The 140708-nt window shown below is 38.4% G+C and overlaps 2 protein-coding genes across 2 annotated transcripts; one reads left to right on the top strand and one right to left on the bottom strand.

The window, feature by feature from the left end:
- Nucleotides 1-10620: 10620 nt before the first annotated feature.
- LOC139722547 (protein HEXIM1-like) lies at nt 10621-12415 on the bottom strand. The gene has a single exon (XM_071633837.1). The coding sequence runs from the start codon at nt 12379-12381 to the stop codon at nt 11389-11391; it is 993 nt and encodes a 330-aa protein (XP_071489938.1). The 5' UTR covers nt 12382-12415; the 3' UTR covers nt 10621-11388.
- Nucleotides 12416-33715: 21300 nt separating this feature from the next.
- On the top strand, nt 33716-88057 carry LOC139722616 (macrophage mannose receptor 1-like). The gene is made up of 44 exons (XM_071633917.1): nt 33716-33767; nt 35541-35689; nt 37680-37798; nt 39159-39283; nt 40132-40349; nt 42045-42130; nt 42891-43000; nt 43968-44180; nt 44909-45028; nt 45670-45741; nt 46344-46376; nt 47697-47855; nt 48259-48347; nt 49989-50148; nt 51179-51337; nt 52121-52209; nt 53102-53267; nt 53937-53963; nt 54516-54689; nt 56010-56126; nt 57526-57636; nt 58107-58334; nt 59137-59361; nt 60832-60992; nt 63749-63859; nt 64605-64720; nt 65820-65968; nt 67131-67342; nt 68193-68329; nt 69100-69146; nt 70494-70661; nt 73798-73875; nt 74419-74615; nt 75288-75355; nt 76163-76252; nt 77130-77395; nt 78611-78762; nt 79368-79464; nt 80208-80455; nt 82691-82853; nt 83299-83553; nt 84097-84282; nt 86259-86324; nt 87789-88057. Exons 1-44 carry the CDS (start codon nt 33716-33718, stop codon nt 88055-88057), a joined length of 6237 nt encoding a protein of 2078 aa, XP_071490018.1.
- The last annotated feature ends 52651 nt before the right edge of the window (nt 88058-140708 follow it).

The raw sequence follows: 140708 nt of genomic DNA, 5'->3' as shown, positions 1-140708 counted from the left end.
CGTCCTACATGCTGCTGGGAGTGCTGGACCCGTGCTACTTACGTTCGTCTTGCATTCCATGTGACCTGCGTGCCAGGCGCATGAGTGGCGAATGAGGGCTGACAATTTTGTGAAGGAATCCTTCTAAAGGAATTCGATTTGCATAGATTCACGGGCAACTTAGTACGTACTTCAAGCGGATCAACTGCTTGCGACATTCGGCAGCTACGGGCCTCCTACTGTATTCTGCGTGGACCTCTGCAGGCAATCTCCACGACTCACTCGGAAAATGTTTTGGTCATGTTCAAAACTTGGCCACGGGTAAATCTATCGGATTTAATAGCTTTGATGGTACATTCAGTTGACACTGTCCAGTCCCATGATTATCCTTATTGACATCATATTACTTCGTAAATTTTATATTCAATACTCACAGTGTTTGCAGGTGACATACAAAATGTATGACTCTTAGTAATCAACATTTAGGACAAAATATAATGTTTCTCTCAAAATGTAAACTGAAGGGCTGCTTTGTGAATGGGGCACTGTGACTACCCAGGTACAACTTCACAGCACTGCACACAGCATTTAAACACGCACACATTATAAACCGATCACGATTCCAGCCAGTAAAAATAGCATTTGAACTTGCCCCAACAGGAAGGATAACACAACTAGTACCCCGGGAAAGCTGCGGAAGTGATCTCTGTTTTCTTCCTTGTTTACATGGGGTGGAGAGAAGATGAGAGTGGAACTGAGTACAAAACTGTCAGATACTCAAGTTTCATACACAGTCAGCATATAAATGCATACATGAATTTTACCACACTATCACTCCAAAACATGTATTTTGATTTTCGTCTTCCCATGGCACCGCATTATGCGAAATGTGTGAAAATCTCCATACTGCAAAGTATTCCATGTTTAGTGTTTTCCTTTATTCAGGTTATCAGGAGGAGAAATAAAAAACATTACAGAGACAAGCACACAGATTTAAAGACAGGCAGACACACATACTGAACAGTCTCGGTAGGTAAAAATGACAACGCAGCTGTTTCCCATTCAACTTGATCTCAAGTACTGTAGTAATACAGGATACATTTGATAAAGTCATTGTCAAAGTATTAGCAGGAGACTAGAAGCCACATTCCAATCATAATGACGGATATGTCTACCAAATTACGTTTTGGTTTCAAGCTTGAAGATAGGCAAAAGAATAGATACTGTACTTGACTATCTCTTACATGATTGCGACATCACTTCATCACATTTTTCCATTTGCCCATTCAATGAGATACCCTAACAATGGTTCACATTTTAAAGGGTGTGTACAGTTCTGGTTGAGGTGAGGATTTGCGAGATATTCAGAAACCACTCTATGAGATGTCAAAGAGCATACAACTCTAAGGGGTATCAAAAGTCTATTTGATAAAAATCAGTTTTGAAATGGCTGAGGTATCCAAAAACAAGGTGAAACAAAGAGATCCTAATAAAAGGCGTGGCCTGTTGCCTTTTATTATTATCACTTGTTTGCATATCTCAGCCATGTGAAAACCAATTTTCATAAAATGTTGAATCCTTCTTAAAATCACATGCTCTTTCATAATTCATAAGAGGTTTCTCATTATCTCACGTAAAAGTAGGAATGTTATAAACCTGAATCCCCACCTCAACCAGTACTGTACAGTCCTACAAGCTGTTATTTTTGCGAGGGTTTAATTTTCGCAAATTGATGTGAATTAACAACACTCGAATATGTCGCCATGCGCTAGGGTAATAGCGCATTCACAATAGCCTCAGTGTCAATTCGCCTACATGTCTGTGACCTCCTCATTCGCAAAAATATCCGCATTTACAAATAACAACTTATACAGTACTTGATATTGATACATTCTCGTAATATATCATTTTTCCCCAATATTGTTTTAGCTGACTTAAAATTTTGTCATTTGTTCCGATAAGGCGACTGTGATGTGATGCATTACACAGCAATAAATCTTACGCTACTGATGAATATTCCTTTCAACCTACACTTTCTGCAACTGCTTCAGGACTATTCAATACACATGGCTACACTGATGTAGCCATGTATAATTTACTATTCGTAGATGAAACAAAAACCCAGCTTTAGTGCTTCATAATAGTTCTAAAATGTGAGTTAGGAATAGAAACAACCAATGTAAAAATATGAATCAGTATAATAAATGCTAAGTATTGTGAAATATAGAAAATTGGAACAATAATAATAAAAATATTTTTAGACTAAATCACCTACAGTTATAACATATTGACAGAAATAGTGATATCTCCCTATATTTTAGGCTTTATTGCAAAATTTTTACATGGTAGGATGTTTTGGGACACAACTGACCTACACATATGTATCAAATCTCTGACATCTTTTAATTAAATCACTGCTCCCAATGGTAAACAGTATCTTTAATGAACTGGATTTTCCTCCTTCTGGGTAATAAATTTTCCATTTTGAATGGATTAATTTGTATAGATTTCTCCCTGTTTGACTGACATCTCATCTCAGTGAAGGTGTGAAAAATAGTATACCTTAGAAAATGAGCAAAAGGGAAAAAATATGATACAAATTTCTCTCTTGGCCACTGGTAATCACCAGTACAATGACTATTTTTCTTACATTTACAATAAATGGCCATCTACTGTAAGTCAGGAGAGGTTTGGCTGTCTGTTGTCATATTAACAGCTTTTCTCATGCACACCTTATGATATGATGTACTGTACTTAACCATAATACAAAGGAAGCAAATTTCTCAGATTTATTTCAGAATTTTACTACAACTCTAAAATGCCGCTTTCGCCCATTGTTCAGACAAATTGCACATTACTTATTGCAACATATTGGTTTGTCATGGTGATATTTGTTGGTTTAGCACCAAATACTGTAAATGTGAAATATTTTTCAGTACATTTTTGTATGGATTATTTTTTGTGCAAATTTCACAGTACAACATAATAGCATTCAAATACATGGGAAGATTTGAAATCATGTCCTCTCATCCAGAAATTGATTACACAAGAGGAAGTCATTGAAGTGGAACAGACTGGAAAAACAAATTCAACTGTACAAGCATTTCTACTTGCACAATACACCAAACGGCTGAAATAAGGACCTAGGTGCAGTGTCAGATAAATTACAATTAGGATTTTTTTTCATTGGTTTGGTTCGGCACAGCTGAGCTACCCTCTACCGCAGGATCTTCTACATCCCAAACATTTTCTGGATGGCTGCCAGTGCAGATTAATTGCTGGCTTGACATTCAGGATTGAGAAGCATGACCGTGCATGCCAAAACCTGCACTAGGCACTACAAGTTGTTTGCAAACATCGGAAATATGAGCCCCCCTCCCCTAAAAAAAAAAAAATCCAAAAAAAATCAAAACATCACCACAAGGATAAAAAAATAGTACCCTCAGCTCTTAAATTCCAATTATAATGCCAGTTATACCCCTAATCCAGCCTTAGATGATGATCCCTTTTTAGCTAGCAGTCATAATCTCCAAATAATCCATTAATAATGTATCATTTACATTGGGCTTATCACAATGACCAACAGTTTGTAAAACTTTTGGTTTTATCAATCATGCAGGTATTTACATTAAGACTTCTTTTACTCCTTGATCCCTTAATAACCCCCCCCCAAAAAAAAAAAGAAGAAGAAGAAGGTAATTTCAAGCATGCGCAATTTGGCCAGTATATCATCACTTTCAGCAATTACTGTAAACGTGGATATTTTCACATGATTTTAATCTTTTGCGTCTGGTGGGGTAAGCATAGTTTTCTGTGTTTTTAATTCCAGGCAATCAATACATCAACTGTTGGAACACATGGCAAGCAAAAATATTTGCATGCTTTTATTTTCGCGCTAGTTTCTGGTTGCGCAAAATGCGTAAAAATTTCAACACCGCAAAAATTTTCACTTTTACACTACCAGGGCATTTCTGTCTATCTGAACTGGCAAGTAAAAATTGTGGTATTTGGATCGTGATCAACATCCTGCTATTTTGTCTGAGTGAATTACACTATAGAGGTGCACAATCCAGCTGATCAGAGAAAATTTTCACAGTAAGAACAATGACTGATGTATTTACACTACAAGCTGCAATCTTATATTACATTTTGATTTTTTGTTGTTGTTGTAGCCCTCCAATGGTGGATACAAATCTGTGTCATTTGACACCTGTAGAGGTGTTTGCCCTTGAATAAAAATATCAATTTGGCAACCACCCAAGTAAATTACCGAACAAGTTCCTCTTTTACTTCCCTTGAGAAATAAAACATATGTATGTAAATGCAAGGATTTTCAGCTATTATCCAACACCAGTAAGTTAATGAAATACATTTACTGTAGTTCAGCTGTAAACCCAATTTAATCTACAACTGAAAATCATGATGAACAACTATAACCATCAATTACTGTCCGAGTCCCCATTCTTAAGACTAGGTCTCCTGCACTGATTTTTTTTTCTTAAGTATTATATAATTAAAGGAGAAGCCCACATGAGTTTCATAATTGCATATCATGTAGTATATTAATCAACAGCTCCACGTATAGATTTGTAGAAATTGCTGTGGTCCTGAGCTGAGAAACCAATACCCTGAAACACCCAAAACGAATTACACTGAACAAAGATGATGACATAGGAGGCTCATTTATTTCAGAAATGTAGCAATATACTTCTATCACAATACCACTTGCTTCATGTTCACCTGTGTAGAATTTATGCATATTTTCTTTTGTTTTACTTCCTTGAGCCCCCACTCATGCATTCTCATGGTGAAGCTGTGACGTCATCATCCTTGTTCATTGTGATGTCATAAATTTTGAAAGCATTCTTATTCCTAATTCAAATCACTATAAATCATGAAACTTTGTACTTGGTGTTACCAATCTATAGTTCAAATGTTTAAGTTTGAAAATGATTCAGAGGTCTCCTTTAAGTTAATGAAATACTACCTATCACGAAGTTACGACAGATATCCAATTCTGCTTTAACATGGAAACGGACTTTTTCATTAGATTAATTGCTTGTGTGTGCTCAAGTGAGGAAGATGAATTTTGAGTGTTTGTAATTCTGGGGATTTTGCACGTGATTGTAAGAGACATATTATAGAGCAGACACATTTTTTTTTCTTTTCACATTGATGTCACATGGTATGATATGTGTGAAAATACCACAATCAAAAACAATTCCATGCTTGCAGCAGTCCCTATTCTTCAGTTTAGAACCTCATCAGTTGAGTTCTAGATGTAACTTTCATTATTTCTTAATAGAAGAAACAAATTTCAGGTATACAGGAAACACTTTTTTTTTTTTAATTCTATTGACACTTCTATTGAAACTAGCTGCTATCAAACTCCATAGTGCAATTCATTTGCACAATTATTCTGTTTTCAAACTATGTGTGTGTGTTTGTTTGGTCTGTTTGTTTTGATTCCTTATCAACAGCATATTACATGTAAGTTGATTTCATACAGCCTACAAAATGTACCATTTCACTAAATAATTAATGTATTTTATAGTTCAACCCTGTGCAGTTATTGGTCAAAAAGGGTTAACATCTTGAATGGTTATGCATAAGCTCCAAGATAGAAAGCTCTTTGTAAACACACTGTACATTATGCTGCCTGGCTTTGGCTTGCATCACCTTAGCAACCCATCTCACAGCCAACATCCTTCAGATAACATCATCAACTTCATTCAATTTTCTGCTTGTTGCTATATATTTCAAATCATGACTATTTATGTATTAGTACTATAGGATCAGCAAATTGATACATGTATGTACACGTTGTAGGCCTATATAAGATGTCACAGAGTTTGGTTGGTAGTGTATTATACATTATACAAAGCTACCAAGTCTCACGCATTGTGAGTGAGACTCAAGCATTTAGGGTCTGTCTCACGATCCCACGCATGACACCCATTTTTCTCACGCATTGGGAGCATAGTTTAAAGGATTAAAGTGAGAGTTGCAATTGAAGGCATATTTCCCTTTTGTCTTTCAAAATAAGTAAAAAATAGTCATTTAAGTATGCACCAGCTTGCACCATTAAGAGCTAAAAATTGAAAAAGCTCCCTACCGTGGGAGGGCGGACAACCCCTTCCCACACCCTCCCCTCGCTCAGTTGCTTCGCTCCCTTGCTCACGGGCACGCGCGCGCCCCAAGATGCTGAGTCGTGAAAATCTTACTCATAAACATTTTTTGAACTTGGCATCTATGATTATAGTTGTAGGGTTGGGGGTACCACGTATCGACACCCTAAGGATCTGTAGCTTGTTTATTCTAAAAATATAATACAAATCCGCCTAATTCTTACCTCAAATATGCCATAAATACTGCAGTTTTGAATGTCGTGACCGTCTCGTTGATTATGAATCTCCGTTTTAAAATAGCGCAATTTTAGTGCGTGCGTTCCGTTTTCTTCGCGCAGCTAAAAAGGGAACCTTGCGATCGACACCCCCTCTCCTCCATAGGTATACACGTGAATTTCACAGCATAGGTATACACGTGAATTTCACAGGCCATAGGTAATACACGTGAATTTCACAGCCATGCGTCGTTACTGATCGGATGTGTAATTTTTAGCTTGGTTTGTTTGAGTTTGATTTTCGTTTCTTCGTTTTTATTGTTTTTATAGCTAATGACACTTAATCCCGCGCGTACTTTTTTGTTCTATACGCAAACAGCCATGATACGCAGGGTGTCGATGGGAAGGTGCCCTGTCGATAGGTGGTGCCCCAACCATACTTCCCAAGGGCAGTTCCATATATTCATTTTCAAGTTTGTTACCAAAGAAAGAATCTATATGAGCCATCCAGCAAACCATCTCAGAAATACACCGCAGACAGGAATTCTTCACAATCTTTTAATCATTGAGGCAAGCATAAAGCTTTGGCCACGAATTATAACTTAGAGCCAAATGCCCCACTGATTGTCAAATGCAAAGAGTGGTAAAGTTTTTCACATGTTATTAAACTTTATTTGAATATACCGTATGTTTACATGTACAATTGTACAGTATCATCATTGAACCAGATTCTCTGTAAGATCATCTCTCATGCCCCCACCTCCTAACACACCCATCCAATACATTTGTAGGAACAAATAAGGCCTACAAATTAGCCGTAGTACCTGCTCAATGAAGGCAGACATTACTTCAGTAATAACTGATATATTTTATTTTTATTATCATTACTAATAATCATAATTATTATTATCATCATCATCATCATCATCATTTCTTTCGGTTTTCAATCACAAATATCAATATCAATACAAAATGTAAAGAATTGATCCTGAATTGATTTGTATAATTTGTAGAACTCTCTATAATTTATAACATAACCTTAGTAATAAATCACAGACATGCAAACACACACACATATACTTTGAAAGACCTGCAGTAGATGTCTATTACATGTTTTGTTCTATTTTTTGCTTTATGTTTCAACTATTATTTATGACCTAGAAGGCCCTGACATAGGCATACATTTAGCAGGAGAGGTCAGTTCTCAGATGCTCTATTTTAACTTTTGCCAAAATACTGTACTTTATAATTGTATCCTTTTTTGCTTACTGATGCAACTCATTTGAAACCCCCCCCAAAAAAAAAAACAAAAAAAAAACTACAAACTACAAACTACAATCATCGCAATGCCAACTGGTGTGTCTCTACCAAATCTCGTTCTCCCAATTGGTCTACATACAGTATGCCTTGACATTGTAAGATGGCAGTTTCATGATTGGCAAAAAGATTTAAATAACATGTTTGAAAGTTTGGCACAACCACAAATGTGTGAAGTGTTTACATTCCATCCAGGTATAATTTGGATGGCCAAATTGTTTCACAGTGCAGGATGTATTTGGGAACTTCAGCATTTCACTTGACCCCTGACCCTTGCCCTTTGCCCTCATGGTCCAAAACTTTCTTCAAGGATTTCACCAACTAGTAATAGTCAATTTCATGACTATATTACTATGAGATATTTTCAAAATACGGGAAAATATGATTTTAACATTTTCATGTGATCTTTGACCCCATTGCCCAAATCTTTCCCTACAGAATTATTGTGCTGGTATGCAAAGTACAAACTTAGTTGAAAGTGTATAATGCATTGAGTAATCTCCAAGGAAAATCATCTTATTTCAGTACTAAATAGTAGAATATTTTTTCAGTCTCTTAACCTGACCTTTGACATTTGAACCCTGACCCCATGACCCCCAAAATCTAAAGAGAATCATTGTTAGGCAGTACATATAATGCATATGAATCAAAAAGGTTCATGAAGATACTTTGAGGCATTTCTGAGATACAGATGATTTATTCTAGAAACAATCTTATTATTCAACTATTGTTCACATTTTGTATATTGTATCTATAATTACTTAACATTGACTATACTGATTAAAAGTTTCATGTTGTGGTAGTTTCTATGCCTAAATCATGTTTTAGAACTATTTTGAAGCACTAAATCTGGGTTTTTGTTTCATCTGCAAATGGTAAATAATGACTTTACGATATCTTCAGTTAGTGTGGAGTGTGTGTGTGTTGTGTGATATATGGATTTCTGAATTAGTTGGCATATCCAGGAACCATTTACATACCCAACAGATACACACACACATACACACACCATACACACACAATATTGTACACACACTTACAAGTACACACTGTAAATCACACACATACACCATACAATGTATAATACCAAAGCACAGCACCGTGACTACAGCTTACCAAGATTAAAACTGCTCAAAATATATCTAACTGTAATGGCCCTGTAAGCAATATGTCTTCTGCTGTGGTCACTTCATAAGGGCAACTACACATACAATATGTTTGAATGGCAAACCCCATAGAGAAACTAAGAAAAATGGAGGGATCGAAGGTGTGTGTAGATGAGTAGTGCAGTGTGGTCATTGTAAGTGAAAGACATTTTCTCGGCAAGATGAAATGTGGATGTTCTTAATCTGCAGAGGTCTGTAACAATGTTTGCTTTGTTGAGTATTTTAGGATGCTGTCCAGAAGGGAGAGACAGAGAGAGAGAGAGAAAACAAGTCATCAACTAGTGCTCTGGACAAATATAGCATTGCACGATGTAAACAAGGTGATTAAGAATTTACTGTATGAACTTTTAAGAGGAATAAAATCTTATGAATTAGTTTAGTACATTAGGTGTGTAGTTTATTGATATTTCTAGGGAACAGTGTAACATACTGATATTGACCAAATTCAAATTCAAATTAGTCGATTTTACTGTTATGACAAAGAGGACTTTTAATCTTGCTTCCAAGCGGTTCAAATTATCGAAACATTTAATTATCATCTTCAACATTTATGTTTTTCTTTTAACAAACTTGGTTCTTCATCACACATTATATTCTACAGACAGGGATCTCGTCATCTTCATTGCCCTTTTACAGATTAAGAAAACTGAGGGTAGACCAGATGGTAATTCCCACTTTACATTGCATTGCATTTGACTGTTGTCAAAATAGAGAGGGTTAACGAGGAAATTAGTAAAGAATTGAGTTTATAAAACATGGACACATACCATCTTCCATCTGCTGAAACTCCAGCTGTTGTGTTATGAGACAGTGACTTACAGCTACTAGCACACAATATTTCTGGCCACCAGCAAGATATCTGAAGCCTGCTTTGAAATTCATTGTATCATTTCATATTCAGAAATGATGATAACAGATGTTATCATCAAAGACACATCTCAAGAAAATCAAATGTTACAGTTGTAGCTGATGCAGATTCCTACAGTGCAGTACAAGTTCTATAAAAAATGTGGCAATTAATTTAATAAAATTTTTAACCCGATTTACAATTCAAAATGAAGTGTTTTATTGTTATCAAACTCATCAAATTTTTAAGCTTAATGACCACAGTTGTTTGTACCAAATGATTTCTTCAAAAAGAGTGCACTCTAAAGGACAAATTTATTCTACATCGTATAAGTGGACTGAAAGTAACAATGGAAGCTGACCAGGGAAAGTATGAATAGCAACACTGTATCAAAATTATGAAACATTATACCCTTGTGGATGTCATATTTGTACTTGACATGATGTTCTATGAGCACCACAAAAAGAATCATGTTGCACTATTGTGACATCACTTGCTTGAAACTGTACTTCTCATTTGTGTAAAAAAAAAAATGCAAAAACACATTGTAGTTTCACATTTCCTCAATAATGTGTAAGCCTGGTGAAACTTTGAAAACTTATTCTTATTTCTTAATGATCTTGCTTTTAAAAACCAGTGTCACTTTGAGTACTTCTGTCCTGATTGCAGCAGCTTTTCTTTATCTTAATCATCTGCATCATGAATCTGATTAAAGGACGGTATTCTGTAAATGAGAGCAATTCAAAACATAAATGATTAGCAATATTTGGGCTTCACTCAAGTCTGCAACTAAGTACTCTATCATTGTGCTCAACATGTATCATTTTTTCAACTCACAATTGAACCGATTTCTGTGGTTGGGGTTAGCTGTGGATAGGAAGCTATTGTTTGAGCATGTATACTGGATTCTTCTTTGTCACTGTTTGTATGTCACCGTCAGCATATTCAAGCTGAAAATAATACTCAGTGATGCGCTGCAATTAAATAATCCATCTGGCATTCCCTGGTACACATGGATATGCTAATACTGTTCTTGTGGGAGAAAATTTTGTAAACTCTATAAAACCAATACAATGGATCTACACGTTAATTGGAGAACATATTGCAATAAAGGCAATTAAAGAAGTAGTTTGATATTGATTCATTAGTATGATTTAAAGGCATTGACTGGAACTGTTTTCCTTTTCTTTCTTTTCTTTTTTTTTTTTTTTTTTTGGATAGTAGAGGGGTACTGTAAATGCAATGTTATGTCGGTACAAGTCCAGCATCAATCAAACCAATTCTTCAATGAGTTTAAAGGGCTGGATTAGGTTTTTGGTTTTGCCCAGAATTTAATGCTTAAAATAAACCATTTCCAATTAACTGTGTTTATGTCACAAGGAAATTGAAATTTTAGATCATCTACATGCCTTTTTTACTGTATCACGCAACTCTGCTCGGATACAGATCAGTTTACATGATTTATAATAGCAGCATGTGATTAATGTTTGAGGCAATGGAGAGACAGACATCATAAATCAAAGCAAAATAGACACTGGCAATAACAAATAAATCATGGAACAATGTATGCTGATATGATGGGCTCAAACACAAAAATAAACTGTTCTAAAACAATGCCAAAACCAATACATCCATCTCAGACAGTATGATGTAAAGTTTTCAGCACTGAAACACAATAATCATGGAATCAACAATCATAACTCATAACCCATCACTAGTCACCACTATTCTAACCATCACTCATTCAAAGAAATCCTTGATGTTCTTAATCGGTGGTTCTCTTCTCTCAACTGTTTAACTTCTTCCTCCAAATCTGTAACACTTTCCAACCTTGAACGTGTTGCCTCATCCAAATGTCCATCACTCTCACCACTTGAAAGTTTTTCTTCCCCGCCGCCAACCCCGCTGTTGGGCCGTAGACAATCCTCCAATTCTGTAACCTTTTTGGACAGCTCCAACACTTCGTTGACAAGCTGCTCCTTTGACATCTGCTGCAACCTCTCTGATTGGACTTCATCATACACTGCTGTGAAGTTCCGCACAAGGTATTCATCGTTCTCATTCTCCTGGATTTCATCAGAAGATGACAGGTTCATCTCGTTGTTCTCGTCATAGGCACCTATTCCACTGAGATCAGGCGTGTCAACTTTGTGGTCCTCCATTAGGAATTGTGTGGTATTGTACGGAGTTGGACGGTTAGCTCGCTTCAACGAGGCGCGTCTCGACTCCTCCTCGTCCCGCTGTTGTCTTTCTTCCCAGCTGAGCTGCGTATACGGCTTCCATTTTCGATTTCGCTTACGAGGACGTCGTCTCTTCTTTGACTTATCATTCCCATTGCTATCTTGACTCTCCTGCTGCATATTCCTCAACACTAACTGATTATTCGGGCGACGCGAATTCTCAATATCAACTGCCATTATTGTCACCTTCTTTCGAGCTCTGGGCTGCTTATGCTGTGAGTGACGCTGTATTCCACCTTGTGATTGTACGGTTTTGTGTGAAAGATTTCGCGGGCTTGGACTGCGATCTGACCTCTCGTCGTCACCGTCCATACTTTCCAGTTCACCAGGTATTTTGGAAAGCGCTTTGTTCATAATATGAGCAAATTGCAAGAACACCCTTAATTGGATGTAGTGTCGACTTTTTAGAATGTATGACGAATTTGCACAAACCACAGACTGAACTGGCACAGAACAATCCAATTTGTCGAATTTACAGTAACAGCTCATGACCGTACTTCATCCACGACAGCTCCACAACATTTGCCTCACTATCTTGCGGGCGCCGCGTGCTCGCTCTAGCTCTCGCCGCGATCGCTCGCGCGATCATTGCGAAATTCAGCAGCAGTTAGCGCAGCACGTACGTACAGCAGCAGCTATTCTAGCACACTATAAACTCAGGAAGTACTTGCGCGCAACGCAAGCGAAGGGCGTACGCCTGCGCGTCCTCTATCTAGCTCGTACGTGGTGCGGTGGACAGGGATGATAGAGCGTGCAAAATCTGTGCATACATGGTACTGTCCATGCTAGCTGCTATTGCAGCACGCATGTACGATGCGACGACGTGCGTAGCATCCCGCACCGCAGAAAACATAACAAAACAAAACAACATCAACGACAAAACATACACAACACACACATGCACACACACAAATCATATCCACAAGGACCCGATCGACATACTCGCGACCACACTGGTCAAAGCATGTGCAACCGTGAAAATCGGAGTACGTGTATCACAATAGTAGCTGAGAATAAACAAAATAGTTCCATGCAATTAGCATTGCATGCTATCATATCGAAATCAAACAAGACAAAAAGCACAAATACTGTATGTAATTCTTTTGTTCATACTTATGCATGATACTCATTATACTGCGTGATATTCTTGCCGCATCTTGGCCATGTATAAACATCCGGCATGTCAGGCGCACTAATATCGATGGCATTGTTTACATGCAAGGGCGCAAAAAGGGGGCGTGTCCCCCCAGCCAGCCTGCTTGATGAACCTCAAAACAAGTTGGTGCGTGCGAAGTACCAGGCCAGCAGCCAGCCTTCGTGTTGAACCAACCATGGAGCTACAAACGGGTACTGCCATACCAACCATTGTACTCTCCTTGGTACAAAAACCAGCGCAGGGCCGCGAAACTAGTACTAGTTAGCATAGGCCAAGGAGGTACTACTCTAAGTACTAGGCTCGCCTTCATACCTCCTTGGTATATCGGTAGGGCCCACATGTATATCAAAAGCAGAGACTCGAATCGATCCGGACCTTTACAGTCAAGAAGGAGGCTGGTTACGAATCCATCTCTCGAAACAGGACCCTGTTGTTTGCATTACTTTGAGCGCGAAAAGTCAAAATTTGAACATGCCAGAATCCATTGCTGACGTAGCCATTCCATCTAGTCTTGATGTTCTCGAGAAATCATAACCAGAAGCCCAACGATGATAATAGGCCTACAAGTATGGAAAAGAAATATGACAGAAATTAGAGAAGATCGAAGCAATGAAAGCAATGGCGTTATCGATGATAGTATATGTTATTACTGATAGTGGTAATTTTCAGAAGTAGGCCTATATCAGTGAGTCATATTACCAATGATAAGTGAGTTCAAATAGCAGACAAGACAATTACAATATTTAATGACAGACTAAATGAGACTACCCCCCCCCCCCCAAAAAAAAAAAAAAAAACGATGTTAGCCTTTGGGTTTTTGTAATTCTTATAGCCGTTCCTTTCGTATGAAGTGGAAATATTTGGTTCGGTGTAAAAATGGCAGAGGTAAAAATGGCAGAGGTGAAAATGGCAGAGGTAAAAATGGCAGAGGTAAAAATAGCAGGGGTAAAAATGTCAGAGGTAAATAATTATGTCAGTGGTAAAAATGTCAGAGGTAAAGTTGTCAGTGGTCGAAATGTCAGTGGTCAAAATGCTAGAGATAAAAATGCCATTGATAAAAATTTAGTCGTTTTTTTTTTCTTCATGTTTCTGACACCTTTCTCCAAATACGCACTTTTCGTACCTTCTGAAATAAAGCACGGGGGAGACCGGGGAGAAATGGGACACGGGGAGAAATATGGGACACTCATGTAACTTGAAAAATGCTTGGCCAGGCAACAATCCAATTATATCAGTAAAAAGATAAGCCTCGAACGGTACACCTGAAAATGGACATATTAACCGCTCTACAGCTCTACAGGTACACTCATCTTATCAGTAAAATATCAAACTTACTATATAGATCTGGTAGGTGCTATACTAAATATATGTTAATAGGTATTTTAACAAGTGTGCAAACTTCTGAAAATAAAATTGCTTGATAACAGACATGCAGGTATGAAAAATTGGCAGGGATCTTTTACTGTTTCTGTTACCACTGGGAGAAATTTAATAGGGCAGTCAACGGTTACATTTCTCCCCGCGGCACATGTAAATCCTACTTTGGTCATGATGGTTATCCAATTTCTCTCCAGGTTTTCTCATTTCTCCCCGCTTGATGTCCCATTCCCCCCAAAATTAGGGGTTAAACAAATCATTAATTACACGACAATGTTTTATATATATAGGGGTATCACTAAATACTCTTAGTGGGGCAGCTTAGCAAACCTATCGCCCATTTTGTGATACAAGCACCAAATTTGGCACAAAATGTACATTAACTTATTGCGAACATTTTCAGATATTGGGCCACTTGGAATTCTCTCTTTATGTCCGCCATATTGGATTTCAAGATGGTCGCCATTTGAAATCTACAGTTGCGATTATCTCTGGGTCTAATGGTGCTATTGACCTGATTCTGGTGTGTTCCGGGATTTACGCCAATGCTTTGGGGCAACAGCTAAGTTTGAAAGGCATCAAACATTTACATTTTTTCGCCTGCGGATTCGTTCAACAATGATAGAAAGAAATCCCATGGCAAACTATCGGTTTTTTCTCTCACTAGAACAGTTTATTGCTAAAGTTCGTCTCCAGTTTTGATAGGCATAAGTTTGTAAAGTGACCACAACGTGTTCATTAAACTTCGAGATATTTGTTTTTGCGCCATGTGATACTGGAACAATGTAATAAAATATTTTGCAAGAGCTTACTTATGTCTGCCGATGTACACATCTGCTCTAGTTTGTTTTTTGCGTTTTGTATTTTTACTTCTACATTATGTCCTGATCAGGCCTTGTGAGATAAATAGGCTCCTACGAAACCTAATGTGAGAAATTAACATAGAACAGGTGAAAAATTAGCGGTTTCCTTCTATGTCTCCTTCACTTCTTTACACTAAACAGTTCAAAAAATGAAAAATAATGACAATATACTGCCTGGACATGAGCGGAATTCGTTTGTGTAAGAGTGTGTATGTGAGAGTATGTATATCTGCGTGTAGAATTATGTTTATACCAGAAGTGGGTTCGTGCGTGTGTGTGTGTGTGTGTGTGTGTGTGTATGATAACTTCATTTTGCGAAACAACGTATGGTAGGATTATACTGTTTAAGGGCTTTGCAGCATTGTTGGAACCCCCTTATAATGATAGATAGTGTAGTAATAATAATAATAATAATAATAATAATAATAATAATGAATAACAAAAATAATTTCCCATAGGCCTACTAGGCTCTTAGCTGGTTTATCATACCTCTGAACAGACAGATTACGCCACTGCACTTGAATCATACTCAGAATACTGAGAGTGCTCTAATCTTTTTAAAACATAATTCAATAAACATTCTTCAAATCTGCAGTTTGGATGTGATAATTCGATAAATACAGTTTGCTCTGGCTAGGTTATCATTCAAAACCTCTTCATACGTTTATCTCTGACGAAATCACTCTCATTACTTCTAACATTTTACCTCTGCCATTTTTACCTCTGCCATTTTTACCCCTGCCATTTTTACCTCTGCCATTTTTACCTCTGCCAGTTTTACCCCTGCCATTTTTACCTCTGCCATTTTTACCTCTGCCATTTTTACCTCTGCCATTTTTACCCCTGCCATTTTTACCTCTGACATTTTTGCCTCTGCCATTTTTACCTCTGCCATTTTTACCCCTGCCATTTTTACCTCTGCCATTTTTACCTCTGCCATTTTTACCCCTGCCATTTTTACCTCTGCCATTTTTACCCCTGCCATTTTTACCTCTGCCATTTTTACCTCTGCCATTTTTACCCCTGCCATTTTTACCTCTGCCATTTTTACCTCTGCCATTTTTACCTCTGCTATTTTTACCCCTGCCATTTTTACCTCTGCCATTTTTACCTCTGCCATTTTTACCTCTGCCATTTTTACCTCTGCCATTTTTACCCCTGCCATTTTTACCTCTGCCATTTTTACCCCTGCCATTTTTACCTCTGCCATTTTTACCTGGCACCAAATAGTTCACCTCCCTGCTTAAAGGTACAATTTACTTTTGGGAGCAGTGATTTAAAAAATGTTTATGATATCACGTTGATGCATATGTGTAGATCAGTTGTATCATTAAACATCCTACCATGTAAAAAATGTTGCAATAAAGTCTAAAAATAATAGAAGGAGTTATCACTTTCTTTTCTAATAACCAGACGATTTAATCTAGAAACATCTTTGTTATAACTATTGTTCCTCACATTTTGTTTATTTAACAATACTGAACATCGATTATAATGGTTCAAAATTTTACATTGGTTGTTTCTATCCCTAACTCACATTTCAGAACTATTTTGAAGCACTAATGCTGGGTGTTTGTTTCCTCTGCAAATGGTAAATTTTGCAGGGAGACCCAAATACAAATCGTGAGGCACGTATTGGGCACAAACTGCATGCAGGGCGCATTGCCTCTGCATGGTTTCTCATGACAAGAGATCACTTTATTCTTACAATCATTTTCAACCATGACCCCTATTTTTTTACATTTTGATGATACTCACTGTCCAAGGGTATTAAAGAGGAAATCCTGTCCAAATATAAGTTAGTTTGATAAAAAAAGAGAGTAAAATCTTTAGAGTTCAGCGGTAAAAATTTGACTGAAATCGGATGAAAAGTAAGGAAGTCCCATAAGGACTTGTTAATTTCTGCAAAACAGTTCTAAAACAGTGGATATGAAGTGCAAATGACTGACCAACCATGACGTCATACGTTCACAATTTTCCATTGATCGTGTGAAAAAAAGAGGAATTGAATTGAATTCATTGAATTCATCATTGAATTCTATCATTGAATTCTGAAACATAACAATAATGATAAATGATAAAGGACATTTATATTGCACAGCTATTATAGTAATATACTCTATTATATACTGCGCATTACAAAATATATTATACAAGAAATTCAAACATAAAATACATTACTTCATGAGATGACTTTTTAACCCGACCTTAAACTCATTAATTTCCTGCCTGTCTTACAAAGGTAGACTATTCCATAGTTTTGGTGCAGCATACAAAAATGCCCTGTTACCAAGAGTAACTTTTGATTTCCCCAATGGATATTTCAATAATGTTTCATCCCGTGAACTTTGGAGGTGCATATAAGATGATTGAAATGATGTTTTTAACTCTACAAGTTCTTGTATGTACACTGGCGCTGTACCAAATAGCTTTATATAATAATCAACAGAGTTTTGAATATGATTCTCTGCTTCACAAGCAACCAATGCATACTATTCATGATTGAATAACTTAAAAATAATGATCAGTTGGTAATACAGACACACAAAGATTTGAGCCTCGCATATTACGCTTGAATGAAAAACTGGATATTTCACAATTTTATGTACAAACTAAATGGTAAGTTGTGAGGGAATGACATGCTCACTTTGCCATTTGCATATTCATATTGACTGTTCAAGAACTGTTTCCCCCCAAAATAGCAAAATTTCAAAATGTCATAACATTCTTATTTTTCATCCAATTTCGATCAAAATCATACCATTGAATTCATATACTAGTACTTCACTCTTTCTTATCAGGATACCACTTATAGTTGGACTGGATCCCCCTTTAATGATTGTATTAAACCCTCATGCACAAACTTTCCCCATTTGTACGTGAAGATCCCCCTCCCCACTCATGGCTCGTATAGATATAGGAGGGGGATTAGAACGACTCACTCCCCCGCCACCCCCCCCCCCCCCGCCCCCTCCTACTGATAATGGCGAGGATGCGGTGTCTATAACTTGGATAATATATCATTTTGTTTATAGATCACACGGTGAATGAATGCGGCTGGTTTGCTGTTGTTGTCGTGTGTCTTTTTTCAGCTTAGATGAATAGCCAACGTCAGTATATCATTTAGTATCGGATTATTATTCTGAATGAAAATTTTCCATTTACACAATGCGTTCCACTCAAAGTGTGCATCAAATCATTAAAAGGAAATTCTAAAAGTACAACTTAAAGGGATAGTACAGTATTGGCGGAGATGAGAATTGGGCCTTTAACTTTTTGCGAGATACCAAGAAAACACTTATGAAATAGTACAGAGCATACCATTTTAAGAGGAATTCAAAGTTTATTTGATGAAAATCGGGTTTGAAATGACTGAAACATCCGAAAACAAAGTAAAACAAAGCGATTGTAAAAAAAAAGTGTGGGTCCCACACTTATTAGAATCACTCTGTTTTGGATATCTCAGCCATTTCAAAACCAATTTTCATCAAATAAACGTTGAATTCCTCATGGAATTACATGCTCTTTCATATTTCATAAGAGGTTTCTCATTATCTCACCAAAAAAATGTTAAAAACCTGAAATTAGGTCTCAACCAAAACTATACGATCCCTTTAAGCTCCCTTGTGTGGGAGGAAGATGAACCTCTCCTATACTCTCATTCTGCTTTGTCGTTGCAGTATTTCGAATAATTTGAGTAGTAAATGAGAACGTCACAGAACAACAATTTAAAAATTCAGTTTAATTTTTTGTTCTATTTTTGTTTAAAGAAATTGTAATGACCGACTATAATCGTCTTAATTTTTTGATTTGATATTTCCCAAAATATTCCATCTAGAATGTACACCAGGGGGGCGTTTCATCAACGAGTTCGTCGGGGTTTTTCACCGACGAATTTGCTATCAGCCAATCAGACGCAAGGATTTACACTGACAACTGTTAAAAGCTAATGAAATCCATGGTCTGATTGGCTGATAGCAAATTCGTCGGTGAAATCTCCGACGAACTCGTTGATGAAACGCCCCCCAGGTTGTCGAACTTCAATTCAAAAGATACAAAAGCTCCCCTGATCGTTGGTCACTGCGTTTAGATGTTATTATATACATTTTCAAACGATTTGATCAGCAAATTGATAAATTAACGAAGAAAATCACGCAACAATAATTATAGAATTCAGTTGTTTGGGGTATTATTTTTACAATATAAAACAAGACGACTGTCTTACTTTTGCGTTTGAAAAAAAAAAGAAGATCAAAGTTTGTCCCCAAAGTATACACTCCAGATCGTTGAATTTCCATTCTAAAAAGATAAAAGCTCCCTCGTGCATGGGGGAGGGACTATACTCTCTCACAAATCCTGCCTCTTATATGGCAGGTAAACTTTTTTGTTTTGTTCGGTTTTTTTTTTTTCTTTATAGGGGCGGCGGATTGGTACTACTGTCAGTGACCTGGGGAACTGACGTACGTGATTTTGCGCGAAGATTACTTCGTATTTTGACTGGGTATAAAAAGTCACGGATCACGGATTTCATCATAATTTTTATTCATTGTTGCAGTTACCACAGCTGAATTATGTTACCAGATCGAAGCCTATATAGCATTTGGTTTAGATCGTGATCCTCCAAGGTGCTTTATGAAATCGGGTCCAGAGATTGTCAATGATACTGATTATTTTTGAATAAACTCCACCGACCGATGCCCCTTCATGTGTTAAAACGGTGCTCACTGCAAGAATTACACACGAAATTTTCGCAGAGGGAGCTCTTTCATTGCAAATGCCGAAGGCTCTGGCGAATGCCAGTGCGACTCAACTGGAGCGGAATTATAGAATTTATTTTGTTGAAGTTACTTTCAATTTCGAGGATTATCAGACGTCATTACTTTGTCCCACGTTGTGTGTTTATCTGTTCAGTCTTTTGTGTGTGTGTGTGTGGGGAGGGGGGGGGTATTGGTGCTCATGGTTTATCTTTATAAATCGATATAATAAACGAAGTTTTGCTGCATAATAATCACGCTTATATCTGTGTAGATCTATATGTTTGTTTCATTTATAGTGTGTGTGTGTGTGTGTGTGTGTGTTTTGTGTGTGTGTTTGTGTGTAGGCCTTAATACATTACCCATACACAATAATGTCATGCAAAAGAGAAGATGCAGAATGATTACTGTTGCACATGTTGGGCGGAATGTCCATGTTGAATCCCCTGCGAATTGTGTATCTACATTGTTCTTTGAGAAAGGTGTCGTTGTTTTCAAGTAATATCAGGCTATAGGCCCTACAAGAAAACGCCAGCGTTTTATACCAGGTTAATTTTTATCCACCTGCTCAACTTGAGTCATTGAGATCATGCTTTGATTTGCAACTAGCTGCGGCAAGTGACTGATCTTAACTAGGGCTTACACAGAAACCAAGCACCTTGCAAAACTTTAAGTCTCTTATCTTTATATTGTGATATAGGAAGACGAATGACGTCACGGTAACGGTCACGTATTTCTCCAGCATTTTTTTTTTTAACATCATAGCAACGTGACGATGATCCCATGATGCTTTATGAGATGTAGGCCTAGACTAAATTGGTATTTCGTCAGTTGGGGATATGGTATTGGTTATGATGGTTCAAGTAGGTTCAAAGTCATATACATGTATTCTCATCTGAGTGAATTTCCTTTTTTGATTCTCTCAAATCTTTTCTCTGTTCGACGTTATCGCAAAACTGGATAATATTGGATGTGTAATGTCATACCATACAGGTACGAGCCTCGCATCCTTCCTGTGTACCGGGCCTGTGTGTGTATGCCAAAGAGGTTCATGTAGAACCTCATTGGTGTATGCAAAAGTGTGCACACGTGTGTATATATGTATATATATATATATATATATATATTGAATATTATATATATATATATATATATATATATATATATATATATTGTAACGAAATTCGATTTAACCGTTCGATTATAATTTGTCATAATCGATTGTGCCTGTAGTATAGAAATGGGCACACTATCGAAACGTTGGACAAACGTTTCAAGGTGGTAATGCATCATTATGAGTTTAAACATGTATTATCTAATATATGGTTACTTGTTTGTCATGGACAAGTTTGGATTATTTTAATACCAACTCCGGTTTAGACCGATGATACATGCCGAATTGTAGTAACCATGTACAAGAGATACTGTTAAAACGTATAGTCATTGTACGAATTTTGTAACCACGCCAACATTTTAAATAATTTGAATAAGTACTGTAGGTATTTTCCGCGTCGCTTACGGCCGTGCGGGATTGCCTCTTCACTCCGCGATAGGAGGAGAGGCATAATTATAAAGTGGCCGTTGTGTGACATAGTCCGCAACAAGCAGCCCGTGTATGATACATTTCCAATGTGTTGTTAATGTTCACTTCTATGTATAATAAACTGTACATAATAGTTCCTGCATTGCTGTCCTCACTGTGTCTTCTTGAGGGTTCTACCATAATACAACAACTTGGAAAATGGTGATACATGTTCCTGAGTTGGAGCGCCGTTCCTGAGAAGACCAACTAGCAAGTCATTGGATTTCGGGTATAATGGTAATGTGACTTGTCGCATAGTCCGTGCCCAATCCAAGTTCCAGTCGTCGCCGTTGGATTTCGGGTATAGTGGTAATGTGACTTGTCGCATAGTCCCTGCCCAATCCAAGTTCCAGTCGTCGCCGTTGGATTTCGGGAATAGTGGTAATGTGACTTGTCGCATATGCCCTGTGCCCAATCCAAGTTCCAGTCGTCGCCTGAGGAAGTTGGTAACGGTGCGATATAGCACTTTACCCCGTGCCACCAACGATACCTGTGCCACCATAATGATTGTGAAAGGTGTTCCACGTTAGCGTGACTGAATTGGTATCAACACTTGGTAGCAAAAGTCGGTAGCAGAGTTGGTAACAAAACTTGGTAGCAGAACTTGGTAGCAAGAGTTGGTAGTAAAAGTTGGTAACAAAATAAGTGTACCAATTTAACACCCTCTACAAGTGACGCTTGGGAGTGACATACTTTAAGTGATGCTGAACTTGGTATGTGTGCCGCCTGTGTTGGTGAGCTGCTTCTGACACAACATATTACATGGTAGACACAGACTGGTAGTTTTAATGATTTAAAGGGATCGTTGTAAACTGCAACAAAACGAACCCCGCCTACTCGGCCATCCTGACACGGCTCGCGGAGACATTTGTACAGACAGTCAAATACACTCACTTAATTCACGACGAGAAGGCGAGTTCGTCACAATATATATGTATATGTGTATTGCAATCTATTGGAACACACGCAAATACTGACTCCTCATCTTGTAGGCTGCTTGGGTCTGCAGTATGCGATAAACCAGGTGAAATGACCTGTAAGCATGTCCTACCTGTATCTATTACTTTAATAAAATATCAAGGAGTGAAGGAGGTATGCTCTTCAAGGTCCAAGGATTGGGAGTTTATTCCTGCCGACCCGACCAAGCTAGGATTTCTAGGACTCAAGGAGTAGGGCTATCTGAGCTGCGGGTGTGGGTGGTGTGGATCAGTGGTGTGGATGCGGGGCGCTCCATCATTGCTGTCCATACCAGCGTTCGGTGAAGCCGCGCCCACCGTACCACACGTGTGAAGAAGATGCGCTCGTCTCCCCGTCCGTCGCGTCCCGGTCCCCGACGTTTTGGGTTTTGGAGTGGCAGCCGTGAAGATGAAAACTCGAGCATGACATCTAAATCTAGACCACGTATATCATCATTCATGGCGGACGAGTGCAGGTGAGTGTGAAATGCTGTGGCAGGTAGTTTTATCATGTGTAAAAAGAAACCATATATACACAATGTACGTACATAGTGATACCAGGTAAGTTTACTAAAATACTCTTGGAAAAAAACACAGTACACCGTATCAAGCCCATGCCAGGACACGGTACAGGGACCAGCCCAAACGCGAAGCGGCTCCCAACTGCAGCAACTGCCGGGCGCCCGCCCCGCGCCTCCAAGTTACCGGAAGGTGGGAGCTCTCATGTTCACGATATTTACTACACAGGCCGCAGCCACGGCACAGGTACATGTACTCTAGCTCGGTCTGTATAAGATATAGAATAACGATTTGCAATCTCCGTGACATTACTCAGAGCTCAGGGATTATATTTCAGGCTGAATAACCTCCTTGACCTTGGTCTAAGAAAAATGAGGATCTCTACCCTCCTCCAGACACTAAAACCCCCAGTCATTTCCTCCTCCTCCTCCTGGGTTCCTCCTAGCTCTTCTTCTTCTTAATCTTATTAATAATATCATTTTTCTTTGTCTTCTTCTTCTTCTTCTTCTTCTTCTTCTTCTTCTTCTTCTTCTTCTTCTTCTCCTTCTTCTTCTTCTTCTTCTTCCTCTTCTTCTCCTTCTTCTTTTTCTTCTTCTTAGTGAGGAGCACCGTTTCCACAAATTAACCTTGATCGATGAACAGGCCCTGTCCGACACCACCATTCCAGAAAAGGTATAATTATAAGGTACTGAAGTATATTATGCTGAATTTTTTCATGCTGGAATAACTTGATGTTTTGCATTTTAATTCATCAATTTCTTTTTTCTCAAATGATATATGGAACAGTATGAGGTACTGTACTGTAAACATATATTCGCGGCACAAAATTTTCGCGAATTGGAGCTGACGGCCTTTTTCGTGGCAAGAAATTTTTGCGAATTGCCTCTTGCGTTCAATGCATATAGTGTAGATAAGAAATGTTCGCGTGCATTTTAATTTTGTGAATCTTGGCGCTCGCGAAATTCGCGAAATTAAAATGCACGCGAACATTTCTCGTTTTACAGTAATTTTTTTTTATTTATTTCCATTCACAGGGTGGATAGCCCTTTCAGTACAAGACTGATTTTTCAAAGGGGTCCATGATGACATCACCACCTCACTCAACTGTGAGAAACTTACAAAATTAGCAAAACTCTAGTATTTCATACCTTACCAAGACTAATTCTAATCCAGTTATGACAGATGAAATTTGCACTATTTATTGTATTTAGAAAATTTTACTCTTTGTTTGCAAATGAACTTGTAATTGACAGTCCAGATATAATTCTTGATTTATCTTGTGTTGTTTTGTTTGAAGAAAAATGAGAATGAAAATAAATGAAAATGTTGTAAGCCGGGTTAATGATGACGCTGACGATGCCAGTCTCCATGAGTTGAAATTGCAATGATTTATTGAGCAAATCAAATAGACAGTCTAAACTCCGCACTATCCTCAGCTACATGTCGAATACAGAGTGAATAACAGATACAGGCCTATTAACTATTCAACATAGCAGAGCTCATAGAGAATACAATGTCCATTCTCTCTCAAGTGAAAGTGAAGAATCCAGAATCAATCAAATCTGCGTCATTATATTCACATGAAAAATAAAAGTTGCGTTGTGCCCATGCCAACCACACGCACACTGCGCCATTGGCATGGACACAACGCGCCTCAACGCATTGACGCAACAATAACGTACCGCATATTTCCATTTACCACAAAAATAAATGAATTGAATTGAATTAGATTAGATTAGATTGAATTGAATTCCCTAAAGTGTTTTATAGATGAAGACCCAATTGGGACAGAGGGTAGACAACAGTTCCCTTGGGGTAGATTAAAAAAAACAAAACAAAACAAAACAATTTATCACACTATTTATTACCACATTTTTTTTTTTTTTTTTTTTTTTTTTTTTTAGAATTATAGGGTGTGCTGAATTTGGAAAATTACGAGTGCCAGCGAATTAGCTCATAACTTATTTGCTCAGAATGACAAGTATTTACCATTTTGGATAACTTGCATAACATGGCTTAATTGCTTAATTTTTGGTGTGATGATGACATATTTTCAGAGGTGATGTAGAAATTAAGACTGATGTGCTCCTCTGAATTAGAATGATAGAAGTGCTTGCAATAATAAGTTATCCATGTACATTTCTGCTGTTTGTATAACTGTGGAATATCTGAACACCTGTAGCTGTTTCTCTGGAAATATTTGACTGAATGATAAATTCCTTGTGTTTTTATAACTTCAACATGACTGGGGAAAACAAAATAAGTATTTTCTTTATATGTAGCATATTTGATTATGTTACAGTGCAGAGGCACTTGTTTTGTGCTACAACATGATGTGTCACAGCAACTGATCGTGTTGCTATGTTACACACTGTACTGTGGTGCACCTGAGTATGTTATTACCAGTGAGATAGAAACAGAAAAAAAGGAAGATAAACCTAATTTGAATACAGCGCACTCCCGTTATAATGAACATGATTATAACAAAATTCCGGTTATAACGAAGTAAAAATTTGGGCTGTAACACTGTCCAGTAAAGTGTATGTATTTTTATTGTTTATTTGTTCAGTTATAACAAAATTTCGATATAACGAAAGATAACTGCCGATCCCAAGGACTTCGTTATAATGGGAGTCTACTGTACATGAAAGAAAGCAGTCAACAGTCAGTCCGCAGCGCGTGCGATAATAGGGAGCTTTAGATTTTGACGCGCGGACGTTTGAGCCGACGCTTGCGCTGGACGTTCTCCTCTCCCTGCGTCGTGGGGAAAAGTAGCTTTAGATTACGCTGGGACGCAACGTATAAAAAATAAAATCGCGCCCCCATATGACCAGTGCATGAAGGAGCTCTCTGCGTCGCAAACTGTGCGGACGTGAAAATAGCCCAGTACGCGTAGTAAACAACTCAGGCGACGCAAGCTAAAAATAGATTGACTTTACGCGCGCTACTGCGCAAGCTCAGATCATGTTTTTTTCCTTTGAACGTCCGCGCGTCTAAAATCTAAAGCTCCCTAATGAGGCACGAACGACAATTTTATTCAGAATCACGTTTGCGCAGTTTGTGCCCTTGAGACTGACGAGATTTCGCGATACTTTGCGAGAGTTTTTGCAGAGTTCGCAACAACAGCTTTCATAGCTTTCGCAGTGCATTGTTTGACCCAGGATGGTTGGGTAAGTTATAGAGCTGATTATCCTCATCAATTTGATACCTAATTTCCCTATTTTTTATCTCAATATAGTAGTCCATTTTAGCATCAAAGTAAACGATTATTTTGCCAGTGTTCAAGAAGCTTTTAGATCATAGTTTGATGTTTTGCTAGTTCCTGACTGGTATTGAAAATAGATCTCCGTAATTTCTTCGATTTCACAATCGTGAAACTTGAGCGAGTATGATCAATTAAAAAACGAAGAGGGGCATCATTTTTAAGGATGTGAATTCTCCTGTTGAAAACAAGGCAAATTATGTTTTCTTACCGGAAGTGGGGTAGTGAATGAAGACGCGTGGAGTGTGTTGTTGATACCCAGACAATGGTCGTGGACAATGACCAGGATTGGAATGCTTCATGAGGAATTCCACTATCGCAGCTAGTCTTTGTTCATTCTGAAATGTGGTGTGTGCAAGCACATGGAAACATGTGCTTACTTCTTTCATGTGCATGCATTTCACCCTGTGTCAAGAATTCAGACTAGCAGTGCTCAGGGCAATCCACATGAATAATTGATAAAGCATTCATGTGCCTTGCAGCAGAGCTCGGGACAGGTGGTAGCCAGGTCCATTGTTCAGGGTCATTGTAAGTGCACACTCACATACACATCATTGTTTCCTGTGTAAAGTTCAAGTTTTGTATAGAGAGTGAAAATTCGATCACAATCTGGAACCCAACATTTAAGAAAATCATGGATTTCATGAAACTAATATAGGCTTTCATTTTCAAATAACCTCCAACTCAATTGTACACTATTCAGCTATTACTCATATCAATGACACTTTTATCTGATACATAGTTTTTGAACTCACAGCATTGAGTCAGCAGCCAATGGATACTACGCAATGCGACACGCTGCGTCTTGCGACAGATTTCGACCAATCACAGACCCGGAATTCCGGTGCGAACTCGAGGATAGTCTTTTTTAAACTCGACGCTAGACATGTCTCTGAATTTTGCTAGTTCCTGACCCGTATTGAAATGAAGATGAGAAAACGTGCCCTTATTGTGATACTATATACTTTAGCGGACATAGTCTTCACCATATTTTAGAGGGGCATGAAAGATTTCAGGTTAGTTTTTTGGCGTCAAACGTGAAGGAATATTTTTGAATACAATACCGAACTTCGAGAGAGATTTTGATACTCTATATTCTTCTTTTCCGTTTTATTTTGATCATGAGCATATTTGCTAATGTTTTCGCTTTCAGTCGATACTAAAAGTGTCGAAAACTGACAAGAAATACTCGTTCTACACGGATTTATTCATGACCATGTATCTGCTCATTACATATGCAAGCACCGCTCAGCCGTGCATACGACTTGAATAAATACGTGCGTTTTCGCTCGCGCTGCGGACTGACTGTCAAATTTGTAACCAGCAAGAAAAAGTCATCACTACAGCTTGAGTGTGCCCAATGTTTATCTGATTTCGGTGCTATTTGTCCCTAGAAATATTATAAGACTGAACATCCCTCAAAACAGGCATCATTATTAAGCTGTCTCTGTAGCTTAGAGTACTTTGTAGTCATCCCTCAATACATAATCTTTTCATTTGCAATGTGATATAAACTTTTTTTTTTTTTTATTATTACTGAGTCTACTTTTCCATGGAATTGCCCATGAGTCCATTCAAGGTAACAAAAACGTAGCCGTATGAAATAGCAGTGCCAGTATTTACTAACATATTTTTCCGCTGTCTGCCAGGCAATGTACAATGTATGTACAGTGGAAACTCAATATAATCAGATCCTTAAAGACAGCCAATCCCTTTTGCATGCAAATTTTTGAAAAATTGGTGAGAACACACTAGGTATTGAAGAAAACACTATGTGGAAACCTCCTGTAAATTTTGAACTCAAGAGGGTCTTTATTTGTTTAGTTAAAATGACCACTAATTAAGATTTGAATAATTTTTTCGTACTACGAAAAAATTACAAATCTAAACTACTAGTCTAGTTTTACAGACCTGTGTGATGAACATGTAGTTCAAATAAGTGATGTGTTGTTATTTGCCATCGATAACAAAGTAAGAGAAGCTAGTGAATTTTTCTTTTCTGACAGCTTTAACATGCATATCTTTTGTTCGAAGTATAAGTATCATAATTATTTACAACCACAGGAGGATTAATGTACATGCAACTGTGCCTAGTACACAGATTACATTATGGTTAGTGTTTGGTGCATTATTTGTATTTTAACGGCTAACAATCTTCAAATATCACAGAAATATTATTGCTTTACAATGGTCTTGTCATTCTTGTGGAATATATCATGTTCTGTGCTATTTGGGAAGGAATGCAAAAGGGAAGGCCCATTTTTAAGACAAAACCAATTTGTTCTTTATATCAGCTATTTTGTTATAACAGTAGTCAATAAACAATGCAAGAAACTTGAAGGAAATAAATTCATTGGGACCTTAGAGATTACAGTTTCCTATGTCAGGTATTTTATCATATCAGATCTCTTTACCGGTACATTGAGTTTCCACTGTATTCACCGAGATCTAGATTATACGACCTATCTATCCATCTATCAATCTACCAATCCACCAATCCATACTATATGCCTCTCTCATATATCATATAGGAAGGATATCAACAACCATTCCAGAATTCTCAGTATCACCAATACCTAGGTGCTGTGCGCAGAGCAGTGTTTTAGCTGTATTATGGGATAGCTTACGGGACAAACTTGCCCCAGTTTTGGCTGCACATGCACTCAGATCATGCTCTGTCTTTATCCAGAGGTATTTTTTGTTGAAGATTTCTTCGCTTTCCATCATGTGACCAGCACATTGAAGCCTTGCAGTAATGAACCATGACTCTAGTGACCGCAAATCAGTTAAACTTAGAAACTTTCAACTCTTTTAAGCTGAATTACACGTATAGCCAAGAAAACAAGGGGTAACAACGAAAAAAGCAGACAAATAACTTCATTGAATTGTATGGGAACTGTGACTCGCGTGAGACAACCGGAAGTGAACAAGGGCACTGAGGAATCCCACAGTGCATCTGTGCCAGAGCTCTTCAGTGTGCGCAGAAATTTTCTGCGCATTGGCGATACCGAGACACATTGTACTATGGTTGATTGAAATACCATCTGCTGTCACAACCCTGCCCCTGACATCTGCTGCAATCCTTCAGCCTAGTGTAAGGTAGTTCTTTAAAGAATTTCATACGGCTTCAATGAATGTACGAACAGCTTTGAAACCAATCACACACACATTTAATCTCTTTCCTCTTCTGTGTGATTTAAAGGGACTGTACAGTACTGGTTGAGGTGGGGATTCATGTTTTGAACATTCCTAAGTGAGATAATGAGAAACCTCTTATGAAATATGAAAGAGCATGTAATTTTAAGAAGGATTCAACGTTCATTTGATAAAAATTGGTTTTCAAATGGCTGAGATATCCCAAAAAGTGATAATCATAAAAGACGACAGGCCACGCCTTTTATTACGATCTCTTTGTTTCACCTTGATTTTGGATATCTCAGCCATTTCAAAACCGATTTTCATCAAATAAACTTTTGATACCCCTTAGAATTGCATGCTCTTTGACATCTCATAGATTGGTTTCTGAATACCTCGTAAAACGTTAAAAGCTAAATCCTCACCTCGACCAGAACTGTACACACCCTTTAACATTTCACCTTTCACTCTCTCTCTCTCTCTCTCTCTCTCTCTCTCTCTCTTTCATACACACACACACACACACACACACACACACAAACAAACTCAAAACTTTTCAGCTAGGCTTTTTAGTCCAGCAATGTGTAAAAATTATGTGCTGAAATTTAAAGCATTTTAACTGTACTGTTTGTTCATCTCTTTTTTTGTTGAGAATATTTGTTACTTTGTCACTGTTGTGTCACTGCTTAAATCAAAACAAATTTTGTTGACAAGAACTTCTTATAATATAAGCCAAAAATATGCAATATTTAGTCTCCTCTTTTGCGGGATGGTAAATCATCAGCATACCATCATGGGGTAGAATAGTGTTGCCCAAGCAACTGCCTTCTTTTTTTTTCAGAAGAAGGTAATGTTGCAGTGCAGCCAGCAGTCAATCACGATCCTCCCAAACTCCTGTAATACAAATGCAGTGTGAAGCTCAACATTATTTAATTTCTCTATGAATTGTATGCTCTTTAATATTTCAGATAAGTGATTTTTAATCAGTTCACAAGAAGGTTAAATTTGGAATCCCACATCTCAACCAAAACATTGTCATCCCTTTAAGGTAGCTTCCAGATCATGGCTGGAGAATTACGGGGCATTTGAGTTAACTGCCCCCTTCTTGTTTAGTCTCATCCTTGTGACCATTATCTTTGTTTGATTTGTAAAACATAAATTGCAACAGGTGTCATCAATTTTTGCATCTGCCAATAGCATTTCAACATCGTGTTGAGTCATGTAACCAAACACTTCTGCAGATCAGGTAGTTAGCTTAGTACCCAGTAGTTTTGCTAATTGTACTTGACAGGTATTTGTGTTTATGTTGACTTATTTTATTCAAGGGAAATGATGATCCACGTAACCAGACAATTTTCCAGGTCAGAAAGTGTGTTTCCTTGGAATTTCTCAAAAGCACAATATCCTGCTTACATGCACTAGTACATTACAAGGCTGTTTGAGCTGCTGATTAGCAGACATAGTATCTCATTAGTAGAATGATGCAATGCCATGCAAAAGAGACTTTATGTTCAGTGTTTCAGGTATGATTTAAAGCTGTGGATGTATATAGCATTGATTTGCATGGTGAAGACACTATAAACTCCAACTTTGTTTGCATTGCCAGGAAAATGGATTTTTGAAGATCTTGTTCTCTCTGATCTGCTAAAGTAAGTCATACTATCACTTTCAATCATTTAGTCATAAGCTAATCACTGGACCTAAAGTTGTTTCACTGCTCTATAGTGGATTGTGTTTTTATATTTTGTGAGGGTCTTCTTTTCCCGAATTTTGCGAGTCAGGTGCTATTAGCGAATTTAAAGACACACAAAAATATTAACTTGTATCCCACATGAATATGACGTGCATGCATAGACATTTCTCCATTCAGTACAGCACTCCATCATCACAAATTTAACCTCTTGCAAAATTGTTAGGAAGTCTTGATTCACAAACATTTAGACTTGCTAAATATATGGCGTATACAATATCAGTCCTCAAATTCCATTTGATTTGGGTCATGGCGGTTTTCACCTTGACTGTCAAATTTTTTGATGCATCGGGGCCAGTTAGGGGGGCATCAAAGCCAAAATTGTTTTCTGATAGAATTCCATCAAAAGGGCTTTTTACACTTGCAAATTTTTGCTTAGTCCCGTACCAACGGTGGGGCTAAGGGGGGTCTTAGCCCCACCGTTGGTACCGGACTTTCCTTAGCCCACTTTCTGTTTACACTTGTTTTTGCGAAAGTGGGCTAGCCCCACTGATAATCCCGTACTATCTGGCCCTGCAAAATTGCAGGGTTAGCACCGCAATTGCGGTGCTAACCCCGCAATTGCAGTGCCAAGCAAGCGAGTGTAAACAGAACGAAAAAATAATCCGGGGCTAAGCGATGGAGACGAAGTCCGACCCCCACTGACCAATCAGAAACGAGGTAATCAAGTAAAGTATCAAGGTGGGGAATGATGAAAGATGAAAAGGTGGGGAATATTCATGTTTTGTCTTCAAACTTATAAGATTTTCTGGCTACTTTTACCACTACCAGGAAAGGGTCATGGCCAGTTGTGGTCTCATAAGGGGGCACTGTGGCATAGTGGATAAAACACTCGACTCCAAATTGGAGGACACAAGTTCAAATCCAGCCCAGTGCTTACATCCTTGGAAGCAATGCTTTTACCTGCAATGTCCCTCTTGACCCAGGTGTATATTCTTCCAGCGCTAGGGTAATGATAATGGCAGGGCCCTTTGGTATAGAGCAGTGTCAACACTGAAGAGGCTACCCTGGGTAAAGAAGACCGTTTAGGGATCGTATATGATTGTGTGTAGTGAATTGTTTGTCGTGCAGAGCAGGCATACACTTCCACAGCAGCACCTTCTCACTAATCGAAGTTGGAGAAAAAGGAGACTCGGGGTACGCAAGAAGTACATGAGGTACCATATTGCAGCTTTTAATATTCGAAGAGGTATCACATGGACGAGTCGTGGTGCGAGTAACTGTTTTACAATATTCCGCAAGCACTATTTATACACAATCTCAGCAAGGAGATGACTCACATCTCTGGTAGGCGGTGAAACAATGGGGTTAAAGAAAGTTACAAATCACTTGTCACTTTTGACAGGGGTCTACTGTGTTCGGATATTATCAGTCGGCCTTATCTTTACCCATTGGCGGCCGCCTCAGAAGTTGTGTGCTTATCGGGCGGTGTCTCCGTAGCTGGCCACGAAGAGAGAAATATTACGCCAAGTGGCTTTCAATACTAGGAATTGTATCCGTCATCAATAACATTGATGATAAACACACTGGCGAGCAGAGGCTCTCGAGTAATCATGCAAGAGTTTGTCTACATAATTACCTGATAAGGAAACTTGTCGAGGGGAAAAGAAACAGCGGAGAGGGTCACACCCACAGAGAGAGAAAGAGAGAGGAGGAGAGAGAGAGAGTGCATGTGTGGAAGACGGAGATCAGAGGTCGGAGCGGAGAGAAGGAGATTGTGGAGGAGGGAGAAGCAAACTCTTTGAAGTTTGGCGGGGCATTGCAGCCAGTTGGTGGGGCTCCACAGGCATTGGCCTCCTGGCCTCAGTGTCATTTGAGCCCAGGTGTATTGGGTATTCAAAAAGGAAGATACAAGGTATATTAACACAGAGAAACTATGTGGGGGGGAACGGACATTTTGTGTCTTGCTGTCTTGTCTAAGTTTATCATACTTTTTTTTTTTTTAATTCAGGGTTCAATTTTTTTTTCTTTGTATGTTCGTAGTAAAGGGGCGGGGTTTTTTTTTTTCTTTCCTCATAAGGGGGAGTTGCCAGCACACAGATAGACAAAACAGGCAAGAGAAAAAGACGGCATTTCAACTGTCTCGCTGCAGAGTCTGTGGTAGCTTTGAATGAGGACATTTCATCGAGCTTCCCTGGATCTTTCATGTAGCAAGCTGTTGCTGTCCTCAGCATTTCACCCTTCCTTCTGGGGGAATTATTTTGTTGGATTCATATAGTGGCAGTCTTGGGATTTTAACTCCTGTTCATACTATTTTACAATTTTGCCAGTCATTATTTGCACCCAATATCTTGTGATTTGGACATGCTGTACTTCCACTTTATGCTATAAAGCTTGTTTTAGGGTGCATATGCTTTCATCTTTGCTTGTGGATGTTCACCATCTTGTGGGATTTGTTGGACAAAGCTAGGCTGCAACAACTTTGTGTGAACTGGACATTTTATGAGACAGTGGTCCAGACAAGGAGTTATGATAAAGAGCCTGAGTGTGTTGTTAATCCTTGTGGTACAGCCACTACTTGGTAAATATATCAAGAACAGTCATGATTTGAAATAATGTTATCAATTGGTCGATGGATATAGAGATAGAGGTTTGAAATTAAAGTCTAGCAACCATATAAAAAGCGTATGTAAACTGTTTGGTTAGTTGATTCTACCATTGCCACTGGTAACCCTCTGATGTATGGCAGTATGGCATAGAAGGTATGGCAGTTCAAGGTAGTGGCTTGACAATGATTTCACAATGAGAACAAAGTTGCTATATTGTGATTTGGGCTTTTTTTAGTGACTAGGGTATTAATTATGTTGTATGTGCCCTATATATTTAGCAAGTCTAACTTTTGGCGAATCAGGACCTCTTGACAATTTCGTGAGTGGTTAAATTTGCAATCAGAGAGTACGTCGATTTACATCGATGTAAGGCAATTTGTCAATCAGTTGCAATCAGAGAGTATAGTGCAATAGACTGAGAAATTGGTATCATTCACATATCAGGAAGCAGAATTATAGAATATATGACTGCTTTATTATGTATATGTGCAAACTTCATCTTTCATCAAAGTCAAGCAATGTGTTGCCATGGCAACAGCATTTTCTTTTTAAAGGAAGTTATCCAAATTACCAGTTGATTTTCTCGCTTCCTTTAGTTTCTGAGCATTTGAATTTAGATTTGGCAAATGTGACTAAACTGTAAATGAGCAAAACGCACCTGTAATCAATAGTGAACAACACATGATGAAAAACATATACGTGTACACTACATTATTACAGAATGAGCTAATACTCTCTGGTTTAGGTGGGGGTATTAATCACATTCAGTGATAGTTCTAGTTATAATTGATGGAAATATCAAAGAATATGTTTTTCAAGCTTGCATTTGATTAAATCATCCATGCCTACATATCATTTTATGCGATGTTCTACTTAATAAAATGATACTTATACTTGATGTTATTCCCATCAATGGCCATCACTTTTGAAACATTGCTGAACATTTTGATAATCAACACTCTGCATTGATCCATCTGCATCTAGGATTGATTACATATTGATGTGCAATACAAATGAATGATCAAAAAGCATTTTCTGTTTTGTGCTTGTTTGCATGTGTATTGCTTATAGTAACATCTATTCACTGTAAGAAGCGAAACTTCCCAGCGTATGAAATTTGCTTTTGTATCCTTAGATATTCTGGTTGTCTATTGACCGATTCTGTGACGCGCTATGTGTATTTTTGGCATGCGCGCAGCCATACTGGGTGTATCATCCGACCCCCCCTCCACACTCCCCCACCCCTCTCCCTACATTAGCACGCGCGCAGAATGAAAAACTGCTTTAGCCAATGGGCGTCTCGTACTGAGTGCGCGAATGCTTGCTAGTGCGCGTACCTTTGTTACAAGTGCGTGATAAACATGTTGCCCGGGGGTGGGGGAGAGCAGGGGGGGTCGGCTGATACACACCGATACACCCACTATGGCTGCGCCCTGTGCCGTAAAATGTCTGCTGCCCTCAACGAACCCGAATCGGTCAATAGAGAAACTGGAAACCTACATCAAGTGAGATATCATTCATCATCATGAAAGAGTCGGAATGCATCAAAGTTTTAAAGTCACAGTGTATCAATCTGCATGAAATATGCCTTTGTATATCACACATCAGTTCCTCTTCAGAAAGCATATCTTTGTTATGTTTTGTCTGTATGTGCTTGTTTTTGAATGTCTGTATTATCAGGGAGTTGTCTCTCTTCCACCTCCCTGGTATTATCCTCTATACCATACATACCGTGCACCCTGTAGCTTACGGTCAACTCTGCCCCCATGGCTGGTCGTTGCTGGGTGACAGTTGCTACCAGCTGTTCACTGATACCAAGACCTATCATGAAGCTGTCCTTGCATGTCAGAATGAGAATGGGGACTTGGCCATGGACAAAACACCTGCTGTCCATGTAAGTATCAAGTTGACAACTCTGGTTCTTCACAGCAGTGACAACAGATTGGCGACTATCTGTCAACGATCGCATTGTAAATTTATTTAAATCTTATACTGTCATTGAAATTATATTAATTGAAATCTAATTGAGTCATTCCCATATTTGGAGTTTCAAAACTAAGAAAAATATGCCAAAGTTTAGGGGCATACTAGAAATATTTCTGTTCATTTTCCCTATGATTTGTTAAAGGTCCTGTTTACCATTGGGAGCAGTGATTCAAAAAATGTTCAAAATATCACACTTGATGCATATGTGTAGGTCTGTTGTATTACAAAACATCCTTCAATATAAAATTTTTGCAATAAAACCTTAAATGTAAGGAGATATCAGTATTTTTCTCAATGAACCATAACTGTAGATGGTTTCGTCTTGAAATATCTTTATCATAACTATTTTTCACATTTTGTGTGTTTAACAATATTTAACATTGATTATACAGATCCAATTTTATGTAATGGCTGTTTCTATCCCCTACTCACATTTTAGAACTATTTTAAAGCACTAATGCTGAGTTTTTGTTTCATCTGCAAAATATGGTACATGTAAATTATGCCTTTAATTTTCACATTTGATTGGATACAGAAAGTTTTTGAAGGATTTGATAATCTAGCTGTTATTTAGGAGGGTGCCAGTCACAATTTGATATAGTCTGGTTTCCAGACCGTTTGCCAACTGGACTCCGCGCCTTTGCAGGACAAAACCACCTTAAGCTATACTAGTTTTCGATGTTGAGGGCGTTAATATCCTGAAGAGCGATATAGTATGGGCAGAGGGTCTTGAAGCCAGACTAAATTTGATACCGCATTAGGCCCAGTTTGCGTTGACAGTGAGAAAAGGCGGGGCTCGGCCACGGCCGAGATTACCTCAAGAGCTTGGCGAAATGCGCAGCCAACTTTGGTACCGCATTTGGCCGTTTGCGTGTTTACAGCAGCGTGTTTACAGTAGACTACCTCAAGAGCTTGGCGAAATGCGCAGCCAACTTTGGTACCGCATTTGGCCGTTTGCGTGTTTACAGTAGAATGAAAGCCAGGCTCAGCCGCGGCCGAACCCGGCCTTATCACTCACTGTAAACGGGGTCTTAGAATACATGATGGTTCTTAGAATTGCTTTGCAAATAGCATAGAAAATTCTTATATATCATTGTTCCAGATTATTAGATAAACTTGAGGTTCAAACTCTTAAGCCCTTTTTACACTTGTGTTTCTTAACCCCGGACTTTCTCTGACCCAGGACTATCGTTAGTCCCGTACCAATTTTTTCAGCTTTTTTCACTCGCCAATTAGTCCCGTACTAAGCTCTTATCCGGGGCTAAGGAGAAAATTGACCTTTTTACACTCGTATTTCTTAGTCCGTTACTTTCCAAACGACATGAATATTCATGATTACGCTGTGTACTGTACACGTACACGCACGCACCGGCAGCACTTGATTACCTCGTTTCTGATTGGTCAGTGAGGGTCGGACTTCGTCTCCGTCGCTTAGCCCAGGATTATTTTTTTGTTCTGTTTACACTCACTTGCTTGGCACCTTAATTGCGGTACTAACCCTGCTATTTTGCAGGGCCAGATAGTACGGGATTATCGGTGGGGCTAGCCCACTTTAAACAGAAAGTGGGCTAAGGATAGTCCCGTACCAACGGTGGGGCTAAGGCCCCCCTTAGCCCCACCGTTGGTATGGGACTAAGCAAAAATTTACAAGTGTAAAAAGCCCTTTAATGTACATCACCTGCAACATTGGGGAGGGGGGATGAGGAGGAGCAGTCTTTTATAGCTCCTACTTTACAATTGCTGTGATGGTAATTTGTCATAGGGTACCGACTAACATCTGATTAGAGAATGGAATTTCGTATTTGTTATCTTGCTATATGTATGACTGTATAGTCTAGAATTTCAGAAGGACTGTACCACATGACAAGTCACGTCAATTGCTCCCATCCTACTCACAGAATCTTCTTGCTTCACTTACTTCAACTGCTTCGGTAGCTGCCTACATAGGACTGTCAGACCTGGCAGGGGAGAACAGGTTCTTCTGGGCAAATGGGTCTCCTCTTGAGGATTCACAGGAGTGAGTCCGAATGGTTCTAGGGCAATAACCCCGTGGACAATTACTCCAGACCCTTCTCCTGACCCTAACCCTTACCCTGATCTTGAACCTTATCCTAACCCTAACCCAGATCTTGAACCTTATCCTAACCCTAACCCAAACTCTGACCCTAAACCTAACCCTAATCTTTACTCTAACCTTTCTATCACTAACCAGTATTTAGCCAGGGGATTTAGGTCTTTTCTTATTGCATGTAGGAAAAGTCAAGAGCCAATACAATTTTGGTAATTAACTCTTTATGTGCTGCATTTATATCCTGTCCATAGCTTGCGTACGTGAGTGAAATTTGCGTACATTTGACTCAATATCACAAAAGGATTTTTTTTTTTTTTAAGAATGAGAGGAAAACAAAAAAAAAATCCATATTTATTCACCTCATTGCATGATTTGCTTCATCTCACCTAATCTATTTTGGTTGAATCAAACATATTTTGGAATTTCTGGCTGCTCTTTGGAGATGACATGCTCCAGGTATGGACCAGAACCTTTATGTTTCAAAATGTCTTGTGCAGTGTAGTCACCGACCTGTATGTTCTGATGTTTTAGACACAAACCAGTGTTGAATGTGATAGACAGAATTGCTGAGGTCACTCTGGTCCAACAAGTGTAATTATAGAGCAAATGTGCATGCATATTACTATACAAATAATGAATGTTTATGAGTTCAATGGACAAAATATTTCATGAGGTGAAAGATGAAATGATCCATTCAACGAGGCACAGCTGAGTTGAATGAATCAAACATTTCATTTTTTCTGTCCGTTGCGCGAATGAAAAACATTTATTATTTGTTTTATATAACGCCTAAAATAGATCCTTGTCATTTGATGTTTTATTCATTTAGAAATGAGAGAATCGAGATTGAGAGAGTGCTCACTGAGTGCTTTATGCTGGCGCGCTGTCGCATACACACACTGAAAACGCAAGCGTTTTACATGCCTAGTGTGCTGGGCTCTCCAGGTGCGTGCAATTGCACGGATGATGACGTCATAGTGAAATGGACGAAATGATCAATGTCAAACAACTAATCAAATGACAAGGATCTATCTAGTCGTTATATAAAAATGTATGATGCATTTTGAACTAACCTAGCTAGTGTGATATGAAACTATACTCTACTGTATCTTGTCTTCAAGCAGAAATAACATTCATGATGCCGCACAAGTTTTCAAATAAGCACTGTGTCACCTTTTCACACACACAAAAAAAAAATCCACAAAAACAAAGCTTTATAGAGAGTGTTGCTCTGCCACTGTCGTTTGTTTGAAATCATTCTAGTGCTGAATCAGTAATAATTTCTCAATATCTGTTTCTGTTACAGGCAATGGGATACCGATGAACCAAACAATCTAGGCAATGAGGACTGTGTTGTTCTAAGAGGCAACAGACGTTGGAATGACTTGGGGTGTAGCACTACCCGTGCTTACATATGTGAGCGAGACAATGGTATGTTTCATTGCATGTTTGTAGAAAGTGCTAATTGTATCATCTCTTTATAAAATGTCATCTGTGATGCTCTTTTCGATTTTCCTACAGGAATAGGAATGTCTCAAGTAGAATGCCTTACTGTAAAGCAAACTGTATTTGCAGCATGACATTTTTCCACTTTCCAGGCATAAATTTTCGCAAATTGCCACTGGTTTTCAATGCATACAGTGTAGATGAGAACCTTTCACGAGCATTTTGATTTCTCAAATCTTGGCTCTTGCAAAATCAAAATACATGTGAACATTTCTGTTTTACAGTATTGTTTTTCTACACCGATCTGTTCAGTCTAAGCTGATGTGCAGCTCTGAATATGTATTTCTGAGGAACTGTTTGAACTTTGACTGCACTAGTATGGATCCATTGCAAGTTTAATATCTGAAATAGATAGCTGACAATGTACAACATTGATACTATTTTGATGCACTCTATAACTCAAAATTATAGATATGTATCGCAAAACCTTGTTTGAGTTAATGTATTCTGGGACATTCTCTTTTTCAGTTGTCAATATTTCTGTGTTGGTTTCAGTGGAGTGGAATTCATCAGTGTTTTCTAATCATATTGGACAGTACTGATGTGCAAGTTTTTGCTGTTTATGGACTCTGAAAACGCTTTTCTCAAAATAACTTTGTACATTTGTATCCAACCTTTTCAAATTGCCACAGCTAGAAACAAATGAAATGTAGATACGACGTAATGATGACATATTTTGAAGTACTCTTTGATCATGATATAACAAATGGATTGTATAGGATGCATAATACATGCTTTACTTTGTGATGTATGAAATTATCCCCATGTTGCAGACATCCCACTGAAGTGTGATGAAAGTGATGGCTGGTATACAGCAGATAGCAAATGCTTCAAGTACTACAGTAGCCAAAAGAACTGGGATGATGCTGTTAGCTACTGTAGGACCGTCGGGGGAGATATCGTCTCCATTAACTCTGACCCTGAACAGGAAATGGTGGCGAATACTGCCACAGCTGCTGGCGTGACCTTGTGGATTGGTCTGACCGACAAGGTATGAATGTGTTTCATTCTCATGATCTCCATTCATCACCATTATCATCACCATTATCATCATCATCATCATCATCTTCATCATCATCATCATCATCACCACCATTATCATCATCATCACCACCACCACCATCACCATCATCATCAGCACACCATCATCACCATCATCACCACCACCACCACCATCACCATCATCTTCATCATCACCATCATCACCATCATCACCATCATCACCATCATCACCATCATCACCATCATCACCATCATCACCATCATCACCATCATCACCATCATCACCATCATCACCATCATCACCATCATCACCAACACCACCAACACCACCACCACCACCACCACCATCATCTTCATCATCACCATCATCACCATCATCACCATCATCACCATCATCACCATCATCACCATCATCACCATCATCACCATCATCACCATCATCACCATCATCACCATCATCACCATCATCACCATCACCACCATCACCACCATCACCACCATCACCACCATCACCACCATCACCACCATCACCACCATCACCACCATCACCACCATCACCACCATCACCACCATCACCATCATCACCATCATCACCATCATCACCATCATCACCATCATCACCATCATCACCATCATCACCATCACCACCATCACCACCATCACCACCATCACCATCACCACCTTCACCATCATCACCACCATCATCACCTTCACCACCACCATCATCACCTTCACCACCATCACCATCATCACCACCATCACCATCACCATTATCACCACTATCACCACCACCTCCACCACCATCATCATCATCATCATCATCATCATCCTTGAATGCCCATTTTACCATCTCTGTGGGATTGGAGATTTCATTTGCTTCATTGCCATTCTGTAGGCTTCCTTGTCTGTGATGTCCTCGGAGGTAAGACCAGATATTTTAAAAAACCTCTATGTGTCTCCTCCCAGGTCTTATAGAGCCATGTGACAAATGTAATGTCTTGTTAGTAACCTGATGATATGAGTGATACCTAACAGAAAGCATAGCACTAAGGGTTACCCATGCAGGCAACTTTGGAACACACAAGTTCTGACTGCCCCCTGTGTATGAATCCTACTGTATCCAAAGGCTGGATTTTCACCATATGGATGTGTCCTTATGCCTGAAAGTTGACATTTTTTGAACACATATAGAAATGGATTCTAATCATTTGTTAAATGCATTTTTCATGTTTTATGATTATACTACTTTGTTAAGAATCATAATCATACAGAAGGTGATGTGTGATTGCAGCCTATAAGTCCCTGATAGCATCATGTTTACTTAGGTCAGTGGAACCTGTTGGGAAATTTAACTTATCATTTGCACTGAGTGACTGCTTGTCTTCATCATCTTCTGAGTACTGGGCATAGCACTGGGCCTTGTCACATGTTAACTGTCAGCCAATTAGCTGATGAGAATGCATTGCATCATTTTGGTATAAGTGTGGCATATGATTTAGCTTTTATGTACATTACAAGTAGAGATGAGTAATGAATATGATCTCTCTTTTAAAATCTCCATATATGCGTGTTCAAGTATATTTCTTCTGTTCTTGTGTATATTTGCATTTACCGGATTAGCGGAACAACTACTTTCCTGTTATTAAGACAAACTTCTTTTTTTTTTTTAATGTGCCCTATGAAGGAAGGCAGTGCTGCCGGAAACTATGGATGGAGTGATGGTGAATCTTACAGCTATGTCCAGTGGGCAACCAATCAACCGGATAATAGGTGTGGCACCATATTTTGCTATTATAACATAACATTTCCTCAACTGTATGTCTCATGGCCGGTGGAACCGTGGGGGCCGTGGGGGCTCAGGCCCCTGCACTTTTTGTGCACCATACAATGATACAAAGGAATACATAAGGTGTTATCACTTTGGGCCCCCACACTTTATTTAACCCGGAAATACGTAAGTGGCACTAAATAGAAATAGATTAGAGATCTTGAAGTGTGAGCGATGTAAGGTTATGTTTTTCCACTGAAGACCTTTTTTTGTTTTTGTTTTTGTTTTTGCTTGTCAGCTGAAGAAACCTGGAAATGGAAGGGGAGAGATGAGCCGAGGACCTTTTTTTTTTGCTTGTTAGCTCATGAAACCCGGAAGTGGGTCTCCCCCCCCCCCCACACACACACACACACACACACACACACACTTTTGAAAACGCTCCGCCGGCCCTGTGTCTAACAATGAGGCCAGTATAATATTTCTTAAGGACATCATTTTTCTTCTTCTTTATTCAGTCAAGAAAATACAGAACAATTCCTTCCACTTACACTTGTAATAACGATATATATCACTTAAATATCCACCTGCATCATCAAAGTGTTTGTGAAGGTTGCTGTGACTCCTTCATTTCCTTTCTGTACTTAAATTTGGGTATAAGAAGACAGTATAATATTTCTCAAAACACTGTGTTTCACTTCATGTTTTGGCCATATTCAAAGTCCCTAGCACATGTTTAATAATGTATGCCTATTTCCTGTTCAGTTTTTACACACTGGGTGGTGACTGTGGGGAGATCACTTCAAACTCTGATGGAAAGTGGAGCACAGCAGCCTGTACATCAACCAGGGCTTTCATGTGTGAAAGGCCAGAAGGTGGGTGCATGACCATATTTCCATGGTCATGTGGTCTCCTGCACAGGAGTCTTGCATGTAGAGGAGCGAGGGTGACATGATATTGTACCAGTCTTTTGTTGTTGTTGCTACCACAGCGACTTCACCTTTAGGCACTTTGTAAACACAGAAAGCCAGGCCATAACAAGATGAGAGTTTCAACCACAAATTCACAAAGTGCTCATCTTCTTTGCCTGATCAGGGAGATAAGTATCTGAGCTAGCTGGAATTGCTATGGGGCAATTTTTGTTTCTTAACACAATACAACCTTCAAGGGACCAGTGCTGCATTTTTTACGGGCACAAGTTTGTATCAATAATCCTCTCAACTTTTAGGCATATTGAATACTTTAAATAAGTGCTGACTTTTTTTTTTTCATTTTGTCCTGGAAAAGGAAGAGGTGGAACCATGTATTACTTAAAGGCAACCAAATCTTGAATAACTAGAAAAGCATTCGGAGAGCGCAGACCTCTGCCAAGCAGCTCATTTCCACCCACACATGCAAGCTGAAAATCACCCTCTTTCCCAAAATAGAAGCCTTTTGTTTACGTCATCAGCTTCCAGCTGTGCGGTGCCTCTCAGAGTCTCCTGAAGAGAGCAAGCGCTGTAGTGCGCATGTGCAAACCTCAAATATGTGCAGCTTGAACTCTCAAGTTTGTTGGCCTTACCTGCCAAAAGATTAAAAAATCCTTCAAAAATTCCTAAAACTTCCTGGATCACTGCCAAAATTTTATCGTCTTTCCTTGTGTCATTATCAACTTTTCCTGCCGATTTCATTGAAACAAACAACCTATTGCCGATGAAAACATAACCTCCTCCCTTGGCAGAGGTAATGATGACTGTAGGACAGAAAGGAAAAAGAGATTTATTCCTACACATTTGAGTAAGGGATGACCAAGGAGAAGGAAGAGTTTGAGCCAATCTTGTGATGCCCTTTGACCTTTAACAGGAAGCTGTCCAAATGGCTGGCACCTGTTCAGGGGTTACTGCTACCAGTACAATACCAACCAGCCCTCAACGTGGTCTAAGGCAAAGTTCACCTGTGAAGCACAGGGCACGTATCTTCTGACTGACTTCAGTGCTGCTGAGAACAGCTACATCGTCGACCGGATGAGCGACTTCAGTGGCATCACTGTTGATTCGGTCTGGCTAGGACTTTCTGGTAAATGCAACTGCCAATGATCTTTCTGCAGAAGAAACAGTTGTTTAAGCCTTTGAGTGATTTAAGTGCCAATTGGCACCGAAAACCATATAGCATTGTACACATTGTCCAAAAGACCCTGGCAGAGATAGGGTTAAGAATTACTGAAACTATTTTAACTGTTGGGTCCTAGCATACAATCTCTTAACATAATATATCATAAGTACTACATGATCATACATCATTAAGCATGTTTTTATGAATTTGCAAACACCGCAATTCCAGTTGTCTTTTTCAATTCATATGTAGTGTAAAATGATTTTTTTCATTGACTTTGTACACTGTATTATACAATGTATTACATTTGTTTTACAGATGTGCATTTCAGCATTCTGTAAGCACTCATTAAAAGACGCTCAATAAATGGATATCTTATACATTGCTTTAATATAGTCTTACTTTTTCTTCAGTGATTCCTAAATCGTTTATTTACAGGGAAACTCTGAATGGCAATTATCATCTGAGAAATTATCTGAAAAATAGTAATGAAAAAAACAACCAATAACCTAAGACTGAAATTAGGAGGGAAATTATAGACTTTGGAAATATAAACTGTAGTTCACAGACTCATTTAATGATTTAGAACCAGCTTCTCTTCAGTAATTGATGTCATTTATGTGATTTGGTGAATTGGTGTTGGAGGATGGTATATATCTGTGTATATCTCTCTTCTTCCTTGCCCCTCTCAGACACAGAGATTGATGATAGTCTACAGTGGGTAGAGAGCAGCAGCCTTGGCTACACTAACTGGGACTCCTCTGGCTCAGCCCTCAGGACTGGGGTGGATGACTGCGCTTACATCACAACAGGTATTAACCCACTCAGCACCACATCTTTAGAGGACCATTGATATTTTGTGCGGTAAACCAGCAGTGTTAACCTATAGGAACAAGAGGGTTAAACTCTCATAGAGACATTTGTTTTGCCTCTCCTCTCCATAGTTTACTCGGGATATATACTCTGAGAGATCTTATCTTTTAGGAAAGTGTTACCTCAGCAAACCTATGTAGTCCTTGACAAGTTAGCTCACTGGTGAGAATATTGTTACTGGCATTAGCCAATCTTCTTTAACTCTCTCAGATCCATCATCTGAAAATGCCATTGACTGTGTGTGCTGGAAATTGGCAGTAGCAATCACAGAGTTAAGAGAAAATAAGTCTGAGGCTAAGTATAGAGAGAATGCAGTGATACTGGTGTGTGAGCTTCAGGGATTAATGTGTGGTTCATGTGGTTTGGTTGAACACAGTTGTTTTCCTAATGCTAGGGTAATAAAAAATAGGAAATAAGTTGAATTTCAGACTGATTCTGTATGACTATTCTAGAGTATGAGATCACTACTTATTGTTACAATCAATTAAATACACGGTGTAAATCCTCAACAAATACTTATGTTTGTCTTCAACTCTGAAGTGACCTCTCTCATGTTTCTCTACATTTCAATCAATCCTAGCTGAAAGTGATGGTACATGGAGTACAGGAGATTGTGATGATAGCAGAGCTTACATCTGCAAGGTTGTCGCTAGTAAGTTTGCTGTTGTAGCTTCTCATGATCATGTATTGTAGGAAGGAAGGCAGTGGCTCATGTAGCCTGTATTTTGGTTTTTTGTTTGTCCCGATATGACAAACACTCATGAGTTATTCAAGAATTCCAAGGCAGACTCAATGAATGGGTAAGGTGCATGCCTGTGAGGAAGTCATGTCTATACTTTTTGTTTTTGTGTTTTTGTTTGTTTGTTTGTTTGTTTTGATTTTTTTTTGCCAGTGAAGAGCTATGTAGGTCATGACAATTTTTGTATTTCAATTCAACAACTGAAGAGTAACAAAGTCTTTAAACATATCTTTTGTCTTTTTGTTCTGTTCCCTGCACAATGATGCTGCCAGTCTCCACAGTCCTGAACTTCTAGTCTTCTTCTTCTCCTCTGCTGTTGTATAATTCCTCTTTGTTTTACGTGTATTTTTCATGTGCAAGCCATATAGAGAAATACTGTGACTGAGGAATCCGATGTCTAAATGAGAACTTATTCTCATGTCGGTCTATTCTAAGTAAAATATTGTGGACTGCTGGATTAAATTTGGCAAGAGTGATATTCTGATTTTCTCTCCCTTTCCCGTCTCTATTTCCAGCTCAACCTATCATGCCCCTTACACCTGGTGTAGGTAAGAAGAGTTTTCATCTTTTTTTTTTTACATGTCAAACACAAAGAAACATCCTAAACCTATCATGCCCCTTACACCTGGTGTAGGTAAGAAGAGTTTTCATCGTTTTTTTTTTACATGTCAAACACAAAGAAACATTAAAGGCAAACAGGAAAGACTGCATGCAAGTTTGATGACTTATATGAACAATTTTACAGCGTATGTGCATAATTGAAGCCTTCTCAACTAATGCACCAGCTACAGAATTATGGCAGAGAGAGAGATGATTTTCCTGTCGTGATGTCAAACCAATGAATGATCTGTTGGCTAAGACTTTGCATTTCACAAAGCCTAGAGGGTATGTCAAATAAGTACTAGCAGTAGTAGGGTACTTGACACTGCCTGGACTGGCTCTTCTGAATATTGCTAGCAGTGTGGACGGCTTTAGCTTGTCTTTATTAGGATGCTAAAGATATCAACCCAATTGTTATCTTTTCTATTTTGTCTGAGGTATCGCATGTTAAAGGGAAGGTATAGTATTGGTTGAGCAGAGGATTTAGCTTTTGTCTTTTTGCAAGACACTTAGAAACCACTTTATGAAATGTTAAAGAGCATACAATTCTAAGAGGAATTCAAAGTTTATTTGATTAAAATGGGTTTTGAAATGGCTGAGATACCCCCCCCCCCCAAAAAAAAGTCAATTAAAGCAATCCTAATAAAAGATGGGACCCACCTTTTATTAGGATTGCTTTGTTTTGCATATCTCAGCAATTTTTTCAACCAACTTTCACCAAATAAGCTTATTATTCATCGTAGAATCATATGCTTTTTTAATATGTCATATGAAGTTTCTCATGATTTCAAAAAATTGTCATAAAAAAGATAGGAAACCAGAAACCCCATTTCAACGGAAACTGTACCATCCCTTTAATATCCTTTAATATGTGTCTGTGTGTCCATGTCTGTGTGCATCTGTGTGTGTGTGTGTGTTATGAATAATGATACATGTGTATAAGACATCTTTTCAAGCCTTAACAATATTCCTGGCATTCAAGCTGTAGATGTGAATCATCTTTATTCACTCTGCTTCCTCAAAAAACAAACAAACAAACAAACAGTACACTGAAAAAGAAGAGAGAACATAATTTGGTGCTCTCCATTGTCCAGCGTTTTATTGTACATCTTTCCACAGGAAGCCCAGTCTATTTATACAAATAAAAGGAGTGGAACACAAAGAATTGATAGAGCACTCCAGTACAGAGTTACATCAAATCCTAAATCAGTCAAAACTGAGTAATTTATTTTCTCTTTTTTTTTTATATCAATTGTCCTCCATCGCAGCCATCAGTACATGTGACGCAGGCTGGACACTCTTTGGGGATAACTGTTACTACTTTGAATGGGCTTCAAAAAATTTTGATGATGCTGAAATGTCATGCACGTCAAAAGAAGCTCATCTGACCAGCATCCTGAGTGAAGAAGAACAGATGTTTCTGACAAGTGAGTTAATCAGAGTATCATTTTGAAATCACTGGTATTGGGGAGTTGCTCCGGGTTTCTAGCTCACCTGACCCACTAGAATCCTTGAATTTGAAATTTTGGTGGCCCAAAATAAAAAGGAAATGTATTTTATATACTATATACAAATTATTGTTTAATTTTAGCTGCCTGATCAGACTACCAAATAGTAGCTTTTTTTGAAGTTTGGAGGCCCGGTATCATTTTGTAGTACTAGTAATCTTGGGCCTCTGCTTTATATATCAATTGCCATGTATTATGTCTGGACTATATTTACTTCTTGTAGCTCAAAATTGATGTTCCTATTGCGATATTTGAAGCTGGAATGATAGAGTGAAAAAACAAAACAAAATGAAACATCCTTCACTTTTGTGTCTTTGTACAGTGCGTTCTCGTATGGGAGGCGTCTTCCAGTGGATTGGTCTGCATGACATTGTGTCGGAATCTGAGTACTCTTGGACGGATCATTCTGACGTAAGATGCTTCATCTGTTTTTTCACCTTTTTCCATTATGAGAATCGATTAACGTGATCAGTGCTCATAAATGTATGTCAGGTTATCAAGCAAACCAAATAAGCACTTGACGTCATTTCATGAAAAGTTTGTTGTTGAAGATACTGTAGCGAGGCAGTCGCTCAAACATATTGTTGGTGTTGCAGTCAGAATGGTATACTGTAAATAAAAGTAATGGCTCGGTCACAAATACCATTAAGAACTGCTACGAACGCCATACGAACGATTTTTAGACAATTTCGCAAGATCTTCTTACGAAGGCCGTACGAAACCAGCATTCGTAGACCGTTCGTAGACTGTTCGTAAGTTTGTAGCCTGGTCGATGGTCTTGTCCAATATTTTTTTTAAACTTCGTACGAAACCCTCTCTTCATAAGGCGGCTGTACGAACTCCAGAATTCATATGAACGGTGATATTCGTATGAACGATGCGTTTGTACGAACCTTTCTGACCGTAGCTTTAGGCAAGGCTAGAGCAAGGACATTGGTGAGTTTATTACAAGCTGGGATTAAGCTTATGTGGAGGAGTAGGGCAAGTATTGGACTAAATGCACAAATGCGGGATTGTTTTTTTCTTTTTCAGAGAGCATTGCTGTTTACAAACTGCTTTCTTTTACCACAGAGAGCTTCAAAGTCTGCACATCATTTCCTTTTAGCACAGATTGTAGAGAACATGACAGATTCTATAAACCAGAAATATTCATGAATTGCCACAGGCATTCGAAGCATTTACTGTATAAGCTGTTATTTTCATGAGGGTGTGATTTTGACGAATTACTGTTGGACTGCAAATCTAAAACACGCGAAAATGTTTCCATGCGCTAGGATAATAGTGCACTTACAATAACCTCTGTGTCAATTCGTGAAAATAACATCTTGCAAAAATGTCTGTGACCTCCTCATCTGTGAAAATATCAGCTTATAGAGTAGTATAGACAAGAACTTTTATGTGCATCTTAATTTCACTAATTTTTGCTCCTTGCAAAATTTGCAAAAATTTCATGTATGCATGAATTTCTGGTTTTACAGAATATGAATACACATACTACAAAGATACTATGTGGCATGTTACCAAAATTTTAAAAGCACTCAGAGAGCACAGACCTCTGGCGAGACAGGAACTCATTTCCACCCATACATGCGTGCAATTTCCCATAATAGAAGCCTTTTGTTTACGTCATCAGCTTCCAGCTGTGCAATGCCTTGCCCAAGCAGCTCTAGAGCACACGCTTAATTAGTACACTCATGTAAACATCCAGAACGCACAGCTTGAACTCTCAAGTTCATTGACCTTCTATGCCAAAAGATTAAAAATCCTTCAAAAATCCATAAAAATTCCTGAATCACTACCAAATTCTAATAATCTGTCCTTGTGTCATTATCAACTTTTCCTGCAAGTTTCACTCAAATCCGTTTACAACTTTTTTGAGTCATTTTGCAAACAGACAAACCAATACCATATTACTTTACCTCCTTTCTTGACGGAGGTAATAAAGTATCTGAAATTTGAAATCGTTGACATTTTTATTGCTGTTATTATTATCACCATGATGATGATGATCATGATTGTATTTATTTATTACAATTATCATGGTTGTAAAAGGTCACATATAGAAACTGGGCTCCCAACCAACCAGACAACTGGCGGTCACGTGAGGACTGCGTCCATCTTCGGTCATCAGAAACCCAGGCTGGCCTTTGGAATGATATTGATGGGAATACACACAGGTTGGCATCCATCTGCAAAAAGGCCACCAATGAAGGTGTGTACTCCCATACATGTACAACACTTCCAATGACACGAGCTAGTGGATTATATGGAGTGATCGACTGAAAGAGTGATGAAAAAGTTTCAAGCAGTATGATAAATCCTGTGATGAAAAACAAAAGAGCAGAAGTAATCAAAGTCTATTAATCAGTTTTGAATCTAGTTTATTCAAGGCATGTGTCTATTCTCTTTTAATAATGATATCAATTAGTATTCTGTCACACGTATGAAGAAACTTAATTCCTTGCAGTTCTGTTAAAATTCGTAGTAACCAAAGAGATTTTACAGGGTTACTAAGAGTAGGACCTACATGTATGCACTGGACATACGCGTGCATACAAATGAAATGTCCAAAATTGAAGAAGGAGCACACGCACTGATCCCAGGATTGATCGTAGTCTACATTCAAGTTATATCTTGTCATATCATATCGGGAGTGAAATTTTTTTTTTCCATAACACATTTCATTTTGGGGAAATGCAATGTGTTTTATTATTTAGATACTAGTTTCTACGATACAGCGCCCGTAACCCAAAATGGCAGCTTCCTTGCACGGCCGCCTGTACTCTGGACTTCGCCCTCTATTAAAGTAAAATCTCTTTAGTAGTAACATGTTATCAAGTCTAAGGTATGGAGGGATGATAGTGATGAGAGAGTTCATTCACATCATAACCTCATGGATGAAGGTTGCTGAAGAGAATAATCTTGTGCACGTCATGAGACTGACACCCACGGGTCATACAGCCCACGAGTCATACAGCCCACGAGTCATACAGCCCACGAGTTATACAGCCCACGAATCATACAGTCCATGAGTTCGACACTAAGCAAACAAGACCCACAAGACCGACACATTAAGCCCCATGTTGTATCTGTTGAACTCGTGGGCTGTTTTTACCTAGTGTCAGTCTCATGGGCTTATTTGCCTAGTGTCAAACTCATGGGCTGTAGGACTTGTGGGCTGTATGACTCATGGGTGTCGTTCTTGTGGGATGACCCCAAATAATCATGTCTATCTTTTGCAGCCTTTGCCAGATGTGAAGCTGGGTGGCTGGAATACGGCAATAAATGTTACTACTTTGAGTGGAGCAGAAAGAACTTCGCTGACGCAGAAAATGCCTGCTCGGCCAAAGGTGCCCATTTGAGCAGCATCACTGACCAGGATGAACAGGACTTTCTGAGTCGTAAGTTAGCTAAATCCCAGCACCACTTAAATGATAGAATGGGTAGGGGTAGGGACGGGTTGTGAGACTTGGGTATGGGGATAGGAGCAGGGGAAGTGAGAAAGGAAGGAAAAAAAGTTATAGAAAGAATGAAACTTTTACCTTATTTTCTCACAGGAGAGCACCACACTTTTATTGTAGGTATATGATTAAATATATGATTATGGACAGTGTGTGTCACATTTTGAGTACTCATTCTCAGTGATTCAATATATGCGCAAATGTAATTTTTTTTTTAAAAGAAGTGTCAGAATCTTATACACTTTTGTACATCAGCACTGTACCTTCTGAAATGAAAGAGATGTGGAAAGAACGGATGAATCTTTTCAGGTTTGTGGAATTGATTAATTGATTCAAGATATGTACACTCTAAGTAATAAAGATCTAAAGCAGCCCAGAATTAATACGGTACTTGTGTTGCACGAGTATGCTGCAGTGCAGGTGTTGTAAGAGTAGCGTCTTTTAACCAGTTTAAGACGAGTCCCGAGTATACTTGGGCAGGTGTACATATATATGGGAAATGTGTGTTGTAGCAAAATCAGCCCATTCTCAATTGGTTAAAATACATCGGAGGGAAGATTGTGTTATCTGTAACCTACATGTATACGTTTGTATAATCAGAGGAGTGCTTTATCCAGACTAGTAATGATCTGCTTGAATAATTACCAGCTGTAGACCAGTGAATATATCTGTGATAGGTTCATTGACAGGCCAATTGCGTTGTCATTTTGTCAATCTTCCCAGTTCGTGCCAAGGTGGGCGGTGCTCAACTCTGGATTGGTCTCCATGACAGCTCTGATGAATCAAGCTTTGTGTGGACAGACGGCTCACCAGTAAGAATAAGCAATTAGAAAACTCATTTCAATTTCAATTTCAATTTATTTTCACATTTCTCACGAAAATGGCACAGAAAAAAAATGCAATTATACAATACCAAAATTATACAAAGCATAAATTGAATGAAACTTCACCAGAATGTACAGCAGTCTGTCACAGCATAAACACAAAGGTCTCTTTAGAGTTGGGCTAAGGCCATAGTACGAGAAATATGCTGGCGGCTACGTAAAAGCAAGCTTGTTCTATGATAAAATGGATCCCTAGTGATGTAGATTTAACCCTCACTCTACTTTGTTCACCAATTTGCACAGATTTCTCAAAACAAATAGTTAAAGAATACAGATGACCTAGCCCCAAGATCCATGTTGTGTCATCATGTGTGGCCTTCCTGTACGTTGGACTGATGCGCATCACTATAATTGTTAATCTTACAACTAGGTCAAGTTTTGATTGATTACTGAATGGTGATGAAGAAAACTTGGCAAGTTGAATGTAGTGTCTGGGCCCTCTAAAAGTTAAGTTACTTTACAATTCCAGAGCTCCATTTCATGAGAATTGACTAATGACACTTGTCGGTGACAAAAGTTGTCACGATGGTTGTAATGATTGTGAGATGCAAGATTAGTGGGGAAACCTTCATTAGTTTTCGAGAACGATCTCCCGAGCAGACAAATCTATAGGACCAACAAATTCCCACTTTAATGTTTCACATTGAGAAGATATGAGTGCTAGGAGACCGAATTTTTCCTCATCGTCACAAATTAGTATCCATTTAAGAGAGATGACTTTTGTACTTGATGCGTTTGTGTGATCAAACTCTCCCTCTCGGTTTGGTATGAAGTTTATCACATTTGGGATTTAATCATATTTTTCTTCACATATCCATAGTACAACACCAATACTTTCAGTAATTGGGCTCCAAACCAGCCAGATGATTGGCAGAATAGGGAAGACTGCATCCATATGCGCACAGGGACTTCAGCTGGCTCGTGGAACGACAAGTTCTGTGACACCAGTCTGTTGGCGTCAGTCTGCAAGAAGGACCTTATTCCAAGTGAGTATGGTGTATCAGAGTTAACTGCTCGTAGTGTAACACTGTATCATTCCTGTGGTGCTGCCATTAATTCTAAAGGGTGTGAGGGTATGGCAAAATATTTGTTTACCATTCAGAAGCGTTAAGTGTAGTGTATCATCATATATTAACCTGTTGAGGACGATTCCAGAGTGTGTTGTAGCAAAATCAGCCCGTCCTCAACGGGTTAAAATGAGTGTAGAAGTCTACTGTATCAGTAAGTAAATGAGTGTAGGAGTCTCTGAGAGTACAATGTATTGTCAATCAAAGCATGGTCTGATTGTAAGTATAGATTGAACATCATGTTCTGAGAACACAGTGTTTAAAAAGATAATGAAAAATCCAATAGGACATGTTATATTGCTAATAGAAAGTTGTGCTATCACCACATTTTCGCAGCCTTGGTTGGACGTGGTTTAGAAGTAACTGATAAAGCATCAGTGCTTGTAATGGATAGGCGCTGCATTTGTGTTGATGTGAATGTATCTGCAGATCAATAGATTGAGATTTCAGCTGCAGTTATGTAGTGATATAGAGTTTTATTTAGTTTGTGTCCATGTGTGTTTGTCTGTTTGTGACTGTCACACATTTCTACGCACATTGTTCATATGACCCTCTTTTTTTTCAATGCCCTTTTTTTCTTGCTTTCAGGAGATACTGTAATACCTCTACCCACACGTAAGTTACTCTAAGCTTTTCTCAATACTTCGGTGTCAATTTGTAATATAAACAATGTGACCTTTTAAACTAGGATATTTTGAAGCCTATTATCACCATGTATTCATCATTCCACTGTAGTATGTGTATATAGATGTATATATACATGTATATGTTCTCTTGCATGTGAGCATATCAAGAGTTGTGTGTTTGAATGACATGCTTTTTTATTTGATTGACGGGCTTTGTATGCTTGATTGACATGATCTTTGTGATGCAACTGCTGTGTGTAATGTTAGAGGGTGATGAGGGAACTTATTTCTGTGTCTTGAAGCTCAGTAACTCTAATTGTTTTAGAAACATATTTCAGAAACATGATTACATATGAGCTTTTTTCATTTCATTCATTTCATTTTATTTCATTTCCAACGAAAGTATACAACATGACATTTGCATATCAAAACAAAGTAAAGTACTTGTAAGTGTAAAGACTCTCCTTGAGACATGTACTGCAATACAGTAGTTGTCATTGGTAATGACAAAGTTGAATACATTCTCCCATAAATCATGCAGCCCAATTTAATGACCACTGCGGCATTGGTTGGGAGTATGAGCCAATCAGCGGGAACTGCTACCTGTTCCGGGACTGGGACTACAAGGATTGGTACGCTGCCAGGGAGGCATGTCAGTTAGAAGGAGGGGATCTAGCTAGCATCGTCTCCAAAGATGAACAGCTCTACATGAATGGTGAAGACTCCTCCTCTTTCTTCTTCATTTCTTTCTTCTGTTCCCTCCCTCTTGATTTCCCTGAATTCTACTTTTCCCTATTTGTTTTCACCTATTTCATCTTCTTCTCTATTTTCTTCTTTTTCTCCTCTCCCTCCTTATCCCTCTCTTCTTTCTTTGTCTCCTTCTCCTTTTCCTCCTCCTCTTCGTCTTCTGCTTCTTCTCTTCTCCTTCTTCTTCTCCACCTCATCCTCCTTCTCCTCCTCCTCCTTCTTCTTCTCTTTCTTCTTCTTCTCCTTCTTCTTCCTCTTCTCCTCCTCCTCCTCCTTCTTCTTCTTCTTCTTCTTCTTCTTCTTCTTCTTCTCCTCCTCCTCCTCCTCCTTCTTCTTCCTCCTGTTCTTCTCCACTCCTCCTCTTCCTCCTCCTTTTTCTTTTTCTTCTTCTTCTTCTTCTTCTTCTTCTTCTTCTTCTTCTTCTTCTTCTTCTTCTTCTTCCTCTTCAAGGTATTTTATAACCATTTGCAGATGAAACAGAAAAACCAGCTTTATGTGCTTCAAAATAGTTCTAAAGTGTTAGTTAGGAGTAGTGAATGTAGGTAAATAGTAAATGTGAATGATTCTTAAAATAAATTGTCTACTGTTATGGTTTATTGAGAAAAATATTGATATCTCCTGATATTTTTGAAAGCTTTCTTGCAAAATTTGTTTGTGGTAGGATTTTTTTGTGACACAGCTAACCTACACATATGCGTCAAATGTGACAACTTGTATCACTGCTACCAATGGTAAACTATACCTTTAAACTTCTTTTCCCTCTTGTGTGTATCCTTCATCTGCTGCTTTTTGATGCATTCAGTTACTATACTGTATACGCCGAATATTTCGCGAGGTTTTTGTTTTTGCGAATTTCGCGAGTCGGGTGCTATTCGCGAAAATATTGACTCTAATCCGATGCAAATGTGACGCACGTGTGTACACTTCTCCCTTCAGTATAGGACTCCATGGTCGCGAATTTAACCACTCGCGAAATCGTCGGGAATCCCCGATTTGCGAAAATTTAGACTCGCGAAATATATGGCGTATACAATATATGTAGCAAGAACCACAAATTAGCAGTATTTATTTCATTTCCACTAATTCTCAATGAGAAAAATAAGTGTACAAAAGATAACTGTATGTTAACTGATTCTACACTATATTCCATCTTTTATTCATTACCATATTTTAACAATTCAACACAGTGGTGTTAATCTTCTACTTGCTTGAGTGATCCTCAAATCCCCCAGAGCATTCTTATACAACAAAGTAAATGCATAACTCTCTGTCTCGTCCTGCATTCCAGCACGACTGGTCTTGAGCCAGGAGGATGCCCTGTTTATTGGTGGAAACGATTTCAACAGAGAGGGCGGATGGGGGTGGAGTGATGGAGAGGGCTTTGCCTACGTCAACTGGAATGCTGGTAAGTACCAGTAACGTACATACTTCAGTTACACTTATGACATAGCAAGTCACCAAGGCCTACAAGATGTATGATAGGATATTTGATGTAAGATCGGAGTTTGAAATAGGGGGTATATTGGCAAGAAAATGACATGAAATCTGTGAATCTGTTATGAAATGTTAACATTTCGTCGACGAAATGACAGATTTCGTAATGAAATAGGCCATGCGACACTTGGGACCCCATACAAAACTACGGTCTTTGTCCATGGTTTAAACCATGGACAAAGATTGTACCACCTTCATGAATTCAGGCCATTGAGTTTCTTCCTATATTTACATGCAATTGTTCATTTTTGTCGAGCCCACCGGAGGTGAGGGGAGACTAAGGGATCGCCTGCGGCGTCAGTCCATCCGTCGGCCGTCCGTAAGGCTACAAAAACTTGAAAATTACTTTGTACTGAGTGCTTCAATGTCAATCAAACTTGGAGTGAAGAGTGTTTATGCGAAGTTACTCATGTTATCAAACAGGAAGGTCACCTTAAGGTCAAAGGTTATAGGCAGGGGTCAACAAACTTTATGGGGCCAATGTTAAGTTTTTATGGCGCCAATGTTAAGTTTTTATGGTGCATTTCGATTATGGCTCATAACTTTTGATTGGTATTTCCATTTGGGACCAAACTTGGATGGTAGGTGTCCCTTGAGGAGTTGAAGGTCACCACAAGGTCAAAGATCACAGTATTGGGTCAACAAACTTTTAAGGGACATTGATAACTTTTTACGGCGCATTTCGATTATGGCTCATAACTTTTGATTGGTATGTCCGTTTGTGACCACATTTGAATGGTAGGTGTCCCTTGGGGAGTTGAAGGTCAACTCAAGGACAAAGGTCACAAACAGGGATCAATGAACTTTTGGGAGCAAATGTTAAGTTTTTACGGTGCATTTCGATTATGGCTTATGACTTTTGCTCGGTAGGACTGTTTGCGACCAAACTGTGGTAGTAGATGTCTCTTGGGGAGTTGAAGATCACCACAAGGTCAAAGGTCACAGACAGGGGTCAACAAACTTTCAGGGGACAACGTTAAGTTTGACTGTGTTTATACCTAACAGAGTATTTTTTACATTTTTTTTCCAATCATGTTCCTTCTAACAATCAAATTGTATGTACACCACTTTTTGTCAACCATATGACATTTTCACTATTATAGAAATGATAATTATACTGTTCCATGTTCTTTTTTGGGCCATATTCTTTGCAAATAATTCTTTTTTTACAAAGCTCTTGTTGTACTAACACTTTGCCTTGATTCCACTTTATAAAAATCAAAGTTAGATTTTTACAAATGTGTTGTGGTACATTTATGGGTGAGACACATTTCGGCACTCTTGTGTTTACAAACACATTTTGCCAACAGGTGAACCTAATGATGTCAATGGTGAAGACTGTATGGAAATCTACACAGGTACCGATAACTGGAATGATATCAACTGCTACAGACAAAGAGGCTACATCTGCAAAAAGAATGGTTAGTACATCTCTCTTATCCACTCAGTTGAGACAAGTGGAAGATATTTGCAAAATAATTTTGATACCTGGTCATGTTTATCAAATGAATATTGCACCTTTATTATTACCATTTGCACACCGAAAACATGCATTGTTAATAAGAAAAGCTGATGATTATTCGAGGCTAAGATTGAACTTGCCGTGATTATGTAATACATCATCAACACAATGTCCATTCTTATTTGAAGAGTTGTATGAAAAAAAAAATTTGTTCTACTAGAGCAACTTGTGATTCAAAACATTTCTGAGTTGTCATAACTTTGTTTTTGTAATGGAACATGACAGCTAATAAGGAGATGATGTAGAAATCACAGAAATGTAGCATGCATTACTGTGCAACCTATAAACATGAGGTAGCAGGCAGTTATTTGTTGCCACCTATAAACACTTTATCATGGTTTGCATTTCTACTGATTGTCAACTGTGTAGGATACCTGGTGACGCATTTCACCGTCGAAAATAACCGGCTGGAGGTGGGAACTGGGAGCCTAACGCTGTCAGATGTCTTTGCCGGTGAATGCGCGCAGCGTTGCGTCAAGATGGACAGCTTTACCTGCCGCGCCTTCAACTATGACCGGGCCAGCAAGAAGTGCACCTTCTTTGACACAACCTCCTCCAGTCCCATGTCCGATGCAAACGTTGACTATTATGAGAGACGTTAGTATACCTAAAGCTCTCCTGGAATAATCTTTACATTGTGTTACTAACTGTAGCACAATTGTGTTACTAACGACAAAAACTATTTTTGAAGCATGAACATATATTGGTTCTTCATCATTTCTAAAAGCACAGACACTGGCAAATAAATCTGTTGTGTTCGGATTATTCCACGTGCATTTCTGGTAGATGATTATTTCACTTTTGAAATGGTAATCTTAATATATCATGCTGATTGGAAAAATAAACCTCATTGCTGGTTCACTTCATTCAACCATTCATTGTTGAATTACTGTTGTGGGGGTATTTTTACACTCATTGCAGATGTTATTAGTATTTCTTGCTTTTTTTGTACATTTCTCATTTAGTGTGGCAGGATGGTATCACCATGGTATTAATGTATTAAAAGATACAATGTAGTTGAGATTCCATCATTAGCTTGTATGGGGACCTGTTGATTTCTCTCAGAATTAGTTTCTTCTTGAAAGTGTGCATTGCCTTCTCAGAATGCCAACCACATTATTTGGATTTAAGATGTAGTGACTTTATTCTGGAAGGTTTATCTCAATCCGATCCTACATTGGACAGGGGAATACCTTCTTCCAATGTTCCCTTGTATCTTTTTTTTTTTTTTGGTTAACATTTTTGTTCTTTTTCTTATACTGCAACTGATAAACTTTACTTTTCACACTCCCACAAAATCTTTCTGTTTATGTCTGCCTTTTTTTCTCCATCCCATTCTCTTTCACTCTCTAGTTGAACCTAATCGCTTTTATCTTTAAACATCATATTCCTCCACCAGAGATGGAAGTCGTGGATCCTGTCGATCCCACCCTCCCATCAAGCTACCGCTGTGCCGATCATTGGTCACGCTATGGCGACAACTGCTACTACATTTTAAGTGACACCATGAGCTATTCTTCTGCCCAGACTAACTGCGCTAACATCAATGGTGTTTCAGGGGGCAAGCTGGCTTCTATTCATGACAGCAACGAGAACAGCTTCATCAGAGCTCTTGCCAATGAGAGTAAGATGAATCTCTCTCAGAAGTTTGAGAATCAATTCTTATGGCAATGCGAAATATAAAGTGATAATAACAATAATGATGATGATAATGACATTGAAGATGGTAATGATGATGATGTTGATGGTGATTTTAATTTAAGTAATAATAACAATCATCATCCCAATCAGGTACACTGTAGTAGTAGTAGTAGTAGTAGTAGTAGCAGTAGTAGTAGTAGTAGTAGTAGTAGTAGTAGCAGCAGTAGTAGCAGTAGCAGTAGTAGTAGCAGTAGTAGCAGTAGTAGTAGTAGCAGTAGTAGAAGTAGCAGTGATTGTAATAGCAGAAGTATTAGTCTTCATAGTAGTAATAGTAGTAGTAGTAGCAGTAGTAGTAGTAGTAGTGGTGGTGGTGGTAACAGTTGTGGTAGAGTAACTGCGTCAGTAAGCGGCCGTGCAGCCGTTCGCGGCAGGTACAACATACACGGTAATATACAGCTAAACACAGCATTGCACTGTTACATGCACACTACACATATACTAACACACTAGCAATCGACAAAAATCAACCGATAAAATGGGCACGATCTCTGACGAAAGTGAAATTTTCTCACCTAAATGACAACATATCGCATCCAAAATGAAATTTTCGGTACTTCTTAACATAACAGTTAAGAAACAATGGTCCAAGAAACTGGATTTTTTGTCGTTTTCTCGATGTTCATGGATTTTGAAAACATATCCTCACGTAAAATAGAACTTTCGCGAGCCGATGTGGGCCGCCATTTTTTTCGGAAAGTGGATGTTACCATCGAAAAAAAATGAGAAAAACACGAGAAAGACATCAACAACACCGCCAGAATTGCGATCTTGTTTGCGGCCAATGCATGTGCGCACGCTATTTTCACGTGCTTTCGCAATGGGAATTGGCGCTTACGCAATGTTCGCGAGACATGTGAAGGCGTTCAGCTAAAGATCGCGGAGCACGCGCGTATTGCATAGGGATTGTACATCGTGCCGCAAGCAGAAATATTACGTCGCATATCGCCCTTATCGGCGAAAATTGTGCCGGGTTTTGCCCTGGTAAATCATGAAAACTGCGTTGGTCAATGGTAAATTTCTTTCATGAAAACAATTGCGTTAATGAATAATCTTATCTATGATATATGAAATGGTTGAAAATAATTTGCCTGATTTGTTTACAAGTTGGAAAAACCCTTAACAATGCTTAAACTGCCGCAAACGGGATATTTTACTCTAGTTGTAGTAGCAGCAGTGATAGAATTAAAATAATAGTTATATCAATAATTGCAATAGGTGGTTGAATCAGTGCTACAATATACATTAGATACAATGGTAGCAGTGACACTAGGAATATTGTAGAATTAGCAATATCAGTCTTATGGCTTAGGTGATGTTGAGGGGAAAAAAAGGTATGAGTGTGGTATCTGGTGTAACAAAAGATCTAATCTCTCTGTTGATCTCATTGATTTAGATGGAGTCACAGGTAAAGTGTGGATTGGGTTGAATGACCTTAACGACCCCATGTCCTTCCAGTGGGATGATGCCACACCAGTCGACTTCTCTGAGTGGAATCGTAACGAGCCAAACAACTACCGGGGCAGGGCAGAGGATTGTGTGGAGATGTACTCCAATGTACGTATGTCAAAAGATGCTCAGTACCGTATTTGAGATGTAGATACAGGGGCGTCACCAGCTTTTTTTCAAGGGGGGTGCGTTTTGACCCTAATGTAACGAGATGTTTTTTTTTTTTTTTGGTGGACAGACATTATAGGAAGCTCTCAATCCCTAGACTTTTACTGTTGTTGAGGGAAACCAAGCGGGGAAAGGGCACCGGCGTAGCTATAGGATTTCATCTTTTACAGTAAAAAAAAAAAAACTACCATTTGGAGCTATATTTTTTCGCTTTGGAAATAAAGGGGGAGGGTGCATCGGGCGCAGCTGCCGGCAATGACTGGCAGCAACATCAGGAGAAAGGCATAACAATTAAATGCGAGCGAGCGGAGCGAGCGAGCTTGAATATTTTGACATTTTACAGTAAAAAAAAAAAAACTGCCGTTTGTTGCTATATTTTTTCGCTTTGGAAATAAAGGGAGGGGGCACACCGGGCGGAACTGCTGGCAATTACTGGCAGCAACATCAGGTGAATTGCCTAACGATTAAATGCGAGCGAGCTTGGAAATTTTACATTTTACAGTCCAAAAGCTGCCGTTCTTAGCCATATTTTTTCGCTTTGGAAATCAAGGGAGGGGGCGCACCGGGCGGAACTGCTGGCAATTACTGGCAGCAACATCAGTTGAATTGCATAACGATTAAATGCGAGCAAGCGAAGAGAGCGAGCTTGAAAATTTTACATTTTACAGTCCAAAAACTGCCATTCTTAGCCATATTTTTTTCGCTTTGGAAATTAAGGGGGGGGGGTGCGCATGCCGCCGGGCGCAACTGCTGGCAATTACTGGCACTGGCAGCAACATCAGGTGAATTGCACAACGATTCAATGCGAGCGATCGACGAGAGCGAGCTTGAAAATTTTGCATTTTACAGTAGAAAAACTGCCGTTTGTAGCTATATTTTTTCGCTTTGGAAATTAAGGGAGGGGGGCGCACCGGGCGCAACTGCAGACAATTACTGGCAGTAACATCAGGGGAATTGCATAAAGATTAAATGCGAGCGAGCGAAGAGAGCGAGCTTGAAAATTTTACATTTTACAGTCCAAAAACTGCCGTTCTTAGCCATATTTTTTCGCTTTGGAAATTAAGGGAGGGGGCGCATGCCACCGGGCGCAACTACTGGCAATTACTGGCAGCAACATCAGGTGAATTGCATAACGATTCAATGCGAGCGAGCTCGAAAATTGTACATTTTACAGTCCAAAAACTGCCGTTCCTAGCCATATTTTTTCGCTTTGGAAATTAAGGGGGGGGGGTGGAGCGCATGCCACCGGGCGCAACTGCTGGCAATTACTGGCAGCGACATCAGGTGAATTGCATAACGATTCAATGCGAGCGAGCGAAGAGAGCGAGCTTGAAAATTTTGACATTTTACAGTAGAAAAACTGCCGTTTGTAGCTATATTTTTTCGCTTTGGAAATTAAGGGGGGGGGGGCGCACCGGGAGCAACTGGACGATTACTGGCAGTAACATCAGGGGAATTGCATAAAGATTAAATGGAAGCGAGCTTGAAAATTTTGACATTTTAAAGTCCCCAAACTGCCGTTTGATGCTATATCTTTTTTTGCTTTCGAAATTGAGGGGGCGCACCGGGCGCAACTGCTGGCAATTACTGGCAGCAATATTAGAAGAATTTAAATGCGAGCGAGCGGAGCGAGCGAGCTTGAAAATTGTAACATTTTACAGTCCCAAAACTGCCGTTTGTAGCTATATTTTTTGCAGTAAGGGGGGGGGGGGGGCGCACCGGGTGGAACTGCCAGCAACTTCAGGAGAATGGCATTACGACTAAATGCCAGCGAGCGAGCTTGAAAATTTTGACATTTTACAGTCCAAAAACTGCCGTTTGTAGCTATACTCTTTCGCTTTGGAAATTAAGAGGGGCGGGACGCCCGGTGCGCCCCTCCCCCTGGATCCGCCACTGGTAGTCAAGGGTGTCCGTTTATGTTCATGACTGTGGGAGGTATGACCAGCGAGGTGGCGTCGAAGTGACCAAGTATGGGAAGGATGTCCAAAATCTATGTATATAGTCAACACGTATAGAATACACTTGCACTGGTAGATATGTATAAAATCAGTGCTGCCAGAACCAGGGGTGCGAATTGCTTTTGCCCACAATTTTTTTCTTTTTGGTTGTTTTTGTCCCCGATGCAAAATTTCAAAAAAATAAATAAATAGATAAAAAATAATAATCATTTAGTGTCCGGCGTTGAGGTCGCTCGCAGACTGAAGTTGTTTTTTTTTTTTTTTTTTTTTAGGGTCTGAAGGGGGGTGCGTTCGCACCCAACGCACCCCCCCTGGTGACGCCCATGAGATAGCTGTCACCTCCAGAATGGCTCTATCTGTCCACTTTTTCTAGAATAATTTTGTGACAAAGGCAAGAATCAAATTCAGCAGAAGACAATAGTGTGATATTGAAGTTTCACAAATCAGTCTTTTGAGATAAAATGACAGATTAATATGTTGGGTTCTTTACAACCTTTTGAAATACATGTACATTGTTTCAAAAAGTCATTGATTGAATTCACTATGTTACAGGAAAAACAGATTATTGCCACTGAAATAGCTTATCAAGTGCATGTAGCTACAGCTTTAACAGATACTCAAATCCTTATGATATTTAAAACTTTTTCAAGTTCTTGAATGCATGTGTCCATCTGTGTCATGGTGCCCAAAACACTACACATCGATCTCATAGATGATATTTCTTTCTGTTCATTACAGAGCTACTGGAATGACGTGCTTTGCAGTAGAAACCGAGCTGCAGTGTGTAAGAGGCCCAGAGAGAACCTACCAGCCACTCAATTTCCCATCACTCCAACAGGTTGCAGTGGGGTAAGTGACTACCAGTGGATACCACCTGATGTCATCCATCTCATCCAATCTGGTAGAACTATAGTGTGCATCCTCCTCTAGCCATCATTCAATAGACAGCTCTGAATGAAAGTTATGCAGTGTAAGACTGATGAGTACAGTCCTTCCAGCAGTGGTGATTCATTTTGTGTGCTGTAGCTGAAGAACCTTCACCACAATGATAGATACATTACTACCAGGTGAATGAAATAGATTCTTACCTCATAAAAGATTATCAAAATAGTGAAAGAAAGGCAACAGTTCATTGTAGATCCTAGGAGAATTTGACAGTTTAGGAGAAAGTAACCAGCTAATCAAAGTCAATGTAAATATCATGAAACCTTGTATTTCAGGGCAATTAATTGAAAGTGATATTCTTGGTTATGTGATTGATGTCTCTCGGATTGTACTCTAGCTCTTTCTTTGGTACACTTTGAATTTTTTCAATGACATGAAAAAAATCATATCTGTCACCAGTATAGTTAAAGATTCCCCACTTGTGTACCCTGTCTCGTGTATTATACTTTCTACAGATTTTATGTATGTTCACCAGTAATCCTTGCCATAATAACACATTCAGTTACTATGTGTTGTGCATTTTGCAATTCGTGATTGTTTGCTTGTGGCATATCTTCACACACACACACACACACACACTCACACACACAGACACACACACACACAAAACCCCAGCAACAACGTACAACTACTTCTTTCTGCCTTATAGAGTGAAACTGCCTACAGCTACTACTGCTACTCTGTCTCCAGTTCAGCGAGTAATTGGCAGGGCGCCCTCGCTGACTGCAGAAGCAGTGGTGGCGATCTGGTGTCTGTCTTGGATAGGTGAGGTTTGTGGATTGTAGAGGGAGTAACATTCAAATTCCAGAAAGATGTCTCCTAGCTTTTCAGGCTTTGATGTGATTCTATTGACAGCATTTTACAAGCAAATTTTGCCTTGGTTTGCAATTCAACTCACCTTTATACTGGCCGGAGGCTAATGCATTACAAACTAGAGAAACACTAAAAACCGCCAAGCAGTTCATTTCCACTTCTGATTTTGTTCCTCCATAGAGAACAGTGATTTCCACCCATACATATGCGTGCTGAAAGTTGGCCGATTTCCCAATATAGAAGCCTTTTGTTACGTTTAATTGCCTTAGCAGAAGCTAGAGCATGCACTTTAGTGCATGCATGAAAACCTCAAATACACGCAGCTTGAACTCCCAATTTCATTGACCCTACCTGCCAAAATATCAAAAATCCTTTATAAAATCCATAAAAATTGCCAGATCACTACCAAAATTTAATCATCTGTTACTTGTATCATTCTCAACCTGTCCTGTAAGTTTCAACCAAATCTGTAAATAACTTTTTGAGTTATTTTGCACATGGACAAACAAACAAACCAACAAACCAATGCCAAAGAAAACATAACCTTCTCCCTTGGCAGAGGTCATAAGACCAAGAGAGAATGAAAGTGAGGTGAGGCATTGGGTATTTGTTCAGACATCACTGTGTCACTGCCATGAACTGGCTTCAGCTCAGTGGGAGTGCCGCTACCCAGGCTAGTCATTTCTTTTTCAGTTGGTGTTCATAATACAGATTATATTGAAGGAATCCCGCGATATAAGTGTTTGCAGCAACCATTGATAAAGATTATGTGACTATCCTAGATCTGTGATGATTTACTATCTGGCTTTTAGAAGGATGAGCAGACTTCTGGAACACTAACTTAGAGGGTTTTTTTGATAGATACCAGTGGAATATTTTGTAAGTAATTCAGTTTTTGTCTTTCACTATGATTAGGGAGGCAAGTATGTATCTTAAGTGAGAGTAAATTTGCCATAAACCATAATGTCTCTCAGTGTTGCTTATGGTGGATATAAGATATAATTGTTCCACTTTATTTCCTTGAACACTAATTTGTGATATCTCTGTATAGGTATGAGCAAACAGTGCTTGCCAGCTTACTTGGGTCTGAGGATGGATCAAAAGTGTGGATAGGGCTGAATGACAGGGATAACCAGGGCCAGTATGTTTGGAGTGATGGTTCAAGGGTCTCCTACACCAACTGGGATTATCTGTACCCAGGTGAGATATGAGGGCGTTCTCATCAGGATAGAGAAATTGTAAAATTAGAAATGTTGTGAAGTTACAGTGAAAATTGCTTGGCAACTGTACAAAACTCCACCAGAAACTTTGCAACAAAAATCATGGGTCAGAATCAGAGTGTGTGTGTGTGTGTTGTTGTTTTTTTTTTTTTTTGAAGTTCATGCAAAACTTCAAAAGGTGTTTTTATAATGAGAATGCACACATCAGAATAATTGCAAGATTACTTGTGACGCCTTGATCCATTTTTTCTCTAGCATTTGACAAATATTAAACATGTATAAACAGCCGTACCGTTCAGCTGTAAACCGCATGCGCACTGCACTGTGGCATACTGTATCTGTGCCATTGCCATTAGGCCTACAGTAAATGTGAACTAATAGCATGCTGGGAATGTTGAACAAGTAAACACAGAACTCCCAGAAATCAGTGTTAATGTTTGAATTTTCTTGCTGTAGTTGTGATAACGGCTGTTTCTTTTAACCCCCGCCCACTCATAGTCTGTCCTCATGTGGGTGCTATAAATGTAATTATTCTGTCAAACTTGATTCTCATCCGAGAAACTTGCATTTCAGAGGAGGGAAGAGAGGTTTCAAGAGACGGGTCACAAGTAGTTTTAGGTCAAAACTTAAAGAGATAGATGAGAGAATTAAAACTTGTGGCTATGTTTATATGCATCTTGCAAATATTTTGATGTGTTGCCTTTAGAAAAACATCTTGGTCATAGTATGTGTTGAAGAAATGCAAATTACAAAAGAAGAAAGAAGAAAAATTCTTTACATGCATGATTACTTTTGAATTTTGATAAGGACTAAATAGAATTTTGACAGTGTATTCCATGTAGATTCATAAAGACTGCAAATCTGCAAGTGAGGATATATGTTGGGCATTGTTGGTCTGATTTTACATAAATGGTGTATCCTAAAAAAAAAATATTCAGAAAAGTATTGCAGACATTAAAATCACTTGATACATTTGTTTTAGAATTCTTTTGCTCATAAGATGAAGAAAGATGTTGAAAAAAAGGTCATTGTTGCATATTGGAAAGAATGTAAGCATAGATTTGGGTCCTTTGTGACCGTGACATAAGATGGCATAATCATCTTGTCATTTTAATTTTGTGTGCCCCATTCGACTGGCCAAGATGACACCAAGGGACGCTGTGCAACCTCTTCATCTGGACTCCTGGCTGGTCTGTGGAGCAACATCGACTGCGCCTCCAACCTGAAGTACATGTGCAAGCGTTTGCGCACAGGTTACACAGCGCCCCCTCCTGTCACCACTCAGTCTCCCACCCAGCCATCCAACACAGGGTGTGCTGGGGGATGGACTGGCTATGGCAATAATTGCTTCAGGGTAAGATATATCCTGGACTTGCATCACACTTTGGTATCATTTTTATGAATAATCAAACTGATCTTTCATGAAATTCTTCCGTTGAGATATTTTCATCGCAGCTGATTGACAAATTGCCCTACATCGACGTAAATAAGCACTGAATTGATCAATGATCGATTCAGTGCTTATTTATGTCGATTAGGGCAATTTGTCAATCAGTTGCAATCAGACTGATGTTTTTCAAATGCTTTTGATTTATTTTTCTATGCTTTCATTCAGTCTGATTCTTATATGTAATTGAGGTTTGTGGGAGGGGGCTTCCTCCTCCCACACCCCTCCCCCTTCCCCTGACAACTTCCTTGTATCATTTTATAGTAGGCCTACACAGTGATGTTGCACACGCAGGACACTTAAAAGTCTTGGTGTTAAACAAAATTGACAGAGCCACAGCACAACTCATTCAAGTTTTTGCTTTGTGTGGGCTGGGTTCATACCACATTGACAAAGCCGCAGCACCACAGGTTCAAATTTTGCATTGTGTGATGTTTTTGTTTTGTGTTGTTTATTGTTTTTTATGCTGTAGACCAGTTGCAGAGAGATTGAACAATAGACATGAATAAACACATGCAAACAGACAGAAAGCACTAGAATACAGTTTTTATTACCTTAGCTTTATTATTTGCCCCATAAATTGTTATATATATTTCCTTTACATTGTGGTGTAGTGCTGTGCTAAATCATATATGTGGGTTGATATTTTATGATCTGTAGAGATAATGTTTAAGTTCATTATTTCATTCAACCTAGTATTTGATTTTGATAGTTTTGATAGAAATTAATCTTAAAATGAATTCTTTTAATCCCACAGGCCTACACAGTTAATAGCGCTGCCAAGGCCAGCTGGCAGACAGCCAGAGACCGGTGTGTGAACATGGGAGGAGACTTGGCCAGCTTTCACAGTTCTGAGGAGGAGAATTACATCTATTCTAACTCGGGCTCCACCCAGTGAGTTTTACTAGACGCTACCTATAAATGACTCTAGGTACTTGCCTTGCCTCTCTCATGGGGTGATAATGTGCTAGACCGATACCATTCTCCAACCAACCTTGTCCTGCCTTAATCTTACTAATTGGGTTTGATGTCTCAGGAACAATTTTCTTGTGTACTTGTATTTCACTTTTCTCTTTTTGAAAAGTGAGTAGAATATCAGGGGTGGATCCAGGAATTCCATAAAGGGGGCGGGGAGGGGGGGGGAGCGCAAAGCAGTCTATATTTCTGGTGCCACTTCTGGGAGGTAGGAATATTTTAGTAGGTCCTATTTATGTTGATCGTTGTGCCATTTTATGCATACTTTTATTTCAAAAAAACAAGATCAAAAAATCAAAAGGGGGGCACACACCCGCGTTACCGTCCCTCTTTAAGTTTTTCTTTTTATTTCTTTTATCTTTAAAAAAAAGCCCCACAAAGTTAAAAGTGCTCCCCCCCCTCCCGATCCGCCACTGTTCGAATAATTTGGGTGCATGGATCACAAATCTTCCTCGCTCAGAACTCCTCATTTATAAGCAGTGCAAAGGACTCAAGAGTTGTCAGCCAGTAATTTTGGTGCAAAAAGCATTCATGCCATTCATTTCCCAATGCTCACCAATTCATTGAACTTTGACATAACGTGTAATTATTGCCCGTCTTACTACACAAACAAACATGTAACTCATACAGACATTTCACCACGACAGTTTATCATAAATACTTGTTATTTCTCTTGCATGACATTTCAGAACTAGTGGTTATTGGATTGGTCTTCATGATCGAAGCACTGAAGGAGGTAAGACTTTTCTGACAAGGACATTTTGAAGACATATCTCTTGTCCACAGGTTCAGCCATGTTACTTCTAATTATACATCATCTTCCTGCAAAAGCAGTGATATTTAGCCAGTAATCACTTATGAGACATCAGCGACTCAAAAGTCGAACATTTAGTTAGGAAGGATTCAAGCAGCATCAAAATGGCCGTCAAAAGGTTTTTTCTTATTTGACGGTTGTCATCCTGTTTTCACAGAACTAAGATACATGTGCTTCAGATTCTTTAGGTGGACATATCATAATAAAAGCATGTGAAGCTACATTGTACTTTGCGCAACTTTTTGTATTGTATGAATGGTAATGTGGGTCATGCTCTTTTGTATCGGCAGATCTCGAATTGGCCGAGTTTACAGAATGAGTGGTTAAATCGTAGTCGGAACACCTTTGTCTCACTGTTTTTCAGATTACTTTTGTTAATCAGATGTAAGGATGAAAGATGGCCTAAATACCTACTACCTGGGTGGAATGGCTCAAATGAACTATTGCAAACATTTGCCATCCAGCATGGGGCATCCAGCATGCGTCGTGTGTAAAAGTTTTGATATTTTCATAGTTTTTTTGACCAAACTGTGTGAGAATCAATTGAGTGAGTGGATGTTAGCTTGTACAAATGGTGTCAGTGCCCCCAAGAGTCCCTATGTAGGGAGAACCCCAAATTCCTCAAATTAGCAACTTATCATGTTTCTATATGTTTATCTCCTTTTAGAAGCCAGAGGCTTAATTTTACCCCAAACTAGCTGGAATCATCATTAGAGGGAGGGTATTAACCCGTTGAGGACGAGTCCCGTGTATATTCAGGCAGGTGCCTATAGAATATATGGGAAATGCATCTGTAGCAAAATCAGCCCATCCTCAACAGGTTAATTGTTGATTGCACAAACGATGGTGTGGCACTCCCGTGGTGGTGCCCCAAATATGAAAAATTGGCCAATTTTCAGAATTTTGGTACTTTCATCTTTGTCTTGAACATTGTGGCTTGATTTTGACCAAACTCGGCAGGAATCATCTACGTGTGTATTGGAAAGGGCATTATAGTTTGTACAAATGGTGATGGCGCTCCTAGATTGAGTCGGGGGGGGGGGGGGGGGGGGGGGGGGCTAGGGTGGGGCGCAAGCTCCCAAAATGAGGAAGGTGCCGCCAAGGGTGACTGCAACAATCCTGGAATCTCAATTTTTGTTTAATAGTTTGCATCCGGTAGAATGCCATGAGGGCAAAGCGCCATGATGAGCTGAGCACTAGAACCTGTTGGCCTCTTGATGAAGTACACCCATTTGAACAATATTTTTAACCATGCCATAACTTGGACAGGTTTTGAGTGGAGCGACGGCACACCGGTGGATCACACAAACTGGAACGGAGGAGAACCCAATGACTGGGGCAGTGGAGAGGACTGTACCGAGACCTTCTTCTCCAGTCGGGTCTGGAATGATCAGTCCTGCGACTCCCGCAGGTACTGGATCTGCAAGATTCCAAAAGGTTAGAGACGAGTTCAGTGAATGTGTTCTGAGAGCGTCGCTGGTGCCAGCCTTTCATTTTCTCTCAGATGGTGACAGGAACTTGCAAGATATTCATTTGTAATCAGATACCACAAACTGCTATTTTGGGATACAGGGGAACAATGCCAGTATCTTGTCGTATTCATTGATAGATTCTGTACATTCTCTCCCTCTGTTTTGCCATGGACATCACTTCCCGTTGGCAATTGGGGATGGAGTAAACCTCCTCCAGCTCCCTCCATCATCGCAAGAGTCTGGCAATGTGCATTGCACATTCTACAATGCAGTAAATTGTAGATCAGTTTGATACGTGATTACATCTAATGTTTACACCTCCATGGATATGGGAGATACCAGGTACATCATTATGTCCAAGCGTATCTGCAGTAAAGGGTAACAAAATTTAGCAGAAAGAAAAATGGCTCAGTGGCATGTTAGTGTCACATCATTTACGATAATTCTTTTTAATGGTATGGAAGGAGACACTGCTCTCTGCTGGTGTCAAGGGAGTTTTGCAACCTCCATATAGTGGGCAGAGGGTTTGAGCCACAACCATTATCACCACACTTAATCTGCCATGTCTCATGTGAGATCATTCATCGCCAAGTTGGTTGAAGAGCTTGGTGGCTGTTTTACTGAATTAAAGGCATAATTTACCATTTGCAGATGAAACAAAAAAACCCAGCATTTGTGCTTCAAAATGGTTGTAAAATGTGAGTTAGGGATAGAAACAACCAATGTAAAAAATTGAACCAGTATAGTCGATGTTAAATATTGTGAAATATACAAAATTTGAACAATAGTTATAATCAAAAATGTTTCCAGACTAAACCCTATACAGTTATGGTTTATTGAGAAAGATAGTGATATCTCCATAAATTTTAGGCTTTCTTGCAAAAATTTTGTATGGTAGGATGCTTTGTGATACAACTGATGTACACATATGCATCGAATGTGATATCTTGAACATTTTAAAAATAACTGCTCCCAAAGGTAAACAAGACCTTTAAGGAGGAGGGGGGGGGGGGTTAGGATGGGAGAGGGAGAAGGAAGGAAGGAAGATAGATTATTAATCACAAACAAAGCATGCATTTTGAATGTTGTTATTCTCATCTGTGCATGTAGGGGCCTATCTCTCTCCCTGCAAGGTTTTTGAGGTAGTTTTGCTATTTAAAAGACTGTTTCACCTTCATATACATAAGGACTAAGAGAACGGTGCAATGTTAGCACAACGCATCAGTGAAAGTTTGAAGAAAATCAGACCATCCGTTCAATAGTTATGAATTTTTGAAGTTTCAGTGTCACGATCGCTGGATAAGAAAACTACTACAGCTTGTGATGTCACATGCGTAGAATGATGTAAAGAGAATATAGAGAAAATACAACGTATTTTCACTTTGCTGGCATAATGAAAGAGCACTTGACTTGCCTCTTTCAGAAGGCAGGGGGAATAAATATTACTCTTAACATATGTCAGTAGTGAGTCAAGGGAATGTGTACTTTAAAAAAAAAAAAAAGAATTGTGAAATTCTCTTTTTATTTTCCTAATATCGTTCTATGCATGTGACATCATATACTGTAGTAGTCTTCTCCATCCAGCAGTGACTGCGCAGAAACTTTAGAAATTCATAACTATTGAACGAATTGTCCAATTTCCCTCAAACTCATACTGATGTGTTCTACTGATGTTGCTACAACCAGGGTCTGTCAATCCACATGTATATGAAGCTAAACTTGTCCTTTAATTATGATCCCTGTCAAGCTTCATGCCCTTGGTTGTGGCTGCAGCTGACTCATGCAAAATGAAGACTGTTCCAGTCATGACTGTCCCCCCAGCTCAGATGCCGTAATGTTGAACCAGAGAATATGACCGGATCAGTGTGCGTGCTTACAGCTGCCATCACCAGAATTTTTGTAACTTTAATGCAAGTAGTGCACAAGAAAACATTTGACATTAACACTTAAAGGGGAATTCCAGTGCAGACGAAAATTAGTCTGAAAAGGAGTAAAATTTTCTTAGCACAACAATGAAAGTTTTATCAAAATTGGATGAAAAATAAGGAAGTTATGACATTTTGAATTTTCACTAATTTTTCAGGAAACAGTTCTTGAACAGTCAATATGAATATGCAAATAATGAAGTGATGATGTCATCCCCTCACAACTTGCCATATAGTTGAATGTACATAATATTTTGAAATTTCCAGTTTTTAATTCAAATGCAATTATGCCCCAGTCTCAAATCCCTATATATCTAACTGATCACTATTCTAAAGTTGTTCAACTAGGAATAGCATCATGCATTATACTTTAATAACAGAAAAATTGAATTTTCGTCATTTTTTGGTGAAAGTTCAATGGAAAATTGTGAGGTGACGAAATCATCAGTTCACTCATTTGCATATGCATTTCAATTATACGAGAACAGTTTTGCAGAAATTAGCGAAACTTCACAATTTCATAACTACCCTATTTGTACTACCTACGTATACTCTTAACATTTTACTCTTTCTTCTTTGACAAACTTATAACAGGACTGGAATTTTTTCTTTAAGGGAGGCAGTCATGTAAGACACGCAAGTCTTAATTATGTTAACAGCTAATTCCCAAATTTCCAAACCTCTGACTGACATTTGGGACTCCATCATCAAAGGTAAAGACAACAGCTGATTAGTGGCAATGTGCCCAGAAATCTATTTTTAAATATATCACCTCATCAGTTTGAAGTTTCCCGGGGTGCTCTGGGGGTTGGGGGTTGCCCGTTTCACATGATCAGGAAGGGAAACCTGAATGTCTGGTTGAAACTTTCAATCAGTTTGTAACGACCCCATGGTCCATGAACTTACTAGTCGTAGAGCGTGTAAATGAACACAAGCTGGGTGAAGATGCATGTGAAACTAATGATGAACATAAAGGCTTTAAAAATATATATGTTGACTGTTGTGTATTCAAGAGGGTATTAAAGCGGTGTCTCATGCATTTTGATTTTGTTTCAGGTCAAACTCCAGTCACAACTCCAGAGCCTACATCACCAACGCCATGTGAGTACGCGCTCATGAATTGATAACAATTTTTTTCTTTATTTGTACCTACTTTGTATATTGTCATGACTGAAGGGCTCTTGATAATGCAGCAGGCACTCTGGCAACCCCAAGCATCTCTTACAGACCTGGTGGCATGGGGAGACGTGGATGGTGAGATTGAATGAATCTTCATTTGCTGTCCACCAGGGTACATTTTAGAAAATGTGAATGTTACCCATCGGCAGATATTTGCAAGAAGCATACGCTCATGGGTAATGGCTGACTCCAACCGAGACCCTTCGGCTGTGTGTGTGCTTACAGAGAGTCAGTGACAAAGCTGTATGCAATTTGTTTTGGAGATTCTTACTGTTGGAAGAGATGCTGTGAGACATACCATCTCTTTAAACCTTTTCAAAGAATCGGTAGTAATATTGTTTATTGGGTTCTATTTATAGTTGAAAGAGGACAGGTTGCAAAAATGTGAATTTTGAAGGAAAAATACAAATTTTGGGGATACCAAGTACCAATTTTGTGCTTCCAAAGTCTGGCAGCTCTGTGTGATATTGTTCTATGTCTCTAGGTTCTCTTGATTTTAAATGTCATCAAATGATGAATGCAATTGTTGAAAAAAAGTCATTTTTGTGTGTACAGTTGTATATTGTTATTTGTTTTAGCAAATAATATATTTCTATTCTCACCTGCCCCTCATCATAGGGCCTTCCTGTGACAATGACCCAGACTGGCTAAAGTATGATACTGACATGGGTACCTACTGCTACTTCTTCAGTGCTGGGGCTACTGTAGATGGTCGCAACAAGAACTGGTTTGATGCTAACGAGTACTGTATGGAGGCTGGAGGCTACCTCGTTTCAATCCACAGTCAAGATGAAATCGACTTTCTCAAGACACATGTAAGTCTTTTCAAGTCTTGTTTATCAGCAAACTTGCCAATTGGAGTGAGGAAATGGTAAATGAAGTGAAATCATTCATGAAGACTCAATAAATCTTGGCAATGCGTCATCCTATGCACTTCTTTTCTGAGTCTATGATACTGAATCAAAATATGCAGAATTTCCACCAGCCTGCGGAGAGAGAGAATTTTGCACAGCATATTCCTGACCAAGAGACTTCCTGAAGTATTGTTAATCATTATAATCAGACATTCAGAATGTGTCTGTGTTGATATGATTTCTGTAATGCCAATCAAGCTCTGTTCTATGGTGTGGTGGTTAACCCATTGAGAATGAGTCCCGAGTATACTCGGGCAGGTGTCTATGGGAAATGCGTGTTGTAGCAAAATCAATCCGTCCTCAACGGGTTAATGTGGCATGAAAGAGAGGACCAGCCATGAGGACAAGATTAGAATTGTGGAACATTCAATCAGCCATATTTTTATTGTCAATTCATATATTCATTTTTTTTTTGTCATGGCTAATTTCTTGCCATATTGTCTCATCTACAATGACTCATAATCTGAGGGGGGGGGGGGGGGGGATGGGAATCCTTACTATTTTGTCAAACCTGTCAAGAAGTTGTATAGACTCTGATCCTATCTCTCATCTTCTTCAATCTGTTATATACAGCTGGCGAGATATGGTTACACTCGACCATATATTGGTATGAGAGAGTATACAGTGGAGGGCACGTACACGTGAGTATTGAATCCAAAGCAAAATGGCCAAATCAACTGGTTTCTGTCATTTATGTTTTATTGATTCTGCTCATCACTCATAGAACTCAGTCCAGCGTTTGAGCTCTCCTTTAAAGCCAGTGAAAGTTCTCCATTTTCAGTATTTTGTTACAGCAGGGCTCGACACTAACGGTGGCCCGGTGGCCCGGGGCCACCAAAAATGAAAGTCGGGCCACCAAATTTAAAAAAAGGGCATATGTGGTGGCCCGCCTCGGGCCACCAAAATTTTTTGAAAAGTATGTCAATAAATTTGTAACTTTTTGCGCCGGAAATTAGCAGTTAAATTTGTTCAAAGGATTTATGAAAAGGACTGAATGAATGCCTGAGAGTGAGTGTTGCAAGTTTGTTGAAGTTTATTTATGAGTAGATATGTCCAACTTCTAATTCTTACTATCATAAATCTTAAATATTTGACTCTTTTAAAAAAAAAAGGACTTTTAATTTTTTTTTTTTTTTTTTTTTTGGACACCAAATTTTTCTCTCGAGCCACCAAAGATTTGAAATTTAGGATTTTGGTGGCCCCATCGGGCCACCAAACAAAAAAGTTAGTGTCGAGCCATGGTTACAGTCTCCCTTTAGCTCAGAGTTTCACAAGTCATTGCTTCAACTGTAACATGTAAAACTTTTAAAATGCTTAGAGGTTGAAGAAAAATGTCTATTACATTCTCCCATCTTTGTGTCATATATGAGTAGACAGCTAAGAATGACATAAGAGAGATTATTGTTGATTTTTTCATGAAGTTTGTTCTTTTGTGTTTGTAACTGCAGATGGTCCGACAAGTCACCGGTTGATTTCACGCTCTGGAATACCAATGAGCCTAATGATGCTAATGGGGAGGAGCAGTGTGTACAACTCTATTCCATAAGCAAGTCTCAGTTTATGTCTTACTAAATAATACAGAAATTCTCCATACTAGTAATGGCAATAAATATGACCAGCTGTGCCTTACAGTAACAGAGAGAAAGTTAGTTGTTTGAAGATGGATGGATGTTGGCTTTGATAAGGAAAGAAAAAATGGAAATATTAACCCCACCTTGCCTGGCAATTGCCTTCTACAGTTGTATAATTTATGTGTATCAACCACATTCCCCAGATTTTCTGTAGTGTGTAATTTGTGTAGGAATGCATTAAAACAAATATGACTATATCTGGGACAAGACTATATATATGTTCTTCAGCTGTCAAAGTTGTTTTGTATTGTGGCAAAGAAAGATTTAACAACAAAACTCACTATTAATTAAAGCGTCCAAAGTGGATACCAGGGTATATTACCAATTGATGTTTGATACTGGGAAATTATAATTCATTACTGTGATTTATAGATACAACATGTATTCTGTCATTTTTATTTTTTTGTTGTTGTGAGACCAAGACAGCAAAACTTTTCAGAATGACATGTGCAAGCACTTACAGGCTTTTCCCCTAGTGTTGTAATGATTATAATGATATACAATGTATGTTTTGTGCTGTTGTTTGTTATTGTTTTTTTTTTAAATTGAACTGAGGCTGCTGGAAAAATTCAGAACCTTGCAAAGAATTGAAAATGATACAAAATGAATTAGTGAAGTACTTAAGAAAATCTATATGCTTTGCGTAGTGTGCACATGGTTCCAAAATAGTGGCATTAACAGTTATGAAGAGATATGCATGTATGGTGGTTGAATGTGTAGCTAATATTAATATGTCCTATGGTTTGTGATTGCACCACTCATGTGACGTGATGGATGCCCAAATCTTTCCAGGTGGACGTTGGAATGATTTGAACTGTGGCACAGAAAGTACCTTCATCTGCCGCAAGGCCAGTGGTGCCACAGGGCGTGTCACCCACCCCCCTACCAGCCCACCTGTTGGGAACTGTCTTGCAGGGTACTGGAGGTTTGACAACAAGTGCTACATCATATATGGGGAGGATGGTATAAAGAGCTGGTATGATGCCCGCACCACCTGTAGGTCTGTCGAAGGAAGGGACTTGGCAACAATACATAGCAGGGAGCTGCAGGGTGAGTCCACAAAAGGGGGAAGGGTTGGGGAGGGGAGGGGAGGGGGGTTGTTTGACAACTCTTGAGAGTGTGGATAATAAAGATGATGATGATGATGGTGATGATGGTGGTGATGGTGATGATGATGATGATGATGATGGTGATGGTGATGATGATGATGATGGTGATGATGGTGGTGATGGTGATGATGATGATGATTATGATGATGGTGATGATGGTGATGATGGTGATGATGGTGGTGATGGTGATGATGATGATGATGATGATGATGATGATGATGATGATGATGGTGATGATGGTGATGATGGTGATGATGGTGGTGATGGTGATGATGATGATGATTATGATGATGATGGTGATGGTGATGGTGATGATGATGATGATGATGATGATGACCAGCATAATTGTAATGGAGAGTAACAAATTGTCATTTTTGTGAGAATGACGATTATGATGAGGATAAAGATTGTGAGGGGTACAGCACCATCCATAGCTACTGTATGATATTCCATGAGAGAGCCCTCTCATTGTGTAGATATATGTACTGGCCAAGACTTGTTGTAGTCAAGATTGTAGGGACCATGTAATCAGGTGTCAATGATTCTGACTGGATTTGGAGTTGCCTACATGAAATGACCAATTCATGTTTGTGTGAGGAGCAAATTCTTCAAAGCAAGAAAATGATTTCAACTGATTAACAAATTGCCCTACATGGACGTATGTGTTGAATTGATCAGTGTTTTAGTAGTGCCCATGACAAAAGAAAACATGGGCATACTTGGTGGTCTACAGGATAAGATGCCAGTCCGGAGATCAGGAGGTCGTAGATTCAAATCCTGCCCGAGCATGTATGACCATGATTTCTTTTGTTATGGCTACTACTAAAAGACAGATCAATTCAGTGCTTATTTACCTCGATGTAGGGCAATTTGTTTATCGGTTGCAATAAAAAACAACTTGACGGAAGAATTTCATGAATTTGAATAAGAAAATGATTGTGTTAAAGGGGGGCATGATGGCGATGACGTTAAAGATCATGATCATGACAGAGGAAACATAATGTCATTGTACCATTCTTTTCATTAAAAAAGAAAGTTCTCAATGTACACAAACTCTGCGTATGTACAGTTGTAGTTAATGCTGCACCTTCCTCATTTTTATGTGGACTGAGACACATTTTGTGATCATTCTTTCCTCTGCTTGTTTTCCATTTAGTCTTCTTGTCATCAAAGATGGCTGACATTACTTTTAATGTCTACATCGGTCTTAGCGACACCCAGAGCAGAGGGCGCTATTTGTGGACAGATGGATCGGGTGTAGATTTCACCAACTGGGACAGAGGCGAACCAAATAACTATGGGCGTGGTGTAAGTCCTTCCCATGATAGTACAGCCTAAAGCTAAATCTTCAAATTTGAACTTTCGAGGATCCTGTGAAGATGTTTCTGTTTTTATTTTGCTTTCTAGTTTATTATCATCAATGCCATCATTAGACAAATGCATACCATATTGTTGGAGCATTGCTGTAATGATACTTATGTGACGTAGTAAACAATGCAGCCAGTATGGATGTTGAAATGAGATCATTACAATTTGATGCTAGTTGTGCTTAGCACTAATAAATGGTAATGGCTGTCATGTCTTTTTAAGAGATTGAAGTTTTGCCACTTCTGCATTGATGATAAGAATGTGTGTTATTGTGTTTGCTGATGATAGTGATAATGGTGATTATGAAGATAATGCTGATGGTGACAACAATGAAGATAATGAAAATAATGATAATGATAATGATGATGATAATGATAATGATAATGATGATGATAATGATAATGATGATGATAATGATAATGATAATGATAATGATAATGATAATGATAATGATAATGATAATGATAATGATGGCAATGATGATAGTGACATACTAAATTACCATAGTGATGATGAGGTTGACAAGGTTGTTTCCATTTCCACAGGACTGTGCTGAGATGATGTTCCGCCAAGACAAAGTTGGTTTATGGAATGACAATGATTGCACTGTCGCCAACGGCTACATGTGTCAAATGGACCTCCGTGAGTCGATTTGTCCATTTGTATGTTTTCTCAGTTACTTCGCCTTTCCCCCAAACACATGTAATAACTGGACTCTTGCTTGAGCCACCAGCACTGTTTATCAATCAGTAAGAAAACCATTTCAAGGCAATGTCCTTTCTTCCTGTCTGTATGTGCATATGTTCAGCATAGTACTGTATACGCCGAATATTTCGCGAGGTTTGGTTTTTATTTTCGCGCATGTCACGAGGCAGGTGCTATTCGCAAATTCAAAGACAAGCAAAAATATTGACTCTGATCCTGACATAAATGTGATGTGCACATGTACATTTCTCCATTCATTGCTATACTGCACAATCGTGAATTTAACCACTCGCGATATTGTCGGGAGGTCCTGCTAAATGTATAGCATAGAAAGTATCCCTAGTATATTACTAAGTATGTGCAAACAGTTCTCTGCGTGGCTTGTGTTTTGTCGATCAGCTTGCGTGATTTTTTGAAGGCCCTTCAGATTGAGTAGATTCTCAGTAATAGATGGAGTTGGCAATCATATTTTGTTAATGCAAGCCAGATACAGTACTAGAGAATGTTGAGAACTTCTCATTTGTTTCTTTTATGTGTCTGTGAAAAAAACAACAACTGTTAATTCAACCTTCACAACTAAATCTAATAGCACAAGATGTATGTGACCATGAAGGTAAACAGTATTTTCAGTAAAACAAGTGGTTGAATAATTTGCGTTACTCCCCATTTGCTGCTATCAGATCCGGATGCCGCTGAACTACCAGCTGATTCTGGTGACTGCCGGGAAGGTTTCATTCAATACGGCACATCATGTTTTCAGGTGATCAACAGAACGTACATCTACGAGGAGGCTCAGGCGAGTTGCCAGACCCTCGGAGACGACGTGAACCTTGCCAGCATCACAAGCAGCTACGAGGAGGCTTTTGCCGAGGCCCAGGGCTATCTCAGCGGGGGCCAAAACCTCTGGATTGGACTCACCCATGACATGGTAAACAAATCCTTATAAAGACAGTATGCCCTTTCCTGTCTCAAGCAGTCATGAAGTGATGCCAAAAACTTTAATGCCCTCCCTTTTTTTCTGCCTGTCTGTGATTACTGTATATGCTCTAAAACATGATTTTGTGAAGAAAGTCATGCAATGCTAATTAAGTTTTCTCACCTTATTCAAAGAGTTATTATTATTTTCACTTTCATTGGCTAACATCAATTAACTTCAGCATAATTATGCTCGAAATTGGTTCTAAGATAAATTTTGCAGAAAAAAATAACAAAAACAAAAAGTAAAAAAAAAACGGAATACAAGAGAGATTCATAAAACAGTAAAATACCTACGAAAATAATTTTGGTACCAGATCTTTGTTTTTCAAGTATATTGTTACAAATGCTACAAAGAATGCAGTCATGCGAATCTGTCATCTCACATTTTCAGGATGTACAACAGACTTGTGGCAGAATAATTCAATACTGTATGAGCTGAAATTTTCGCGTACAGATATTTTCGCGAATTGTTACTTGGGGGACATTTTCGCGTGTTGTTAATTTCACGGTTGCAAGGGTCTAATTGAACTTAGTTATTCACGCGTTGTTATTTTCGCGTGTTGTTATTTTCGCGGTTCAAAGGTGATTCGCAAAATTAAACCACCGCGAAAATTTCAGCTCGTACAGTATGGTGGAGGCATACCAGTGGCCATAGCAATATTTCTAGTTTTCAGTTGTTGTCACTGTTGATTTTATTTTTATGCCTCCGCCACGAAGTGGTGCCGGAGGCATTATGTTTTCGGGTTGTCCGTCCGTCCGTCCGTTTGTACATCCGTACGTCCGTACGTACGTTCGTTTGCTTTTGTTTAAGCGATAACTTGAGTAATATTGACTGGAATTTTACCAAACTTGGTCAAAGTATAAAGTATGATGAGGTAATTACTTGATTAGATTTTGGGTGAAATCGGCCAAAGGCCAAAGGTCAAAGGTCAAGGTCAAATCATGAAATTGTATCCATTTTATGCGATAACTCAAGACTGGATCAAGCAAATTTCACCAAACTTTGTGGGAGGAGGATGTATGATAGGACAATTACTTGATTAGTTTTTTAGTGAAATCGGACAGAGGTCAAAGGTCAAAGATCAAGGTCAAATCCTAAAATTTATCTGTTTACGTGATAACTCAAAACTGGATGAAGCAGCTTTCACCAAACTTGGTCCAAGGATGATGTATGATGTGGCAATTAGTTGAGTAGATTTTAGTGACATTGGCAAGAGGTCAGAGGTCAAAGGTCAAATGCTAAAAAATGTTGCTATTTCCCCCATATCTATGCAATGGCTGAAGGTATTTTCTTGAAACTTAGTGTAGACATGTACTACTGCGTAAAGATTCTCCAGAGAGAGTTTCATGTCATAAGGTCGAAGGTCAAAAGGTCAAAGGTTAGGTGAAAATGTTGCAATATCACTTTTCTCGCAAATGGTTCAATGTATCTTCATGGAACTTGGTATATACGCATGTACTGACTGGCAGGGATTATCTAGGGAATTTAGGGGTCATGGGTCAATAGTCAGGGGGGTCAAAGGTCAAGGTCAACTCCTCAAAATTTTACTATTTCCCTCATATACTTTATGCAATGCTTGCATTATTAGTTTTAAAACTTAATATATACATGCATTACCTAATGGAGATTCTCTGGGAAATTTCCAGCCAGAAGGTCAAAGGTTAAGGGTCAAAGGCCAGGTTTTAATGCCCCCCCCCCAAAAAAAAAAAAAAAAAAAAAAAATCTATTTTGTTCTGTAGTTACACTCTTTCTTCATACCTTGGAAATTACTCAATGCATAAACTTATAAAAGGGTCGGTCAGAAGTCAAGTAAAAATTCTCAATTCCCCAAATATGTGTACCTCCGCTCTTAGACAGTTATAGCAAACCCAGTTCAAGGAAAGTGAACATTCAAGATATTTCTGACAAACCTGTCATTTCAATATTTTGCCAGTTATGTGAAACTGTCATCACACATTGTGAAGACATTGTACTATACACCTATTGGGAGAATCATGCATTATGGCGGAGGCATCAGTCGCCATAGCGACATTTCTAGTTTTTTTATATACTTGACCCTAAAGTGGCAGATTTACTCTTTTATGAGATGATTGCACTACCCAAGATTAAAATTATTTTCATGTTGTTTTCCTTTTGTGATGGAAATAATTTGCATGTTTACTTTCACTTATGCAGGAAAAAGAGACATACAGCTTTGCTGACGGCCAACTAGTATGGTACACATTTTGGGCTGAGAATGAGCCAAGCGGGGAGACTAATGAGGGTTGCGTGGCCCTGCTAAGCACAGGGGGGTGGGATGACACAGCCTGCAATCTACTCTACAAGCCTCTCTGTAAATACAGCACTGGTAAGATGACATCACTTCACCTTTCATGTACAAAGAGGATGATACATATAGGATTTTTTGTGGGTCAAACACTAAGATATATATGTATATAGCATGGTAGTGTTTTAGATAGGGGAATGCTACCCTGGACTGCACTTGCGAGAAGCTATCCTTCTGAACTGAGGGAATGCTGTAAAAGCTGATATTTTCATGCACAAATATTTTCGCAAATGAGGAGGACATTGACATGAGATGCTGTATTCTTTTTGCAAGTTGACACAAGACTGCTGCTGGTGATATTTTCGTGTGTTGTTAAACTCGCGGCCTATCAGTGATTCTTGAAATTCACAAAAATCATGACTCTTTTAGTGGGTATCGTAGATATAATGATTCCATGTCACAAGGAATTAGAATGAAAGATACAAGTGTGCTCAAAATACTACCAACTTGTGTAAAATCTCCACAGTGCCGGTCCCGACGGAACATCCAGATATTCCGGGCAATTGTTCAGAAGGCTGGACGCCTTACTCCAGCTACTGCTACCTGGTGGTGAATGGTGATGGGGACAACGCCCGGTCGTGGCCTGGAGCCAACTATGAGTGTGAGCAGCTGGGGGGAACCCTGGCCAGCTACCACACTCTGCTGGAAAACCACAAGATCAAGAGCCTAGCTGCAGCCGGCTCCAAGAACATTTGGATTGGACTCTCAAGGGGAAACAGCGGTAAGCAGATCCACTGTCAAATGAAACAAGTGCTGATTGTAAGCTAATAGAATTTAAAAAAAAAAAATTGTTACCTTAGTGATATGATAGAAAACAAAATTAGTGGTGTAGATTTATGTAATGAGCTCATAATACCATATTTGACCGAGTAGACTGGTGTAAACACAGGTCAGGAATCTACCCAAGTGGTTACAGATGCTTCAAGGGCATACAATGTTTATAGACATATAGCATTCATGATAGGGATGTCACCCCTAAGTATACCATTACAACAATTCGTGATCTGCAATGTTTGATAAGTGCACTGTGCTATTATGATGAACAAATTACAAGTGGACATTCCTAGTCATAAATTGAGTGATTTCTCCTTCAACTCTCTTCTCTTTAAGCTAGTATCTGTTTGTGTAACCAACATGAAGAGGACCTTTAGAATCATAGTCGAGAAAATGCTTGATGGTGATGATGTAAGGTTTCACTGCAAACACCATGAAGGTTCTGATATTCTCTCCATTCAGTGTAGGGCTTCTTTTTTTCCTCCCCTAGGAGGTTTTGAGTGGATTGATGATTCTCCTGTGGATTTCACCAACTGGAACACGGGAGAGCCTACGTACGAGACGGAGCCGGGCATCGAGGACTGCGTGGAGATGTTGAGACAGACGGGCAAATGGAACGACCTCAACTGCTGGAGTACCAGGGGATATGTCTGCATCATGCCCAAGTCTGGAATCCGTAAGTCATTGCATTCTTTCCCTGCCACTGGGTTTTGAGTCTCTCTGGATATGTGTACATTCCTCCTCAACCCTTCCCCCTCCATGGATGGAGTGGGGTAGAGAAAGAGGAAAAGAAATTTATCAAGAGACTGGAGGAGTAATCTCTCCCATACCTATGTTCATGCAGACTTCGATTATGAAAAGGAAAAGTCTAACAAACTGAACTGTGACAGCTGCACTGAACTTGGATTAAAAAACAAACAAACCAACAAACAAGAAAGTGGAAAAAATATTGAAGTTTAACCTTTGTTTTGGGAATAGTGATTACAGTCTCATCTACAGATAGAGCAACAAGGCAATGATGTCATCACCATATGATTTATGTACATATGTACAAAATCACTCTATTTTTTTTCTTTTTTCTCGATCTTCAGCAACTATTCATAACTCCCTTTTCAAAGTTACCACCGCTAGATTAGTATGTGGGCATATTTAGAACATTTTGCTCTGAAGGGTATACAGTTGAACCTCTCGTATCCGGACAAGTCGGGACCGGGGCTCATCCGGATAAGGGATTTGGCCGGATATGGGAGACTCAATGCTTTATACATGTACATATACATACACATGTACTGATGTAGCCCATTACCACATGTAGCAATGTGTATACTGCAACCTTTTCATTGTTACATTTGGGGATGTTTGGGGATTTTTGGGGATGTTTGGGGATGTTAAAATGTCTGAAGGTAAGCAATTTGGAAGTAAATTTGATGTAATGTATGTTAATCATGTTGGAAGTAATATGTAATTCATGTGTGTTTGTGTAGAAGTTCTCAAGGAGTTGGGAATCCCCCTTTCCTCCCGTAATTATTTTTAAAAAAAATCACGGCGAGATTGCGTCCGTATAGTAGAGAGATCCGGATAAAGGGAGGCCGGATAAGAGAGGTTCAACTGTACATTCTTCTTCTTTACTTCATGTGATGAAAATTAATTTGATGAATATTTTTGTGTATGCAAAATGAAAGACTCGTGAGGTCATGACATCATCTCATCTAATTTGCATAGATGACTCCTGGGAAAATATGAGAAGATTTAATGTTTTATCCAAACAAAACTTTTACTGTTTTGTTTGTTTTATTTAACTATATAATTATATATCAAAGTCACTCTGATATGTAATTTTAGGTGCTAGATTATTATGTACAGTAGGCATATTTAGAACATTTTGTTGTGAAGGGTATACATTTTTCTTTTTGACTTGATGTGATAAAAATGAATTTAATGAATATTTTTGTGTGAGCAAAATGGAAGACTTGTGAGGTCATGACATCATCGCATCTAATTTGCATAGATGACTTCTAGGGAAAACGTGAAGATTTAATGTCTTACTCAAACTAAACTTTCAGTTATTTCACTCTCAATATCAAAGTCTCTCTGAGCAGAGAGGATATTCACTTGTAAAGTGCTTTAATTTGTATTTCAGGACAATAGTAGATTAAATGATTTTTATTATCCTATTCTGAGTGCACTTAAAATATTGCACTTTAATGATGTGAGTTGGTACCGGTAGCTCAATTTTCATTGCTAGCAGCAGTCAGTTCCATACACTGAAATTGGTAGAAATTTTTGCATTGTCTTTTGATACCCACCATCCAATTTTCCAATTACCCATAACTACATTTTCATCTTTGCATGATACATCTTTGTATATGTAGAAAACTGAAGTTAGTGTTTGCATGTTGTCATAAACTTGAACATGCTGTCAATGGACTTTTATACTATGGTTCATGTTACACTGCAATATACTTTAATCTAACAAAAAGTTTATAATTTTCTTGTATCAAACTTTGAAACACTGCTTTAGTCCCAAAATTCTGAGGGACAAATATCACATTGAAATGGATGCAATGTATGATCCTGGTATGATATGTGGGAATTGACAAATTGACAAACAAAAAAAATACAATTTTCTGCATTTTTGTGCCTTTTTTCCAGCTACAACTGTGCCCACAGCTGTGCCCACAGCTGTGCCTACAACCATTACACCCAATATCAGCAGAGGTGAGTGTCAGTTTGTTTATTTCACTGACATTTTACACAAATCCTTATTGGTTCTAAGTGGAGGGAAATGTGATTACTAAGAAGTAGGTGCAAACATAATGGACACACATGTATACACACACACACGCACACACACACACATACATTCACACACGCACAATGACACAAGGGTATACTGCGAACAGTGCCTATTTTGAGACATTAATTGGATCATGTATAGCACATTGAATGCAAACCATAACTAGGATTTATTTCGAAAGTGACTGAAAGGCCAAACAGTGGGATCTAGTTGTAAGTTTGGGTAGAGCCCAACAAATATGGTCTTATTCTTGGCCCAATTGTACCCATCAGTGTGTAAATTTCAGGCTTTCAAGTGGCCCTACTTTTCCTACTTTTTCCTACTTTTTTACTGCTGTCCCTACTTTTCCTACTTTTTTGCTCAAAATCCTGCTTTTTCCTACTTTTTCCTACTTTTTTGGTGAAAAACCCCGCAAAAAAAATGTGTAAGGCTACTTGAATAATTCATATTCAGAAATGATTAGTAGACTCTAGTTGCAGATTCTTACTGGTGGGGAGAGCCTCTTCAGCATGAAAGAGGGATAACACACACCAATCAACCACAAGACTGCTGCCAGCCTCAGCTTTTGCTCCTGTGCAGATGTGATTGATCCCACTGATATTGCAGCCTAGGACTTGGAGCAGTGCTCAACCAGCTCTCATCATCGCTCAAAATTACCAGGCTCTCCCAGGAGCAAAAGTGAGGCTGAGGCAGCAGGGTTGTGAGTACAATAAGATTTACATGTAACATCAAGAGTTCTGGTGAGTATTGACGAAAACTACTCCAAAAAGCCTGCACATGTCCTGACTTATTCCTACTTTTTTTTTTCTTTATTGCCCTACTTTTCCCCTCTTATGTCCTACTTTTTCCTACTTTTTTAGAGATTTTGTTCCTACTTTATTCCTACTTTTTTACATTATCCCGCTTGAAAGCCTGAAATTTGCGACTTTGGTAATGATCACATTAAACGTCAACAAAACAACTTCGAGCGATTTGTAGACTTTGTGGTCAGTGTAGGCTATTTGACTGAAGGAGGTAATGGAGCCACTCAAGAACAAATGGCAACATTTTATTGTAGTCCCACAGGTGATTATAAAATATTACTTGTTTTAGCACAGACTACTGGTCAACTGATTTAAATGATATAGCAACAGAATGACAGACTGTGATGAATCAGATTTTATGAGATGCATGCTTTCCTCATTACTGTCGTAGGCAAGTTTATCATGTACAATAGCAAAGAAATTTGAGATTCTGATCCTCAGAGAGCCAAAGAAGAACAAGGTGAAGAATATTTTCAAGTACATGCATTAAACAAAAAAAAAGGTTCTGCTAGATTGAGCAAGAACTGTTTCATAATGTAAGGTCCATTGACAATGGTGTTCCTATCTCTGTTTCTTCTGCAGCGAGTAAGGCAGGTCTATCTGGTGGAAAACCAGAGCCAACGGCTGGTCTGTCTGGTGGAGAAATCACAGGGATTGTTTTGGGATGCGTCCTAGTCATTTGTTTGGCCGCCCTCATCGCTTTCTTCCTTGTCTCCTCGCGGTCATCGGCCTGGAATAAAAATGCCAAGGAGCCAAAGATTCCCACCAGTGTTTCCTTTAACAATGCCCTCTACGAGGGAGGCAGCAGCTCAGTACAGATCAACAGTAATGACCTTGAAACCAAGGCATAGGTAGGTGTGACCAACAAGTGGGTTCCACGTGGTTTAAAGCAGCAAAATATCGACCCCCATTACATATAGGTAGCACCAGGACCATGGCCAACTTGGCTACTGTTTACTGACAAATTAAAAGACAAATGATCAAACCTTTCCAGGCTACCTGACATTGTGGGCAGAGAGGGAAACAGCTAGCTACCAGTTTTGTGTCTTTATATCTGTCGTGAGGACAAATTGATGATACAATGTGTATTTGTCATGTGTAAGTGGGTTTATGGTCAGCTAACAAATAAGAGGAAGGTTCAAATTCATGCAATTCTTCCGTTGAGATGTTTTCATTGCAAAACTAAAACACTGATCAATTCAGTGCTTATTTATGTCGATGTAGGGCAATTTGTCAATTTGTCAGTCAGTTGCAAGAGGAAGGTTGCTATTGAGTCATCAAGAAATTCATTGCCAGCTGGAACCTGTTGGTTCCTGCCCGAAGTCTCTGAAGATTTTAGAGTCTGGCTGGGAATGGGTTAATGACTTGTATGATGGTGCTTTAGACCCTTGAAGGATTGCATTTTCTTCTGAGCTGAAAATCAGTTTTGAATGTGACATTAAAGGGATAGAATAGTTTTTGTTGAGATGGGGCTTCAGGTTTCCAACTTTATTGTAAGATGATGAGAAATCTCTCATGAAATGTGAAAAAGCACACAGTATTAAGAGGAATTAAATGTTAATGAAATTTTGGTTTTGAAATGGTTGAGACAAGGTTAAATTGGGACTTACCTTTTATTAAGACCACTTTGTTTCACTTTGTTTTGGATATCTCAGCCATTTTAAAACTGCTTTTCATCAAATGAACTTTTAATTCCCCTTTATGCTCATTAATATTTGTTAATGGAAAAAATAAGCTGAGAAAATGGGATTCCATCAGGATTCAAACCCGAGACCTCCGGATCACTAGCCTGGTACTCTACGTAATTTCCAGTTATCTTGCAAAAAGTTAAAATCTGAATCCCCATCTCAACCAAGAGTATACATCCCTGTAACAGAAATATGTATGTGATATGCCCCCCCTTTTATGCCACATAAACAAAAATATATATTTGGATATTTCTTGGTGAAACTTTACAGATATCCAGAGGAGAAGCTTAACCAATGAACTACTTGACCCATGATTGAATTTTTCATTCATTCATTCATTCATTCATTCATTCATTCATTCATTCATTCATTCATTCATTTTTTCCATTTCTAACAGAAACATATGAATATATTACAGAAATTGAATACACAAGTTTACAATACGTAATAAAAGATAAGTTTACAGAATATTTTTAATTATACGAAAATGCTGGAAATAGGGAGGAATGCTAAAATGCAGAACTTGTAGGTTGCATTCCCCCCACACGTAATATAACAAATGATATGATTGATATATATAAAATGAAGAAATACAAAAGAAACTAAAGTGTATGGAAACCTAACGAACCCGAAACAAAGACCCTGGACAAATCCCTGCACTACGTCGCTGTCATGCAGGAAGAGAAAGGATAGAGAGAGAGTGTGTGTGTGTGTGTGTGTGTGTGTGTGTGTGTGTGTGTGAGAGAGAGAGAGAGAGAGAGAGAGAGAGGTAGAGAAACTTATTGCGTGGTGTGAAGATAAAATGTGACCCTGCACCTCAAAACAAACAAAAAGTCGCCAGACATGAATTTTTAGTTAGGACCATATTCTAAAAGAGCAGACGTTAAGCTTTAAAATGATGTATAACTCAAATCAAATGGACTCTCCTAACCTATCTAAATATTGGAAAGAAAGCACAAACTCAGGAAAAGTGTGAACTGAGAAAAGAGGCTCTGAAGTACAGTGTCTATTCAAGTGCTTAATCTTTACCAAACCGTGCTGGCTGTGCGATGAATGGGACAAAAAACAGGAAGTAAACCACCAGACTAATAACAATGAAGGGATTATCAGATTAAACTGAAATTAAGCATGCCTTATTAACACATTCTGTCCATAATAAATCCAACTTTCAAAGCAGTAGCAATATCCTTTCAAAAGTTATTAGAGTTGAAAGTGAAGAGTGTGGACAAGGTTTTTCAGAAATGAAAAAAGGATTCTAAGGACACACCTAATCACACTATTCTACCAAAAATGTTTGAGATAAACTGCTAAAAAAACACACTTTCCTGCCCGTTTTATGATGCCAAATTTTAGCGTAATTTAAAAGAAGACCCGCTCTTTCAGAAAATATGAAAAAGTCAAGTTCGGCTAGGTTGACCCATTTCACTTATTTTCAGTCCTCACGCAAAATCAGTGTGTGCGACTTTATGTTCGTTTTGAGGTGCATGGTCACAAATATAAAAAAGATAGAAAATATACAAAAGATAGAAGACTATAGCAAAACAAGAGTTAATGGATGTTTAGAGCTGCTCAGCAGTGATTGCATGATGTTAACAGAAAATAAAGTTGGATTTTCCAGTTCTTTGCAGCCTTTGAAGGATCAGCACAATTTTACAATTTCATGATGTCGATATACAAAACATCAATTGAGTATTGCCTTCATGATATTCTTGTTTCATTTTGGTAGAGTATCGTAGCAGTCTAGCCTTTTAATCCATGTATAATGAGAAATATATACTGCTGGTCAGTCTAATCATCAGAGATTCGTCTGGTCAGATTTAGTCTGGATCTTTCTTTTCCTTTCTTTCTTATATGAATTTGGATGGAATATTTTTGTCATGTTATTTGTCTGCAGCATGTCATATGTTTCAGTAAACAAATTCACTTCTTTCATTTTTGCACATTTATTTATTTTTTTTTTTTTTACTCTTTGTTGTAAATGCAGTTAGCTTTCCAAGAGTCAGTTTCATGAAGTCATCACATACAAGTCTTCACATAAATCTCAGAATGGCCAAAGTCGTTCATATGTAGCTATGAGAGACATTCAGAGAGAAGTAAGAAAATCCATTTCACGAAGTCTCTCATAAGTTTGTCTTATGAGCGAACAGTCTCTCAGAAGACTTTCATGAAACGGATCCCAGGTACCAATATCTATAGTCTACAATTCTTTTGTCACTACTCCTTTCTATGAGAATTATGAGTGAATGGGGCTAGTGAATGCTGTTTTGTGCCTGTCCCATCACTGATCCTCTCGTGTTTGTTTGACTGTGTTCCAAACCTTCACTCAAAGGTAGAATGTCTTTGATCAGTACTTCTTACCATTGTTGAATTGACTGCTGCTGTCATCAACTCTCTTCTCTACAACTATCTTCTTTAATGCAGACTTTTGACAAACATACGGGTGTCTGTGTTCATAATGAAGTCCTCAGGACCACCAGTTTTCTTTTGTTATGTATCGAAATTGTGTATAACTAAATGAATAAAGTATATACAGATTTATAGAATTTTGGGACCAGAAATTTCACTTCGTTGTAACAGGAATTTTGTGATAAATGTTCATTATAGTGGGAATGCACTGTATTGGTGTTTAGGCAGTGTTACAGTGAATTCTTTATACAATAATGAAAATAAGTGTCATGTAGGACCATTCTTTTATGTGTTCTGGTATATGGCTACTCAATAGCAAGAAAGACATTTGATTTGCAGTTTTAGTAGCAGTGAGGATTTCTGCATGCTACCATACTCGCTTTGAAAAAAGAGTGAGAATTTCATAAAGTGCAACATTTTACCTAGTAAGGTCTGTCATATCTGGTACGCTAATTCCTTACTTCTGCCAGGCTTGGCATGATACCTAAATTGCTCCATGTCATCTAGAAATTATTATTCACTGTTACTGGCTGTAGATTATTTCAAATTATGTGTAAATTTGTCTCTTATGCATGGACCAAGGAGTTGTGCAGTTACTAGAAACTGCTTATCAGAATTCAGAACACGGGAAACCTCTGAGTGTGCTATGTTTGAATGATTGGCAATGTATATGGTGCATTATTCAAATATGTTGAACTCTGTTTATGAGTAGACCAAATAAAAGGAAATCAGCTGTGAAATTATGTCAGAGTAAAATTCAAATGTTCTGTGATCTTCTGTAATTTGTTCAGTATCATCATGCATTGAATCTGTGTTATATAATATGCATTAATGTATTGATTAAATCGTATTCCATACTATGTTTTACTGTATATGCCAAATATTTTGCAATGTTTTTATTTTCACCAATTTCACGAGTCAGGTGCTATTCGCGAAATTAAAGATGCGCGAAAATATTGACTCTGATCCCGATGTGAATGTGACATACGCGTAAACATTTCTCTGTTCAGTACAGGACTCCACAATCGCGAATTTGACCACTCCCGAAATCATCAGGAAGTCTCGATTAACAAAAATTTAGACTCGCTAAATATATGGCGTATACAGTAATTTGTTGGTACAATTCATATGATTCATGACATATTTTCAAATTCAGTTACATGTTATATTGAAAACAGAATGCAGAAATAAACTGAACTGAACTGAAATACCTGCAAGTCTTGTCAAGTAGATTCTTTTGCGAAGAAATTCATTCAATTAACTGTCATGTTTTATTTGCTTGAAGGCATTTTTTTGATGAATGAATGATTACAATTTTGAAGTGTACATTGGAGCTCTATTGTTTTGGTGTCAACACACAAAGTCTTTGTGTTTCTACAATCAGCAGTTCTGTATTGTCATCTTGCAAGACAATTATTACTCCATGTTCAAATAGAATAAAAGCATGCTGAGTGAGCAATATAAGTTTGCAGATGAAAAAAAAAATCAAAAAAGAACTGACTTAAGGAATTTTTCACAGAACAGCAATATCCATTACAGCAACATGTGCAAATTAGATGTGGCAGTGATGACCACACAATAAAAGGGCTTTTACAAGATCTAAAAATAAAATGTATACATACCACCTCCTAATACAATCAGTTTATACAAGCTGTATATCTATCATTGTAGTACACGCTGAGAAAACTGCAGTTGTGTTGGTTAAGAGCTGTGCATTCATTTTTACTGGCTCCTCATATGAAATCAAATAATCATTACGATCACTGACAATAGCTACTGTATACACTTGTAGCAAGAGACAGCAAGACACGCATCCAGTAAATTTGTCATTGCCTCAGTAATCATCAGACACATGCTTGAAAAAATTGATTATGGCAAAATTTTGTCCATGGCTCTATAAAACATCATCCACACATCTTTTTGTGTATCAGTAGGAATAGTGTGCTAGTGTGCATGCAGTAACCATGGTAACTAGTCTAAGCCCACCAAGCGCAGCCTCATTGGTGAAACAATTCCATATATATATATATATATATATATATATATATATATATATATATATACAGTGTATATATATATATATAAGTATAGTTAGTTACCTTCTTCACACAATATTCCTACTTATTCAGTTCAATCAGTGCATCATTTAAATGTTTTGTAATCATTCATAACAATGTTTCATTACTACCCTCAGCAAAAAAAGAAAGTACAACACTTTTGCCAGTCAATGTTTCTCATAGATTATTTGGCTAAAAGTTAATGTATTATATACCTTATGAAAGGTAGTTTAATTTGCTATCAACCTGGTAGGTCAATAAAAAAGGAAAATGTACACATGAGTGAATACCTTTGTTTTTCTCTTCAAAGATACAACAGTAAATATTGCAAAAATGCACAAGATGTCATTCATGCGTAAGTGCTCTTCTATGTGACAGTAAGAACAAAAGTCAAATTTAACACAATAAAATACATGACTTCAGTTGTGACAAAAAAAAAAATCTATGATCTCTATAATATCTTTGAAGCCCAAAAGATTAATAAAGGCTAAAATAATTGAGGGAAATGAAGAATTTTCTGTTATATCGAAAATTCAAATGAAATGAGAGAAGAAGCAATATATAAACAAAAGTGATAGGCGTTTGAATTGATTTCTCAAATTAGAAAAATAGTAAATGATATTTGGTTCTTAAAATTTTCTCATGAATTCTTAAAGGAACTGTACAGTTCTGGTTGAGGTGAGGATTTAGCTTTTAACATTTTGCGAGATATTCAGAAACCACTCTATGAGATGTCAAAGAGCATGCAATTCTAAGGGAAATCAGTAGTTTCTTTGATGAAAATCGGTTTTGAAATGGCTTAGATATCCAAAAACAAGGGGAAACAAAGAGATCCTGATAAAAGGCGTGGCCTGTCGCCTTTTATTATCATCACTTTTTTTTTGATATCTCAGCCATTTGAAAACCAATTTTCATCAATTAAACGTTGAATCCTTCCTAAAATTACATGTTTTTTTTTAATATTTCATAAGAGGTTTCTCATTATCTCACTTACGAATGTTATAAACCTGAATCCTCACCTCAACCAGTACTCTACAGTCCCTTTAAATTACTAAATTAAAAGAATGAAATACAAATATTCTATTCATTTAATCATCTTTATGCATTTACTCCTTGTCATTTGAAGTTTGAGTTGACAGAAAATTTTTATTTTCCTCCTTTAGTTTGCCACTTTGATTTTGTTTGAGGTGTTATGAAGACATAAAGAGAACGGAAACTTAATTGTGCTATTTCATTCATGTTTCTCATTGTGCTAAATTGGTCTTTTGTTTTCATTGTTATTTTGAAGGGCATTTCCAATTGAAAGACAGTATGCCAATTTTGCAAATTTTACTTTTGTGCCTAGGAGGACGAAAATAAATGTGTTCACTCACGCTTAAAGTTTCCGTTTATTTTGACCTACTAGGTTGATAGCCAATTAATTTACCTTTAATATGGAATACAATACATTGATTTTCATCAAAATCTTCTCTGAACAGATTTGAACTCGAAAGTGTATACTTTTTTCCTTTTTTTTTTTTGGTTGAGTGTATAATATTTTGCTATCGATTCCTCTGTTCATTTCACCATGTATATTGTTTGCATTATTCTCTGTTACATAAGAGAGTTAAATGTATTTTTACCTTTTTGTCAAAAAAATATGAAAATATCTTTGAAGTGATTTCAAAATTCAATTTATTTAATTTGTACGCCATGAACGACGTCACAGTAAAACACATTTTTCTCTGTTAGCATTTTGCTTTCAATGTCATCAACATCATGTCAATGTTATGTTTGGTCACATGATGTGACATCGACTAATTACTGAAGAGGATTTCATAAAAGGGGGATATGATATTGGTTATGGTTCAAACAGGCTGAAAGTGATATAATGTTTGGAGATAAGGAAGAGGTTGTACTTATTTGCCATCTGAGTAAGTTTTTTTTTTTCCTTCATATTTTTTTTTTGGGGGGGGGAGGGTGAGCCAATTTTTTTTCTTTTTTTTTCTTTTTAGCTGATTTGGTCATTTTGGGGAAGTTGAATCAAATTAGCTTCGAGTCTATTATTGTTTTATTCATGACTTTGAAGCGCCATTTTGAACTTAATAATGGCCACCATAGCAATTCAGTTATATTTTGTAAGTAGTGTAGATGTTTCAACTTATTTGGGGCAGAAAGCTTGTTTACGAAGTCATTCTGATACATCCTTATCTAAGATTGATCATTTTGATAGACTGCCATCTTTAGTGAATTGGATGTCATAGCTAAACCTATTTAACTTGTATCTCATATTACACATACCTTCAAATTAAGTGTTATTTCCACCAATTTCTTTTTCCATATATACAACAATTAACAAATCAATTTGTTAGAGTATAGAATATACTGACATACATTTGAGAGCACACTAAAAGAAAAAGGACTAGAAAATGAGCAAGTGCATAGTATAAATACATTGTTTAGATATGAAACTATTAAAAGAGAGGCTCACATGAAACACATGCTAGTAGAGATGTGAGCCACTCAACAAATTGGACTTTAAATACAAAAGAACAAAAAGTAAAGTAATGGAAGAACAAAGAAGCAAACACACAAGCACACAAAAACAAACAAGCGAAACAAAGACATAGACAGGACAAACAACAAGATTGATTGATTGATAATTAATGAAGCTTTATTAAGCACTTTAATTCTATATGACAAAACAGACAGTATCATAAGCATTGAGGCATAGATAAAAACATGAGAATTACAACAACATTCAAGGTAAGTGGAAAGTGGTATTAGACAGGCAGGAAGAAACATTGGGATGGGGCAGTTACTAGAGAGAAGGAAGGAAGGAAGGACTATTGGAGAGGAAGAAGGGGTCCGCAGCACGTATAATAAATTGTCAGACGCAATCCACTGACATGGGCACTGTAATTGATATCTAGTAAATAATGCAAATAAGCTGATAATAAATGAACAAACAACAGCAACAACAACATAAATCAAATTTAAGAACTGAACTGTCCTCAATCTTCATTTAGATACAGCAAAACTTGATGCATTTTTTTTAAGATCATCAATTAATTACAAACACTTGGTCTTGTATAAAAAAATGTATTTTGTGGGAGAATAGCGCAAAGTAATGGTAAGTATTTTTTGTTGTTAGATCATCTTGTAAGTATTTATGAACTCTGGCACATAATAAATCTACAAAATACTGTACCTCACTGAACACATTTGGCAATTCACTTTTCCTGAAATCAGGGAGGTGAACCTCCCTGCTGAAATTAAACAAAAATGTTTTTAAATTTTCACCAATATACTGAGGAAAGTTTGTACTTTCTTTAATAAAATTAAATAAAATTATTGTTGTTCTTGAATCCCCCGAGAACACCTTCCTCTAACAGCTCAATTAACACTCAAATCATATTTGTAAGCTGAACTAAACCAAATTGAAAGGGCAAAATGCAAAAATATCAATAACTTTATCCCAGAGACCTCAACCCGAAGCACCTTCTTATCTGGAGATTTTCCCGCCTGAAACCCCTAGCAAACGGGAGACTCCAAGTTTATGTGTGCGAAACGCGAAGTTCCTAGGGTTATAGCTGTTCTCTGGTGCTATCTAAGGCTTTTTTTCTATCAATAAAGATGTCAATGAATGGTTTGAACCACTTTTCTTTTTTCTCGCCTTTTCAATAACATTATACCTCAAATTTTCATTAAAGGCAGATGAAATAGACAAGCCTGTTTGTAGTTTGTACAGGTATGTAATCATATAACGTCATTTCAGTGAGAACGCTCAACCACAGTGAAATATGGTCAAGTCACTGAAAATAAAATCCATTGTGTTCTGAGAATAAAAAGAAGTAAATATTTCTCAGAATTAATACTCAAGAAGTAACAAAACAATTCGTTTTCCAGAAAAGGAGTTATCATGAGTCATTATGTATCTGGAAATCCACACCGTCAGGTCACATTTCCCACTTTTACTTGCCAAATATGGGCATAATGTCCACTCCCAAGCCTTCGGTCAACAAGCTGTGACCTCGTCATAGCCCTTCACCCCAGCAGGGTGGTAGCAAAAACGGTTGGTGAGTGCAGGGATTGGAACTTAAAGTAAGAAATGTATTTTTTAAGCGTATTTTAAACCCAATAAAAAGGGAAGTTTTTCTCTCCTCGATCATTTTGTTCTGACATCTTTGTGCCATCAAGATATTTTAAGAGGCGAGCAGAATTTGTGTGAGCGTAACTATCTGCATCTCTGGCATTTACGGCTCTGTGTGGTAAGTTATCTTCTTCGTCAAGTACTGGTTTGAGTCTAGGCCTAGTTTTTGTTCATAGATAATGCATAGTAGGATTATCTAAAGGCTATACCACTTGTGCCATAGATCAGTGATAATAATATTGTTGCTTCTTCAAATTGTGTTGATATAGGCCTAGTTGTTCTTTAATTGTTATGATGAGCACCTGAGTGACGAGAATGTGCATTCATGTGCGCATGAGATTTTCATTGTCGTATATTATGTATCTGATATCTGAAACATATGGCTCAAACCTACCTTTTGGTTGATATGACATTGTTTATCGGTTATCGAGCTCCTATTGTGTGAGTAGACGTTAAGTTGAGTTCTTTAAAAAGGTCTTGTTGGAAAAGCTGATTAAAAGATAGAGTTGACAATTCGCAGATGCATATCCACTGAAATTTGCTGCTTCCATAACATCGATCTTGATCGGTGACATCGCGTGGTGACCGCGTTGTGGAGGAAACGCTCGTCATGTGGTCAAGATATTGGTGTACAGTATGCACTAGAATAGCCCCTTCTCTTTTTCTTATTCGCATTCTTCATCCTTCCTTCCTTGGCTTCCATATCTTGTTTATTGGGAATGATATGAGTATGCAACAGTATTCAGTTAACGTAATACTGTAATATAGGTTCTTTGATCATCCAGTGAAATCATGCTTTATTATGTCGAAATGCACAAAAGAATCGATCAGTTGTCAGTTATCATGTGTATTTCTTATGCAGTATATGAATAATAGATTCTGCTTAGATGTGTTTTTAGTATGTAACTAGGCCTACATACTTAAAGGACAAGTTCACCTTCATAAACATAAGGATTGAGAAAATGCAACAATATTAGTAGAACACATCAGTGAAAGTTTGAGGAAAATTGGACAATCGATGCAAAAGTTATGAATTTTTAAAATTTTTGTGTTGGAACCGCTGGATGAGGAGACTACTACAGCTTGTGAGTCATATGCGTACAACAGTATAAAGAAAATGTAAAAGAAAATTCAACATATTTTCACTTTTTTCGCATAATAATAGAGCACTTGATTTGCCTCTTTCTAAAGGCAGGGGGAATAATATTACCCATAACATTTGTCGGTAACGAGTCAGGGGAATGTGTACTTTTTTCAATAGATGGAATTTTGTGAAATTCTCTTTATATTTTCCTTATATTGTTGTACGCATGTGACATCTAAGTTATTCATACACTGCAGTAGTCTTCTCATCCAGCGGGTACTGCATAAAAACTTCAAAAATTCATAACTTTTGAACGGATTGTCTGATTTTCCTCAAACTTTCAATGATGTGTTCTACTAATATTGCTACATTCTCTCAATCCTTATGTTTATGAAGGTGAACTTGTCCTTTAAGTTACAGCAAGATTGTTTTTTAATGAATTCAAGAGCACTGAAGAATGATTCATCGTATAGCAAGAAACACTGTGACGTCAAGATTCCAGAAAACAGAGCAAATTCAGCTACGTTTCGGGCCTGGAAGGTTATTCATTCCCATCTCAGCTGGTCAGCAGAGAGGACATTCTTGACACATTTACGACCTATCGGAGCCTTTCACTCGAGAACGCATTAAGTTTTGTAGAATATTTGGGCTACAGTTAAAAAGTGAATTCTTTCACACTGAAGTCTCAATAGCAGCACCTCTTGACATAAAGTTACCTTGAAATAACGAAATCTTTACGAGAATTACGAACAATACTTAATAGTCACTGATTTCTGCAATGGCATTACCATAGTGATGCAGTTGAAACAAAATGCTCAATGACAGCGTGAACGTTCAGAAGTAGCCTAGCCATCCATTGTTGGAATGTCATTTACGGACCGTCTGTGCCATGCTTTACGAGCTAATTAATAGGCCCTACCTATTTTAACTTCGTTATTATGTGCCATTCGAAAGTACAACGATTAGGAAAGAGCGCTTCTACTAATTTAAAACATGTTTAGGTCCCTATATACAAGTTGATGTACCTTACTTACGATATCAAATATTCATTGATGATGCCTGCAGGACCTAATGTTTACATTATAAATATATATACATAATTATAAACACACACACACACACACACACACACACACACACACACACACACACACACATATATATATATATATATATATATATATATAATAGGCCTATATATATATATATATATATATATATATATATAGGCCTATAACGATGTCAAAGCTACGCACCGATTTCTCCTCCCTTTCTCATATCTCATAATTTGCAAAATTATTCAGGAGAAGCCAAAAAGCTGTTGTAGCGGTGATCTCTTTCGCAAAAACGGTATCCCAATTCACCGCTACGTGAATCTCATTGCAGATCCAGCTGAGGCACGCGGCTGGTCGTTATTCATAACTCTCTGCCCCAAAAAGGAACGTATGCTAAAGAGTTGAAAGGTTGGTCCGTCGGGTATTCGAGCTTGGGTCTGCCTGAATCGCTATGACGTCTCCGTGGCCGAGCGGTTAAGGCGTTGGCGTTCCATGCCAAAGATCCGGGTTCGATTCCCGGCGGAGACCAATTTTTCAACTCTTGCGCTTTTCCAAAAAAAAAAAAGGAGGAACAGTAAGAGGAATAACGATGTCAAAGCTACGCACCGATTTCTCCTCCCTTTCTCATATCTTATATATATATATATATATATATATATATATATATATATATATATATTTATATATATATATATATCTCACGGCAAAAAACAAACAAACAAACAAACAAACAAACAAACCTCATGAAATATTAAGGAGCATGTAATTCCCAAAGGGATTCAACGTTTATTTGATGAAAATCGGTTTTAAAATGGCTGAGATATCCAAAAACGAGCATTTCCAATAAAAGGTGGAGCCACCTTTTATTATTATAGGATCGCCTTATTTTACTTTGTTTTCGGATGTCTCAGCGATTGCAAACCGATTTTCATCTAATAAACTTTGAATTCCTCTTAGAATAATTATGCTCTGTATTATTTCGCAAAAAAAAAAAGGTTAAAAGCCCAATTCTCATATGTCCACCAATATCAAGCAATCCCTTCAACGTTGTAAGATCACTGGTACTTCTGTCAATAGGCCTTTTGTTCCCAAAACACAATAACAGAAAACTAAGCACGTTTATACTTTATTATAATATGTTGATGATGCCGTCTGATGTAGTTTTGGTTGAGATGGTGTATCACGTTTCAATTTGTTTTCAATTTAGATACTCATCGAGAAACCTCATTTCATAATGAGAAACATAATTATGGAATACAAAATAACAGACAATAACAGGAATTCAAAGTTTATTCGATGAAAATTGGTTTTGAAAGGTTTAAATAACCAAAAACAAAATGTCCTAATAGGTGAAGGACTACTTTGTTTTACTTCGTTTGTGGATATCTCAGCCATTTCAAAACCGATTTTCATCACTGCTAAGAACTTTTAATTCCTCATAGAATCGTATGCTCTTTAATCTTGTTGGTGGCTTATTTGAAGAAAAAAAAGTTCAAACTTGAATCCAGCCCATCTCAACCAAAAGTATGATCATCCGTTCGCAATTACTCGTGTTCCAATACCGTGTATACGTGATGGAGCGACACAAATGATAATCCCCGGGATCAATAACAGAATGAAGATAGCCCGATACGGATTCTCCGATGAGTATATAGAAGTGCAGTTCCACGAGAAGTATTGTTATAGAGATAACATTTAGAGACAGAAACAGATACTTAGCCTATAGCCAAACATAGGTTACCCAACAGTCCTTGGAGAGAATACGAGTCAGATCATGTAGCTACAATGTTCAGCTCCATGGTCAGATCAACAGTTGCAGGAGCAGATATTGTCACCTGCTCTTTTTTTTTTTTTTTTTTTTTGAAAAGTTGTAACAGGAGTGCAAAACTTCTTCGAGACGTGGAGTGAAGGAAGGAGGAGATTGGTTGAAAAGGATGTCCATCTTGCGTTGCATATACGGTGACCGGATGAATTACCATGAATTTTTTTTTTCTTCGCAAAATGAGCGTTAGCGACAGACCAGAGCGGTCGTATTTTGTTTTGAGTTTTTGTTTGTGCACGTGCCTGATGAACGGTGGTGCGCGCTTTCAGATTCCCACATTTCCGCACCCCACCGCGGCGCGCCGCAGCCTGTTCTAATTCTGTTCCCCCATCCTCCCTCCCCCTCCCACCCCCACCCCCCAAGTTTCCTGGAAAAAATACAGCAAGAGCATGCGCATGTCGCAGAGAAGCTTCGTCGATTACATAATCACGTCATCTCACAATCCACATCTGGGGGGCGTTTCATCAACGAGTTCGTCGGAGGTTTTCACCGACAAATTTGCTATCAGCCAATCAGACGCAAGGATTTCAGTAGCTTTTAACAGTTGTCGGTGTAAATCACCGACGAAAAGTTTCATGAAACGGTCCCCAGTTCAACCACGAGCGAAAAGCGACATGTATGGCGCGCCATATGTCCAATAATTCCGATAACCTGAGTTTAACACCGATATACTTAATTTTTCGACCAATAAACTTAGTTTATCCCCTAAAACTTTTATTTATTAGTCGATAAACTTAGTTTTTCGAGGGAAACTCTGTTTATTGAGTGAAAAACTGAGTTTATCACGATAAACTTAGTTTTTCACTTGATAATCAGGGTTTATCAATAAACTTAGTTTTTAATTCGCTCGATAAACAGAGTTTCTTTTTTGTTGATACACTGAGTTTATAAAAAACAACAACTAAGTTTCAGTGGAGGATCCAGGTGGGGCTGCACTGGGTGCATGCCCCTCTTTTTTGTGATATAACAAAAGAATAAAAAGAAAAAAAAACTTTTTTTTGGCGAAGGCACCCCCTCTTTAAAAAATTATGGATCTGCCCCTGAGTTTAACAATAAACCCTGTTTATCAAGCAAAAACTAAGTTTATCGATAATTATGGTTATTTAAGCTTTGCTGAAAGGGAGCTCAGTCTCATAAACGAATTGCAGCAGGCTATGTAAAATGTCATTTTTAACAACTGTTGCAATGTGACTATGAGTGTCGTTTAACACCTGAGGCTGGTAATACCCCACACGAGCACTGGTAATGCTAAGCTAAAAGCGCCCACTACTGACAAAGCTTGATTAACTCTGATTATCTATAAACTCAGTTTATGGACCGCAAAAAAACCTAGTTTATCGCCGTAAAACTTAGATTATCAGTCGATGAACTGTAGGCCTATACCGGTAAGTAAGAAAAAGATCTACGGGTACGTTATTCACAATAAACATAGTTTTTCTTGTGATAAACTGGGTTTTTCTTTTGATAAACAGAGTAAAAAAAACTTAGTGTACCGCTCGATAAACACAGGTTCTCTTGAAAAAAAAACAACAACGACGTAGTTCATCGACTTTTAAAGGGAAGATAAACCCCAAGAACAATGTGGATTGAGTGAAAACAGCAACATTAGTAGAACACATCAGTGAAAGTTTGAAGAAAATCGGACAATCGATGCAAAAGTTATGAATTTTTAAAGTTTTGGTGTTGGAACCGCTGGATGAGGAGACTATAGCTACTAGAGGTAGAATACTACAAAAATCCATTTTTCATGAAAATTACAAATTTCATCAACTTGATATTGACATATGTTAAGGGTAGTAATTATTCCCCCTGCTTTCTGAAAGCGGTTGGTCCACTGCTCTTTCATAGTTCTAGAAAAGTGAATTTTTGTTGAATTTCCTTTATATTTTCTTTGTATTGTTGTCCACTCATACGTCATATCCTCTAGTAGTCTCCTCATCCAGCGGTTCCAACACCAAAACTTTAAAAATTCATAACTTTTGCATCGATTGTCCGATTTTCTTCAAACTTTCACTGATATGTTCTACTAATGTTGCTCTTTTCACTCAATCCACATTGTTCTTGGGGTTTATCTTCCCTTTAATATAAACTGAGTTCTTCGGCGATAAACTCGTGTAATCAACGATAAACTAGTATTGGGCAAATGGCGCGCCATAGACATGTAGACCTCGCCGCGCATGGTAGGCACTATTTGGGCACCCGTCCCGCTTCATCATGAATATTCATCTGGCAGTAAGATACTGTACTAGTAAATGGCAGAACACTGGATACGTGCAAAACGTATGGCCGGGAAATGTAAAAATCTCGAAAATTGCATCAACGGGGAATGTTAAAACGTCTCGCCGGGAGATGGAAAATGTTCAGTTTTTCCGAGAAATGTAAAAACGCTGCCGGGAAACGAAAAAAAATATGTTTTCAACGGTATTACGGATACATGTAGATGATGAATATTCATGATGAAGCGGGACGGGTGCCCAGATAGTGCTTACCACCTCGCATGGGCGATCAAGCGGAGGGGCGCGCGAGTGAGAGTGGCTCCCAAAGAGATTATACCTCTCTTTGGTGGCTCCACATCCAGCTGGTGCCTGTAGTTTGGAAAGAGGACCCCGTAAAGACCCGTGTGTAGCCCCATCATACTTTCTTCACCAAGACCATTGCAGAAACTTGCGAGGACCTGCGTTTGGTTACATGCGTCAGTTTCACTTCTGTTCAGTCTTTTCTTGGACTCGGATTGTCGTGCATGCATGTGATAAGTGACTGTGAGAAGTGCTGTCAACCATTAAAATTGATCTGGATCAAACTTGTGAAGAAACGCAACAGACGAGAGGTAAATTTAGATTAGATTGTAGATAGCGTTAGTCGCATTTCAAATTGTGCCCAAACCAGCTAGACATAGACCCTTGTGGCTATCGCTAGATCCTGTATGTTCTTCACTTACAGAATCGTTAGATGCATGTGACTATGATCTAGTCTTCTAGATTCTACTCTATCACTCAGTCTAAATTACATCTGCTTGGAAACAAGGGAGTGCACTGGCACTGGCACTGGCCACTGCTTCTTCTTCTTTTAGCAGTGTTTAGTCTGGACTCTAGGAAAAGTCATAATAGACCTTTAGTGTTAACAGTGAATAGGTGAGCTCCTTTAACATTGTTAGTTACTTTGCAAGATCCAACTCGCCATATCTCATCTGATCATGCTGAACTTTGTTTTTATTTTTTTTATTTTTGATTTTTTTAGAATGGTTATTGGTAGATTACCTAAAGGGGTCCTACTAGCCCCGGAGACCGCGCCGCCAGGCGCGGTCCTGGCGGCTTCCCCGCAGTTTCGCTTATGACGATGTTAGTTCCTAAGTATTCTGTGCGCTTGTGCAAGTGATTGTGAATTCTGTGAACATCGGTGAGCTGCATATAAGACATCATTTTGTGCATCACAAGCAATGAAATGCATCAAACAGTCGCCGATGATAGTCATTTAGGTTTCATCGACCCATGTAAGTATTCCTAGTAGTTTCTGTTGAAAAATTAAGGAAATATAGCGCCGCAAAGGCACCCGTTTGTTCAACATGAAGATCTTTTATGGGAGCACGGCGCAGCCGCCACACTGCGTGTGGCGGCTGTCGCAGTTAGGGGTCCTACTAGATGGACACTTGATTGAGTGACGGCAACACATTGCTGGCTGACAAGCACATCACTGGGTGAAGTGACAATAAGTGACATAGTCTAGTGACTTTAAATTAATTAAAGTTTTGATAAGTTTTAGACAGTTCTGAGCTGTGCTTCACTGGGGTCCCAAACCTATCATTCTAAATTTTTGCAGTTATGTCTTGTATTTTTGTCATGTTTGATTTGGTTTGAATAAACTGAACTGAACTAGACCTATACTGAACTGTAAATTGAAATCAGGATTACTGTAGTTGAGTTAATGACTCAGTTTGAGTTTGAAGCAGGCCTCAGGCCAGGTCAACATCCAACAGAACTTCTGAAACGTTTATAAGAAAACTCGAGAGCAACTCTTGCAGGAAGACCGGGCACTTCTGTTTACTTTAGGCCTAGGACTGGTAGGCCTATGGGAGTTATGGGAGTTAAGATGCTGCTTCCTTTCCTCAATTTTAGCTTATTTTGATTTTGTTGTGGTTGCTGCTAGTAGTAATAAGGTTAAGGGTTAGCCTCCTTCGTTGCATCGTCATTGCTAATCTATCTGATACTGCATAGGCCTACTGCTACTCTAGGCTGGTTGCTGTTGTGTTGAGCTGTTCAGATTTTGAGTTGGTAATCTTGTTCAATGTTAAGTTGTGGCTTTTTGTGGTAGACTAACATTGCATGTGTACACAGAATTCTACATATTTTGCAAGTGGAAGGGCTCTAGAGTGAAGTGATTATAAATGCTAGATATCCTAACCATGTTAGATGTGTCAGTGCTGAATACAAAAGACTTGTATTATATAATAATAAAAGAAAAACACGTTCACATGTAAGATTCAACAGCTACACCTTCAGCATCTCTGAGTACCAAAAAAAAAAGAAGTTTTTTCAGCAATTGTTAAAAAGAAAATCATTGTTGAAGCTGAAAGATAAATTGAAGGAAGTTCACCTGAAATAACAATACTTACTAGAACATCCTTGCCAGTGCATGGCTTTTTAAAATTGTTACAATATAATACATCATGTCTATAGATCGGATACAAGTTGTGAGTTTGTTTGTTTTTAATAGAGACTTTACTCTATTTCAGCATTCATAGAGCTGAGGTTTAGATGACTTAAATTAGTGCAAAATTGATGTAATTAGTCTGTCCGGAGGTGTATGAGATGCAGTGAATGATTTAAATTGAAATTGAATGAATGTTACCATGTGGCTGTAGTTTTCATATTACAATGATGTCTTTTACCTACAAAAGTAGTGACAGAACCCAGCATTTCTTTGTTTTGTCTTATATGATGTTGTGTACTTGTAAATGCCTATTAGTGCATCAGTTGAAAGTGATGGTAGCTAGATCAACCAATTTTCCACACAGCTTGTCATTGAAACTTAGTTCATGCTAATCACTGCTAAAATACCGCAAAGTGGATTAATTTTTTTTTTATTTGGAGGACATTCTTGAACAGATTGCAACACCCAAAACTGTACATGGTTATGATTGTCCAGTTTATTTGAACAGAAAAGAAATGCAACAGTCTCAAACATAACAGATTAAGAATTACACTATGAGCAATGCTTTCATTTCAAATAAATTGGAAAGTTTGGGTTCTTGTTAAATCCTGCTAAGTGCTATACTTACAGTTAGCATTGTTCTGGGTACATTTTGAACTTTTCTACATTGTTATCTGGGCAAGTCCAAGATAACACGCGCGTTACGTATGGGACATTCAGAGACTTTTATGACCTGAAAAATAGTGTTAATAACTTTTGATCATATTAAACTTTATCATGGTGATTGATATCTAGGAGAAGTATAATCATGCAAAAAATGGAGAAAAATGACCATCACAATTATATTCTAGAAGAGAAAACATGTGCCGTTACGTATGGGACCAGAAAAATTTTGTTTTTTTGAACATTTTTTTCAACCTCAAAACTCGCTGAAAGTATTTCATTCTACAACTTGTAACTCACTGTGATGAAAGTCACAACACTCAAGATTATCACAAGTAAGTTTCGTGTCATTAGGCAAAAAGCTCTAATTACAGGTTCTACTTAAAGACAGACATGACGTGTTACGTATGGGACAGTTACGTATGGGACAGTTTGTCCCCCATTCATTTAGTGTGTGAAGAACCATGTTTATGGGTATTTTGCATAATTATTGAAGCAAAATCAGTTGAAACTACTCAAATACTGATCCAGATTGTCAAGGAAACAATATTCTCCAAATATTCACCATCCTAATCATATTCAATCATATTTTTATATTTTTATGACCAACCTGAGTATGCATGCCCTTTGTCCCCCATTCGTTTAGTGTGTGGAGAGACATGTCTCTGGGTATTTTGCAAAGTAATTTTGCAAAATACACATAAACAAATTTTTGCATAATTATTGAAATTGAATCAGTTGAAACTACTCAAATACTGATCCAGATTGACAAGGGAACAATATTCCCCAAATATTTACCATCATAATCATATTTTAAAATCATATTCTATATTTTTGTGACCAACCTGAGTATGTATGCCCTATTTTTATCAGGATAGTTAACTACTGAAAAATTGAATAGTTTAAAGTGTTTACTTCCATTGATGAAGGGCAGTTTGCCATTTCGTTTCAATAAAAAACAACTTGACACAAGAAATATTAATTTTTATAAATAAGCAATACCTGGTGCGTGGAACCCCAGTGATCGAGTAGATATATGGTGTCTGTCTAGCAGTCAGGTCATTGATTTGAGTCACATCTCAGTATGTATACCCATGAATTTTGTCGTGGCTATTATTGAAACCTGAATAAGGACAATTTGTGTATCACTTGCAATTAAAAAAAAATCATTTTACTTTATTTTTTTTAAAGATATTTATATCACAACCATTTCAAATTGGATCTCCATCACTAAACTTTGAATTCCTCTAGTCTTAGGATTTTATGTAATTCATATAATTGGTTTCCAATCATCTCATTAAATGTTGAAAACTGAATCCCCATTTCTGCAAAAAAATATACCATCCCTTTAATGCTGATTTTTCATTGTGTATTTTGCCATTTTCCCCTCCCCCTTTCTGAAAATTGTTCAGTCAAGTACATGTATTGTTTAAAGTGTCTATAACTCAAAAAGTAGCTACAATGTTGGGATGCTTTCTTCAGGATGATTGACCATTTGTGTACTGAGAGACCTTCCCAGCTAGCTACATGCATTCACATGCATTATGTATGAGGATGTCCCATACGTAACGCATTTGTCCCATACGTAACATTATTTCAATGCGTAATAAAAAATATTCCTTTTACTGTTTTTTCTTTTTTCTCTGGTATTTGATTTCTCTAAACAATAAATTAGAACTTTCCAAAAGGGCATTAATATAACCTTAGCAATTTCAGAAAAAACCTTAAAAAATGACCTCAATTTGTTACGTATGGGACATCTCATGATAGGACACGAGCTAATTTGCATAATCATTTGCATAATCCCTAAATTTTTGTACCAAGTTAAACTATTTGATGAACTTCTTATGTCCACATATTAATCAAATATCATTTGCTTTCCTTTGAATTAATATGAATTTTTATAAATGTCCCATACGTAACGTTGTGTTTCACATTTATGCAAATGAAGCCCTTTAAATTTGCATAAATTTACGTAATATAATTTTTTCCTCCATGGAAATCAAAACTTCAACTCATAAGCTTCAAAATGATACCAAACATGTCAATATTGAGCAAAGATGAAATTTTGCCTTCTGAGGGGACCTTATCTTGGACTTGCCCATCTTCGTTTTCCTTGGAACTTTAATCCAAAGCCTTGCATTATGAAATGAAAACATAGATCTACAAATCAACTCAATCTCTGAAGTGATGCTATAGTTATGACACAAGTTTCCCTCCAGTCATTATTCAAGGCATTTGGTTCTTCCGAAGCAATGAAAGGTTGATGAGCAGAATCTTAGACTGCAGTATTACATAAAGATCACTCTAGATGTTCACTTTGTTTGTGGAAAGGTAACATGAGACATGGTTTTCCTCATACTTTCAGAAAGTGCGAGTGGCTATACACATCAATAGATAATTTTCTTGGGTATAATCAGAAACACAAGCTTTAAAATCATTTTCTGAATTATGATATATCAAATGAATCATGATTACATTGAAGAAATCAGAATATAACATGAAATGTGTTTACGCATGTCAAATAGAGAAACAAATTTATGTTCTAAAAACTCACTAACCTACAAAAATTATAACCTGCAAAGATTTGCAGTTTTTCACAAGTTTAAATGTTAAATTGCATCATTGTCAAAGACTTCTCACTTTGGATGTAGCATTTGTACTTAGAATATCTTCCTATACTCTGTCCCTAATGGTTACGTTCTTTGTTGTACTTTCATACAAAATTATTTCATTGAGGGACAATCTGATGATATTTCATAACTTCAATTATAAACATGTTTTCTTTTAGAGCTTGGACTTTCATGGTTCTGCTCATGGATTTGATTCTGCTGTATCAAAGCTGCTGAAAAATGTATTCACCAGGAGGACAACGGTAATTAATGCTTAGAATTTCTTTCCTCGGATGATTTTACACAGTCTGAATTCATACCTGCCTCTTTAGTCTTAGCCTCATTGTTATGTTTTAATTGCCTTGACTTGCCCCTCATTTGTTTTTGTTTTTTGTTTTTGTTTTTGTTTTTGTTTTTTTTTCAGAGAGGGGAATGATAAATTTCATGGCTTCATTTTAACACAATGTCAATGATGCAGGCATTATGTTCGACCATTTCTCCACTCTGGAAATATTGTTGATTGGACAACGTTTTACTCAAATTAACTGATACTGTACAGTCTTTGCATAGGGTTCACCATCTTCCCAGCATTGTAGCCAGAGAGTAGTACATATACTGTATGTGTTGATGGTTTCATAAAGTTAGCATGGGTCTAGTACAATATCATAGAGAGCTAAAATAGAGTATACACATGCTCACATTTTTACAGAATTCAAAATTTCTTTTGGATTTATATACTGGAATACAATCACTCAAACCAACCCTGCAGTGGGTGGTACTGGTTGAACAGGCAGTCAACTAGCTACTGCATGCTAGTTTCGGGATTACTTCTTTAATCCAATATCTAATGTTCCCTCAATGAGTTTTCTGCCAAGGTGCTGAAGTGCTTATCCACGAGCCCCATGTTCATTGAAAGATCAGCATAAATGACAATTAGTTGTTTCAGCTAAAGAATGAAGACCCAGGAGCAGGGAAAATCTGTGTATTCCAAAGATTATGCAATTTAGATTTAAATTATTCCTTTTCTGTACTCTTTTATTCCACTGGCCTTGCTTGCACTATACTTCCCATAGTTTCACACCATTTACACAAACACAATGATATGCTGCATACTAATGCTTGCTGTAACCTGTTGCTGAAGAATTTTTTCATGGTAGATTCTCTTTTACTAGTAGTACAAGGGAACATGCCCCATCAATCTCAAAGCATGATGCTAAATTTTGTTCTTGCAAAGTGCAAAGTTGGAGGAATCTTCCTTTCTTCACTTATCCTACAATGTATGGAAGGTTAAGTGAATATATAAGACCTGCAAACTTAGGATACAAAATCTATGTTCACACATAGTCCTTATCGTCAGTGATAGTTACTTTCCTAGAGAAAACGGGAATAATAAATGTAGTATCCATAAATTATAAGTGTTAGTAACTAGTCAAGGAATGAAATGGTGTTGAATTTTCTTTTTGGATATTTTCTTGGTGTCATTTCGCTACTGTGACATCAAAAACTGTTGTAACCATCTTGTCCAGTGCTGAGGGCACATATTGATGATAGTCAATTAATAGATTATAAAACGTCTTTATTTAACTTTTCAGTGAAATATCTGATTGTTCCCAAATGCCCTTTATGTCCTCTATCAAAATTTCAGTGTTTCCCAATTCCAGATATTCACACCACTTCAAAAATTTGTGTGTATTGTATAAATAAAAAGTCAGTAGAACCTGTCATTGATTATCACTCTGACATTGTTTGATATGACATGATTCTTATGTTGTAGTTTGTGTGTAATCATGTAAGGTCATGTTAGTCATACATGTATTCTTCTGATGTTTCATAAATATACTGTGACCAAATGATTTGTGTCTCTGAATTACCTTTGAATCCCCCCTCAAAAAAAGAGAAAGTTTGTTGTCTAATAAACAGTACATTACAAAAGATAGATGTATGTACCTTTTTAATTCAAGCAAAAGTTAGGTCATGCAGGATGTCTATTTTATACGTGATTGAATATTTATATGAATCATAGTAGAATCATTGGAGTATTTAAAAAAATATGACTTTGAAATTTGTTATTAAATGTAGGATTTGCCTTTTTAAGGGAGGAAATCAATCACATTTATCATCTTTATAACCATTTTTCTCTTGTACATTTCATTAGGTATCCACCAAATTCTGGTCAATACCAAGGACAGCTGCTTCCTGCACCTAGCAGTGGACAGGGTTTGCTACCCCCACCCAGAAGTGGACAGGGTTTGCTACCCCCACCCAGAAGTGGACAAAGTTTGCTACCCCATCCAGGAAACATTCCAAACCAGGAGAACATGGCATGCCAGGGAAATGTGCCCTATCAGAGGAACCTGTCCTGCCAAGCGAATGCCTTTGTACCGGGAGTGACTCAACATTTGACAGTAATTCAGCCTTTATCATGCCTTCCAACACCGCTCTTTGTGCCAACATCTACTAGGAACAACTGCCCACCAGTGCCCACTGCTGCCACAATGTTTCCTGTGTCCTCCTACCAGCCACTGCCGCCTCCGGTGTTTGCCAGTGGCTTGCCGCCGACTCCAGTCCCGCCCTGCAGCATTCCAGGAAATCAGGGACAGATTTCACCAAACCAGTCTACAAACATTGGGACTAACATCAGTCCAGGATCATATCGCCCTCCGGACCCCTTTTCCCCCACCTCACCCCATCAACAACCCCAAAGTGATATTCCTCCCCTTCTTCCTTCTCCAATGGTGCCTCAACCTTTGTTTCGCCGAGGAATGCACACTCCCACCAAGAGGCAATCCACAAATGCGGACAGATCATTGAACAAAACAGAAAAGGCTGATTTATATAGGTGAGACTCTTGGGTACTTATCCATGCATTCTTGTTTTCACCTTCTCCTAGTACTGGCTTGCCCAAGTACCCTTGGTAGTCTACAGACAGTGTAATCATTGCACAACAACAACAAAAACATTTGTAAAAGTTCATTGTGTTTAAATTAAATGAACAACTTATATTTTGACAAGATGAAATAGTGCCCTTTCATGCGTAAGATTGTAGGGAACTCGCGCCACTCACGCCATTTGTATATTTCATACATCTCTACTTGTCTTGATGACCAGGAGTGACCGGGCTTGTGATTCATACAACTTTCTGGACTCACAGGAGCCCATTTGCCATGTTTGCATTGCCAGTGATTCATTACAGTTTGTTATGTTTTGTGTCAGAACATTTGGTGTGGTGCTGCAGGAGCACGGCCCACTGGAAGTTACTGACAAGCGTCTACTCAGTGTCTTCATGGGCCTCACGCCGTTCCAGCGCCAGGGTATCAAGTACTTGGGGGGCCTGAAAGACTTCTTCCAGCAAAGCCAAGTCTTTCATTTGGATGGCGATGTGGTGTGCCTAGTCTGGCAGAAAGAGGAGGTGGGCATGTTTTGATCAAGGGAAAAGTGATATCATGAGTATCCAGCTTGCTGATAAAGTATTTATAAAAGTTTTGTATGATGTTGACTGATGCCAACATCTCATACCACAAGATAATGCCCTTTTAAAAAGGATTATTCACTAATGCTCTAACTGATGATTCATGTATGGATGAACTATACATGCCCTGAATCTTCTAACCCGTTGAGGACGGACTGATTTTGCTACAACACGCATTTCCCATAGACCCTTGCCCGAGTATACTCGGGACTCGCCCTCAAGGGATTAATAGCCATGAGCAGTGATACTGGACTTCATGCATCTGTCATAAGAACAGCTTCATTTCTTGGTTTTCTGAAAAAGTGAAGAGTTTGTGAATACACCGTAGTTGGTTTACAAGCTACTTGTCACTGTTGAAACAGTGTTGTTGTGTGTCATAAGTGTGGTTTAAATACGCTGTCTTCTTGCCACTCACGAACAGGAATAATCAGATGCTTCAATTTTTGTCTGCCCCTGAATAACATCTAACATTAGTTTTGATCAACACGTGAATTCTGAACATATGCCTGGTATAATGCTTTTTTTTTTTTTTTTTTTTTCAATTTGTTGTGTTTTAGGAATCGACTGGCAAGAAGCCAACTGGCTCTGACAACCAGCAAGACACCAAAGCGCAACAGCCGCCCAGTATGTTGTACCATATTTTTTACCTTTTTCTCCCCACTTAGAATATAATTTTCATATGAATGTTAAGTTTCTTCTAAAATTTGATTGGTAGCATGCTTAATAAAAGGTGCAATTTCCCCATTATCCTGATCGGATTTTATTTTTGTCTTCAAAATATGTTTTATTTTGTGTTAATTGTGTTTTTTTATTTGTTTGCTTTTTTGTTGTATTATTTTTTGTTCTTTTAGTGTGCATTGGTATTTATTTTTTGGTCTGCAGAGTTTACCACTCCTACAAAAGGAGGCAGATCGTCTGCTTCACCTGTCTTGCGAAGCCCACAGAAACCCTCTACTGCTAGGGCAGGGGAGAAGGTGTCAGATTGGCGGGGTCAGGGGAAGGCATTGGTGCCTGAGCACCAAACCCAGAGTAGTAATGAGACAGAAGGTAGGTACAGTACAATGTCATGATGTCAAGGCGTTATGTGTGCACATTTGATGTTTGAAGATCTTTCTGTTAACAACACAATAGACTCTACACACTTGTGCGAATTTGCACTTACCACTATGCTTTGACATTCGAAACTTTTCAGTGGGTGTCAAGAACCTCTGCTGAGATCAAGACAAGGATAAAAATCATGTTTACAATTAATCCATTCGAGGATGGTTGCAGTTGTTTGTATGTGTATGTATAAAACACTGGGATTTAAGAGTTTCATCTTGCACAAAAATTGTATGGAAGAGACCATATAGTGCAGGCAAAAATATTAATTTTAGACCATTGTTACACCAAGTTGGGAGAAATGTACACAACAAAGTCAACAGTAAAAGTTTTGGTTCCAATGTCTTCATTATAAGACATGGTCTTGGACTATTTTGGTACCTTCAAATTCACAATCTGGCAGCTCTTTCACTTTTATGCTGGTGGTTCAGAACTACTCACATTTTCTACTGTTGGTCTTGTGTGGGCATATGCTTGTGTCTGTTGGTCAAGAGAGTTCACATTTAGTATATTTAACTATACTTACATTGATTTTACTGATTTCACAACAGTTGTTTCTATCCCTAACTCACATTTTAGAACTATTTTAAAGCAATAATGCTGGGTTTTTGTGTCATCTGCAAATGGTAAATTATATCTAAGTGAAGCCATGTCTGCTCATGTACACATTCTAAATTCATCTATGCTCCAACACTCCTCCCTAGGCTCTGATGAGGATGGAATTGATGATGAATGGGAAGGGGAAGAGGAGGAGGAAGAGGGAGAGTATGGCTGGTGGTTAATAGATTCTATCCATGCTGAAGAAGAGGACTGGAAGAGCGTCTCGCCCCTCCAGGGCAGAATTGGGGGTGGTTACTTTGACGATTTTAGGCTGCTAGAAAAGGAAGGTAGGGTTGTCTGGTTAACTGTTGCATTCACTGATTACTTTGTGTTTGTGAATTACCCTGAAATACTAACAAGTATGTAGCAACCCCCAGAATGTTCCACGATCTAAAGTACTAATGACAGAGACTCCAACTCTCCCATTTTCGACGGGAGATCTCCCGCCGAAAACCCATTTTTTGCAAAATCTCCCATTCTCCCGCTGGAGATTTGATTTCTCCCGCCCTGGCTCTGTGTCTCCCGGTGGAAAGGATTTCTTACTTATTGCTATCGTATGTTGAAAAAATAAGCCTTAGATAGCACCAGAGAACATCTGGAACCCTAGGAACTTCGTGCTTCGCACACATCAACTTGGAGTCTCCCGTTTGCTAGGGGTTTCGGGCGGGAGAATCTCCAGATCAGAAGGTGCTTGGGGTTGGAGTCTCTGTAATGATCCATCTAAATGTTATGTGCATTTGCTGTGTTTAGCACACTGTGTGGTTTATTCAAGGCATTCTTAGAGATGTGTGTGAATTTCTGTGAAAGTGTGTTTCATCTTTCTGTCTGTCAGTTAGTGCAAGGTGGTATATATTAAGTTTGTGTTGTCTGTTGTTTGTGTCGTGACCATAGTAGAAAGAAAAAACCTAAACACACCATACGATTCAACACCAAATATCAATCTTGTGACAGACAGTATTGACCAATGTGCCTGCTCCATGGATGAAGATTTTTTTATTGATTTATTACTATGAGATTAAAGAATTAGAATTTGGATGATGTGAAAGCTTACTGCAGGACATCTATTGGTCTGTCACACATGGCTTTTAGTATTAAAAAGGGCATTGTGATGATTTTGTTATGACAGTAACTTTGGGTTGTCATTCATTCATAAGACTACTCTTCTAGACTTTAGAAAAAATGAAGCTGGATCACAGAAATTTTGATCTTCATTTGTGACCTCCCAAATTTACTAATTATAACAGCAATTGTAGACTATGAATTTCATCTGTATTGAAATGATTAGAAATAATGCCTCTGGCCACGTCGTTGGCGGAGGCATAAAAAAAAAATGAAAGTGGTGTATGCTTGTGGTGCCTGTAGGGCACATTATCAGTCACCAGTACATCATTGGTATATGGGTTTCTTTTACCGTTTCACAGATAACAAGGATCCGGATGAAGAGTACAGAAAACTGCTGACAATGTCTTCACCTACAGAGAGCAACGATGCAGAGAGCACCATCCCTGACAAGTCTGAGGGACCTGTCCCATTGTTGGCTAGTTCACCATCACACAGCGATGATGCCGAGAACCCAATCGTAGAGAGTCCTGAAGAATCTCAGGAGAGTTCTCAGGAAAGGTGGACTGACACTGAAAGTTCCGCTGAAGAGATTGACCAAGAATCTATTCCACAAGATGGGATGTGTACTCCAGAGGAGTGGGGCAAAGAATTGGGTGAAAATGATACAGATCAAGGCCAAGCCGGGGGCACAGAGTTAGGCAGCATTACTACCGAGAGTTTCAACAAGGGTAGTGAATTGCCAGAAGCACCGACACCCTGCATGGAAGATGATTCTGGAGATGAGGAGGTCGCTTATGGATCATGGTCCATTCATCAAGCTGAAGATGATGTCCTCCTTGTGGAAGTGGTAGAGGGCAGTACCGATGATGTAGAGTCAAGAAGTGCAGGAGAGGAGGATAGTGGAACAGGAGCAGCAGGAGACAAGGAGAATGGAACCGGTGCAGCAAGAGACGAGAGTGGATCAGAGGTATCAGGAGACGAGGAGAATGGATCAGAAGTAGCAGTAGACAACGAGAATGGATCAGAAGTAGCAGGAGACGACGAGAGTGGAACAGGAGCCGCGCGAGATGAGGAAACTCGTAAGAAAGAAAGTGCTGCTGTAGAGGGTACCCAGGTGTGTAACCAAGCAGCATCAGCAGATGACCAGCGTGGTAAAGCCATCGTCACCAAAGTTATCAAGGATGCAGTGGAAGTGATAGTATCCAGCAGTATTGTGGCAGAAGAGAGTGATAGAGATGTGGAACTGTCCTCCATGATTTCTAAACTTGATATTGTTTCTCAGTCCGAATCATCTGTCACTCCTGATGACGTACCCACCAGAGAGGATATACAAGAAGATGGAATTGCAAAGGAGCTGCTGGCATATCCAGATGACAGCTGCAGGCCTGGTGGAGACGGCTCCATCACTCTCCTCACGCCCAAGGAGCTGGAGTCGAGAGACAGCAGCCAAGACTGTGAACATGACCGGAGCTTCAATACCAGTATGATTGACAAGGTATTGGCGAGAAGTGTTGGAGTAACAGCTGCACCTCTGCTGTCTCACAAGTCCGTCTCTACAAAGGATGTGAAAACCAGGAGCTGCAAGGTGAACACCAAGGTCTTGGTGACTGTCAGCAGGGGTACAGAAACTGGAGAGGATCCCCGTGTGGAGAAGCTTCAAGAAGACCTTGCTAAGAAGGTGGGGCCAACAAACTTCACAGTAGCATTTTTCTGCTTCCTACATGTTTGCATTGCCTATACCTGGCTACAAAAGTTGAATATGGTTAGCATTATCGAGAAGCACACACTGGTCCTGGCTTTCCAGCAGGCCTGTAATCAATTATATTGGTGTCATTATGACCATTATTCAAGTAGAGCTCCCGCAATCCTGTGCAAACCACAGAAGTATTCTCATTGTGCTTCATGAACATTATTATCTCTACACATTTAGGAATCATGTCTTTGATCTTTTCAGTTGGATTTGACGATACAAGTTAAGCAATGCCACTTTTGTGTGTGTGTGTGTGTGTTGCCTATGTCAAATAATGGAGCTCAAACAATGTTGTTCTTGTGCCTGTCCGATTGCTCAAGTGAACATGACATCTGTAAATGAGATATTTTGGTTGTCTAATTAGGAAATTGGCCTATGAAGTGATGATTAGAAGGGGAAAAGAATTCTGATTATAATATACCAGCCACACCTTCAGTTTGCAGTCTACCCTTGCGTGACAGTGTCTAACCTGCTGTCACAGAAGAGGAAGCACACACCATTTGATGTAAATCAAATCGGGATCAGCACACACATGTAGAACTGTAAGTGTGCACAAAATTAATGTTACTTGTATGAAAAAGCTGAACTTGGAGACAAAATAGTAGTTTTCTTGGCACTAGAGTGTAAAAAGCTGTAATTTCCAATCTGTAGCTCGACACTACTTTCATATCTTCAGTAGATGTAGGCTAAATGTGCATAAATGCCATATATGTATGCACATGATTTTGAGTGCATAGTTTTAATTGCCTGTTCCAGGAAAAAGCAAAGTGACAATGATCATGGACTGAATCATGTTTGAGGACAGGTGTGTGTGAATTTTGGTCTAACGTTGCGCCCTCTGTAGATCGAGAAGTGTACCCTCTTGTCAGCGGACGTTGGGGACATGCGAGACAAGTTGATTCACCAGAAGAACCAGCATATGACAGAGAGGAGGGATCTAGAGGAACATCTTGGAATTCTGACCAAGAAGCAACAGGTTTTGTGTCCACATATTATTTTTTCATGTGAAGATAATGTGATGAAAAATCTCTGTTTCGTCTTTCCGTGTTGTGTGGCTTTAATTTCGAGGATTGCGTTAGAAAACTTGTATTGTAATTGTATTTTTATGCCTCCGCCACGAAGTGGTGCCGGAGGCATTATGTTTTCGGGTTGTCCGTCCGTCCGTACGTACGTCCGTACGTCCGTCCGCTTTCGTTTACGCGATAACTTGAGTAACATTGACTGGAATTTTACCAAACTTGGTCCAAGTATGAAGTATGATGGGGCAATTATTTGATTAGATTTTGGGTGAAATCGGCTGAAGGTCAAAGGTCAAAGGTCAAGGTCAAATCATGAAATTGTATCTGTTTACGCGATAACTCAAGACTGGATCGAGCAAATTTCACCAAACTTTGTTGGAGGATAATGTATGATAGGACAATTACTTGATTAGTTTTTCAGTGAAATCGGACAGAGGTCAAAGGTCAAAGATCAAGGTCAAATCCTAAAATTCATCTGTTTATGTGATAACTCGAAACTGGATGAAGCAGCTTTCACCAAACTTGGTCCAAGGATGATGTATGATGTGACAATAAGTTGAGTAGACTTTAGTTACATTGGCAAGAGGTCAAAGGTCAAAAGGTCAAGGTCAAATGCTATAAATGTTACAATTTCCCCCATATCTATGCAATTCCCAAAGGTATTTTCTTGAAACTTGGTGTGGACATGTACTACTGCGTAGAGATTCTCCAGAGAGGGTTTAACGTCATAAGGTCAAAGGTCAAAAGGTCAAAGGTCTAAGGTTAGGTGAAAATGTTGCATTATCACTTTTCTCGCAAATGGTTCAATGTATCTTTGTGGAACTTGGTACATACGCATGTACTGACGGGCAGGGATTATCTAGGGAATTTAGGGGTCATGAGTCAATAGTCAGGGGGTCAAAGGTCAAGGTCAAAGGTTAAGGGTCAAAGGCTAGGTTTCAATGCCCCCCCCCCCCCCCAAAGGAAAAAAAAATGTTTTGTACCGTCATTACACTCTTTCTTCATACCTTGGAAATTACTCATTGCATAAACTTACAAAAAGGTCCGTCAGAATGCAAGTAAAAATTCTCAATTCCCCAAATATGTGTACCTACACTCCTAGAAAAATATAGCAAACCCAGTTCAAGACATTTCTGACAAACCTGCCATTTCAATATTTTGCCAGTTATGTGAAACTGTCATGGATCACACATTGTGAAGACATTGTACTATACGCTTATTGGGAGAATCATGCATTATGGCGGAGGCATCAGTCGCCATAGCGACATTTCTAGTTATACATCTGCAATGAAGTGTCACCAGAGGCTTTGTTTTTTGGTTGTCTGTTCGTCTGTGTTGAATTTTTGTTTGCCGTATTAAAATTTAGAACTGTTTGAAGTATTCAAATGAAAGTTGACGTATGTATGAGTGGATTGAGCTGCATCTGCCAGCCTGTGGGTGCACATGCTCAAGGTCAAAGGTCATGGATGAACAATGATTTCACTACTGGTATTTCCCCCACATTTTTGCAATGCCTAAACGTATCTTCATCAAATGTAGTGTGTAAATGTATTTACTAAGTGAAGATTCTGTAGGAAAAGTTTTAGTCTCTAAGGGCAGTGGTCAAAGGTCAAGTGAAATTGCTGAAATGTTATTTCTTTCTTGTCAAAGATGTCAAGATGTACTGTAAGCCCATTGGGTGAATAATGTAATGTAGTGGAGACATATTAGTTGCCATAGCAACATTTCTAGTTTTAATCTGTGATTAGTTAAAAAAAAGAATAGACCAACTGGTGAGATATTCGAGGTGAGGAACATGTAGTTCACATTTGTCAAGTGGGGGGGGGGGGGGGTGATTTGTTCTACCACATATCGGTCCATTAAAGCATGAAAATAAAGGGGGTTGTCTAATCTCTAAGACATGCTAGTTAAAACCATGTTTGATTTCATTGTATGTCTGTGGTGACACAGTCCATGTGCTTGTGCTTCTGGCTTCATTTGTTGAGTTTCTGTCGTGGAATGAGGATTTCCTCGAATCAAGGCTTAGTGAGGTTCTACTCAGCTAATTCAGTAATGTATGTTGTCATACTGTCCCCTTCTTTGCAGAGACCAGACACATTTCTTTGCACAAGCCTATATGGAATTTCTGTTTGTGAAGAAGGCACAACTCTGATTCATTTACGATCTTTCACATTTTGCAAAGAACAGTGAGAGAACCTTATGTGATGTGTTCTATTCACAAACCCTCTAGGGAATGGATAAAAGATATCTACAATTAACTCCATGTGATAGAGACTTGCATGTGATCAATATCACCCTGGCTTGTCATGTCAGACACACACGAAAACAGAACGGGGAGCCTCCTTATATCAAGGTCCTAAAAACTATGACAAATGTCACACTATATTAGGTTTCTTAGGATTGTTTTGTTATATTTGACCTCTTTTATAACAGGGTTCCTCTGTGTAATGGTTATTTAGGGGCTTTTGCTTTTTTTGTGTAACAGGAAAGTCAACGCAAGCTGCAAGGGAGGGCAAGTATGGAGATTAGCGAGCTACAAAAAGTGACAGAGGAACTAAAGGATAGTGAAAACCAGCTGAAGGCAGCAAAGTCAAAGATCCACAGGGCAGATAGGGAGAACTCCAGGTGAGCACCCCTAGGAGCATGGCACAGTCTTGCCTCTTTGTTTGTATCATTTAATGACCCAGCAGCATGGAGATTCATTGGTGATCTGATTGATGTGCTGCCCACCAGGGTACATTCAAACACCAGAAATAGCACCAATCAGTGAATATGTGCATCAAAACGTACACTCATAGGTAATGGTGGACTCTAGTCAAGACTCAGTGGTTAGATGAGTACTTGATGAGGTCGTCAAGATGATGATCAAGAGATTAGAAGAATTAGCTGATGTCAATGATAAAGCCATACACAATTCATTACGAGAATTCATGGATATATCAGAACCAGGGGAGCTTTCCCACATGTTTGTACCTGGTCTGTGAACTAAAGCACAGCTGATATTTTTGATGTTGTATGAGTTAGTCAAATACCAGTCAGTGATTATTGGATGGACAGAATCTTTTGATCAATAAAAATTTTGTTATTTGGAGAGAATATGTTTGTGTTAACAATTGGTACAAGGTACTTAATGTTGAACTGATCTTATAGTACTTTGTGTATGGGTATTCCAAGTGATATCAAAGAGGCATTCTGTGCTCAGAATATGCAGTATGTTAATTCTTCAGGATTTAAAATGCTTCTTCATCTCATTACTATATGTGTGTGTATATATATATATATATATATATATATATATATATATATATATAATATATATATATATATATATATATATATATATATATATATATATATATGTATGTATGTGAATTATGAATGTATGTGGGTCAATATGAATCAAAATAATAAAAAGAGTGAATGTAAATGTGTTATGTTTGAACAAAGTTTCTTCTAAATTACCAGTCTTACAAAGGAGTTGGAAAAGACAACTCGACAACTTCTGGACCTGGAGCAGTCCCAGGCAAAGCAGGCCTCTACCAAGGAGGAGTCAACGTCCACAGCAGGCCTGGAACCACCCGAGAATCAGGCACAGAGCCAAGAGATTGGTTTACTCAAGATGAGGGCTAGATCAGCTGAACAAAAGGTGCGGAGTTTGTAACATGTTTGAATTGTTTTATGATCTCTAAGTTCAATATGTCCCATTGGTATTTGCATTGGTAATATTACATACACTCATTCATCCATCCATCCATGTATTCATTCATTCATTCATCTTTCGTATATCCATCCATTCTTTCACCCATTCATTCATCCATGCATAAACACACTGGAATACAGGAATCCATATTGCATCATATGATTATCAGATTGTTCAGTGATGTTTTGTTATGAAAGTTGTGTTGCAATAACTTTCAAATGTAGGCTGATACAACCTTGAACCTATGTATTAGTGTTCAAAGTTATACTGATCAGATTGGAATTTTATTGTGCCTTATGCTTTTGTCTACAATCAAAGAGTGCTTGTGTTGTCAACACATTACGGATTACGTAGCACTGGTGCTGTTTGAGGTTTTCCATTTATATGCGATAGGAAGAAATCAAGATGTCATGTCTATGTACATGTATTTAATTTTTTCCAGGTCTTAGAGCTCCAGTATCAGTATGCAATGCAGAGTGTCAACAAGGCCCTACAAGAGAGCCAGTACATCTTTAGGATGTATGGAAACTCCTTGCTCAGCAGGTAAGCCTGAAATGCTGCATCACCTACAGAATTCTTAATGCTATGTTTGACTTGAAAAGGCCAGAAACCAAGCAGAGCTAGAAAGTGTAAATTCTCACTGAAAATTGAACCTCATGCTTTATATTGTATCATTAGTCTCAGCAGTGAATCAAATTTCTTGTCTACAATAGACTTCCTCCAGACATTTAACATGTATTATTACATGCTCACAAATCTGCCAAGGCGTATGCAGTGCACTGGCAAAAATGAGAAGATCTCACTTTGCATGGAAACCCAGTTGTCAAAGGGGTTTACATTTAAGGTCTCCTGTTTTTCCTCCGTAGATATTGGCAAACTATTTCAGCCGGAGATACCTGGGATGACCACTTTGTGCTTGACTATAGCGATTCACTCTGCCAGTGTAAACATGAATCTGAAAAATACTATAGATAGATATCTGCCAACTTAAGGTTGTGTGACATTTTCTAGGGGAGGAAAGGGAGCAAATTTGTAAGTTTCTTTGGAAGTTTCTTTGGAAAGTGTTGCATTGATTTTTTATTTTTCCTTCCTTATTACCCTCAGTTCTCACCAAGAATCACTGCGTGTCCGATGGTTGAATTACCAAAGCTACATCAAGGAGAAAACAGACGAGGTAGCAGCAACCTTCTACAGCGCCCTCAAAGCCTTGCAGGAAAATGTTCCCTTGGCCGAAGTTCCTTCATTCAAAGCCCAGCTCATCAAGACCTTCAATCCCTGCGAGGTAACCCAGAATGTTGCCTCCTGCCGTACCATGCAACTAACAGCCTGTCAGGTTTAAAAAGTATATAGCTTAATTACCCACGCCGATGAAAATCGGCAGGGGGTTATGTAAAGGGTTCCGTATGTTTGTTTGTTTGTTTGTTTGTTTGTTTGTTTGTTTGTTTGTTTGTTTGTTTGTGTACAAGATAACAAGAGAACGGGTAGACGGATTTGCACGAAATGTTATGGGGATGTTTGGATAATGGCAGGAAAGAATCGATTAGATTTTGGTGATAATCGGTTGACCCTTGCAAATTCTGTGTGACCTTGAAGTTTTGACCCCATGGTATAGTGACCATTCCGAAAATTTCCCGTTTCTCACTTTGCGATTTTCCGCTACCATACGAAAACATAAACTCCCCAACGATCCGACTTCGCTGCTCAAATGTTCGTAAGAATTCCGAAATTTACGTTTAGGCCTATTTGAGGGACTATGTCCTTCTAGATTTATGAAAGTTCGTTCTCCGTCATCACAAACTGGCCCGTATTTTGATGATTTTTCAAATTAACATTGATTGTTTTTTTCGTTGGAGGAGCATTTTGCTCGGTCGCAGTCACACTGCACGATATGCGTGCTCAATGTCAATGCGTGTGCAAGGCCGCTGAAAATGCATCGCGCTCTACACTGTTGGTGCAAAATTGCACCGGGGACGTTGCGGCGCTCGTTGGTGGCCGAATACTGGTGCAGTAGACATTTGCATTCAACCCTTGCATTGAATAATTCCCGTAGACACTAATCATAGGGGTAATTGCCTAGGGGGTACGTAAATTTTGTTTTTCTTTTGCGCTTTTGTGGATACTATCAAAGATCGTACACTCATACGACCTTTGATATCATCACACTCTCGGCTTGCTATAATCAAAATATCCCGCAAGAAAACGGCGTATTTCTCGATTTTTAGCGCTTTTTCCGCGACCCGTCGCGTAGATAATACTCTTAAAACTGGACTTAATTTGCGCGCGCTTGGAAAAGTTCCGATTCTGCACTTTTGACGGTGGAATTTGGGATTTTCGATGGATTTTTGGAGGAGACTTAAGGACTTTCCTGTACGTGAATGAGTGTTAATACCGTATGTGTAATGATGTGATTTGCGTGTGATGTGACTGTAGAACCAAAGATCGTACACTTCAGTGTACGATCTTTGGTAGAACTCACTGGCTGGTGATAAAGCACACTGGCAATTAAGTGGCCGAATTCTGGTAGATGACCGAATGCACATTATGTTTACCCCGACTGTGTACTTAGGCGTGGGTCTGCCGCCTTTGACCGCCCCTCTCTAGTTCCTGTATTACTTTTGTTAAAATACATTCCTCTATTGCAATGGAACCGGAAGTATGGATAAGGAGGGATACACATGTGTGTCTGTCAAGTTTTCAGCATGTGTGTGGAAAAAAAAAAAATGTCTACTTGTTCCTTTTTAAAATCAGCATTTCCAATAGTGAGTTTAGCTTTAGAATAGTGTTTGTGCAAGTGCATGATGAGCATCTTGTCTTGGCGAACATGCCCCCTGATTTGTAATTTACCAGTGTTGTATACAATCATGTACATCCCTCTCCCTAGCAGGCTCAAGCTGACCCAAGTATGACCAGTTTCTTCTCTGGACCAGGCACCATGCCCCAAACATGCCCTGCCGCAACTCCATCAACAGGAGCCAGAGTTAATGCCGATGTGAGCTCCTTATCAGGTGGAGGTCAACCCTCTGTGGCAAGTGCTAATATCAGGTAACTCTGGTGGGCCAAAATTTAATGGTTTATCTTTGGACTTCTTTAAAATGTTGTGATCATGAGAGTACTTGTAGCAGAGTAACATTATGTTTTAATTTTGTTCATGAATGGACTAATTGGTACTCATACCCCCTTGGTGATATGTCATGTAGATTTGCAGTCTATTTTTTGTTCATTGCCACTAACTTTGGATGTTACTTTTTTTGTTTGGCTGTAATTTGTACTGTTTTGTTGTTGTTTGTTTGTCTTACTGAGATGCTGCAGCTTTCTTGGGAAATACTGTTTTTCCAAAATTGCACTGCTACACATGTCCATTGCAGGAAAGGGAAAGATACTCCTCTTTTTAGGCTCTTTTGTCAAGCCTTGATCCCTACAAGGACTACATACACATGGTGCTACCGCAAACCTTTCTCTCTCAGATACTGTTTTTCCACACAAAATGTGCCTTTTCGGCCTTCGGAATGCAGTGCTGTTAACAAAGTTGAGATCCCAGCAAGTTTTATCCTTAACAGACATCGCAGTGATGTTCTGCAGTGCAAGATTATGCTGCCATCTGAAGTGAAGCCATGTTTCTGAAGACCGATTGAGGCACCTCAGTCATCAGGAATTGAAGATGCTATATTTAAACAACTATCATCAGACTATGTAATTTTGTAAGTTTGTTATGATAAATGTGTTACCTTAATAATCATCATCATCATCATTATCATTGTCGCTATGATTTGCTTCCTCCTATCTTGTAGGAGTAACATCATTGAGCAGCACACCATTCGCCATCCCCCACCAGGTCTTCTGGGGGAGTCTCTTGCAGCACCCAGACCCACTGCTGTCACTGTCCTACCAGCAGTCCCTCCTGGTCTCAGCTCATTACAAGTAAATTCCTGTTCAAACTATCTGCTCCTATGTTACATATTGTGTAAAAGTGTTGGAAAGATCATCTCAGTTTTTTAGGAATGGAGATTCTGAGTTTTTCCTTTTGAATCACACAGTCAACACAAGTAACTCAAAGATAAGCTCTCCACAAATTCAATGACATGTTATATACAGATGTCATCTATTGTGTTTTCTTATGTATTCCAGCTGTAAATTTCCTATCTCTGTATCACTATTAGAAGGGTACTAGTACATGTACTTAATATATATGTCTAGCATACCAGTGGACTTCTCTCCTTCTCTCTCCCCCTCACTCTTGTAAAGGGGCTTGAAGTCTTTCCCTTATGATAGCATGGCACATTGAAATGAAACAGAATACCACTGGTTCATAACTTCGTGTGAGTACAACACATTTGATGTTCAGTCATCTATTAAGACCATTATGATGTAATGTCTGCGTGGAACTTAAAATCCACTATATCCACTATATCTCATTTGTTTTGTTTTGTTTGTTTTTTTCACCAAGATTTGTAAGTGCTCTCTTTCCTCCCATCCAACCCCTAAATTCTAGATCAATGCAGCCACTCTGGGCATGCCCTTCATGCAAGCCCACACCCAGCGGGCTGCTCCGGGGAAGGTGCTCCGTCGGGTGCCCCGCAAGACCCCCAAGGCCTTCCTGGCAGCTAACTTCATGTCCACCTTCAACCACACCACCAAGGTGTATGGTGTCAAAGCCCCAGTAGACTCCAAGGATGGGGTAACTGGTGTCCCCTTTCCCCAGGGCTTGCCCAGCCAGGAGAGCACTGGGGCTGTAGATGACTGGCTGGATACACTAGATACAAACAACCAGGTGACCGGTCAGAGTCAAGGTAAAAATCTCTTACTTGTCATCTTTATTATCTTTCCTGAAAATTTCCAGAAAGTTTAATAATTGTGTTGTCATGAGTCTGTTTTACTGTAGAATTGTATTGTTACAATATCAGACTATAAACCTTTGTAGGGAAAAAGACAACAAAACCAAGGGTTCCTGAAATGATTCCATACCAGAGTGATGGTTGATTAGATTACCAATGAATTCACAACCTATAATCTTTACTGCCACAGTGCACAAACGTATAGACAAAGCTATGTGAGTATTTTAACCCGTTGAGGACGAGTCCCGAGTATACTCGGGCAGGTATCTATGGGAAATGCGTGTTGTAGCAAAATCAAACCGTCCTAAACGGGTTAACAGTTAACAGTATACTCGGGACACAAACCTCTGCCAATACCATAGGGTCACTACTGCCATAGAAATGATTGCATCCTTCAATAAAGTCCTGGGCTGCATTTATCAACTTTCTGACAGTTTGAAATGCGTTTCAATACCCACTATCAAAACACAAATGCCCTTCAGATTGCGTTTCTCAAGTTTTTAGGTTTATCAATTCTGTCTCGAGTCGATTGGCAACTCTTGTCACTGCACAACTCCACTGCACAGTTTGACCTGAGGAGCAGAGATGTCTCGTTGGCAGTGGTTGGTGTAGACAGATTTGAGCTATAAATGTGGTTCAAAAAGACTTTGCGTCTATCAACTCTACAGAAATGCATTTCTGAAATGCAGTTCTGGCTCAAACGTGTTTGCAATCACTCTTTTTGGGGGGCATTTCAAAAATGCTTTTCCAACCCCACAAACAAAACTGTTTTGCATTTATCAACTGCCCAAACTTCCCTAAGAGTTGTTTGGAAACCTTAATTCTACACCAGAAGTGAGTTGATAAACATACCTCTGGATTTATATCATGATTTGGATCATCATGAAATACTGGTGACATGTTGTTGTTGTTTTTTTTTTCAATGTTAAAAAGACTTATCCTGAAAATGTAATTAAAATCAAATCATAGCTATTTTGAGATATTTGCTAATTTACCCATAAATAATGCATGCAAAATTTTATAATCTCTATGACAGATGTAAAAAGCCAGAAAAGCAAATAACTTCCCAACTTCTTCTTGCGCATTCTTAACAATTACTCATAGTCACAAAGTCAGTTGTCCAGCAACCTCCACCTGGCTTTCAAGGTCTTCAGTCCACAGTCCCAGTGGGCACATCACAACTGTCTAACACCACTCAAACCCAGGGAAATGAGCTTCCCAACATCAGAGTTCCTCCACCGGTCAACCTCTCCCGCCATATTGTCATCGGGAGAGGCAGAACCCATGCTGCTGGGGGTGAGTTTTTTTTTTTTTTTTTTTTTTTTCTACCTCAGGTTACCTTTACAATATTGTATGCAGACTTTAGAATGACTGGTAGAACTCTTAATTTGATTGAAGTTGGACACTTGTGGTTCAAACTTCCCTGTGCAAGGCAGATTGATCTCTAGATTTTGAATTTTGACATCCGAATTTCAAATGTACATGTAGCTAAAAAGTTAATTACCAAGTAAATGGGATAATGGATCTTTTGTCTCAGTATGTTCATTCATTTATAGATTGAATCATATGAAGTATGATGCTTGTATTTTTAACCTTGATGAATTGAAAATTTGACTCTGATTATACATTTTCAAGTATTTCTGCATTTCACAGAATGCTGTTTTCAATGTAGTTTTTTCCACAAAAAAAAAAAAAAATGTGTCCTTGGAGTTTATTTGGAGCAAGAAATTTTTAATCAGTAGAGAAACAAGGCATTGATTATTAACAAAAATTTTAAAAAGTGAACTTGACTCCTTCTGCCAACAGCACCCAGGGTATTCCTCCCGGGGGGAGGTTCACAGAAGACTGGTGAGCAGACGGAGCAGGGCTCTGAACAGAAGGTTTCCTCTAGCGGCCCATCCGACGTGACCCCAAGTCTGACTTCAACAAGCAGTCAGATATCCTCTCGCTCCCTGTCCCCCTTTCAGGTGGATGCTGCCCCGCCCGCGGGGGTTAAGCGTGGCTCCCCTGCTGGAGCTGCATGTGGGGAGGGACCCTCCGAGAATGGGGTGGGCTTGCCAACAGCCAGCCAGCACCCAGTGGCCAAGGCTCGACCAGCCAGTGCTGGGGATGCCTCAACCCTGTCGACATGCCCAGAGAGCAACCAGCCAACACTGGTTGGATCAAAGGCCAGGTCAGCTAGTCTGGGCCAGCCGGTTGGGAGTTCGGCAGAACAGGCCAAGGTCAGTGCACCAGCACTTGATACTAAAGCAAAGCCATCTTCCAGCGTGAACACCGCTTCCTTTTCAAACATTGCCGCCAATCCAAAGAATCCTAGAATAGATATGACCGATATACCGCCTCGCTTCAGGGCCCGTCAGGCTAGGATGCCATACCACCGAGGAGCGGAGGGGCCCTATGGGTCAGATGGGAAGCAGGGAGGCAGTGATGGAGACAGCTCAGGGGACGGGTGGACCACAAAGACATCACAACAGGTATACCATGGGGATGATTTTGATTATAAATATGCTGTTTATGGGCATGATCTGATCAAAATTTTCAAATCAGTCAAAACTGGACAGCAGGTAGAATTGCAAGTAGGAGTGAATTGATGCAAAGAGCAAAAGTTCTGTTGAAGTGAAGAAATATGAATCTTACTTTTAGATTGTTAGGGCACTTATGAATGACCAGTCAATGTTCAGTGAACCTGAACCAGGGAACTCAAAATTGAGAGTTTGTGGTGTTATCCTCTGAAGAACAATGTGTATGTAGTCAGTGTATGTTTTCAGTTACAGTCAGAATTAGTTTTCTATTATGCACATCCTTTCACAAGATCTGTGGTGTTGCTTTGTACAGCTGTATTTTATGAGCTGTTTTTCTTAATAACAAAAAAAAAAGTTTGCTGTGATTGCAATCGCACTTACCTCCTGCTGTACTACTACACCTCAATCTGTACTGCTACCATATCCGGCAGGCTGGTAAGCGTAAAGGCAAGACCGTCAACCTCGTGGAGCAGCAAGCAAGGCTGATGAAGGAGTACAGCTCCCTGGCTAGGTCACACAACACTGTGACTGGGGGCGGGACCAGAGACAAGCCCAAGCCCAAGGGTTCACTAGACAAACTCATCAGCTACCTCTCAAAGCAGTTCCAGAATATGACCAGGTACGGATTTGCTTTGAAAGCAGAGTGATATGCAGGTATTAGCTGCTCAGCAGTGTATTCCTCAAAATTACATCCATATCACCATTGTTACATGAAAACCATATACTGTAAAAGTGGATATTTTCGTGCGACTAATTTTTCGCGCTCGGCCGGATAAGAAGAGTTTCGCGTGTTTTTAATGCCGCGATATCAAGACATCAACTACAGGAACATATGGCAAGCAGAAATATTTGCGTGCTTTTATTTTCGCGCTAGTTTCTGATTGCAAGAAATGTGCGAAAATTTCAACACCGCGAAAATTTCCACTTTTACAGTAGATAAAAGAATACCACATGGTATGGATGTATCAGCAACAATGTTGATCCATGCACTGCAATTTTATGCTGATATTTCTATGTTTATATTATAATGTTACTTTCGTTGTAGTGGCATTGGTACCTCCCTGGTTGGTCTTTTAGTCTCTTTCCACCTGCCATACTGATTAGAGTGACAGTATCAAGCAAATTTATATTCCATTGTATGGTCCAGGACTACATAATGTGCACAATATTCAACTAGATGGTTTAGCTGATGCAAATTTTTGATGTCAAGCTGTGACTCTCTTGCTTACTCTGCAAAATCGATCATGTTCTTTGCTGACTTTTTCCCCACTGCATGTAACATTACACCAAGATTATTAAGATGTGATTTTCGGTATGTAAGGAGCTAATTGAATTCTGACTCTTGGATGACCAGTTTTTACTAAATAGGAGCTGATGGTTTCCACTTGTGACTACACGTTTTCATTGTAATTGTTTAATGTGGTGAAAGCATGCAAAAGGCCGTTAGTTCATTTACCTGTGGAAACGAATAGTTCAAAGTCGACTGGTTGCGCAGACATGTACTGCAGAAACTCATTGACCTATTGTTATGTAAGCACAATGTTCAAGGATGATTAGTGTAAAGCTATCAAGGCCTAAGGAAAGGAAAGTGAGGTCCATCCTATCTTGATTGTTTGTTTGTTTGTTTGTTTTTTTGTTCTTTGAGCAGACAGGAGCTGACTGATGCAATCCTCCAGGTTCGTCTGGACCACAATGGTAGCCTCAGCGGCATCGCCATGGGAACCATCATCTCGGAGGCCAGTAACTACCTAAAACGCTCACAGAAGCAGAAAAAGGTCAGAGGATTCAATCTGAATCAGGACTTAAGAAGGGGAAACTTCATACACTAAATACTCTCATTTTTGTGGAAAGGCATTGTTATATCAAGATGTACTATGCGACAGCCATTTTTTGCATGCTTTGTGCACAATCAGTTGTAAGTCACTCAAAAATGTCTACATGTACATGTGCATAAGTGTCTATGAATATATTATGAATATTTCTGATCATGTTGATGAATTCTATTATTATGTTGAGATGAGCATTGAACTGGTAAAAAAGTCAATTTCTTACATACTTGTAAAATTGACCAAACCACATGGACTGGCTGCAGCAGTTATGCCTCCATGGGATGCAAGTCATCTACTGATGTTGATAGGCCCAGGTCAGTAAAGCTGTGATAGGCCCAGGTCAGTAAAGCTGTGATAGAAGTAATCATCCGGGATATATTTCTGTATCTACTGCATGTTTGTTTTAAATCTGTGATAGAAGTAATTATCTCGGACATATTTCTATTTGTATGTTTGTTTGCTTGTTTGTTTTTGTTGCAGGCTAAAGACATCGTGTCCATGTGTGTGGTGTGTCAGGAGGAGATGGAGGGAGACCCCAACAAAAGGAAGTTGGACTGTGGCCACACCTTTCACTCTGGGGTAATGTATCACACAAGATTCCATGCAGAACATGTCATACATTCCTTCCCCTCACTGACTCCCACTGTGTCTGTTTTAATACAATGTTACTGTTGACCATTGCATAAAGAGACCAAATCAGTGTAATAGGCAAGACAACAAACTGTCTTCAGTGCATATTCGTGTACTTGCAAGCACAAACCCAATTTTGTTTCAGGCTTGTTACGTGTAGCATGAACACTTTCTTCTACCAAACACTATTACAGGTTTTCATCAAGCAGGTGCCGTGTCTCACAGATCAACTCCCCCAAATCATGTGAATGATGACTTTGTGTTAGACTTTGTGTGAGAGTAGCATGTGTAAGACTTATGGTAATGACATTTGTAGTTCAATCGATACTAGTTTCTAAACTGAAACCATTTGCATGTGTCCCTAATATATAAGCTCTTTTTAATTTATGAACTTATTGGATTGATGTGTTACAATGACCGTAGAAATGAAATATTGTGTTTACTACCTCATGAGCCTGTTATTTCAAGCTAAATGAGTCTCGTTTTGTTTGTGTGCCTATTGCATATCAAATACTTGGCATCGTGAATGGAGTACAAGTGCACTTAAAACCTGTAATTTCACATACCCACTTCCGTTTGAAAACATTTCTCTCCTGTATGTGTGGATGAAGCTGTCATTTCAGTATGAAAAGTCTGTGCCACAATTGATCCAGTTGATAAGTAAATGTGTTTAGACTGGTGCCTGACCATCTCTTTGCCCTATCCCTTTGCAGTGCATCAAGGTGTGGGTGAATGAGGAAGGAACGTGTCCAGTCTGTCGCAAGCACACCCTCTTTGCTGAGGACTTTCCCAGGCTCAACTAGCTCCTGTTCTTCCCTGGCAGCTATGGGGAGCATTTCCAAGGTGAGCCCCACCAAGACTCCACTCAATATAGCTGGTCAGACATCCACAACACTGTCTTGTAGCCACAGGAATTAATATCATTGAGACAACCACAATGTGACTACCAATATTCTTCACCTTCTCCTGACGATGAGGACCATCTTATGGGGTCCATTGTCATCGACAGTGATGACAGTCTGATATCTGGTGTTATCTGTACGCATTCCTTGACTTTACTGTCTTTCAAGTAATCTTCTGTAGATACTGTAGGTATGACACAGGTCTCCCAACCACCGTATAGTTCTTGTTTTGCTCAAACTAGTTGATTAGAATAACGTATATATTGAGACATCTTTCCTTCCCTTTTTTTTCTTTCCATACAGCATTGAACACTATTTTTTGTTGTTGATATGTATTACTATCATTGATAGCAGTGATGGCATTATATTTTGTAAAAAAAAAAAAAACCAAAAACAAACAAACACAAACCAAAGAATAAACAAATAGTTACCTCATTTTATCTTGCCTTTTACTTATTTGTAATAGAAAAAGCAGACATAGTTTGTATTATTTGATTACATGTTTTTTGTCTTTGCACACATGAAACACATTCAAAATCATGTGTATGTTTCCTTTATAAATAGATGCAGGAGTTTGTTTTAGATCATTTACTGTAGATGTGATATAGAGAAACCTGTATCGGTCAGTGCTGTAGACAAAATGCACATGTGACTTGTCAAATACCATTCAGTGGTTAGATGTAACTGATGTGCTCTCCCATGAGAAGTTTTCGTGGAGATGTTCTCCTATGGGAAAATATGTTCCTGTAAAACAGATGGTAAAGAGAAAGAGCAGTGCATTTATAACACTGCATAATTCTGGTTAGCACTGCATGCATGAGGCGCTAAGACAGATAAGGTGCAAATAGAAGTGCCTAGCTAGGTGTAGGCTTGTTGAGATGCCACACTGCAAAAATGGCAACCACAGAAAATTTGAGGTGGAGATATGCATCATTTTTAATAACCCATATGGAATATCAGATGATGATGTTGTGGAGGACATACAGTATGATCTTACCTTCGGTTTGAAGCGTTGTTTTGAGAAGATGATATTGCTTCAAAAGGTTTCATTATTTTGAAACACTTTTGAGATTTTTAAAGGGATAGTACAGTTTTGGTCGAGATGAGAATTAGGCTTTAAAAATTTTGCAAGATACCAAGAAAACACTTATGATATTGTACAGAGCCTACCATTTTAAGAGGAATTCAAAGTTTATTTGATGAAAATCGGGTTTGGAATAACTGAAACATCCAAAAACAAAGTAAAACCTAGCGATCGTTACAAAGTGTGGGTCCCACACTTTACTAGAATCGTTCTTTTTTGGATATCTCAGCCATTTCAAAACCAATTTTTATCAAATAAATGTTGAATTCCTCATAAAATTCCATGCTCTTTCATATTTCATATGAGATTTCTCATTATCTCACCTAAAAATGTTAGAAACCTGAAATTAAGTCTCAACCAGAACTGTACGATCCCTTTAACCTCTCACTGGACTACTGATCCCTTGAAATGGCTCATTCTGTATGTTCCATCTCTCACCTTTCCCTCCCTTATGTCATTATGTCATGCAGAAGGGGGAATATAGTCAAGGATATGTTGCCTGCCTTCTAGAATAAGATATACTGAACAGTGTAGGGGATGTTTGGAAAAAAAAAATTAGTTAAAAAATGTAGATTTGAGTTATGTAGAGGATGTTTGTCTCAAGTGATTTTGTATTGTGTTGTTGCCTTTGAAAAAAAGTTTGATATATTATTTGCCAAAGTACAAGTGTGATTGGACATTGTCTTTCTTGCCTCTTTAGTTTGTTCATAAATAGCTCATAAATTTATATATATTTTTTTTGTGTGTGTTGGTGACATAGATTATTTGTGTTAAGAGTTTGTAGAAAAACAACACATTGTTATTTTGCCCGACTGTCACAGTGATACTTCCAGAAGTTTCACGATCAATGTTCTATTTCCATATATTGAAATGCAATAATTCTAGAAAAGTGTATGTTCAGACCAGATAAAGTCCACACTAGCCTTAATGAAGTGATGCCCTTTGCTTGTCACAGGAGAGATATGATATTATGTATCTGAAGTTCTTTACTACTGAACATGCCAGAAATACTGTTAGCCTCTAATTTTCATCTTGGGTGGAGACAATTCTAAGCTATTAAAAAAAAAATTATTCACATGCATGAAAGTTTCGCAAATCTTGCAAGGAGCCAAGATTCGTGAAATTAGATTGTACGGGAAAGGTTTTGTGTACACAATGCATTGGTTGCCAGTGGCAATTTGCAAAAGTTTAGTGCTGCGAAAAAAGCCATCGGCTTCAATTCGTGAAAGTGTCATGCTGCAAATATTTCTGGTCTTGCAGTACAGCTTTTAAAAGTTGTTATTTTTTTTTTTCTTGTCAGCAACTTACAAATAGTAAAATGGTTGAATGTCAACCCTAACTGCTCCACTTCCTTCAAGTATAAGTTGACAAAGGGTGGAAGCATCAAAATTGTTTCCTCTTTTTTTTTTTCTCACTTTCATTCAGAGCAGATGTCCTAAGACCCACAGGAGTACAAAGAATACATTCACACAGAAGTTGCATGTCAAAGACTAACCAACTTTTGTCAATGCACTAAAGAAAGAAAAAGGTTATAAGTACACAAGATTCACCATATTTGTGTTGGAGACACACGATTTAGTAACAATTATCATTATGGATGCCTCAGGTTTTGATAAAAAAGCTTCAGAAATTGTCGCATATCATTTCATTCTAATTAATCTTTTCCAAAATTGCAGCACAAAACTGTATACATAATTAATTCTATGCGCTATTTTTTGTTATCTTCTGGTTATGTTATTTAATTGCTTTCATTTTTTTCCCTTTCAACCCAATTTTGTGTCTTGAACAAGAAAAAAAAAAAGTCAAGTCTTCCTAAATGCAGGTTCCATGTGTATGTACAGATAGTAATTAATGAGGTAAACAATATGCAAAGTGCTTATGTAATGTATGCATTTTAGGTTGGTGTATTGTACTTTTATAGCCATGTTTTGTCAAATAAGACTTTTGCATTGTAAGGTATGATGTGGTATTAACAAGATTCTCCTCTTCTTTTTCTGGTCAAAATATTTATATGAATAGTTTTGTATTCCTTCAAAGGATATGTGGTTTTTTTTTCTTTTTCAAAGTTCATCACTGTACTAGAAATATTTGAAACAACTCTCATGTTTGTCAAAATGTTATTCATGTCATTTCACATGCAAAATTTGCCATTCCTACGAAAGTTGTTGCTCGTAATTGCTAGATAAAGGGTGTTATCTTTTTGTAAAAGCACACCCCATTATAATGAGCATGGACTTAAAGAGATTTCATTATTACAAAATTGTCCTGGTGCATATTTATGAACATGCATGTCTATGGCACAATTCACTCAATATAGCAAGCATGTTTCAGAAACACACAAGATATCCTAGCATGAGATAATTTTTCTAACTAAAACACTTTTCCCATCTGTCCAGTTTGTCTGTTCGTTTGTCCATCCAAGATCTTAAAATCACAATTATTGAAAGAAAAAATCTGATCTATGGATTTACTGGGTTACCTGGCCTTGATATGCTACACTAGTTGTAGATGTCTTGAAACTGAAAAACAGGGAATGTTTGCGTGCATTTTAATTTCGTGAGAGCCAAGTTTCACAAATTTAAAATGCACACTAAAGATTTTATCTACACTATATGCATTGAATGTTAGAGGCTACTCGCGAAAATTTCATGCCGCGAAAATATCGTGTTTTACAGTAGATCTTGAGCAAATCCTTCAAGATCAAAGGTCACTGAACCTTGACTTAAGTGCCATTTTTTCAGTTTTACCTTCATCTAGGAATATCAAATGGTAGTATAAAAAAGGTCACTGTACTTTGGTTAAAGATGTCCCAGGCATCACAATTTATTTGCTTTTGTGTGTGTATGTGTGTGTGTTCAAAATTATAGATGCATTACTGTAAATAGTAAGGATCACTGTTCTTGTTATTCAGACTTCGCTGTGTTTGTGAAATGGTGTCAGTACTTCAAATATTATTTACCAAAGACAGAGGAGTACTTAAGTTTTTGTGTGTGTTATTTACTTGTCATCTCAAAGAAGTTTATATATTTTTTGTTTGTCTTTATTTTTCTACTGTGTACAATCATTGTTTCATTCACTCATTATTGTAAGTGCATTTGATTTACATTGCCAGTGTCACCTATATTTCTTTTTATTTTGTTGAAAGCCTATGTAAAGAATAAACTTTTTGCATTATCAAACTGTGTGTCAGTGTTAAGTAATTTGCAAAGACCTATATGAAGAACACCTTTCCTTGGTGTGCAAGTTAAATCCCTGACAATGAGCCAATACAGTATATTGTAAGATGAGGAGTTCACATGCATTTTAATTTTGCGAATTTCGCAAGAGCAAAGATTCCCAAAATTAAAATGCACACAAAAGTTCTTGTGTACACTATATGCATTGAATTAGTGAAAAGTTCATGCTGCGAAAAAGGCTGTCGGTTCCAATTCGCGAAAATTTCATGCCGCGAAAATATCACATTTCAGTGTTTGTACCTCACATAACCTTACAACTCTGAATACAATGCACTGTGATGTGATGTGATGTTGTGTGTGTCAATATGTACTTCAATATGAGAGGAACTATCTTCATTTAAGTGTCCAGTTCACATGAAACATCAGACATTCCTATAAATTTGCTTGATGCTTGCCATACAGCACCCATGTCATTTGGTAATTGGTAGGTTTGAATTAAGAGGGAATTCTAATTTATAGATTATGAGACCAATAAATGATTCAAACTAGACACTACTGGAATGAATTCATAAAGAAGAATTGTATCTTTGGCATGAATTTTGTGTAGAATTGTAATAACTTATCAATAATAACCCTCAGATTTGAGAGAATAGTAGTCAAACAATCAAATGAATGGAAGAGTTATATTAGGAGAAATGTGTGGCAATCATTGCCTAAACTAATTCGCACATGTTGCAGCGATAGATACTGCAGTTCTGTGAAAAATAGTTATTTCTTGTATGATTTTTTTGATAGAAACCTGTATTGTGTGTTTTCATGCTATTTGCCAACTTGAACATTGGTTAATACTTGTCTAAAGGAATGACAGTTCTGCACTGTTTATTGTATTAGTCAAAAAAAAAATACCTCTAGAGAAACTTGGTGTCAAGACACCAATATATAATAGCATCATGCTCTAGTCTGAAGAAAAAAATACACTGTACTTTATGACATGCTGAAGTGAAGGTGAGGATTCTGAATGCTGCATTCACACTTCACTGTATGCTGTAGTTGATGGCAATGCTACAGTGTACATTCCCAAACCAAATCATTCATTCTCTAGAAATGCCTTCTGACAATTACACATGTATGGTAGTTGTTACTTGAATGATAAAAAAAAAAAAATAATTTTAACAGAATTTATCTGACAAATATCAGACTTATGGGTATTTCAGTGCATAATATACAAAACATTACAGAAGATCACATAACATTTAAATTTGACTTTGACATAAGAGCTAATTGCCTTTTATTTGATCGACATGTGTACTCATACTCTTGAGTTCAACATTACATTATTTGAAAAATGCAGCATAATACATTGTCAATCACTAACTGCAGAGACTCTGGTCCAGGCACAGAAGACAGATTTACACATAATTTAAAATAAATTACAGTGAATACCACTAATAATACTTTCCACATGAAATTAAACAATTTTGATATTTCAGGCATAGCAGAAGTGTGAAATAAAGGTAACAAGAGTGATGGAACCTGGCGCACTGTTGCACTTTTTGGAATTCCTACTCATTCACAGGAAGTAGTAGGCAGAAACGATCATTGCCACTAAACTGCTCAGCAAATGCTCACCACATGCCAGACCACATGAAAAAAATGGTCTTAAACAATCCTTACTTTTAGGATTGATATAAAAAGCTTCCTTACACTAGCCTATAACCAACAGTTTTGGTAGTAGTCTGCATAAAGGAAGATAAGTTGAAGACAAGGGAGTCGATGACACTAACACCAATCCCAAAATGGTGAGAAGTACTGATAAAAGACATTCTACATTTGAGTGATGGTTTGGAAGACAGAGAGTAAAGCAAAGACGAGAGGATCAGTGATGGGACTTGTACGAAACAACATTTCACTAGCCCCATTCACTCATAATTCTCATAGGAAGGTGTGGTATCACATGAAGTGTATATTGTAAAATGTCGGTGCGTTGAGAGCCAATTGCATTGAAAAAAGAAAAGTAACTGAACAAGATAATAGCACCCACTCCCTTCTTGCACTTTTGCATCGTTATACAAACTTACTCTGTGATATGCGACCCATCAGCACAAATGCCTATCAGAGTGAGCAAACATTGATTTTCTTGTTTTGGTATTTTCTAAGTCTCAAGATTTGTGAAAGTACAGTTGCCCTACTTCATGAGAATAACATGAAAAACACTTTCCCCGACACTATGAAACTAGGCCACCAGATAAAGATAGTTTTGAGCAAATACAAATAGGCCTTTAGTTCAAATGCAGTCAACCATGCAAGAAATATTCAAGGTAGTAAAAAGACACTGTGCCAATCTACTGGTCAAACACAGCAAATAAGAACAAATTTGTTGTATTTGAACCATTCTCAGACTTGGAAATACTGACAGGAGGTATACAAGATCCCAAATTTCCAATCCACTACAGATCTTATATAGCTTTTTCTTTCTTTTTTTTTCACCAAGATCATTTTATTCATAACATTTTACTTATGGTTTAGGTTTTGAACCATTAGTAAGGTAGAGTGGTGATAGGGCCAGTTTATATCAATACACTTTTGCGATGAAAACATGGCAGGCTTTGATCAGGAACAACAGAAACCTGTGAAGATACCCTTGTACTAATCAACTTTGAATTTCTGATCATTGCACTTCTGTAAGAGAGTGAGTTCTGCAAAGATATACAAATACAAATGCATGACTAAATAAGCAAATTAACTTGGAATATACATAACATTCATCAAAAATTGTTGCACAGACGATTACATTGCAAAATGCATTGAACGAAAATACAATGAAAAAAAATGGAATAGAAAGATCCAGAATACAGCTGCTTGAAAAATACTGAACAGAAGAATATGTAATCAACCGGCAGTACATTTTTCTCATTACACATAAATTTCAGTGCTATGATAATATACAATATCATGGAGTGTCATGATAATATACAAAATGAACCAAGAATATCATGAAGACAGTACTAATTCAGTCACGAGTTAAAAAGTATAGATCACTGGTAAAACTTGTTCTTTCTTTCTTTGTTGTTTATTATAGGTAGGGTTAATCTGCTTTCCATTAATTTGAAGTATTAACTGTTTATGACAACCTGATAGATGCAAATAATACTTGTTTACATGACATTAAAGAATAGGGCATATTTATGCTAATGGCACAAAATGGTTATACCTCTGAGCCATCTCTTTAAAACTGACCTTCACCTTGAAAGGAAAGCAACTCTTTTAACATGCAGGTCTTCAGCACCTTCACACAAGTCATCAACCCATTCCAAGCCAGACTCTGAAATCTCCAGAGACTTTGTGCAGGAACCATGAGGTTCCAGCTGGCAATGAGTTAACAAGGAAAGAAACCTAAATATGCAGGGCATTGAGAGAATGCAGTGATACGAGTTGAACACATTGAGGAAAGTCGGGACAATCCATTCAAAAGATGAATGCATACCATTTTGATGCAGCCATTGCTGTACAAAAATACTACTGCAGTTCGTGATGACACAGGAAATCAATACAAAGAAAATATGAAGAGGCTTTCACAAAATGTTATATTTCACTAAAAGTACACGACTTGTTATTCGACTTATTACTGTCATATATAGAGGGCAATATTACTCTCCCTGC

This window comes from Diadema antillarum, unplaced genomic scaffold (assembly GCF_040938485.1).
Source record: "Diadema antillarum isolate AM-2024a unplaced genomic scaffold, OU_Dant_1.0 scf00000167, whole genome shotgun sequence".
In the NCBI taxonomy this organism is placed as follows: domain Eukaryota; kingdom Metazoa; phylum Echinodermata; class Echinoidea; order Diadematoida; family Diadematidae; genus Diadema; species Diadema antillarum.
This window is presented reverse-complemented; position numbering and strand designations above follow the sequence as displayed.

Excerpts from the sequence above, each read along its gene's own strand:
- LOC139722547 (XM_071633837.1), bottom strand. The coding sequence starts at position 12,381 with ATGAGCTGTTACTGTAAATTCGACAAATTGGATTGTTCTGTGCCAGTT.
- LOC139722616 (XM_071633917.1), top strand. The coding sequence starts at position 33,716 with ATGATAAAGAGCCTGAGTGTGTTGTTAATCCTTGTGGTACAGCCACTA. Across the intron at positions 39,284-40,131 it reads CATATGTGAGCGAGACAATG|ACATCCCACTGAAGTGTGAT; the intron begins GTATGTTTCATT and ends CCCATGTTGCAG. Across the intron at positions 78,763-79,367 it reads CAAATAACTATGGGCGTGGT|GACTGTGCTGAGATGATGTT; the intron begins GTAAGTCCTTCC and ends CCATTTCCACAG.